Below are 144,179 nucleotides of genomic sequence, written 5' to 3' on the forward strand. Positions count from 1 at the left end.
AGGTGGAAATTCTGCGGGAAATCCCGCCGCTGAATTTCCGCCCGTGTGCAGGGGGCCTTAGACAGAGAAAAGCGGTGCGGCTAAGTATAAGATGGGATCATAAGGACATAGGCCATTGGTTAAGGGTAATGGCCTCAGTGACGTACAAGCAGCCCTTTCAGCGGAGGGCAGGGGTGGCAAGTACCAGTGGACGTTTGCAATCAGGGAGACAATATGGGCATGTAGGGAAGAATAAGCTAGGAGTCTGCTGGCAGTTCAGTGAAGGCTAGTGCAAATTTTGGGGAAAAGCATATCTGTTCACAGAGCAGTGGCAAATCGCATGGGGCAGCCAGATACTTTAAGAGAGGTAAAGGAAAGGGACCAGCTAGTTCTGGAAAAAGGAAGGACTCCGGTGAGACTGGCAGAGATGATGCATTATCTAAATACATATCCGGACAGTGTTAAAGCGGAGTTACTATTTTTAGGTTTCTGCAATCGTTTTCGAGTTCCTCCCCCTCCAGGCCCTAAAGGGTTTTCAGAGGGAAAAAGGCGGACAAACGGAGGCTAGGTTCGTTTCAAGTGTTGGAGCAATTGGGGGTTGGATTGGAAACAATTTGTAGTGGGGGGTTTGAAATGGCTCTATTTAGAGTGGCTTTTGATATTGGTGTTTTTTGAAACATTGCGATTGGGGGAGTTGGTTTCTCCCAGTAAAAAGAAAGGGGGTGCTTTATTTATGGAGGGTGTGAGACTTCTGGAAGGGTGTTTAGAAGTCCTTATACGCCAGTCTACGATGGATCAGATGGGCAAAAGGAAAAAGGATTGTGTTTGGACGAGTTCAGGGGTCACAGATGTGATCTGTCAGGAGTTGGGAGGTTTATTGTGAGGTTTCCGGGGTAGGAGCAGGGCCTTTTTGCGTCACACAGATCGGTCATTTGTGTCCAGTTTTTGTCCGTTTTTTCGGAAGGTTTTGTCGAGTTTGGATCTTGATAGTTTCAGGTTCTGGTCCCACTCTTTTAAAGGGGTTGTCCCGCGCCGAAACGGGTTTTTTTTTTTTCAATAGCCCCCCCGTTCGGCGCGAGACAAACCCGATGCAGGGGTTTAAAAAAAACAAAAACGGATAGTACTTACCCGAATCCCCGCGCTCCGGTGACTTCTTACTTACCTTGCGAAGATGGCCGCCGGGATCTTCACCCACGGTGGACCGCAGGTCTTCTCCCATGGTGCACCGTGGGCTCTGTGCGTTCCATTGCCAATTCCAGCCTCCTGATTGGCTGAAATCGGCACACGTGACGGGGCGGAGCTACGAGGAGCAGCTCTCCGGCACGAGCGGCCCCATTCAGAAGGGAGAAGACCGGACTGCGCAAGCGCGTCTAATCGGGCGATTAGACGCTGAAATTAGACGGCTCCATGGAGACGAGGACGCTAGCAACGGAACAGGTAAGTGAATAACTTCTGTATGGCTCATATTTAATGCACGATGTACATTACAAAGTGCATTAATATGGCCATACAGAAGTGCTGAACCCCACTTGCTTTCGCGGGACAACCCCTTTAAGTTGGGTGTGGCAACAGAGGCGGCAAACTGGGGATTGGGTTCGGAAGTAATTAAACGGATTGGCAGATGGTAATCAGGTAGGTATAGGTTTTATATCAGACTGCAGTTGTTATAAAGAGCAGGGATGGATTATGAAAAGAGCAAGGGCCTACGTTGGGAGAAGGAATGTTGGTATTTAATGTCATTTTTAAATGCTATTTGGGGTGGTATTCCCCCCCCCCCCCCAACTTTTTGGTTTTTCTTCTTTTACAGATCATCGTCCAGGCCTTGGTGTGGACTGTAGAGCATTTGTTTATTGGAGTGCCGAGAGGGCAAGCATACGCCCAAAAGAAAGACAGTTGCGGTTTGCAGAGATTGTGGCATTGATACGGTGGATAGGATTATGGGGCTTGTTGTGGTGTAGAGTGATACCAGAGTTTTAGCATTTCATGGGATTGGATAGAGTACTGAATATTTTGGTGCTGCATGTTGGAGGTGAATGATTTGGGGAGGAAGCCTTTTTGAAAGCTTTTACAGGACATTCGGTATGATATTCTATGTTTATTGAAGTCATTCCTAGGGTTGTTGGTAGTCTGGTTGGATATTGTGCCGCTTAAATCGTGGAGCAATGCAAGGTCGGTGCAGATAAAGTTGAAGAGGGAGATTTCGAGTTTTATAGTGAGGAATGGGGGTGTGGCCATTAGCCATGTAGATTTGGAATCTGGACAGGGGAATTTTTGGAGGAGTGATGGAGTTCACCGGTTAGCGGTGGGTATTGACAAATGGTCATTGGCGATCCAGGAAGGGATCAAGAGGGAGCTTTTTGTGTGTTTGGGGTGTGGTGCAGGTCTGAGGTTGTTGGACCGTGCTTGCTGTGGAGACTGGTGAGGGGTCCTTGAAGTTGGTCACAAAATTGGTTAGGGGGAAGGCAGATTGTGGAGAGCCACCTTCCCCCTCGGTTATTGATGGTTGGTCTTGGGTCTGTCACCTCTTGGCTCTGACAGAGGGTAATCCCTATAGAGATGGTTTTGTGTCTAGCCTTGTAAAGGCTAGTCGGTATCCAAGTTGGTTGGAGTGTGGCTGGAGGCATTTTGGTATATATTTCCTTTAAAATGGTGAGGTTACAGATGTCAGGGCTCCAAGGAACACCCCTTGTGTTGGAGGTGAAGATTAATTAAGGTTGATGGTTAATTTGGGTTAATTTATGTAAATTTGCTTGCAATAAAATGGCTGCTGTTGCCAAATTATCCAAATCCAAAAGTAAAGTGTGTTGTCTTCAATCAGGTGTTTGCGGTTATGTGGTTGGTAATGGATAAAGCTAAAGCAGGGAGCAACTCTCGGGTCATGGAATTTCTGCAGCAGACTGACCTTGCTTCTGTTTGGTTGCCCTGCTGAATCACTGTACCATGAGGAAATTGCTACGCAAAGTATTTACAAAGTACCCTACACCAAAAAGTGGAATTCAGTCAAAAGTGATAATATAATTTTAGTCTATTGCGGCTACTTATAAATGTACTAATCTTGTTTACACCAGTCAGTGTCTACCACATTCTCCAACTAGGTGTAAAGGCTCTTTTGATATTAGTGTATCTTGACGCCACCACAAGTACAGATGGAGCCAAGATACAAGGGGTTTGACAGGGGGTTGATGCTCCCTATTACTGATTGGCTGTCCATTTTTGTTCCCTGTCTTCGCCCCCACAGGTCCTGTAGCCACCGCGGAGTATATGATGCCGGCGCTGCTGTGCCTCTCCCTGGCTGCAGTCTCCCACCTCCTGCTATGATGATCCCCGTCCGATTCATGCCGCACCTGCTGTGCCTGTGGCCGGCGGCAGTATCCCAGCTCTGCGCACCCCACAGCTGTGATTGCTGGCAGCCCTGATTAGGCTCTCCCCACCGCCAGTCTTCCAGCTTACCAGCATGCCGCATGGTTTGGCGGCTCCTCCCGCCGACGTCCTGACCTCAGCGGTGTTACCAGTCCTGCTGCTGTGCAGGTCGCCTGTCACAGAGAGTAAGGTAGGAGTGCAGCAGCCGACAACTGAGGAGCGAAGTGTCAGCGCAGCTATGCGGGCCGACCTGGTGAGTCCATTCAGCAGAGGAGCGGCGGAGATGGGCTCTTTCAGACCGGCCCGCCAGTCACCGCTCCCTCGCACAGCAGCGCTGCAGAGTGCAGACCGACTGGTCTTACCTTCCTCCGCGCCCTCATCCGCTGCCCAGCACCGTCTTAAAGGGGTTGTCCCGCGCCGAAACGGGTTTTTTTAAAATTCAATAGGCCCCCGTTCGGCGCGAGACAAACCCAATGCATGGGTTAAAAAAAAACCCGTTTATTACTTACCCGAATCCTCGCTCTGCGGTGACTTCTTACTTACCTTACCAAGATGGCCGCCGGGATCTTCACCCACGATGCACCGCGGGTCTTCTCCCATGGTGCACCGTTGGCTCTGTGCGGTCCATTGCCGATTCCAGCCTCCTGATTGGCTGGAATCGGCACACGTGACGGGGCGGAGCTACGAGGACTAGCTCTCCGGCATGAGCGGCCCCATTCACCAGGGAGAAGACCGGACTGCGCAAGCGCGTCTAATCGGGCGATTAGACGCTGAAATTAGACGGCACCATGGAGACGAGGACGCTAGCAACGGAACAGGTAAGTGAATAACTTCTGTATGGCTCATATTTAATGCACGATGTACATTACTAAGTGCATTAATATGGCCATACAGAAGTGTATAACCCCACTTGCTTTCGCGGGACAACCCCTTTAAGTCACGGTGGCTACAGGACCTGTGAGGGCGAGGACTTGAAATGCAGGATAGCCAATCAGTAACGGGGCGTCAACCCCCTGTCAATCTCCTTGTATCTTGGCTCCACCTGTAATTCTGGTGGCGTCAAGGTACACTAATACCGGCTCTTTTACACTGTAAGAAAAATTGGAACAAACATGCGATCAGCAGAAAAGTAGTGATGATAGTTCGTTCGCGTTTTCGTTCGACTTTTGGTTGTTTATTAGAGCATAACTGCGTCTCTAGTCGCCCTTCTGCTGCTGCTTTCTATTTAGCAAATCGTTATGATGCCTGTTTATTAGAGATAAGCGAGCGTACTCGGAAAAGCACTACTCGCTCGAGTAATTTGCTTTATCCGAGTATCGCTGTGCTCGTCCCTGAAGATTCGGGTGCCGGCACGGAGCGGGGAGCTGCAGGGGAGAGCGGGGAGGAACGGAGGTAAGATCTTTCTCTCCCTCTCTCCCGCCCACTCTCCCCTGCTCCCCGCTGCGACTCACCTGTCAGCCGCAGCGGCACCCGAATCTTCAGACCCGAGCACAGCGATACTCGGATAAAGCAAATTACTCGAGCGAGTAGTGCTTTTCCGAGTACGCTCGCTCATCTCTACTGTTTATATCAAAGGATTTGCAGCGGATGAACAATTATTTTTAGGTGTGAATGAAACATCCAATTAGTGATAATGTAACAATTTATCGCTGACCGTTTGGTTGCTGCACGTTTCCAACTAAGGCTAGGTTCCGCTGCAGCTTTCTCTTCCCATAGAGAGAAACAAGGCAGCAGCGGAAAAAAGAAAAAGACAGGCTGCATATTCCAAATACGTGCCGCAACGCCGTTTCCGACTCGGCTATGCTGCAACAGATTGGGCACCCAGTGTGGATGAGATATTTGCAAAATCTTGTCCATGTGGCTGGCTGACCTTGAGATTAGCGGCTGCAGGCGGATTTGCCGCAGCGAGACTCTGTGGCAAATCGGCCCCGTGTAAACCCAGCCTTAAACTTATTGTGCAAAACACGTGATAATCGCGGCATGTAAAAGGGCCCTAAGCCTATTGTGGGATGCAAGTCATGCTACTGAAGAGTGCCAAGTATAAAGAAAAGTCTCCCATTGTAACCCACTGTAATATTTAATAAGCGTCCTTCTATTCTGTCACTGGTTTATGACGATGACGTGCTGGAGGTGCATGTTCCTACACATACTCCTCTTGAACGACTCTGTGGCAGCAAGAACAAGAGAAATGGATCATAGACCCATATATAAGTCATTATTACAGTATTTTACTGTTGCAGTCCTTTAATAGGGCTCATGTCTGCGTCCGTATTTTCACCACGTATTACGCGTGTGTTGCACGGCTGCATGATACGCTGTGAATGGAGTCAATGAAAGTCAATGGACTTTTATTGATCCATGCACACCAGCGTGCGAACACTGCGTATCACTACGCATGAGAAATAGATTGTGGCATGCTGTATTTCTCTGCATACCACGCAGCGTAAGCCGGTGTTTACAAACATCGATAACTCGCAGCGTTGTACAGATACGTTCGTGGGCATGAGCCCATACGCTGGATGGGATGCTCTTTATGTGGCAACCCAGTGCTAAGACTTTGTACTGTAGTAGACATAAAAATATTTACCAAACAACCTAAATAAGTCAAAAGCCATAGCAAATCAGTGTTTTAGATCCTAATTCCAAAGCACGTCATCAATAATTACTTGTCTATGACCAGGCTGTGAATAGTCCTTTGTGCATGTATGTAAACTAGTGCTACATTATTAGTCCTGTTAACACTAGCTACTGTACATTCATAGTGCATTCCTTCCTTGGAGCATATGTATGCATTTTATATACGGTAGGTCGTCTCTGAAGAGCAGAGCTTTGCACATAGTACCAGTTAAACAGGAATTCTAGTAAATTCTGCACTGTCAGCAGGCTCATTATTTCTCTTGTAAACTACAACTATTGTGACCTGCTGTCCACACACCATAGTCAAACGACTAAAGCTACTTTTTTTTTTTTTTACAGCCAGTACGCTTAAAAAAAAGCACCCACATTATTCCAACTGACAGCTGTCTCCCTATACAAAGGCATAGAGCTGTCAATCTGCATGATGTGGGCAGGGAGATGCGGGGCGGCCCTCTGACTCGGAGCTCAGGTTTGAGTCAAACTTCAAAGTGTGCTTATTCTGAAACACTGCAGCATTTCAGAGTAAACAGGGATTCAGTAATCTTGTAGATATGATACTACTTAATGGCTAACAAAAATACATGATGTTACAGCAAGCTTTCGGGTTCTATCAACCCTTTGTCAGGCTAATGAATGAAACTAGTTTGGATGGGACACAAAGATAACATACAGAAGCAGAGGGGGGGGGGGGGGGGGGACACCTCTCTTGATCTAAATAAATGTTCACACACAGAAATTTGAGACCCAGAATAACACAAGACAATCTGAGCAGAGAGATACATACTCAGTCAGTCCACTGAGCTGAGGAATGTGACAGTTTTATGATGTCTCTTATCTCTAATGCACATAGAAGAAGATGGAAATACTACCTCTGCAGCACTCTGGCAACATTCTTACAATCAATTTCTGAATTTTTATGAGAAAAACAAAAAACAAACAATGATTGGGAAGAGGACACCCGTCTTGACCTCCTTCAGACCTTTCATATTCCCCACTTATGCAAGAATCCCGGGCTGAGGTTCATTCCATTCTTGAGGGTATCAAACATGGCCATAAACGTATACTCTCAAATTCTTCTGTGACACTGTGATTTGAAGTTGCCCTTCAGTATGATAACGCTCATCTGCTCTATGCTATGTCCGTGACCACAAAAATATTTTGCCACAGGTAATTGTAGTGTTAAGGGGTTAATAACAGTACCATATAGTACAAGCCACAATGGTACCACAATACAATTTGTAATATTAACAGTACCATAAAGTGCCTAAATTAGTACCCATAGCATCTGTGGTAGCCAGTTCATGAAACTGAGCACCTAATTGAAGGCTCATGATGAATATTGGGCGATATAGGACCTGTTGAACAGACATTTTTTGGCCCTCCTATAATCCAGCTCAGAAATGACAACAAGCATCTATAACCAATATAATTGCTCATCTGCTCATTTTGGGAAGCTGTCACTAGACCATCATCTTATGAAGTAGCTCTCGGTCTGCAACATCCGTGCACCTGTGGATTACTCTACAAGGGCATTTGATCATTATATGTGAACATCTAACGGTGAGCTGTATCGTTTTTTTCTCTACTGTAAACCTCTGGCGCTTGTAACTGCAGGCACAGCTTTCATTGAAATCAACTTGCAGTTGCAAGTGACGGCCACTACACAGAGGTCGTCGCAGAGACTTCCGCTGCCTCCGCTCTGACCTCTGTGTATTTGCGGCGCTGACAGCATGTGCCTGCTCAGCTGATCTGTCAGGGTCCCAAGCGATAGACCCCAGCTGATCCACTATTGTGTTATGTCTGCGCAACACCAGGACACCAAGCCTCAGCACAGGCGCAAGACGGCGTTCACACATATGCCATAAGCACACACAAAATGCATACTGAACACCATTGATAGGACTGAGAACTGGTCTCACGAGCAGACATAACATATCCCTACTGTCAAGACAGCCACAAGATGAAAACCTACCTGCAAGCAGGGCAATCGTCTTGATAAGGATGACCTTGCACTGGAACCTAGGGACCTACCTATCCCTGGATGGCAAATGATCCACAGCAGGACTGGACACCCCATTCACACCGACTCACAGAACAGGACTCACAACAAGCACAGAAACTGCTCAGGAGATGTGGATTTCTTTATCTGACGCCCACCAGCGTTTATTCATCATCACAGCAATCACAAAACACAGTCCATATGCAACCCACCTGGGTGTGAGTCAAGGGTTGTCGACCCTGTCAGACTCAGGGCCTGCCTGCCCCAACTTGGGTATGAGTCCAGGGTTCTTGTCCCTGTCGGACTCTGGCCTTTGCTAGACCACCAGCCTGCAGCACCTCAGCTCTGCTGCGCTGTCCCTCTCCCCTCTGATTCTGGCAGGAACTTGCTTTTATACATCTCAGTTGTAACTACCATATATACTTGAGTATTAGCCGACCCGAGTATAAGCCGAGTCAATAAGGTTGGGTTCACACAGGGCGGCTTTGCTGCGGAAATTCCAACTGGAATTTTGCTGCGGCAAATCCACCTGCGGCTGCTAATCTGGGTTTAGCCAGCCATGTGGACGAGATTTGTCAGAAGCTGGCAGAAGCCAGCACTGCGGCGCGGATTCCCCGTCCGCATGTCAATTTTTTTTATTCATGTTGCGGCCGAACTATCCTTTATGGAAGCACTGGCCGCAACAGAAATGTGTGCGGCCAAGCTGTTTCAAAGCCCACGGCAAAGTGCTGCTGGGTTTTGAAGCAGCGCTTTACCGGCGGAAATCTCCCTGTGGGAACTCAGCCTAAGTTTTACCACAAAAAACTGGTAGAACTTATTGACTTGAGTATAAGCCCAGCTATACTAGGTAAAAAAAACCCCGCAATACTCACCTCCCAGCCGGCATCTGCGCGATGCTTTCCCTGGCGGGGTGACAAGCTGCTTCAGACTTCTCTCCGCTGTCATCTCCCTGGCTTGGTTTTGAATTCCCACGCCGTCAGTGCTGTGTAACTAAGCGCTGTGATTGGATCGAGTGCCGGCGCTCGATAAGCCAATCACAGCCATTCAGTGATGTCATTCACTGAATGGCTGTGAATGATCGAGCTCCAATGGGAGCCAATGACAGAGGTCGGAGAAGGGAGGTAGGAGGAGTTTAGCAGTGTTACTGCTAAACTCCCTTCCTCTTCTCCCTCCTCTCTCTTCCTCTCTGGCTGTTTGCAATAGGATGGGGTAGGATGTGGGTGGAGCTAATCCCCTCCCCGCTCCCTCCCGTTGCTGGCTGCAGACAAGGGGGGGAGAAGGGGTGGGAGTTTAGCGCTGCCCCATCCCGCCCCCTCCCATTGCAAACAGTCGGAGGGGAGGAGAGAGGAGGTGAGCTGGCGAGGGGGAGGGAAGGGGAAGACAGCTTAGCAGAGCTAAGCTGTCTCCCTATGCTCAACGGCATATATGCCAAGCCCATGCATCACATGGTAGGGTATATTGGGCAGCGGTGAAAGCGCCAGACGATATACACTCATGTGAATAAGCCCTAATGACCAGGTAATTATTTTCGTTTTTACATTGTTATGTTCCAGGAGCCATAACATTTTTAATTTTCCTGCGACACAACTACAAAAGGCCTTGTTTTTTTGCGAGACGAATAGTATCTTCTAATGGTACCACTTTGACAGACATATAATGTATAATTTAACTTCTATACATTTTTTTCTTGGGGAGGGATGGAAAAAACCCCTGAAATTCCACTGCTGCTTTTTTCAATTTACTTATTTTTACGTTTTTCACTGTACGGTATAATTAAAGTATTACTTTAAAAACGTATTCACACGAAAGCATTTTAGCTGTGTATTACGTGTGCAAAATTTGTGCACATAATATGCAGTAAATAGATGCATTTTATATGCTGTAAACAGCCATGTTTTTTTTTTTTACACAGCATTAGGGCTTATTCCCATGAGCGCATATCAGACAGCGTTTTCCTGGCCGGCTGATATATGCTTCCATCTGAGCAGTTTCCCCCTTCCCTACCCCTCACCGGCTCTCTACTTCTCTCCTCCAGTCTGGCGTTTGTAATGAGAGGGGGTGGGACAGAGGGGAAGCTAAGCTCTGCTCTGTCCAGCACACTTCCATTGCTGGTTGTGGACAAGGGGCGGGAGCTTAGCCCCACCCCCATCCCGCCCATTCCCATTGCAAACCGCTCGTAGGGGAGGAGAGAAGCAGAGAGTCGGTGAGGGGGAGGGAAGGGGAGGACTGCTCAGATGGAAGCATATATCCCTCCTCTCCCATCCCGTCCCGCCCCCTCCCATTGCACAGAACGAACGGGGAGGAAGAGAGATGAGCCTGTACGGGGGGAGGGGGGGGGGGAGGAGAACAGAGGGAGAGAGTTTAACTCCCTCCTAAACTGCTAAACTCCCTCAGACCTACGTCCACTGCCATAGGCTCCATAGGAGCCTATGCAGAGGCCGACATATTTTGGCCCAAAACATAGTTCCAGGGCTATATTGGCTTGGCTGAGCATTTTTACGTCTCACAAATACGCCCATGTGGCTGTGGGTTTTTTTTTTTTGTAGTTTTTACTGTGCATGGTAAATGGTATGTTCAATTTACTGTACAGGTTGATATGCATTTAAATTTTTAATTATTTTTATACAAAGAGGGAAAAGTATGCAAAAAGCTTTTTTTTGTTACTATTTTTAATGCGTTTTTTTTACTATGTTTATTTTTTCTTTAACATCTTAAAAATGTGAAGGATTTTGTTGTAAGTTCTCAAAGGTCATGTTGGAGGGTGTGTCAAGTATAACAAATAAGAAAACTAAAAGTTTGGTAAAGTAGTAAAAGTTACATCTTGTAACCCTCCCCCACTTATCACTTTGGCCTTTCTGTTCCCTCCACACTTGACTTCTGTCCAGCACCTGTTTGTGCTTGTCAGACTCTCATCTCAGTGTCTGGTATTCGCTGTAGCCAGGGATCAGGACGTTGGTGAAGAGAGGGACTTCTTGCTGTGCTCTGATTTTCAGTATAAGAGAACTTCCTAAACCACAGATATATGATGGCACATTGACTGCATTTTCACGTGATGATGTTGTTACTTTCACGTTGGCGCTTTCTTGGAATACCTCAGGTTCTGCAATAGGGACACAAAAACAAACCTATCCCTTTGCTGTGTGTCTTTCTAGAGAAACAGGGGTGGCCTCTAAATTATGGCCCTTTTACACGGGCCAACAGCCGGGTAAATGACTGCACAAGCACTGACGTCACGGCTAAGGTCATTAGTGCTGCAGAGCGTTTAGACAGGCAGACTTCCCTCTGGTTCACAGGGAGTGTTTACATGGAACCACAAGCCCGCGATCCAACAATGGTTTTTAAGCTTAAAAACCTGTGAACGAATAGCGAGCGATCTCTGTGCATTTTTAGATTATTTAGATAATAGTTCCATGTAAATGGTCCATTAGGTTATATGGACATGGGTGAAGGTGATATCGGGCTGAGAAACCCAGGCCAATATCGCACTTGCTAATGTGTGTTTTTCACGCCTTGCATCACTTCTGTGAAATTGCAAGTCTCAGGTGTGGGTTTCACACACTACAGGATCACAAGTGTTTCCCATTGGGAAACATCACACTCACATGCACATCACACGGCGTGCGAGTACCATGCGATGTCTTTTAAGGTCCCATTGAAAACAACAGGCGAGGCGTTCCAATGGAGTACCTAAAGATGGAGCATGTTGGGATTTTTATCCTCGGTTGCGAGCCCTGGTTGATGTGACTTTATCATTGATACAAGGCTTATAGGAGAGCAGTCTATCATATTCTGAGTATTTAGAATCCTTTTACACAGGACGACGTCAAGCACAGATGCCCGACAGGTCGTCCCACCGATCATCGTACCTGTGCTTTTACCCAGGAAGGAGCATTGTTTAGTAAATGGAGGCAAAGTGGAACGATCGTAACAGCTACTACCTGCGTATCCCTCCCTATATAAACCAAATAGTGATCTGGTCACATCTAGGAGGGCTGCCAAACTGAACTGACACCCCCCCCCCAATCTCTCCAGAAAGACAAATAAGTCTGTATTTGCGCAGGCAAGCGTAATATCCGTCTGAGAATCTCGGACCGATGTCACTTTTGCATGCCTGTTATTTTGCATAAGTGCCATGCGCTTCGTGAGAAGATCACTAAGCATGTGATTTTTACACAATTAAAATCACATGTCCTTTCAATAGGAAAATTAATTTTAAAAAAAGCATTGCACTCACATGACAGTTCCATGTACACGTGAGTGTAATGCGATTTTTTTTTTCCCCAATTGGAAATAATGGACGTGTTTTCTGCATTCTCACAGAAAAACAGGACATGCTGCTTTTTGTCCATCGCGGCTGCATTGCTGCGAGAGGAAAATCGTACATATAAATGGAGCCATTGACAACAATGCAGACTATTTTTGTGCGAGTTTTGTGCATCTCGCAATGTGCAAAATTCACACGAGAATATTGCCTATGTACATACAGCCCAAGGGCTTATTCAGACGATCGTATATCGATTGGGTTTTCACGCCTGGCCGATATACGCTGTCCCTCTCTGCAAGGAGAGAAGGCAGGCTGGGAGCTGTCATGCCAGGCTGTGGGGACGCCCCCCCCTGGCAATGCGATCAGCGCAATAGATAGCAGTGATCGCATTAAAGTGAGAAAAAGTTTTTTAAAAAGTTAGATATTCAGTTGCCCTGATGGATCAGATTCATCAGGGCAGCTGAAATTACTCATCCGCCTTGTCGGTGTTGTGCCGTGGTGCACTGGTCCTCCAGGACCCGTTGCCGCTCTTCTGCACATGCGCGCCAGACTAATGACGTCACACGCATGCTCAGAAGGCCAGGAGCCACAGCAAATTTAAAATCTCCTGGCTCCCGGCTCCTGAAGGTAGCCAGGAACCAGGAGAAGTAGCCGGGGACCGCGGTGAGCGGTCCCTGGGCCCGTGATCGTCGCTATCCATTGCGAAAAAGTTTTAAAAAGTTTAAAAAAGTGCCAGTTTCACCTCTCCTCATGGATCGGATCCATGAAGGGAGGTGAAAATACTCACCTCGGGTCCTCCGCGATGTCCTGGTCTTCCAGGACCCGAAGTCCCCTTCTGCGAATGTGCGCCTGTACTCGAGCACCGGGAAATTCAAAATCCCTCTGCTCTTGGCTACCATGTGTAGCCAGGAGCAGAGAGATGTCATCAGGGACGTGATCACTGTTATCCTATGGATAACAGTGATCACTAAAAGTAAAAAAAAAGGTGTAAAAAAAGTTTAAAAAAAAAAGTTTTAAAAGCTTGCATTTCATCTCCCCTCACAGATCATATCCGTGAGGGAGGATGAAATGACGTACATAAGGCCCCCGGATTTATTCACGGATCTTGCCCCAGCTTCTGCACGCGCCCGTCGCCAAAATGGCAGACGCATGCGCAAAAACCGTGGATTGCCAGGGTAATTTAGAATCTCCCTGCTCCTGGCTACAAAACTTAGCCAAGAGCCTGGAGATTCCACAGGGTTGCCGCGGTGAACAGTTCCTGGTCACGTGTTCGCTGTTATCCAATGGATAATGGCGATAACGTAAGAGTAAAAAAAAGGTGAAGCCTCATCTCCCCTCACCGATGCGATCGGTGAGAGGAGATGAAACTTTTCACTGGAGGCCTCCGTATTTGAACCCAAACATGATCCTCCTCCGTGAACTTTCCCGGATTCTGCACATGAGACCGCTGGCAAAATGCCGGACACATGCGCAGGAGTCGGGGAGCCTAGGAAAATTAAGATCTCCTTGCTCCCGGCGATCAACAGTCACTAAGAGCCTGGAGCAATGACCTCGCTCTACGGTCCCTGGTCATGTGATAAAAAAGTAGCGATCTAACATAGGTCGCTCTCACATGACCGGATAGGAATTACAGATTCTGCATGTGTCTGATCCGCAGTAATACGCAGATCAATCACATTGGATTACAGAATTCCGCTCACATTGCGTAATCCACTCAGCAGCAGGTTCCATTTTACCGCGGCTATCCGTAGTATAGAGCCCATTGTGCTCCATGGTCGTGGATATACCAGCAGCCCATACGCAACTACATTGTATACGGGTTGCGGGTACCCACGTCAGCGCTAAGCGACAGTGCGGGAAATACAAGCCAAAAAAAGGTGTACTGCGCACAACCCCCTGTGTGAGTAGGCAGTTATGTGCAGTACATTACGTGGCTGTTCGCAGCGCCACGGCCAGGCTCACAGCTGGGATCCGCTGCGGGCCTCCGCAAGTGGATTCCACATAAGGCTGTGTGAGCCCAGTATTATTTAGACCGCGACCTGTAATACATAATTTACAAGAAGCCCCGGGAACGCTCGCCTTCCTGCAGTTCCAAGAGCAGCTTGTTGAGCGCCTTCTGTTTGAGACCGCCGCACCTCATCAAGCTTACGGAGACTCACAGAGCGCCACTTTTTACACCCCATCCTTGACGATCAAGAAATACCCCACAAAAAGCATGAGAGGAGGAGGATTCACGGTTTTATTGCCCCATGTGCCCATCCCAACCAGCCTCCGTAATTACGCCTGTCTTTGGAAATACCACACAGTTCACATTATTACTTTTATCCAAGATTTAGGGAACGCCAAAAATGGTGGAGGGGGGAATTTATAAGGTGTCAATTTTCTTATTCCGTACGAGTCAGCAATGGGGCCTGGAATTTATTCAGTTGTGCCTTGCAATCCAACGGGTGTTCCCTCCCTTACAGGCCTTGCCATGTGTTCTATAAGTAGATTAGGGCCACAACGGGAATGTTTCTGAACACGGGACAAACAGGGGTATCCATTTTGAGGTGAACGTCTCCATTTCTATCTACACTGTACAAAAAAACAGTTTTGCTTAGATTTATTCAAATACTGTGCAATTAATTCCTGAAAAAAACGTGGGGTCCAAATACTCCTGACCCCCCTCAGTGAATACATAAAGAGGTGTAGTTTTTAAAATGGGGTCATTTGGGGGGGTATCTGTTATTCTGACACTCATGAGCCTTTGCAATCTTGGCTTGCTGTAAGAAAACAAAGTGTTTCTCAAAATGCTGAAAAGTTATGTTAAATTTATACGTCTCCTAAATGGTTAAAAAAAACACAAAAGTTTTTGAAATGTGCATTCAGAATAAAGTAAACACATGGAAATATATATCCTATCAAAAAATTGTACAGTATGTTGGCACATATTTGAGATATTACAGTTGAAAATGTGAAAAAATGACATTTTTTTCAAAATTTTTCCAATGTTGGTACTTTTAATAAATATACACAAATTTTATCGGTCTATTTTTACCACCTAAATGAAGTACAACATGTGGCGAAAAAACAATGTCAGAATCACTTGGATATGTAAAGCCTTTACGGAGTTATAATATGTTAAGTGACACATGTCAGATTTCCAAAATTTGGCTCCGTCACTAAGGCGCAAATAGGCTTCGTCTTTAAGGGGTTAATGTTTTTTTTTGTTTTTTTTTTGGCATGCATCTTCAATCTTATCTATAATAAAAGGAAAAGAGTCAGGGCAGATGTAGAATAGTACATTTACATAAGTGATTTTATCTAAAGGACACATTAATGGGTTAATCCTGTAAGACAGTTTGTACAATTAACATCAGCTGATTACTAGACCATTTACATCCCTTTTATCACAGCATCTCCAGTTATCAGAGAAGACAGTCTTGTATCCTAGGTTGTATAATTGGACTAACATCTGAGGCACTACAAGTCCTAACATGTCCTGCCAGCTGTAGAAACATAGTAACAAAGTCTGTTAGGCCGAAAACAAGACAAATGTCCATCTAGTTCAGCTTATTGATCCACAGGAAGGCAAAAAACTCCCCAAAGAAGTAGAAGCCAATTTTCTGCATTTAAGGGCTTTTCACATGGGCGTAATTTTTGTGCAGAATAGTCGCGCAAAAGAATCGTTGCTAACTCAGTGAAAAATAGCGTGAACTGGCGATTTCCAGCTACCAAGTCTTGAGCTTAATTAACAGTGAAATTGAAATCGAGAGCTGCGCGTTATCCTGCTCCCATAGGAGTCAATAGAGACCCCTGCGCAGCTTGCACCAAAGAAAGGTCAGGTCTAGAGATGAGCGAGTATACTCGCTAAGGCACATTACTTGATCGAGTAGTGCCTTAGCCGAGTATCTCCCCGCTCGTCTCTAAAGATTTGGGGACCAGCGCGGGTGACAGGTGAGTTGTGGCAGGGAGCGGGGGGAGCGGGCGGGAGAAAGGGAAAGAGATCTCCCCTCCATTCTCCCCCGCCCCTCCCCGCCGGCCCCCGAATCTTTAGAGACGAGCGGGGAGATACTCCGCTAAGGCACTACTCGATCGAGTAATGTGCCTTAGCGAGTATACTCGCTCATCTCTAGTCAGGTCCTATCTTTCCATGCAGTACAGACCTTAGATGCGAGCTTTGCAGTCTCATGTCCTATCTTAGTAAGGTGCAAGTTTTTGGTGCATCTAAAATTTCTTCATCTGAACGTTTCTATAGAAAACCATTGGTTCTAATTAGAGATGAGCGAACGTACTCGGTAAGGCCGATTTTGCAATCGAGCACCGCGATTTTCGAGTACTTCACTACTCGGGTGAAAAGTACTCGGGGGCGCTGTGGGGCGGGGGGAGGCGTGGTGGAGCGGGGGTAGCAGCGCAGTACTGGTGGGAGCTCTCTCTCCCTCCCCCCCCCCACTCCCCTCTGCAACCCCCCGCTCACCCACAGCGCCCCCGAGTACTTTTCACCCGAGTAGTGAAGTACTCGAAAATCGCGGTGCTCGATTGTGAAATCGGCCTTACCGAGTACGTTCGCTCATCTCTAGTATTAATATATGTGATTTTTTTCACATGCCTACTCTGCGTGAAAACAACGTCCCTGTGAAAGACTGACTCTAATCTGGCAATTGGAAAAATCCCTGGATTACCAACCTTTCTGAAGTAAGTAGTGATTTTAACATAATATTGTATAGTAGAAGAAAGACGTCCTGGCCCCTTTTATATTCTTTTAGTGAGTTCGCCATCACCACATCCTCAGGCAGAGAGTTCCATAGTCTCACTGCTCTTACTGTAAAGAACCCCCCTTTTTGTCGGTGTAAAAACCTTCTTTCCTCTAGATGTAGAGGATGTCCCCTTCTTACAGTCACAGTCCTGGGTATAAATAGATGATGAGAGAGATCTCTGTATTGTCCCATGATATATTTGGGTGGAAACATGGGTTGGCCGGCACACTGACAGGGAATGCCTATATAACGCCCACCATTAGAGCAGTGTAGAATGAGGTTTAGCATTAGAGTTAGGATTAGAGTTAAGGTTAGTATTAGGATTAGGATTATGATTAGGGTTTGTTAGGATTTACATCTACCAAATGCACTGCGCCAAAGTTATTGTTGGCGGTCGACCACTTCACTGACAGCAGTTGGTCCCGCAAAGCAGCACTGTTCGCTGCTCGTCTGTGCCGAGAAGTGACAGTTGCAGCTGCAGCTGTTTCCCCGTCGGCAGTCTCATGGGGAAGAAGGCAGCAGGACGACTGCAGCACGTGAGTCCTTGCCAGAGGACGGGCCCAGCAGCGGTGCCATGGACACTGAAACCGGGGTTGCTGCTCACCGCGCTGTTTGGGAGTGGAGCACAGCGCGGACACAGTGGGGCCAGCTGCTGCGGCCATGGGGGACACCAGGTGCGAGGTGACAGGGTAGTCCGCCTGGGAGCTGTGTAATCAGCGCACCGGAGTATACAGTGTGCACCGCCAGGAGGGACGGGAATAAGGAGCTGCAAGGGCAGTCTGCCAGCCAAATTCTGTAACTGTTGCCCCGGGGCTCCCAACCCATGCCTCCACCCATACTTCTGGTGGAGACATAAAAGAACAGTACCCACATAGACCTACAACTATCCCATTTGATCCCCACATTAACATCCAAACAAACATAGCTGATTAATTCCAACTACTTCAATTTAGATTGTTAGCACTCCCTTTCATTGCTCTAGAGTACCTTCACACAGAAGAAATTGTCAGACGCATAAGTGCCCGACAGTTGTCACAATGAATTTTGCTCCAGTGCTTTCACACAGGAACGATAGTCATTCAGTTAACGGAGGTGGAGTGCGCCAAAGGTTTCTTCCGGTCGCCTGCCTCCATTCCCTGCAAACACGCAATTGTTCATAGATTGGGTAAACAGGAGTCGTTCAGAGAAGTTGCTTACTAGTTGCTTCGCTTCAGGTAGCTGAAATAAACTGACTAGAGAGTTTCTGGCTCAGTGCCTTGTTTCAAGTGATTTTTCAGGTGATAATTGGCCTGTGTAAAGGTACCTTTGTGTCTATAAAGTTTGATATAAATGCTGTTACTACTGAATGATAAAAACAGGCTAAACTCAGAAAATTATATTAAACTTGATAGACATTTTCTAATAAATATCATTGAGATAAAATATCTTGTGACATTTCAAGTATTAAAGGGGTTTACTGGGGAGTAAAGTATTGATGACCTGTCTTCAGCATAAGTCATCAGTAGATAATCAGAGGAGTCCGCCGTTCAGGATTCACATGGGCAAGAAAGTTGTGTAAGATTTGTGCGTTGCAAGATGCACAAATCTCGCACAAATATGCACATAAGTGATCTTTTCCTGCCTAGCACTGTGATGCGATGCTATGCAGAAAACAAATCACAGCATGTCCTATCTTCCTGCGTGCTCTCGCATTGCAGCGCCTATTATTTTCAATGGGACCGGTGGCAGCATCGCGATGTCTCTCATTGGAAACAGTGGTAGAAACTCTGCAACCATCCACCGCGGCAGGAGAATTGCTTCTTCCCCGAAGTGATGTGAGGCTTTTTTTTTACGTGAATACACTTTGCATCCGCGGGAAATTCATATGGTGGGGAGCCTGATATGGGGCCATGAATCATGGCGCTCGCCAGTGTGAAGTTAGCCTTATTGCGTAGGTCCTTAAAAATTCACACTGGTCATAGATCCGGGAGACAGATGAAGCAAGCCGGATCTGAATTTCGGAAATGCCTTATGGTTGGTTTGGACTAGTGATTGGCAGTGATATTGGGGTGGGGGCCTGTGACTGATCGTGTTATGGGGCCTCTCTCCAGACTGGCTGCTCAGCACAACAGCTACAGACAGAACTCCTGTGTTGCCCAATATAAGTGAATGACACATGGCGGAGGAGTATTTAAACTTGGAACTGGGGAGAGGTGAACCAGAGAAATAGAGGGGAAATAAGTGTAGACAGTGACCTGGAACCAGAAATGGAAATGGGGGTGGAGCAGTGGGAGTTAGAACTTGCAGAACAGTTAGTAGGGATACATGTAATATAAAAAATAGCCCAAACCTTCTAAACTGTATGGTGACTAATGCTAGAAGTCTGACCAACAAGGTAGACGAACTAGAAGTAATAATGTCTCAGGAAAACTATAACATAGTGGGAATAACAGAGACCTGGTTGGATGAAAACTATAACTGGGCAGTGAACCTACAGGGTTATAGTCTGTTCAATGGTTTGTCTGCAAAATCCTGTTAAAGCCAACATTATAGGAAGATGTATGGGAGGGAGATGAACATGTGGAGTCTCTATGAGTGGAAATACATGAGGAGAAAAACAATAATAAAATCCTCATAGGGGTTTTCTATAGACCACCAAATATAACAGAAGCTACTAAAAATGTATTATTAAAGCAAATGGATGAAACAGCAAATCACAATAAGGTAATTATTATGGGGGACTTTAATTATACAGATATAAGCTGGGAAGCTGAAACATGCAGATCTCATTAAGGTAACAACTCTCTGCCGATTGCTAAAAATAATTTACCTTACCCAACTTTTACAGGATTTGATTAGAGGGACGACCATTTTGGACTTAATATTAACCAACAGACCTGACAAAATAAAGAGAGGTAACTGGGAAATAGTGATCATAAATAAATAATAAAATAAGATTCAACTTGACTTTCAAGAGAGAGTTTTATAGGGGAGCTAAGAAAATTCTAAACTTTAGGAAGGTAAAGTTTGATCAGCTCAGAGATGCCCCTAACCTTATTGACTGGGACAATGTCCTAAAAAATAAGAGCACAGATAATTAAATACATTCTCATTATTTACTGTGAGAGCTTCATACCTTACAGGAACAAAAGGGTAAGCAATAGAAGAAAACAGCAAAAAGAAAGAACTTAAACTACTAAAACAAGAAGCATTAAAAACCTGTGGGGAATAAAATAAATTATGTAAAAATCAGATAAAACTAGCAAAGATGGAGACAGAGACTTATTGCCAAAGGAAGTAAAACAAACCCTGAACTGTTCTGCAACTATATAAATAGTAAAAAGATTAATACTGAAAGTCTTGTACTTTTAATAAATAATGTAGGAGAAATTGTAGAGGCTAATGAAGCAAATCGATTAAATATTTTTTTATCCTGTGTATTCATAGAGGAAAATGAATTGTCAGATGAGATGCAAAGTGATAATGTAAACTCTTCACTAAATGTCACCAGTCTAACCCAGGAAAAAGTGCAAAGATGCCTTAAAAAGATTAAAATAGACAAATCGCCAGGTTGCGATTGTATACATCTAAAGAAATTAAAGGAGATGTCTCGAGGAAGCAGTGATTTTTTTTTTTTGCCCAGTCCCCCTAATTAAACATACATTACTAATTACCCCTGTAAATGACTTTCCTAGCTGGTTTGTACTTACCGTTCCAGCGTTTCAGCAACTTATAAAAGTTTCCCCAAGATGGCCGCCGGCTCTTTCCCCGTCGCTTGCTGCAGCCCGACGTGCGCGCTCCCGAGACGCTGCCAGCTGTGTCTCCATGGCAACCGGACGCCCTGCAGCCGCCGACCAGACGCCGCGCAGCCGCCGACCAGACGCCCCGCAGCCGCCGACCAGTCACCCACCGCCAGGCAGCAGGTAACCGGCGCTAGCCCCCGGCTCCCCAGCGCTACGCTCCCGGCTCCCCAGCGCTAGACCCTCAGCCCAGGTGAAGGCCCCGGAGCCCAGCGCTAGGTTCCGGAGCCCAGCGCTAGGTTCCGGAGCCCAGCGCTGGGCTCCGGGGCCTTCACCTGTCAGTGAACATCACCCCCGACCCATCACTTACCCCCCTGGCCCAGCGCTAGTTCCCCCGGCCTAGCGACAGCCCCCCCCATCGCAGCGATAGCCCCCCCGGCCTAGCGACAGCCCCCCCATCGCAGCGGCAGCCCCCCCCCATCGCAGCGACAGCGACGACAGCCCCCCCCGGCCCATCACTTACCTGGACGGCAGGACAGCTGGGCGGCTTCTCCGGACAGCTGGGCGGCTCTGCACCTTCCTCTAACAGAGGAAGGTACAGAATGGCCGCTCCAGCGCGCTCCCGAGCAGTGACAGCTCATCTGCGCATGCGCAGAAGAGCTGTAGCGGGGAGCACACTGAAGCGGCTCGTGCTGAAAGGAGAAGACCAGACTGCGCAAGCGCGTCTAAAAAAGCAAGCTGCCAGCGAATTTAGACGGAACCATGGAGACGAGGACGCTAGCAACGGAGCAGGTAAGTGGAATAACTTCTGTATGGCTCATATTTAATGCACGATGTATATTACAAAGTGCATTAATATGGCCATACGGAAGTGTATACCCCCACTTGGTTTCGCGAGACCACCCCTTTAAGTAATGCAATAGGCAGACCCTTGTTTCTTGTATTTAAAGAGGTTTTCTGGGGAAAATACTATTGATGACCTAACCTCAGGATATAGTGCAGTAATAGTAATGGGGACTGTTCCACTAGATTGGTGCATAGCCAATGTAGTGCCGATATTCAAAAAGTGATTAAAAAGTGATTCTAGAAACTACAGGCCGGTAAGTCTCACTTCCATTGTGGGTAAAATATTAGAAGGGGTTCTAAGAGATGCTACCCTGGAGTATCTTAAGGAAAATAGCTGTATAACTCCATATCAGCACAGGCTTATGAGAGATTGCTCCGGTTAAACCAATCTGATCAGCTTCTATGGGGAGGTAAGTTCTAGACTGGACCAGGGAGAGTCATTGTATCTTGTGTATCTCATAGACTCATAGACTGGTAGAGTTGGAAGGGACCTCCAGATTCATTGGGTCCAGCCCCCTGCTCAGTGCAGAATTCACTAAATCATCCCAGACAAATATTTGTCCAGCCTTTGTTTGAACACTTCCATTGAAGAAGAACTCACCACCTGCCGTGGTAACTGTTCCACTCATTGATCACCCTCACTGTCAGAAAGTTCTTTCTAATATCTAATTTGTGTCTCCTCCCTTTCAGTTTCATCCCATTGCTTCTAGTCTTTCCTTGTGCAGATGAGAATAGGGCTGACCCCTCTGCACTGTGACAGCCCTTCAGATATTTGTAGACAGCTATTAGGTCTCTTCTCAGCCTTCTTTTTTGCAAGCTAAATATTCCCAGATCCTTTAACCATTCCTCATAGGACATGATTTGCAGACCGCTTACCATCTTGGTAACTCTTCTCTGAACTTGCTCCAGTTTGTCTATGTCTTTTTTAAAGTGGGGGGCCCAGAACTGGACACAGTATTCCAGATGAGGTCTGACTAAGGAAGAGTAGAGGGGGATAATTACCTCACATGATCTAGACTCAATGCTTCTCTTAATACATCCCACAACTGTGTTTGCCTTTTTGGCTGCTGTATCACATTGTTGACTCATGTTCATTCTATGATCTATTAGTATACGCAAGTCTTTTTCACATGTACTTCTTCTTAGCCCAATTCCTCCCATTCTGTATGTACTTTCTTCATTTTTCTTGCCCAGATGTAGGACTTTGCATTTCTCCTTGTTAAATACCATTCTGTTAGTCATTGCCCACTGTGCAAGTTTTTGTAGATCTTTTTGAATACTCTCCTATACAGCTGAGCGCTCTAAGCGGGGTATGCAGGAGACAGCTGGAGCGCTGTCTTCTGTATACAGCTCCTTTGTCCTCGGAGCTGTCAGCTGGTATTCTGATGGGAAGTCTCAGCGGGATACCAGCTGAAAGAATGCTATTAGTGCCGCCCACTGAGAAAATCAGTGTGCGGCACTGATAAGGCTCATCACTAATTTCTAGCTTGCTAGAAATGATTGATGAGCGAATAATGCACGAACAGTGCACGATCGCAGCGCATTTAGACGGAATGATTATCGCTCAAAAGACGGCTTTTGAGCAAATTTTGAGCGATAATTATTGCGTCTAAATGGGCCTTTACATACTATGTTACAATGACAGAGATGTCAATCTCAGAAAGCCTTTTAGAGTATTATACTCAAGCTCCAGGTCACAACAAGAATGGGAGTTGCCTTTGTAACTGTTTGGCTTACCGTGTTGCTAACCTGCAGTGAGTGGCCCACCAGGAGCCAGGCATGTCACCATGCATCTAGGAAGTGGGACAGTATTGTTCAGTTTTGTATTTTGTCACAAATTTTTTGAACCTTAGGCCTCGTTCACACGGGCGATAAAGTTGCGCAATTTTCTCGATGCAACAATGCTGCAAATCGCATGCATGTGAAGCCCATGCTTTCCTATGGGTTCATTAACATTTGCAATGTTTTGTAGCATGCTACATTGCGAGTCAAAAACCTTGCGGGACTCGCGATATGCACGCAACTTGTGTGGTTTTGTAGCCCATGTTTCCCTATGGAGCCTTCCTCTCTGTTGCATCACGCAAAAATGCGTTATTTGTGTGGTGCTATGCACCTTTGACAATAGGAAATTCTACTGTCAAAGCCCTAAACTAAGCCCTAGCTGCAAAAAAACCAAACAAACAAAAACACATACATCACCTAAGAAGTGCTGTCTGGCTTCGGCCAGTCTTTTCCCTGGCCCCTGGCAGTTGTCTTCAGCATCTTCTGGCCTGGGATTAGAAAATCGCCGCCTCCAAGAAGCGCTGCCTCTGATTGGCTGAGGACCGCGACTCAGCCAATCAGATCCAGTCCTCGATGAATCACAGCACTCAGCCAATCAGAGGCAGCGCTTCCTGTAGGCGGGGATTTTCCAATCCACAGCCAGAAGAGATGTTGAAGACCAGGTCGAAGATGCAGTGGAGCCGCACAGCGCTTCTTAAGTGATATATTCTTTTTTCAAGCCTCCCCCCTCTGAAAATCCTCGCATGACTTTGTAGCACCACTTACGACTTTGTAGCGCTACAAAATCGTGGTATCGCTGTGAAAAAAAAAACGCAGCAATATCGTACGGACCACCAATGCAATATTACAGACATTTTCATGCGTCCATATCGTGTCGCCCGTGTAAAGGAGGCCTTAGGTCGCTTCAACATGGGTGATTTTCTCCCGCAATTTTGTAGCAAGGCGACAGTGCTACAAATCACATGTATGTGGAGCCCATGCTTTCCTATGGGGTTCTTCCACACAAGCGATGTTTTGTAGGCTGCTACATTGTGAGACTACAAAATTGCGGCATGCTCTATACAACCGCGATTTACGATTTTTTGTAGCCCATGTTTCCCTATGGAGAATCCTTGTTTATCGCATAGCACTAGAGATGAGCGAACGTGCTCGGCCCCGCCCCTTTTTCGCCCGAGTACCACGATTTTCGAGTACTTCCGTACTCGGGCGAAAAAATTCGGGGGGCGCCGTGGCGGCGCGGGGGGTTGCAGCGGGGAGTGGGGGGGAGAGGGAGAGAGAGAGGGCTCCCCCCTGTTCCCCGCTGCTACCCCCCGCACCGCCGCGCCTCTCCCCGCCCCCCGGCGCCCCCCGAATCTTTACGCGCGAGTACTGAAGTACTCGAAAATGGCGGTACTCGGGTGCGTAAGTACTCATTACGAGTACGTTCGCTCATCTCTACATAGCACCAATTTGTGATTTTTGTGCAATGCAATTTTTTTGTAACATCAGAAGGTCCTATTAACTTTCGTAATACAAAATTGGACAAATGTTATCATGCGACAAAATCACGGTTAGTAGCGATGCGATGCTACATCACTAACGCTACAAAATAGAGTGTACAAATCAGCGATATCGCTGTCGCCCGTGTGGAAGCGGCCTTAGGCTAGAGACCAGGTGACCAGGGGAGGAGATCGGATGACTAGGAGAAGCAGCCAAGGTATCTCTCCGGCCATTTTTGCTTTGCCTTTAGGTTTTTTTAACCCCTTAACGACATAAGACCTACCGTTAAGTCCTGTGCGTTCAGAGTTTGTATGAAGGGGGATCAGGAGCCGATCCTGTTCCATACAATGCGGATGCCGGCTGTTTCTTACAGCTAACACCTGCCAGCAACCACAGAGATCAGCATGATTAAGGCTAATAACTCTTTAAATACCGCTGTTAATTTTGACAGTGGTGTTTAAATGCCCCAATTGAAGTTTTGGGGATCCTAAATGACCCCTGCAATGTGATTGCGAGGTGCTGCCCAGTTGCCATGGCAGCCTTCAGAAGGCCCCCAGTGCTGCCATGGCTGATTGTCTATTAAGCCATGATTGTAGTGTCTTGATGGAAAGCCTGTCAAATCGCAGTATAATGTAAAACTGTGATATTACATTATACTGCATGACCGATCAAACCATCGAAAGTTTATATCCCCAGTGCAGACTAAGACCTTTTTAAATTAATTATTAGAAAAGAATGAAAAGTAAAAAAAAAAAAGATATTTGGCATCGTTACATTTGTAAAATAAATTTTTTTTTAAAAAAGCGATCAAAAAGAAGTTTAAGTTATTACAATATCAGAGCAAAAAGATAATTTATTGCAGAAAACTGAACACGTGAAGGAAAACTGCCACGATGCAGTAAATAAATCGCAGCACGTCTTATCTTTGGCCGTGCCCTCGCATCTCCCATTGTTTTCAATGGTGCCGGTGGCAGCATCACTCCATGTGCTAAGTGCACGTGATACGAGGTCCCCCAATTGAAAACAATGGATAAAACTCTGCTATCCTCCCATTGTTTTGAGATAAAAACACCTCACATCCGCGGGGAATCACATGTTGGCAAGTGCAGTGTCGGGCTGTGGTCCGATATCGCACTCAGCCATGTGAAATGAGCCTTATGCTTGGTTCCCATTTTTGACAAATCTCGTCCACATAGCTGGCTAATCCCAGGATAAGCGGCCGTGGGCGGACTTTCCGCAGCAAAATTCCGCAGTGAAATTCCGCAACTATTCCGCCCTGTGTGAACCCAACCATAGAACATGTTCACACAGTGGAATTCCTCTACCATAATTTTTTGTGGTGAATTCATACCTAAAAAGGTATGGAGGTTCAGGTGGGCATGGAGGTTCTAGTACCCTGTTGAGAGGCTTCTAGCTTGGATGCAAGATGTGATACAGGTGGGCATGGATGCTCTACTACCCTGTTGAGCCACTTCTAGCTTGGATGCAATATGTGATATGGGTGGGCATGGAGGCTCTATAACCCTGTTGTACCGCCTTTAGCTTGTATACAAGTTGTGATGCAAACGGTCATGGATTCTCTAGTACCCTGTTGTACCACCTTTAGCAACTTGTTGTACAACCTCTAGCTTGGATACAAGATGTTATATGGGCGGGCATGTAGGCTCTAGTACCCTGTTGTACCGCCTATAGCTTGGATACAACATGTAATAGGGAAGCAATGGAGGCTCTAGTACCCTGTTGTACCACCTCTAGCTTGGATGCAAGATATGATATGGACGGGAATGGAGGCATACAGGTTCCATATGGTATCCTGCAGAAAATCTGTACACATTTGATGTTAATGAGCCTCTAAATTGTGCAAACTCACAGGCTGTTGAAGTTGGCATCCCAGATGGTCCCATTCATATTCTACTGGTGATAAATCTGGCGACCGGGCAGGCCATAGAAATGTGACACTGTTGTGGGGACATTCCCGTGACTCCCTTGTGTGTGTGGCTGAGGATTACCAAAACTAAACCTTGATTTGTCGCTGAAGACAACCCAGTTCCTCTCTGTAGAGGTCTAATTTCATCCTTTCCAACACCACTGTAAATGTAGATTAAATGTAGGTAATGGTGGGTGTGTGTCAAAGGCAGTATATGTAATGGGTACTGTGAGACCAAATGTTCTTCAGCCAAACACCTGGAAATGGTTCCGACAGACACAGTGCCTGTAACAATGGTGCCACCTGTCTCTGGATGGTGGACAATGAAACACTTGATGCTGCTCGTACTTGTTGGACGATCAGATGATTCTCTCTACTGGTGGTCTGTGAAGGGTGTCCTGAGCCTGGCCACCTTGTGTATGTGTCCTCATGCATCCACTGGTCCCAACAGCTCCTAACAGTCTGGTAAGAGTGGCCCAGGTGATAGGCAATTACTCAATACAACCATTAACCTTCTCGCATTCCAATAATGCCCACCCTCTCGAACTCTGTTAACTGGACAAAATCTCCTTGATTGCGTTGTAGAGATGTCTAGTGGTCATCAAGCTCTACACAAGCGGAAAAAGAGGTCCACTACACTCAAGAAGCCTCTGAGAACCTTTTTTATAGGCCAAGGGTGGAACCAATTTTTGGACCTCAGGTGGCAAGACCGTTCATCTAATCACACCACAGCTCTAATCATCTGCATATCTGCCTGAGATGTAACTGCATGCCGAGTATTGCAGCAAAATGAAATTAAAATAAGGGGTGGTCCTAAAGACATTAAAAGAAGGTTGCATCAGGACAGACATTGGTGGCACATGGCTAAGATATACCCTATGAACATTATGACCTGCATCACTAGTCTTAAAGTAAAAGTTGCTCTCAGAAAGTGCTTTGTCACTTTGACTTGTGATGACTTTGCTCGACTTTTTCAGGTGGCCATATGCTTGGTCATTGACTATAATTATATGGCTTCCAAGAAAAGCACAGTGGAGCTGATGCATTTTAATGTATGTGTGCCATGTAAAAATGGCTGAGTCAAGTTCACTACAGCATTTTTAGTGTCTCTCTCATCTGGCTCATAGATTGGGTTCTCATGAGAGGACCCTCCTCTATGATTTTTATATGCCCCAATAGGACTCATGAAGAGGGGCTGCCCTGATGAGAGAGACAGAGACATTGGGGTTAAAGGGGTTGTCCCGCGCCGAAACGGGTTTTTTTTTTTTTCAACCCCTACCCCCGTTCGGCACGAGACAAACCCGATGCAGGGGTTAAAAAAGAACACCGCACAGCGCTTACCTGAATCCCCGCGCTCCGGTGACTTCTTACTTACCGGTTGAAGATGGCCGCCGGGATCTTCTCCCTCCGTGGACCGCAGCTCTTCTGTGCGGTCCATTGCCGATTCCAGCCTCCTGATTGGCTGGAATCGGCACGTGACGGGGCGGAGCTACACGGAGCTACACGGAGCCCCATTGAGAAGATAAGAAGACCCGGACTGCGCAAGCGCGTCTAATTTGGCCATTAGACGGCGAAAATTAGACGGCAACCATGGAGACGAGGACGCCAGCAACGGAGCAGGTAAGTGAAAAACTTTTGATAACTTCTGTATGGCTCATAATTAATGCACAATGTACATTACAAAGTGCATTAATATGGCCATACAGAAGTGTATAGACCCACTTGCTGCCGCGGGACAACCCCTTTAAATAAGTTGCGCCCAAGATTCTCGGGCACCTCTCAGATTGGAAAGCACACGGACATCCTGTCCATGTGTTGTCTGATGTGCAGGAGACATTGAAGTGCTATTCCCATCCAAAAACTGTGCAAGAATAGGACATGCTGCGATCTTTTATTGTACTCGGGCTATACGTTTGAGTAAAAAAAAACATGTGCATGCACTTAGTCAAATTAATGGGAAAATGGCAAATCAGATGGGGAAAAAAGCCCCAGTACATGTTGGAATTCAATTGAGTGAAATCTGCAGCAGATCCACACTAAAATCTGCTACATAATCTGCAGCAAATCAGCGACGTGTAATTGGATGTGTACGTATAGAACCTTAAACATGTTTTTTTAACATTTAACCCTTACCAATCCACTGTCTGATGTCTTAAGACTTTATGATTTAAGGCTGTACAGCTCCGATGTTGAAAGACGTCCGTCTGGGGTTCTCTTACTGTATATTACCAGCCTCTCTGCTGTTGGAGCCTATCCAACGTGTCCCCTCATGCAGTACTGGCTTTAGCCAGCATATAGCGCCATTGTATAACAGCAGAACATGAGTAAGCCCCCTTAGGAAAACCAGAATACAAATTGGATTGGAAAGGGTTAACTTTGTGGTAATAATTAATCCCCTGTGAAATCATAGGGGGTAAACCCACCCTAGAGGGTAACCTTCTGTCTCTGGAATTTAGGGACTGTTTCGCTGCAAGGCATACATAACTATTTGCATAAAGCACTTATCTAATATTTGCTTTTTACTTCAGGCATTCCTTTATGAGAGGAAAACTGGGTAAAGTTGGCCATACACAGAGATAATTTGGTTTGCTGGGTAATTAGTGCAAAATGTCAACTCCTGCCGGAACAAAATTTTCAACTGATGAAAATCTGTTTGAGGTAAAAAAAAAATCAGTTTTATTTCTGGTCACTAACTAATTTCTAGGGTTTAAGGCCTTATTCACACTTGCACATTTTGGTAAGGGTTTTGCACCAAGGCGCTTGTCAATGGCCAGATTAAGGTGCCTGTGTGGCACAGAAATGCGTTGCCAATAAAGTCTCTGCTTCAAGGGTTTGTCCAATTTTAAACTACTGATGGCTTGTCAGCAGGATAGTCCATCAATAACAGATTTGCTGGGATCTGCCACTTAGGATTCCACCGATCAGCTGTTTTGCTGGGTTGGTGTGTACACATACAATAAACTGATCACATGGTTTTGTCGCAGTGAAAAAACGCGAGATTTCCGTGGGATAAGCGCAGCTTCAAAACCCACGGCACCTAGCTGTGGGTTTTAGAGCGGCTTTGCCGCGTGCTTTTCCACTGCGGCCGGCTCTCCCATAGAGGAGCAAGGCCACAACGAAAAAAGGAAACGAATTAACATGCTGCATCCTGGAAATCCGTGCCACATTGCGGGCTAATGCCGGCTTTTCTGCGATGGATTGTCTGCCTAATAGCTGGCCAATCACGAGGTTAGCGGCTGCAGGCGTATTTTTGCCGCAGCGAAATTCTGCGGCAAATCCGCCCTGTGTGAACCCAGCTATTGGGTATGTTCACACAGTGGAATTCCTCTACCATAATTTTTTGTGGTGAATTCCGCCTCAAAAAACAGTTTTTCTCTCCACATCGCACAAATCAAAACATCATAAATAGGAATGAAACCATTGAAAAGCATGAGTTTCATAATTCTGCGTATCCAGTCACTCTCGCATCGCACAATTTTATTGCAAGTGCACAGGCCTCCTAAGGGCTCCTTCCCGATTCTTGAACGTCTGCGCTACTTTTTCTCGCAAAACATGGCAAGTGTAAAGGAAACCATTGAAAATCATTGGTTTCATAATTCTGCGTTTTTTCTCACTCTCGCATCGCACAAAGATCACCAGTGTGTCGGCCGCCTAAGGGTGCTTTCACACGGGTGGGATTATTCTGCAGGAATGTTGTGGAATTTGTGTTCTTGTCTCATATTCAGGACCAAAAGCGGCAGGTGGAAACAAACTCAGGTGTGAGCGGCCCAATAGAAATAATGAGGTGTTACAAAATGACGATACGCAAGTTTTCAAACATGTTTTACTTTCTCAGATGGAAAGATCATTATTCACTTAATGTTTCTGGTTAATGAACACCTGTCATGCTGGGAGTTGTAGTCTCCACCACCTGATACAATGTATCATTCCACACAGATCAGTGATTTTTGATCATCAGATTTAGTCCAATCTCCAGAAAAGTCACCCCAAATTAGCAACTTCTTCCCCTCTCCAGCACCCATTCCCCTGCAGCAGGGTGGGGGTCACTGAGCCCCGACTGTGTAGTGCTCGGTGAGGCGGGTGTGCTGCCGGGCAGGGCGCACTGCTGGGTGATTGCTCACAGGGTGACACCCACATTTACACCCGTGAGAGCGGAAGTGAGGATGAGGAGCAGCTCAGTCCTGTCCTCAGTGTGGATCTGGAGAGCAAGTGATCAGGATGGGGAATCTGAGCTGTGTGCCGCAGCCTCACCGCCAGCTTAGATACTCCTTCTCTAGGAAGAACTCCCTGCAAGGAAAAGAGTAAGTCATATTACATGCCAAATACATGTATGTGCTCCTAGCACTCCTCATACTTATTGTATATGTGATCATATGCTACATAGTAACTTCATCTCTGTCTGATTGCATGCTACATAGTATGTTCACATAGACGTCATATCCCTGATCACCTGCTATATTATATGTTCATACCCATGTGATAACATATACATATGATCACATACAGTCTTCATATTACTAGATCTCTGGTCACTCGCTGCATTATATGTTCATACCTATGTGATCACATACTACTCGATGTACATATATGATCACATACAGTCTTCATATTACTTGGTCTCTGGTCATTTGCTACATAACTTCATATACTTTTATTTGATCACATGCTATGTAATAACTTTACTTCTGTGCTCACATATATTCTTCATACCACTATATGAACACCGTTTACATGCATCACTCCAGTCTACATGCAGTCTCTACCTATGTGTGATCACACACCATGTTAGTAGTAATCTATAGGTGTATTCTGCAAAAAAGTTCTGTAAAAGTTTGTCTTAAACTTAGTATAGTGATGAGCTGTGGTGGTCATTTTGACTCTTGATTTTGCACACTTTTGTCCCCGTACTTTTTAGTATAACCGTAGATGTAACAGTGTATTATACAACTGTAGGAGTACTTTTTTTCCTGACTGAACATGGACAGCACATAGACCCATTTAATTCAATTGATGTTTTCAGACATGTTTTTTTTGCGCATAAGAAAAAAAATCTACTAAAGTATTTGGGTGCTTAAAAAGATGATTTTTTTTTTTTAAACTGTTTTCTGTACATTTTGAGACAAAACTGACATCCCTTGGTTGCCTTGCCTTGTATTTATTTTTGCACACATAAAAAACGGATGAGACACGGATTTACCATGGATGTAAAAAAAACACACATGCGCAGTGAAAACAGTGCATTTATGGACAGAAATTGCATGTGCCCATGTGAATAATCCCTAAATATACTTAACCGTAATTGTAACATCTATGGTAGCGGTTGGATATCATTGTGTCACCCTTGTAATGTTTTTAGCTGGGATTGGTCATAATTGTGATGAGTCTTTGAGAATCTGATGAGTAGTAGAAGCTGGTAGCTCAATGTGAGTTATGAATCAGGTTGGCACAAATTGTTTATAATCGTCTTGAATCGTTTATAATCTTGATCAGGCGATTATTTATTTGAAAGCAGTTTTGTGCATAACGTTTTGGAATTGTGTACACATTTTCCTAAATATTTATGCTTACAGTTGATACTAAATGTCATGTTACACTTCACTGATCACATGGCATATGTATGCACTGTGCTGCTGATCATACGGATTCTAGGAATTCCTGTGCTTGAATGGAAATCTAATCAGTGCGGTCACTTCTCATTATATAATTGGCCGCATAGAAGATCAATGAATGGCTGTACTGCAATAATCAACTCTCTGTGACATGTTAAAGAGATCAGTGTACATGGTAATTTAGAGAAGAACAGAGTTCTGAGAAAGTTTGCACAGTCAGTTGGAAGTGTGGTAGAACTGATTTGGAAGTTCCTTGCTTTGCATTAAGTCTATTTGCATATCTATTGTATGTTTTGGAGGATTAGGGGGAGAACAGACCAGAGAGTTCAGTTTGTGGATTGAAAAGACACTATGTAACACTTTAGATGCCCATACATGCTCCTTATTTATTTGGCAGATTCCCTTGTTTCCAGGAGGATCTGGCAAAGATATTATGTATATAGTTACTGGTGACCCCACTGGCTGTTTATTCTTGGGTAGGTGGGAGATTATTAAAACTTTTATTTTTATTCTCTCTGGCTCACCTCATAATGAGCAGGGCCGGAGATGTCCTGCTCCCCCTCCCCACTCAACAGACAAGTTTGCCTAAGCTGAACATGTGCGTTCAGATATGGGGGGAGGCGAATGTGAAAAGTGCCAGCTAAAGAATTTTCAGCTGCCAGTTATGCTCGACAGAATAGCTGCCACTTAATACTTTAAAGAGGCTCAGTACCGCATATTGAAGTATAATTGCTTCTCTTCTTCCCATTGCAATATGCTGGAAGCAATGGAGAGTACACACTGGTGGCAGTATATACAAAATGTCATGTGGACTTTTTAGTCTGCCAATGGGACATATACTTCAAGAAACATTCAGAGGCACAAGGAATGTCTCGCATAAAATACGCTTTGGCAGCTTTTAGCTCTTGTACCTTGTGACATTATATTTTATCGGGGTGTATGTGTTGCAAAGTACATGTAAGGCTGCTTTCACATTTGCGTCTGGGGTTCCGACTTCCTAATCCGCTATGGGAGCAGGAAGGGGCCAAATGGATTTGTCTTATGATGGAACTAAACAGCGCCAAACGTGCCACATTGACTACAATGGAGTCCATTCAGTTTCCGTTCGGCTGGAAGGCATTTTACCAGATGAAAAATTCCTGCATTGAAGACTTTTTCTTCTAGCATTTTCTACTGGATCTGTGACGGAACCTCCGAACAGAGCTTCCTGCGCAAATGTGAAAGCATAACCCAATGACAAATGTCTTAAAAGTTATACAAACCACACAAATATCCCCCCTAGCTACATTATGCTTGCAGCCCCCCAAGTGTGAGCGCCATTTTTAAAGGCTGGATTATGCCATTTTTCACTGCTGACTTCTTGTGTACGTGAGCCGCTGTACGTTGGGGATGGTGCTGCATCACCGTCTGGAGGTATAATGATCTTATAAATGTAATAAATTACAACTTGGTTAACCTGATGTAGTCTAAAGGGTTACTGAATTTTAACCTCCTTCCGCCAACAAAAATGATAATGCGTTTACCACATCAACAGTTTCTAATTAGGTTTTAGGCATTTAGAATAGAGGGACAATTAAGCCCCAGGAGTCTTCCCATCACCCATCCCTAGTTTGTTACTGTAGACAAAATTACTTGTCTTAATTACATTAAGGCATTGAAATGCATTCACAAGGACTTGTGTGAAGGATTAAAGAATATTTTTCCAGCCAGGCCTTGAGTTGACTAGGTCACTGAAAAGGCAACAACTTTATAATGTGTTGTGGACATTGAGGGAATGTCTGGTATTAGGAAGAAGGTTTTATTTATTTTTTCTCCTTTGGAAACAGCACCACTCTTGTCTATTGGTTGTGTCGGGTATTGCAGCTCAATCCCATTTACATGAAGGGATTGGAGCTGCAATACAGGACAATGTCCACGGTCAGTCATCTGGTTATTTTAGGGCCCTTTTACATGGAACGATTATTGTTCAGTTTACAGCTGAATCGTACAAAGCGAAATAATCATTCGGGGGAAAACGCGGTCAGCGAACAATTATGTATTCGGTTTAGGCAGGCATTAAAATCAAATGCTATAGGTGATCCCAAGGCTCATTGCTCCTGTGCGTTCATGCAGGAGTGATAGTTGCTCACTCAATGGAGGCACAGTGCGTCTGAGGTCTTTTCCGGCTGCCCGCCTGCATTCAGTGTGAACAGGTGGACATTCAAATATCAATAACTGGCTGTTTACACTGAGCGAGGAGTCGCTTACTAGTCTCTTAGTTTCAGTGAACTGAAACAAAGCTACTTGCGACTACTGAGAGAGTACTAAGCAAGAAATCAATCTCGGTCCATGTTTATACAGGACAACTATCGCTGAAAATCGCTATAGTTGTCCCTTTAAAAAAAAAAAAACCCTATAGGAGAAATCATAGCAGCTAATCTCCACCAACTAGGTCAGGGAAGACTGAAAATTAGAGATACAGTCTGCAGAATAGGAAAATTGGTCACAAAGTCCATATGCAAGTATAATGGCCAAAAATAGCAGTATACCTTTATGTACACACACAAAAGTTTATTTTCCTGTCCAGCCGCGACTCCGCTTTGTGCCAGTCACTGAACTGGCTGCCCGTCAAATACAGAATTCACTTCAAACTCGCTACCCTCATCCATAAAGCCCACCACTGCACTGCCCTATATTGCCTCCCTCATCTCAATCCACCACCCAGCTCACGCTCTCTGCTCCTTTAACCCGAACCTCTTATTCCAAGACTTCTCCAGAGCAGCACCAGTCCTCTGGAACGCACTACCCCCAAACTATCTGGGCAATCGCTGACACACAAAACTTCAGGTGTGCTCTAAAAACACACTTCCTCAGGGAGACATACCACATCTTTTAAATCAAACTCCTCTGTACTCCGCCTGACAACTTGCTCCCTGACCTATTGACTGCAATCCCTGCTAGTTGTAACCAACCGCCCCCAGCAGTCACATCGATTCGGCCACCACATAGCTTAAGTCTGGCCATTGTCTGTGTGTATAGTATCCCTCACTCTCCACCTCGCCATACCGTGCAGATCTCCAGCCCTTTACCTTCTGTATCACCCATTATCTGTAGTATGTAAGCTGGTTGGAGCAGGACCCTCACCCCTACTGTCTCCATCAATTGTTTACTACAGGTAACTGTGGCTTTGTATCTGTTCTCCTCTGTTTTGTAAGTGTTGCAGAATATGTTGGTGCTATATAAATAAAGATTATTATTGCTGGTAAATCTTCTATAAAGTGATGCCATATATGCAAATGGGTTCACTGCGAGTCATGTTTTCTTCCCTTTGTCAATATCCCTCCATCGCTCCAGCACCGCCCCGTAACTGCTGACCTCAGTGCGATTAGTGGTGGAATCCCACGCTTGTGCTGTGCGGGACAGTATGATTCGGAGCCGTGGCCGACCATTTGCATATACTGAGCCACTTTATAAGTTTTACTGGCCATACCTAATCTTCTGCCTTGATCAAATATATATTTGCTCAGTCTGTGTGCCAAGTGGCACATAACGCTGTGTTAACAGTTCCATTTCGATATTCTGATGATGGAATCCCTTAAACCTTAGCCCCCACTACCACTGCCATAGCATTTACTTTTTGAAGAGCATATGAGGCTTCCCTCCTGGTACCTAAAGTAAGGAGGGACATTAGACTCCTCTATGAAATTCTGTTGACCTAGCAATTGTTTGCCTTGGCAGGCTGAGAGTTATAAAGATATCAGTATGTCCGCCCCAGCCCTGTCTGGGTAGCAGACGGCTCCCCAAGTATGATATTAAATGACCCTCCCATTAGGCTATTGTCAGATCCCGCTGGCAGGAATATAGAGAGCAAGAGTATATTAAAAAAAAAAAGTTTGTACTAGTTCATGCGCAAATACGCTACATAGCGGCGGGCATATTTGCGCATGCGCCCATCTGGAGAAGCCCTTAATCTCCCGTCATGCTTGCCCATGAAACATGCTGGATGTGAAAAATTCCAGCAGCCTTGCATCGATTTGCTGCAATGTTTATGGCAGCCAGAAAATCCTGTTATTGGGTTACTTGATGCCTAAGGGCTCCTGTCCACAGGCGATGGTGCATTGTGATAATTCGGCCGCGAGTAACGCAGTGTACGCTTTTCATAGTGTTGCTATAGCGATTCTCCGCTCACGGCATGCCGCGATTCTCTACGGTTAGCCTATCTGTTGGAGAGGCTCACCGCAGAGGACTGTCATTTCCCTCCTTGGCAGCGGAATACTGCTAGCGATATTCCACCTCGCTCGTGTACAGGGGGCCTAAGGGTCCTTTTTAGATGAGCTGATTGACGTCATCGCTAGCTCGTTCGCTCTGCTGCAGTCTGTTTAAATGCGAATCGTTCAGTCTTTCACATTTGCGCTATAAGCGAATGAGAGGGACCGAATGAGCGCTCTTTAAACCAAGCGATAAGTGAACACGCCAATGACTATATTTATGCTTGCATAAAATGAGCAATGAATGAAAAGCGAACAATTGTTCGTCATTCAGTTGTGGGTTGCGTTTAAACTGAATGATTATTGTTCACTTTCTGTGACCGAAAATCGCATGAACAGGAAAAAAGCCGCATTTTCTCGTATATTCAAGCAGCCGGGTGCAGTGTATTAGTGAAAAAATATGCCGCAATCCGGAAATCCCTCGATCAACATAAATCCTCGGAATTACTTCTAATGCCTAAATACAGGCACCTGTCATGTTTTCACACCTGACCTGTCTTTTCCGACCGCCTATAAATTCGTCTGCTGTCGCTGATGTCCGATTATTCCTGGTGTTACGTTTTTACACCGCTAATAATCTGCCATCTGAAGGAATACAGTGGAAACCAATGCTTAAGCGTATGGTTTCTGCAGACATAAAAATGAAGACTACGATTGACCCATGTAAGCAGGCAGTTGTTAATCTACGAACGATGGCCCATGTGCTATGAGTGGAGCCTGGCCGCCGGCCCGAACCGCCTCCATTCACTGGGATGAATGTCTGGCGCTGAAGTACCGTGTAAAAGGACCCTAAGTGAATGACTGGCTGTCTCGGTAATGCTGAAGAGTGCGGAGCCGAGTGCATGCAGCTCATACAGTAGTACAAGGAAGCTGTTTGGCTCCGTTACTACAGCTGGATTTTCAGTCTATGGTCCATCTACAGTCTTATAGGTCAGAGCGACACAAATATATTACAATGTAACACAATTAAGTGTCCTTCCCTGACGCCGATCTGCGGACTTTAATTCAGAGCATCATAGATTAATATAACGATCAGGTCAGGAGGCCCGTGATCGGGGCTGGATATTTGTCCGTGGACGCATATTCACATGTAGCAAAAAGGCTACGGATTTTGCATAGCCGAAACGTCCTTGGCAAAATTCGTAACATTTTTATGTAAAATCAAAGTCAAAATCCACTTCTCTCAACTTGCTATCGACGTTCCCTCACTGCAGTGCAAGAAGTAACCCTCACCCAGCAACTGCTACTAAGTGCCAAGACTGCAGGTCAGACGATGTGTTCCGCAGCGCTTAGTAGTAGTTGCCGTATGAAGGATGTGAGGGCTACTCCGTGTGTTGCAGTGAGGATCTGCAGCTGATATTGAGTCAATATTTTTATTTATTTTTTTTAAATGCCGAAATGCTGCAAATTTTGCAGTAGAATCTTTGGTTTCCTGCTGTGGCAGAGGTCCATGATGCTATCCCATTGCTTTCGATGGGGCCAGCGCTGCTGTCGCCTTATTGAAACAATGGGATGAAGGCAACCCCCACAACAATTATTTTCGGGGTAGGATTTATATTTAATTGAATGACAGCTAAGCCCTACTTGTGATTGGTCACAGCGTTCAGCCAATCTGAGGCAAGGATTTTTCAATCCCTGGCCACCAGAAGACACATGAAGACTGACAGGGACGGAGGCGGAGAAGAGCCGGGCAGCTCTTCTAGGTGAGTTAAATTTTATTTTATTTTTTTCTTTATAGTTAGGGATGATTTTTGGGATAGGGCTTATATTTCAAGATGAAAATTCTTACTATTTGGTGCATATTTTGGCATTATTTTTGATGCAGGTCTGTAGCACATTTCACGCTTTAAATTGAAAGGGTGGAGTCTGCTGTGGAGCTGCGTAAAAATCCACACCGATGGCTTCTGGCGCAGATTTTCTGCAATTTCGCTACTTGTGAACGTATGTCTAATTGGGATTTGGCCAGTTTAAAAGACATTTGGTTCCCTAAGGGCTAGTGTGATCACACGGTGTTGTGGCTGCCTCAAGCGTTTCATAGTTCCCCATATATGATTGTATCCTCACGCCAAAAAAATGACACCTAAGGCTCCATTCGCATTAGTGCTTTGCCTCCGTTCAGGCTTTCCATCTTTTTGGAGCAGAGAGAATGAATTAAACCGTTCTATTTTACTAACACTGATTTAAAAAAAAAACAAAACAAAAAAAACACGAATAGAAGCCTTTCTCCATGCTTCTATTCCATTAGGCTTCCGTTTTTTTTTTTTTTAAACTGAGCCAACAGCACTTCAAACTGCACTATTTCTTGCATTAAAAAAAGAAAATGGAACCCCTATTGAAACTCAGTGGTGGTAAAAATGGAATGTAATTCCTTTTTTTTAATTCTGTCTCTCTGCTGTAAAACCGGAATATAAACATTAGTGTGAATGAGCCCTTAGTGACCATCTTGGCAAAAATGTAGCTGGATGGATCACCGAAAATCTGGGAACAATAAAGTAACCAAAGAGGAGCTTTCTGTAAGGAGAGGCCTGACCTGTCATTACACTGAAGTGTCCTTAACACATAGGCTCCTAACAATTTATTATAGGCCATAAAGTGTTAATATTTCTGTAGTCACCGGTGTCGGCGTGACATTTACTAGTAACATTGATGTATGCCTAGCGGTGAAGGGATTCCATGCAGCTGTCTCATCTGACCTCTTTTCACAGGCAGGACAGCAGAACTAAGTGGACCTATTTGTTTGGGAATGAAAGTGGCGCTGGAAGAGCGACGCATTCGGACAACATCCTGCACTATATCCCGGGGAAGGTAAGCACTTGCGTCAAGCAGCGGCTCCACGAGCCTAGGTAATACTGTTCGTGTGTGGATAGCTGACTTATCGATCTGCTGGGCTAGGAAGGGTTAAGTCTGTTACTTGGTCTTATCAAGCACGTCTGCTGTGTACATATCTCCGCAAGCTTGGAATTTGGGATCGGCTGCCAGTATATTCTTCACTTCTCGGTATTGCCGTAGGAAAGGCGTTGTGTAGAATGACCTTACTAGTCAGAATAATTAGCTTTGTACAGGGCTGGAATATACATAAATGGGCATCAGCGCTTTAAAGAGTACCTTCTGTTTTTGGAGGCGATCTTTGGAGTATATTTGGGTATCAGTATAGTTTTTAGCAGCACCTGTAAATGCAATCCGAAAATAAACTGGATTGATGGGGTGACTTTTTTAGCTTTCCTGTAGTTTTACTGCTTTTTATGAAATTTTGGATACCTCATGATGGTCTCAAGAATTCCCAAATGGTGGCATTTCTTGATTCTTACAGGACATTGTCACTCAACAATTATTAGAATGATATTTTTATTTGGGAAGTCCACACTTGTCACACCACAAATGGAAGCTCCAGGAAATGTATTATATTAAGTATTGATACAAAATGTCACTGCACTTCTGTTGGATAATTAGTTGTCAAACTTCCTGAAACTTCCATTTCTGCTGTGGACTTCATGGCACGGCCTTAATATGGTGGTAAAAACTTTTTATCGCCACCTACTATTGTATCCTGCCTTTTTTACTTCACCACCCCAGTGCTATGTTGCTGTTTTTTTCCGCTACTTTTTATTTCCTACTGGGACCTGATGAGTCCATGGGGCCAGTACTCTCCTTAGTCTATTGACTGAAAGGGACCTATGTGATATTGGCTTCGGGCGATTCTGGACACTGCTGTTATGGCGGCCCTCTTTTCGGTAGCACCCTAATTCCCAGTGAGTGTTTTATTTCACTTCCTTGCACTGCTTGGAGGATATCCTGCATAAGGGGCGATTGTCCTTTTTTCATTTGTGTCTGCCTAAGCGGAATTGTGAGAACTGCCCTACTGTTTGTGATGGGGAATACTTTTACTTCAGTTTGTAAATTGTTTTTACCCACATTTGGATAGGTCATAAAAGTTTAACTGGTGGGGGTCTTGCCACTAAAACACTCACCGATCCATAGACCTGGAGTCCCTTGTCCCCTTCCTCTTGTCACTGCAGGATCGCTGCACTGACCTGCAGTAACATCAGATTGAATGGACCAGCAGAGTGCATGAACGGCTACTTTTCTCGTCATTCTCAATGGGATAGCTGGAGATAGCAAAGTGCTTTTGCTCGGCTATTTCAGTTACCCCCTTTTGAAGTGAATGGACCAGCAGAGTGCATGCACGGCTACTTTTCTAGTCATTCTCAATGGGACAGCTGGAGATAGCCGAGCAAAAGCACTTGACTATTTGCGTCACCCCCTTTTGAAATGAATAGAGCGGTGGAGTGCATGTGCGACCATCACTCCATTCAGTCTGATGTCCCCCTCTTCTCACCACTGCACTGACAAGTGTCCACTGTTCTCAGGATTGGTGGGGGTCTCAATGGTGACCCCTGCAGATCAAATTTTTATCACCTATCCTTTGAATAGATGATAAAGTTAGTCGTCAGACAAACCCTTTAATTCTTGGGTTGTTTCTTAAGAATTTTCATAAATGTACATATTTCCAGTCCATTGCGAAGTCGAGTCAACCCTTAAAATGTTCCTGGAAGCCTCTAATCTCGATAGTATTTTGTCCATCCTTCATACTATGTTCTGCAAAAATGGGTAGCGAGAAAAGGGAATTGGCAACTGTCTACCTACTTGGCTTACTCCAGAAACGTTTTAGGAGCAGGACGTTCCCTACCCATCAGCCTTCGGTCAATGCCTACTGAAGTAGCACCTGATTATTTGGATATTCTAGTATTTGAAAGAGTATATGTAATTACTGTTGGGATGAACAAGCAAGTAAACTGTAGTTTTGAGCAAGTGGATAGTCCTTGCATGTCCTGACCATTACATGCTGACATTGTGGGAAAACTACTATGAAGCTTGATTTCGTCACACCTTCCTAAAACCATCGAGTCTCTCTGAGTTCTGCAGAATTTCTTATTTCATGCTCTTAATGCACGCAGACAGCAGACTTCACAAAGTTTCATGTTTTGCAAACATATGAAGAATTTAATGTTGCAACATGAAGAGGAGGAATCAATGAAGTTTTGGAGTTTCTTTGGTTGTGAAACCATAGTCTTAAAAAAAAAAAAGGCACAAATGGGTTGTAACAGGCGTAGCTAAAGGCTCATGGGCCCGGTTGCAGACGCGAAACTTGAAGCTTCTGGGCCCCAATGCAAAATCTGTAATAAGGCTCCCAACTATAATGCTTTATTCATAGTACTGGGCTCCTTATATAGAGAAGAGAGGCCTTATGGGCCCCCTAAGGCTCCTGGGCCCGGGTGCAACTGCGTCCCCTATAGTTATGCTATTGATTGTATATATGTATTTATGGTGGCCTGTAACTTTAAAGGAACGCTAAACCTAAAATTGCAGCTAATGTGATTGAAGCTTATAGAAAGAGCCACTAACGGCATTTAACGCACTGCGGATATGTGGCATAAAGCGGTAGCCATGGGAGCAGATATTTTGGATGCAGAATTCAGCATTTATGTGTTAACACAACTTCAAAGGGAAAAGCTGCCTCTGATTTTATCTACTATGAAATTTGATCAACATTTCTTCTTTCCAATCGGATGCATTTGTCCTTTGCCTTATTTACTAGGCAGGGTATGTTCAGTGATATACATCTATCGTTGCCTGAGGGTGCATTCACATATATCACTTGCTGGACAGAAAAGCACTAGAGGGGGAAAAAAGAGATTATAGGGTTATACGTAAGTATTTTAGCAAATAGTGTTGTGTGAGGAGATACGTACAAAGTGGGGGGAATTCTGGATTAAACAGAGGACAACCTGTCGGGTGCAGATGCCTTATGGATCGTCCCACCGATGAGCGTTCTTGCGCTTATCATTGCTGCTGAACGGGAGAAAGAAAATGAGTTTGTCGTTGAGTTGGGGCATACATTTACACTGAACCATAATTGTTCAGATTGTCTGAACAGTTATCAGCTGATTTGTGATTGGCCAAAGTGCGAATTGCACCCGGAATTCTTAGGCGCTAAATACATCGGATAACACACGAACACGCAGCCATGTGCTGTCTGATCTGCATGGGAAGTTAGCATTGCATGTCTGATTCTGCTCGTTTGAATCTGACCAGAATAGGCCTTGCAACAAGTTTTTCTCCTGAGTGAAAAGCGCTCATGTGAATAGCCTAATTGGCCATAACTAGTCCAAGCGCTTGCTGTCAAATACATCATGTCCATCTTAAACCTTGTACCTTCATTGATTCTTTTATTGATGGAGCTATAGAATTGAAAGCCGAACCCTTTAGGGTGGAGGTAGAGATGGTTCAAGTCAAAGTATTCATTGAGATCAATGATACTTGGTCATTTCAAAACTTTTTCAAGTCCACAAACCCCATGAGTAAACCCACTATCCTTTTGGGGTCCCAGTTAGAGGGTCGATACATCGCTCCCTTATGGCACCATTGTCTTGTTTGCTCTGGGAAAACAGGTGTGCTTGGTGTTTTAGATCACTTGAGGAGAGTTCTGGCATCTTGCACTTTTTTTAGATCCATTGTTTCTGTGCATTACTCTTCCGATAGTGCATTCAGATTCCGGTCTTGTACATAGAGAGAACATGGGGACAAGTCAAGTAGAGTAATTGCTTTGCAGCACCTGGCTGGTTTCATTGTATGAGTCACCCTGTCTGCGCTGTGGTTTCAGTGCAGTATATCTCAATCCTACAGGCATCTCGCATGGAAATCTGCTGACCTGGCTGTCTTCATGCCAGACTTTCACTTGTTTCTTTGTCTCAGTATTGGTAGACACATTCCCATCTATGTTTACATGTCAGCATGGGAATTGATTATACCTTTTGCACAGGACTTTTTTAAATAAGCAAACCAAAGATGGGGAATAAATGGCATATACACTGAGGGCCCCGTCACACAAGGGTATCTGCACACAGTCACGCGCAACACGTAGGGAATGGAACCCATTGATGTCAATGGATTCATATGCATTTCGTGCTCGTGAAAAAAAATGCGATATGCTCTACTTTTGTTTACATTTACGCTCCCCATAGAAGTCTATGGGGGGTGCGCGCATAATAGGCAAGCAGATGCCTGAAAACTAGTGCAATTGCGCTGGAAAAAGAACACTTCTGGCCCTCAAACTAAATGGCCATTTACATCAGGGCGTGTTTGTTTGCCGCGTGCACATGAACGTGCCCTGCGGGTGCAGAGAGTGCTGTAAATTATGCTGGTAGGAACGAAAAAAAAAAAAAAGTTCGCGGTGCAAATACATTGCGCTGAGTCGCGGGCAATTGCGCACGTGCTCGTGTGAAGCCGTCCTTATAATATGCTCATATGAGACAATAGTTTGATTATCACTCCAGAAACCCCTCACTGAATGAAGGCGGAACGGGCTGGAGGTAGTTTCTGGCTGCCCGCCTCTATTCACAGTGAACAGGCAGTCGTTTGTAGATGAATGACTGCCTGTTTGCATGGATTTCAAGTCCATTTCAAGTGAACTGCTGAGTCCTGTCTTTACATGGGATGACAGTCGCCCATAATTGCTTGGGTGACTGTCGGTCTGTTAAAATACCCTAAGGGTGCGGGCAGACGAGCGCATAAACGGCGCGTTTTTGCGACCAAACGTATATACGTGACCATCTGAGGCAATGGTTTCGAATGTATTCGTTCACATGGGCGATTTTACGGCGCGTAAAAACGGCAATTAAAAAAAAAACGGAACATATGCGACCGAAATACGCGCCAACGCATATTCGATCGCCGAAAAGACCGTTTGCAAAGTAGGAACAAACAAAAATACGCTTTCTAGCTCTGGTCGTGATCGGTGAAAAACGATCGCTCGGGCGATTATACGTTGCGCTCGTGCGAACGTAAATACGCCTACGCTCGTCTGCCCGCACCCTAAGGCTGAGAAAATCGCACATGATTTGTGCTTTGCAAGACACACTATTATGAACCCCATTCTTTTGAATGGAGTCATATACATAAGCGATTTTCTCTTTTTTTTTTTTTTTTTCTTCTTTCATGTTCCTTGGAATGCATAGTTTTCAATGGCACAAAAAAGAGGCGATGATAGGCGTTTTTGACAGAAACCCCTCTTATCAGCAGATAAATCGCACGTTTGTGAGTGCGATATCTGGTTAAATTTCACAGCCCGATATTGCGCTTGACCGCGTGTAGGAAGCCTAAGGGTGGTGTCACACAGGCAAACTGTCGCCTACCATTACCTAAATAGTTGCTTAATGAAGCAAACGTAATTAACAGGTGTTCTGCGTAAACGCTGCCACCAGCCAGGTGACGAGTGAGAATTCATTCACTAGTCACTTCGTTTCAGCTCACCTAAAATGCGGTTGGTTGATTTATTGTCTGGTATGAACAAGCAATTGTTTGTTTGTCTTTCAGCATCTAGACAATAGCTTTGCAGAGGCGGGTGTGCCTCAGTTCCCGCGCTATCGAACAAGTAGTGAACAGCCATTCATACACTTCAGTGACTATATTTTGAGTGAATGTACAGGTGATAGTTGTCCCATGTAAACCAGACTGAAGAACCACTAAGATGCCTATCTAGTAGGGTCTCCAGAACTACAGCGATTCATAATGGCGTCCATCCACAGTTATCGGAGATCCCAGTGTGCCAAGAAAACATTCCTGGCACCATTACTCCATTTGAACTATTGACAGCTGACAGGAAGGGCTCATCGATTCATGCAGCTCGCACCAAATTCTGTCGTCCTCTCGGCACGGTGCAACAGAAATCTGCATTCGACTGCTCAGTGAACCAATTTCTGCGTTCATTTCCACAAATGCTGGAACACCACCAGCCTCGTCGGCTTATGCTTAGGAAGCAGTTTGCCTTTGATTCATAGGAAGCTGTAGGCATTCTACAATATATACTTTTATGCTTTCTTTTTGATGAATGACTGAAATGTGACATGGAATGAGCCTTAACAGATGACAAAAGTGTTATCTGGCTGAGGGGCAAAGAAGTCTTAATTGCATGCTGTTTAATCACTTACATCTGTGGCTAATTTGAACAATAGACCTTTTGCCCTCCATCATGAACAGCATGGTTTTGTTATCTGTGACTAATTTGAATGGGTTATTCGCCTTCGGATGCTTCCAGCAAAAGTGCTATAGGGATGTTACCTGCTTTGACACTGGATACATCTTGCTTAAAGGGGTTGTTCGGTTACATTTTGACTCTTTTTAACAAAAAAACTGTCATTGAGTTACGTCGCCCAATTGCGATCCAATTCTCCCATGTTCCATTTCTTCCGCTAATGCTCTGTTTGCTTCGGAGTACATGGCTTCCGGCCAGTACTCCAACCGCTGCGTTATCAATGACGTCTTCAGAGGAAGAGGGACAAATATTCTGTCTCCTCCTATACCTCTGTTGGACTCTGTTCACATGAAGTCTGATAGAGCCGGTATGGCTTTGTACTAAAGGAGCCATATATGCTCCGGGCACTGTCCATCTGGTACTGTGCATGAGCCATAATTCTTCATGCATATGATGGTTCCTATGCTCTTGCAGCAGCATAGGAGTGTATCCATCCGGCACAGTCTTCTCCCCCCCCCCCACATTAGAAGCGATGCCTGCGTTATATGGTAGCTAATAGAACATGGTGCCAATATTTGACCCTGTAGGTTCTGTATGTACCTATACTTTACAGATCTGTTTATACATTCATATATATGAAGCCTAGAAGGTGCTGGAATGGTTTGATTACATTCCAGGCCAATATTGGCTCATGTATCACAAGTGCTTAGAAGATGGTGATCATGTAATATGGTGTTGTATAAGTGTAGTGATTCAGCCCATCAGCACAATCCATACGTGTGGAGACAGTTTATCTCTGCACGTTCCACCGGTCTGTGAACCAGATGAGTGAGTTGATCCCTGATAGAATTAGTAGAGGAGTGCTGCCTTCTATCTAAAGGGCAATTGTATTTCTATGGACAGCCAAATGCAGGAGGATAGTAATCGCGAGCGTGTTTGCTTTTATGCAATACCGTGCGGGGAAGAAGGCGTGTTAGTAACATTGCGTGTTGTCTTTGACATCACAACAGGCATTTATTGTATATCGTTTCCTCTGAGCTCTCTTTAGTCATCCGTCTGTCATACGAAGGAGTGGTATGAGAACTTACCTACAAGTCTGCTCGGGTCACTCGTTTCTGCTCTTAGGGTTTTGATTCACTGCTCTGGAGAAATCCTGTTTCCAATTTTGTCTCCTTCTGGACTATGAAATATTCCCTGAAATTCAATTGTGGGCTTTCAGAGAAAAAGGGTGTGAAGCGCAAGTCCTACTTGCCACACCTTTAGTTGCACATATCCTGGGAAAGCAGATCTATTGTGGCTGTCACAAGTCAAGATTTATTAGCCCACATTGAGCCTTCTTATTCAGAGGTTAACTAGATGTTCCATAATGGTCAGTGGGGTCTTAGAGGCCAGACCCCATCGACCCTGAAGCTGGTCATACACATTAGATTAAAGTAGGTTGATGGTTGAACAAATGATCCTTTGGTTTCACAGATGCAGCTATACACGTTGTCATCCATACTGACTGTTAAAGTCCTTCAAACTGCCCATACATGTTCAATGACACTAAAAAAACCCAAACCATTTCTTCGTTTCCCATAGGCTGATCATTCGTGGACAAAAGATCCTTCATGAAAATGAAGCTTTTTCTCCGACTATCGGGTGCAAATTTCAAATGTAGCCAACTACTTTCCAGACTGACAGCCTCTGATCAGTCAGCTAAAACGATTGATCACTGATAATCTTAACTAAAATAATGGTTTTGTGAAAATTATCAATTTTCATCCACTAAAGGCTATGGGCACCTTAAGACCATGTTCCCAGTTATTTGTATTCACTCTGCTTCTTCTGTCTCATGGACTTTAATGGGCAGTGAATACACATATACAGTATTTGTACGCCCCACACTTATGGCATGCCTAGTTGATATATTGGTTGTCCAGCTGTAAATTATATTTATGGTGTACCTATAGGATAGGCCATCAATAGTAGATCAGCAGAGGTCTGCTGCTCGCCTGGTGATGCGCTTATGTATTGAGCTGATTTCTGCAGGAATCGGACAGCTCCGTTCCCACTGCGGTAGCCAGGCTTGGTACTACAGGCAAAGTTTCCATTGAAGAGAATGTTAGCTGCAATACCAAGCCTGACCACTGCAGTGTGAATGGAGCTGCCTGCTTCCTGCAGAAATTTGCTCAGTGTATAAGGACACCAGCCTGGCGGATTAGAAGGGTGTTTTGGGTGGTGAACCCCTGCCGATCTACTATTAATGACCTAAATGGGGCAACCCGTTTAGCTGCCTCCTTAGGAACCCCCTCTATGAATTAAGTGTGTTCATAATTTCCTTACAGCTATGAGAACACTTGTTTACGTGGCCTTTACACAGGCTGCCAGCTATATTGGGGATGAGCAATTAATAAGTTTGTCTCCAATGGAGTATCCTCATGGGCATCAATACATCTCCGTTTACATGGGGCTATCAACTGGCAATGAGGGTTTTATTTTTGCGAAGCATAAACAAGATGATCAACCCACAAACGAGCGTTTACTGATTTGTTGGCTGATCATCGGCACATGACATAGTCTAACGATGCGGAAAACAAATGTTTAGGGCCAAAGGTTGCGCTTTGTAAAAGGCCCATAATGCTATAGTCTGGTCATTTTGTTCTTCAAAGGAGAAGCTTACATTGCTTGTGTTCTCCTTGCAGGACATAGTTTAAGAGCATAAAACCCTGACTGCCCTTATGAAATGGACTATAATGGGCCAACCTGGTGTCTGGCAAATAAAACAAAGGGCCCATTACTCCAAGCTGTAGTGTGTCAAGTGTCACAATGCCTATCGATATGCCATAAATGTAAGTAATGGGGACTCGATCAATGTATGGTGAGGCCCTGCAGGTTATTATCTGATAACCATTTGGTCAAAGAGTATTTATGACCACCATAAAAAGTGGGATCCTTTAAACATTGGACAAGCTGGTGCCAAGGTGGAGTCTTGTCTACTTATGTTAAGGAGTTCCTTGCTGGTTTACAGAAGATTGTATGTTTATGCATGTCGCACACTCCAGCTGTGGATGGCAGGGCGACTCCAGCAGCTATCAGTCGGGGTGTTGGACTAATCTTTTATTTGAAGTCATGGCTGAGTGCCCCTCACAGCTGAGTTTGCTGCACCTTTTTGTTTTTCCACTGACTGTGCCCAGCTCTCTGTGGCTCCATTTCAGCTGAGTGACACGTGTTAGGAGGGTAATTTCCTTCTGTCTGTCACTTCTGTAAGTGAGGGATAAGGATCTTGTACTGGATCTGTGTATTTTAAAGTATTCTGCATAATTGACATTATGGACAAAAAGTGCTTGATAAGTCTTTTTCTTTTCCATTTGTAGAATTGCGCATATACCTAGGTGAAGATGATTGTGTAAAATGCCAATCCAGTTGGTGCTGATCCAACTTACATTTGACTAATTTCAGTTGTAGCAGTTTTTAATAGTTTTCTTACAAAAAAAAAAAAAGATTCTTGTCTTTTCAAGAAACTATTTACCAAGGTTTTGGGGTCCCTGTTTTATTAACTTTTAGAGGCTACCCTGTTTCTTTAAGGGTACTTTTATATGGGGCAACGATTATGCCTGTGCTTTCATACAGGAGCGATTAGTTCAGTTAATAGAGGCGCAGCGCACCCCAGTTTTTACAGCCGCTTAATTCACAATGAACAGGTAGCTGCCGTTCATGGATGAAGGACTGCCTGTTTACATTGAGAAATGACATTGCTGATTAGTCTCAGTGAGCTGAAATGAAGCAGCTAGCAACTAAGAAGTCAGGTCCCGCTTTTACATGGACCAACTAAGGTCATAATCACTTATTTGAGCACATGTTTGGCTCATAGTCGGTCCATGCAAAAGTACTGTGAGACTTTTGTGCCCCCAAAGTGCTGGGTGAGTGATTTGATGATGCAGAGCATTAACTGTGTAGGCTGGTTTGCCCATTACTAGCTGATGGCCAGTCTGAAAAAAGAGTAACGCGGAACTAGTTGGTCATGTGGCAGTCTGTGGTCAGAGCATAAGGTAGCCTGCTAGTCATTTGAAGATTGCCATAGAATTCCTGGGACCGACATTGCTGACCCAATTGGTGTAGCTAAATGTGAAGGACTACCAAGTGAGGCTAATTGTGTGGTTTATCAAGAGCCTACACCATTCATCACCAAAAAACCAGCATGGAGAGATACTGATTTAACGGGAAGAATTGCTGGGTGTGTGTGCTTACCACCGAATAAAGTTCCCCAAGTTGGAGCCAAGATATGATCCAAGATGTCCTTTAATGATGTGTGGAACCATTGCTGAGCTCCTGGAAGAGCCTGTGATCAGCCTTCACTCAGCACTTTCCAATAGAAGTGGAGAAAGGTGATGCTGTCAAACCCTACGGTTTTTGCTTAGTCTATGTCAAAGTCTGCTGGAGGGACTCTTAAAATGTTTATAATTTGAAGAGCATGCATAAAAGCTTAGTTAAAGCGACCCTCTGGGCTTGGACAAATAAAGATGGCTGCACCACTTTCCTGACTACTGTACATTAGTATGCATTGTCAGTAAGGCGCTACATGCTGCTCTGACTGGCCGGCACTACTCACCTGGGTGGCACTGGCCAATCCAAGCAGCGTGTAGGGTCTTTAGACTGATGATGCATAATAGTGTACAGCGTGCATCAGGTAATCAAAGAAGCGGTGCTGCCATCTTTTGTTGTCCAAGCTCGAGGGGTCGCTTTAATTACAGAAAATTCCCATTAATAAAATCACCATAGATCAGTGCAATGAAGGACATCTGTGCTCGCTAGAGCAGTATGGCCCCTTCACTGCGGTACCAGACACAGTGCCGTCCTCACAAAGGAGGCTGGGACTAGTACTGCAGCTCTGTCGTGTCCGTGGCTGAGTTGCAGTTCTAGGTGTAGTTAAACTGGTATGGACTTTACTATGAAGGAGCCATGTTTCTCCAGGGACTCAGATCACAATATTGATCTATTCTAAAAACTTTAGAAAACTTTTTAAGCATCAGTTGAGGGAGTGGAAGGTATATTCCACATAGAATTATGTTAGCAGGTCTCTTATATAGCGTGGTGTGCTTTCATGTTATATGCACCAACCCTTTTCCCTTCATTTTCTGCCTGAGCGCTTTTAGCAGCTTCTCCAAGACTTGTTCCATCCTTGAAATGGCCTTTTAGAATAATCATTGCTGCAACACTCCATTGCTTTAATTGGTTTCTGCCTATTGTCCACTTCATACATCCACATTCTAACATGTGTAACAAAGTGTCAGGAGGCGATCCTCTCCTGCTGGGTCTGATCAATGCTCCCCACACAACTGCAGTTTGACCGGTGGGATTTGATGACTCAGGAGGCTTTATTCCGGACAAGTGTGTTTTTGTTCTGATGTATTATTCTGCTCCTGAGCTTTAAACCCGGCCATATAGTTCAGTTACTGATTTTGTATCAGTTTTGCGCTATATCATGCTTATTCTCCAGTCACTTCCAAAGTAAACAAGAAAGTAATCCAAATAGTAAACAGTCTGCCGGTTTCTATTTGTAATGTGCTTTGCTAAATCTGCACTCCACACAGTCTTGTGATCCAATCCTATGACAACTGTTAACACAATTTTTAACTTGGGGTTTGATCTAGATGCTGCATATGTGACACCGTTCATGGAAAGGCTTTACACCGGTTTACTGAAACAAGGAAGACTTTATCTGAAGTGTCTGATAGAGAGCTATAGGAATAACATACAATAGTAGTATTTGGACAGATGGAACAAGTTTACTGACTATCTGTGAACACTAGAACTCAGTCCATGCCCTATGAATGAGATACATTTAAAGGGGTTGTCCAGTTATGAACTATTGATGGCTTACTCTCAGGATAGGTCATTAATACTAGATGGGTAGTGGTCTGCCGCCTGGGAACGCTGCCAATCGGTAGTTTTTTGGGCCGCTGTGCTGATGCACCTAGTTGATTTTATCAGGAAGCAGTCAGGTCCGCTGTCATTGCAGTGGCCAGATTTTGTATTACAGGCCATTCAGTTCAATGGGATTGTGGCTTGTAATACCAATCCAGGCCACTGGTGTTCTCTTTATTGCATATACTAAAGTCATGACCTATTGAAGGAACTTGAATACTGGAATTATGTAACACTCTTCCATAAACGTCAAAAAAGCCCTTTTACACATTTTAGGCCGGCTGCACACGGCCGGATTTGAATTGTAGAATCCGTGGTGGGCGTCCGCCCCCGGGTTCTGCAGCAAATGCCATCAATAAAATGCCAAGGGAAATCGCTTTTTCCTGCACATAAGTGGAAATCAACTTCAGTATTTATTTGTTTTTTTCTTTTTCTTCCACGCAGAGGAAGAAGTGTAGCATATTCTATTTTTGTTGGAGCTCCACACGAACGGCTTCCATTGAAGTCAAAGGTCGCGGGACCCATGTCATTGCCTGGTGACGGCACGGGAAAATCAGTACTGCACGTGTCCAACGGCTAGACCATCTGCAGTACAGAAGGCCACCTGCACACGACAAGAAATTACAGATACATGGGGTCAGCGGCCCGGCAAGGGTTGGATTCCAGTGCAGCATCCCGCATCCGGAATCTGTGCAGCCTGCCTAAACTGAGCGCCGATCAAAGAGATCAGCACTCATTTATCTGGTTTTATGTCGGCCGATATTGGCTGTAATGGAGACAAACTATCGTTGTTATGATCGCTCATCTCCATTACAGTATTGTTGTCGGTGGTACATTCCCAATTCATACTTGAAAATGTGCTGCCAATAATTATAATTTTTTTTTTTTTTCTTTTTTTTTTCCTGCAGCATAAACCAGACAATCGGCTGACTAATGAGGTTTCACTGGCAGGTTGTTGGCATATTTACATGGCCCAGTGACTGAGCAAGTGAATGTGCAGGTGAATATTTGTGCACAATAGTTGGGTGTGTAAAAACCCGCTAGGCGGAATGAGTGTCAGAAGTCAAGTCACCTGACGTTGGGCCTCGCGTCTCTAAAGCGTAAAATTCAGATTGTGCAATCTGGAGTACAGGGTGTAGCGGATGAGCTACCGTTACAACCATACCATGGGAACCAGGTTTTTGCCATAGTTTGATACAATTTTTCATGTGGTTGCTATTTTTTTGCATCAAATACCTGTGTCGAAAAAAAACATGCTGTTTTGGCAGTGTGACTTTTAGTGTGGTTTTAAAGGCAGCACCATGTGAATACACCCCAAGGGCTCATGGACATGGCAGAATAATATGCCCGGGGTCTAGAGAACCATAGGCACTCAGTGTACCGCTGTATGGTGCCCTAGTACTATATTATATTACAGAGCGGGAACACCATAGACTTCTATGGCTGCCATATTAAACTCGAAGGTTGATGGGCTGTTATATTGCTATGGGCATGTGACCTGAAAGTGAATGTAATCTTAACTTGGTGACTTTTTTTTCTTGCATGAGTGGTAATATTCTTAACTAGGGTTGACATTTTTTTAAAACTTTCTCCTGTATATCTGTTTCTATTGTGTGATGTATCTAAGCAATCCCTTTCTAATTTAGTCGTCCCTGCAGATCTGCACTTGGTAATTCTGTACGGTGGAGTTTCGCGCATTCCTTGGTGGGGTGGAATGTTCCTTTCCCTAGTTCCACATTCCATTCCAGTTGATCCAGTAGCTATTGCCAGACCTTGGCTGCAGTCTGGGGAACCTGACAGTTGCCGGCACAGATGTATCCAGAGCTGTGATACAATGTGTAATTGTGGGCTGCTGTTGAGGGTGTGAGGTTATCGCCCAATTACACTTTCCAAAACAATTTGCAACTACTGACTTTTAAAAAAAAAAATAATTTTTTGGCACCTAATTGAGAGATATCTGTATGTAAACCCTGCAACTTATAGAACTTGCCATCTGTACCATATGCCCTTAGAATAGATTGCCTGTATGTATATATGTGAGTTGAATATATATATAATATCCAAACACCAATGTGCAATATTCAAAAAATGGAAAATGTTTTACTCAGCTTTTATTTTTTGTTTTTGGATTTTTTTTTTTTTCTTCTATGGGGACTATTATCTTGCCTCTGCTGCAGTTAACAGCCTCAGTCTTACACAGGTGATGTAATTATTGTCGGTGCCTCAGACATTGCCACAGCTGTTCCTACTATAGAATATCCTGAAAACATGACCTGCTGGGGGTCCTGAGGACTGGAATTGGGAAACACTGATTTAAAGAGATGTTTTACAGCAATCACATGAACATGGAAACATGTACACTGGCTACATTCACTGACTTAGAGTGTTGTGGGCATATTGTTTGTTCTGTGTAAGGTTCCCTGCACAGGGAGGAGGAGGAGGTGAGCTGTGCCCATCACCTATTGTGATAGTCAGTCCTTAGTTATCTATAGAGGTGTTTTACCTTTCGTTGTAATACTGCCTGTGATGATCATGAGTTGACTGCTGAGCAGAACATGTCAGACGAATAAGCTTCGTGGTCAGCATGCAAACTACAGGATTTTAGTTTTTTAATGTAGATTGTGACATTGAAAATTTTTTAAAAATCACCAAAAATTCTTTAAAAACATGTTAGCTATAAATCTTGATTCATACAGTAGCTAATTTTCTGATGGTTCATTCTTAAATCATGAATAATGCCTCCCAGAAAATGGTGTCAGCCACAAGGGTCGCCTATATCTGTGCTAGCTGGGCCAATGCCAAGAAGTCATCGGGGGGGTTGGTGGTAGCAGCAAGGAGCAGGTTTTGTCCCTTTTGCTTGCATAGTAGTGGGTGCGTACTTTTGTGCTGGTGCTACTCTGCAGACAGGAGCTGCAGATACCAGTTCCTGCTGCCATCACTGCATCACCAATGTCTTTGTGTAGTCTAATCCGGGTGGGGGGGACTAGACTACACTTCTGGGAGGTCGCCACCTTTTCCCAGACATTCTGATGTATACGCCCTCTCATTTTGTGTCATGTCATTGCTGACATTTGTATAATTTTTTTTTCGTTTCTCTGCGATTCATATAACCCTACTGTTTTTTGTAGTTCTTTCTAAGCATCTACTTTTTAGGCATTTCATACATGGGCGACTTGTTCTTGTTAATCTGTAAACATTTTGACAGCAATCTGTCATCTGGATGAGGAAGCGGATGAGCTGGAGTTTTATATATAGCAGACATGAGGTATCCTGCCCCAGACTAACTATTATCTAGCACCTGAGAAGTGTAGGTATGTGACTTCCTCCTCCGTCTTAAATCTGGCATGGACATCCTTCAACACCAGGGAACATGTATATTTAGGGTTGCATTGTGCGTATTTGCTCTGATTCTCTTATGCTATGTTAAACGTAGGGATTATCCGCAGGCAAATACGCAAAATTGCCACTTTATTAGAGACCCCCATCTAGTAGTGCATTGGACCACCTTTGGCCTTCAGAACCACAGCAGTTCGTTGTTGCGTAGATTCGACTAGGTAATGAAATCGCCCTGTATGAATATTGGCCCATGTGGATGGGAAGCTTCTTGCAGATTAGAGAATCTCAGTTCCTCCCTTTAAACAGCTGACAGGAGGGGTTTATCAATTTATGTTGCTTGCGCCAAATTCTGACTCTCCCATCAGCATGGTGCAACAGAAAGTTGGATTCCTCTGAACAGGCGATGTTTTTCCACTGCTCCGTTACCCAATGTTTGTGTTTTTACCCACTGGAGTCTTGTCCTTCTGTCTTAAATAACAATAGCACTTAAACTGGACATCTGTTATAGTCCGTCCATGCTAAGGAATGACAAGTTGTACATTCGGACTCCTTGGAAGTCGCTCTGATCACTGGTTTTCTTTTTTTTTTCTCACTCTAATGTGGGTTCATGTCTCTAAAAGTGTCGTTCAGTGTAAAACTCTTGTGTTTGGCGATGACTAAATGGAGTCAAACCTCCAGATAGAAGATGATTATCCATTCAGTCAAGACTGACTTTCGGTTACTTTGTGGATCATCGTTCTCATCTTTCCTATCCTTGATTGCTTCTTCTAGTTCTTCCATGTGCATGTTTGTGTCGGCATTGATTGCATCCAGCCAGCGTGTTCTTTGGCGTCTTCTTCATTACCCACTAACTGTGGCGAGCATCAGTGTTTTAAGAGAATTCACTTGCATGATATCCCGTTTCCCCCAAAATAAGACCTACCCCGATAATAAGCCCTACCATGATTTTTCGGGGAGGCTTGAAATATAAGCCAAACCCTGAAAATAAGCTCTAGCTGCATTACATTAAAAAAAATACATTACCTAGCAGGCTTGGTAATATCGCAGCTCAGCCAATTCATAAATCCCACCTCTGCAACGCAATGGCTGTGACTGGCTGAGCAGCGGTCAAAGAACCAATCGATAGTGCTCGATGAACCAATCACAGCCATCGCATTGGTCATCGAGCGCTGCACTGATTGGCTGAGCAGCACTCGAGAACCAATCCCGTAACCGGGAAGTGATCTTATGTGGGCGGCTGAGGACTGCAAGAAGCATGTCGGAGCTCCTGAGAGCAGTGGGAGAGACCTGGACTGAGCCTGCTAGGTAAGTGTAATAAGGCATCCTCTTTTGGGGCAAAATTAATATAAGACTGGTTCTTATTTTCGGGGGGAACACAGTTTGTCCAAAGTAATTGCTTATAATGTAACTCCTTCATATAGTACAGTGGCTGCGGAGCTGTAGCTTCACTTGGAATGGCAATTGTAGTTGAAGTTTTGTTTTATCCAGTCTCAACTAAATATCGTTGATCAGAAGTTATTCAGGATTCGTACAATTTCCCCAGCAGGATTAGATGTGGTTGTACATTTGTTTCTCCTGTTAGAATCCTTTGACTATCGGAAACTGATACAGAAGATCCTGGTTCCAGAAAATCGGCATAGGAAATGGGTGAACAGGACTCAACAAAACTTGAGCTGCCACCGTGTTTCCTCTTTAATTTTTTTTTCCTCCCTTTTAAAAATCTCCGGCTCCTGACTTGATGTGTAACCAGAAACATGTTGATTGATATTTTGGAAATTGTACCCCGACGGCTGCGGGTATAGGGAGACCACCTTTGAGCAGTTGTATGAAAGCCTCAGGATTAGTGGGTCACTGTCAGCGATAGGCGTGTAGGCAAGATCAGCACAGCCATCTGAAACTAAATACTGGGTCAGTCAAGTTCATCTTTAGAACTCTATCCCGCTGACCTTAGAAATATTATCGAGATTTCTGTTCAGGATATAGCTTTCAATTACTATGTTTCTCTAAGTCTGGACGTAGGTGCAAAAAAAAAAGCTCCAGTGCAAGAAACGTTGCCCTATTTTACATTTTCGGCATGCTATATTGGTGGAAATGAAGATCTATTCTGGCAATAAAATACTTGTTAAAACAATTTAACTCATTTCATGCCATAGGGTCAACCAGAAACTAACTAGTGTGACCAACTCAAGGAATTTTAGGTGAATTAATGTCATGGCCTGCTACCACACTGCAGTAAAACCTCCTTACGATGGAACTATGTTATTTTATTTTTTTCTCCCCTTTTTTTTTTTTTTTTCCACTGTATGGTAAAATGACTGCTGTGTAAGTAAATACACGTGTTTTTCCACAGTGCTGTAATGGTGCAGCTTTCCTGTTGTAGTTGGATATTGTTTCTTCCCCAGCGATTCCTGGCACGAATGCTTGCTATGGAATGTACTGGATAAAATTAGAAAATCCATTTTCATATACCCGATTAGGAGTTAACATAGGGGTCCCCTGTTCAGGATCTACATTTCTTGGCCAGGGTGAAGACTTACTACAAAGAGCATCTCTCGTTCTGGAGGAGATATCCCATACCTCAACTTTCGAACGAGGAAAAGAATCATAATTTGCATGGCGAGCATGTCGTGGCTAATTTTTAGTCAACGCCTCCTTTTATCTTCACAGTTTTCATGCCCTCCAAATAAAATACCAGCTCTATGCAGTGATGGTGATTACAGCGCATTTACCTCCAGTGATCACAGATGATCTCTTCTCTGATTGGTGACATCTGCTTTTTTTCTCTCTAAGCCCAGACCACCATGGCCAGCCATGACTTGTCTCTTTGCACTCTGCTGTATCTTCTAACTTCATCCCTCACATTGGACTCTTGCCTCTTATGGAGTAGTGCTGTGTACATAGACACCTCTCCACCCACACACACAACACACACACTCCTCCTGTTCTGAGCTTGATGGAGGAGTATATGTGCTGAGCGCTGCTGTGTTGTAGGCCAAGTCCCGTATGATGGCTGAAGATAGAAGATCCAGTGCATCTTCTAATTGATTGTGGTGGGTCATGTCTCCTGGTACAGCTTTGAAACTGGGACTGTCCCACTGGATCTGGGGTGGTTGGCAGGCTTACCTGTCCTGTCTTGCAGCCTGTTGATTTCTGTGGGTACTGTGTAATACTTAAGTTCCCCTGTGGTGGCGCTGCAGCAGATTTTAACACTTTTCTCCCACATTTTATATCTGATTTGAAGAGTATCGCAGCAGAAGGACGTGGGGTATTGTCAAAGGACCATTTTAATAATTGGGGATTGTCCTAAGTGGAGAACGCCTTTAACGAAAGGGTTCTCATCATTTCCATGTAGATTTTAAACTTTTCATTCTATTTTTAAAGATAAACATGCTAAAATGACTTATTTGGCTTTTCACAATCTCTCTTAATAGGATATTGGCACTGATGTGCAGAAGGACAATGTGGACCAAAGATTCCTTAGCATCTTCCGCAAGGGCAAGAAGAAAACCATTGTTCGAAATATGGGGCAAATGATCCATTATTCCAAAGTCAAGTTTCGATTCCAGCACAGCCCGGTAACTACAGATTAGGACTATTTATAATAAAGACTCTTGTCTTTATCCATATATAGCAGACTTATAAGTGTTATTGTGTTGTCCTAGAACTGATAAAGGACTATGTAGTGTGTTTATTTTATTTTTTCCCATCCAGAGTCAACTCATGTGTAAATGTCGGAATGGTGAAAATGTTAACTTCTGACCCTCTCGTTCTGTATAGATCATTGCTCAAAGTCTGGTATCTATATTTGTGAGCAGTACAAAGCTCCGCTCACTTTGCTGGTCTGAGCTGTGCGCTATATCATGTGCAGACCTCAGAGTTATCCCATCTATAGATGTAAAGGGTTAATGGAATGAACTTCCATTGACTTCACTGTTACGTGGTTTTTCGTCCCGATCGCCGATCACCACTATTGTAAAGCATTTCTTATTCGCCTGTTTACTGCTGCGTGTGACTCATTTCCGATTACTTGCTTCTACTATCTTGGACCTTGAGCTTTAGTTGATTAGGTTGGGTTTTGCATGAACACTTTAACCCTTGGATCCTAATCTTCCTTTATCTTAACGGTGGCCTTCTTGCTTTAGTCTTTATATTAAAGAACTTTGCTGAATAACCAGCAGATGCAGTATTTGGACGGAATGAATAATCCCAATAATTATTGTTCTTGCGCTTTTCACACGAGTGATAATCATCCAGAGAATGAAGGCCGAGTACGCTGGAGAGCTCTTCAGGCCGCCCGCCTTCATTCACAGTAAATGGCAGTCCTTCTTAGATGAACGGCCGCCTGTTTTACACAGGTTGATTATTTGATTTTTATGGGTGCCTAAACTGAACAATAAACAATAAAGGAATTAATTAGTATTCGTAATTTGGTCACTGGCAGCATTTATACTGAACTATTAACGTTTTTAGCTTCACATGATCCAGCAATTAACTAAACAATAATAATTTTTTTGTAAAAGGGTCCTAACTTGCTGATCGTTAGGGGGGTCTGAACACTGAGACCCATGCCAATCTTGAGAATGGGGTTCCCGTGTCCCACTGCGGAGTCATTTTGCCCCCCAGAATGAATGAATGAAGCGCAAGCTGAGCATGCAAGGTTGGCACTCCATTCATTTTAACAGGCTGATGAAATTGCCTGAACGTTTGCTGCTTGGTTATCTCCGGCAGGTCCATTGGAAGTGAATGGAGCAGCAGCACACTTGTGTGACCATCACTCCATTCAGTCTTCTCACTGCAGGGGATTGTGGAGGTTTTAGCGGTAAGACTTCCTCCCCCAGCAATCAGCAAGTCATTCCCTATCCTGTGGATAGGAGATAATTTGTGATCGTCGTTCAATTTCTTTTTAGTAAGGCTAAGCCTATATAGCAAGCTTGTGGCACACACTTCCAATAGCTGTTGGGCAAAAGCACGTACAGCCGCCAACTTCTCCTCCAAGCATGTGAACATTTAGTTTGCCCAAGCGCTCATGTATTTTACATGAGGACAGTGAAGAAAGCTGCAGGCAGACACCGCTAGCGGCAGCTTATCTCCAGAGGGAACAAAAGGATTGGCTGTTGAAATTCAGCTTCATCGATCCCTCTTTCCTTCGATATCTGATACAGAAGAGTCGGAAGGCCGCAGTACACATATGATAGTCAGCTGGTCCCGCCAAAATCTGTGGTTTTGGCCATTTCTCCTAGTCTTCAATATCTCACAGCCAAAGACACTGTATGACTCTTGCTTAATGGTGACTTTATTATTTGCCACCCTATTTGGTTTTGTGTAGAGATGAGCGAGCATACTTGCTAAGGGCAATTGCTCGAGCAAGCATTGCCCTTAGCGAGTACCTGCCCGCTCGGAAGAAAAGGTTCGGCTGCCGGCCCGGGGGAGCGGTGAGTTGCGGCAGTCAGCAGGGGGGAGCGAGGGAGAGAGATCTCCCCGCTCTCTCCCGCAGCTCCCTGCCCGCCGTCGGCAGCCGAACCCTTTCTCTCGAGCGGGCAGGTACTCGCTAAGTGCAATGCTCGCTCAAGCAATTGTCCTTAGCGAGTATGCTCGCTCATCACTAGTTTTGTGTTAGGATTTTGTCTTAAATAATTGTGCATCTCTTTGGTCCATGTAAGCTTGTCTTTCCGGTTTAAGAAGACTTTCAGGTTGACGCTGAGATTTCTTGGTATTTTTTAGGATATTAGTGACTGCTATTTAGAATTGTTCCAGTCCCACCTGTACTTCCAGTCTCGAGGACCCACTGGGCTGACATATCAGGTATGAACCTCACATGGCGCTCTCCTAGTGATGCACAGGTGCCTTCCAATTCAGAAGCTGTTACCATGTAAAAGGAACTTTGTAATAAGTAGAAACGTGACTTCATGTTACTTCTAGCCAGGCAGACTTTGTTCAAATATCTCTTGACCCTTCACCCCTCAGGGTCACATCCATTACTTGTGTTTACCCAACATGAATACCCATCTTTTATCTGTGTCATGAGAAACTTAACAACTTCTTTTCAGACATTTTTGATAGTGTTTATGTATTTTGAGTGAGTAGTTCGGTGTGTATAATGGGTAGTTTTATGCTTGGCTAGACTCTATTGCATTTCAGTCTTTTCTATTGTTTACTGTGTGCAGACCCAGAAGGGTTCTAGGTTTCCTTCATTGGAAGAACAAAGAATTTTTTTTGTCAGTATCTTTAGTTTTTGTACTGTCCCTTGAGTATATTTTTAAAATATAAATTAGGATAGCGCTCCTTGTGATGAGAAGTATCCCAAATGGGTAACAAATTAGTCTGGACTTACCCGGTGTGTAGTGGAGCCTAGGCCAGAACTCCACTACCACCTCCACATCCAGGTACACCTTGATATATCTGGTGCCAATAGTCTCCCTGCGTCTCCAAGAAATCCTGATGGGCTATACCAGGAGAGCAGCCAGTATGCCGGTGTCACACTCACGGTGTGACCCACTGAAGTAGGTTCTCAATAAGGTTATGAAAAATCCTGCGCTTCTTTGGGAACAAATTCACCAGGGGAAGGATATTGCCCTCAACAGAAAAAATCCTCCTTTATTCCATAGCACACAGTGCAACGCGTTTCATCGCATATAGCGACTTTGTCAAGCACATAGAATCATAGAATGGTAGAGTTGGAAGGGACCTCCAGGGTCATCAGGTCCAACCCCCTGCTCAGTGCAGGATCACTAAATCATCCCAGATATGTATTGCTAGCTGCACTTTATCATATGTCATTAGTTTACATGTATGTATGGCCTTGTACCTTTTTGTCCTCCACATCAGGTATCTTTATGGTCTATGTTCTTCTGTCTTGGGATTTTGTATCTTATTTCTCCATATTTTTTTTTAGGGATTGGTACCCTTGAAGGAGCTAAGTGTTTACAAGTTGGAACGTTCCAAGGTACCGCCTATACCTGAGGAAGAGCATGCTTTCCGGATCACAGGTAAAAACAAACCTTACGTAGTAGCAATTCAATTATCTGTAATAGCTGTAATATTTAATAAAAGGTCCCTGCAAATTATAGTGATATTTCGACTCAAATAGATACATCTAGGGGTGCTCATAAGTGCCGTAAGAGGTTACTTTATATGACCAGTGATGGTCTTACACCTCATGATCCAGTCCTGATTATCCAGATCTCTTACCTCTTTGGTGTAAGTTTGACCAACAGTTCAGTTAAGTACTTCATTTCATGTTTGTAGTTACTTATGTTTTACCCCTTCTACCATTAGGTCCCTTACTCAACCCTTTAATAGTTTATTGCCCAACCCAGCAAGAGCTGCAAAAATGGCTTTACAACTTGGAGAAGCAGATCCAGCTCAATGGGGGAATTATAGATCCTTTGCCTATAACAGAGGTAAGATTTGTAAGAGCTATTATTGCTGAGGGCAAATACTGATGTTGACAGATGCACATCTAAAGTTTTAAAGTAAGCTCAGTATACCATGGCAGACCCATAGGGTGTTTACACAAAGATGGATTCCATTTGTTTACCCCTAACTGATCGCCATGATGGCTCCATCCAGCAGGAAGATATTTCTTCTAACATCAGCATGAACATGCATGCCCAGATTGGCTGAACGTGCTTGCTTACAGAGGGTCGGTGGGTAAGCTAGTATTGGACACCTTTTCGCAAAGTGGAGAAAGGGTTAAATGTGTTTGAAATCCAACATGACCAATGTTTATTTTCCTTGACTGCACACTGGTGGCCTTTGAGGGGCTACCCCGTACACATTAGCTTGTTGGTGGATAAAAGGAGTTTTCTAGGTCATCAATGGCATTTGCCTATCTGCTGCTCAGACCCCCCCCCCCCCCACCTCTGTTTACACCTCCAGATCAATGTGTATTCTGCCCCTGACTTTTTAGGGCAAGGAAGCCTTGTAAATACTACATAGTCAATGTAATCTCTCCGCTAATGGCAAATGGCCATGGTCAGATGTGCTTGCTCTTCACTTGTAGGCTCTCTGGATCATTCAGTTCTTAGGACTAAGAGTTTTTTCTGCTGCATTGCTGTTCATTGGGGTACACTAATGAGTTTTGGCAGGGTAAATGCTCTTGCATGAGAAGAGACTATTTTGCAGCCGCCACATATTTTATGGACTTGGACAGCTGATCCCACCTGTTTGCTTTTGCTTTGCAGCTGTGATCAGTACAGAGGGGTCACACACAGCTCCAGCTGTCACCCACCATAGGAGCCATCTAATATTGGCCTAATATCTGACATTTTCCACTTAAGAGCCTGAATGGATGTTTCTACAATTATTCTAATTGATGGAGATGTGTGCAGTTGTAGCTTGTCCGCGCTCGGCAGTTCTTGAGGAGTCTCAAATGACTCAAGGAAGGAATAGTGAAATAAGAAACTGCACAAATGACTTTTTTCAGAGCGACCTGCTTTCCAAATACACAATGTGGGTTGAAATACTTTGTACTCGGATGGACACTTAATAGAAGATGCGTTTAGTAACATACACTGGCCACTTTATTATAGAGCCATCTAGTAGCACATTGAACCTCCTTTGGCCTTTATAAGTGCAGCAATTAGTAGTTTCATAGATTCCACTTGGTGTTGAAACCATTCTGCAGCATTATTTGCTCATGCAGATAGGAATCTTCTTGTAGTTGCCACAAATTAGATGGAGGTGCTGACATGTTCTGAAGGGTTCATCGACTTATGCTGCTTACGCCAAATTCTGACCCTCCCATCAGCATAGTGCTATATGGGCTACCCAAGAGGGGTTAACACAGCCTCTATGATGTCGTCAGCCCAGAGTTGGCGCCTAGGCACAGTGGATAGGGATGACCCCTCCCCCTCCACGGGTCCTAAAAAGTCACTACCAGTTCTGCAAGATATAAGTGACTTGGTAACTGCATCACGGGGAGAGAACAGAGTGTGCGCTGCTGTGGGGGTGCTGATAAAGGGTGAGAAGGAAAGCCATTTCTGTGCTGGGCCTGATTTTTGAAGCAAAGTGCTGCCGACACTGTCCCGGATGATTGAGGAACCAGGAATTTGCAACCGTGAAACTTTTGGGTCGTGTGGAGTTTGCTGGCGTTACGGAGCATTAAAGGTGACACGGCCTGCATATGGGGATTCAAGTGCTGGAGCAAACGGGCCCAATGGTAGTGGAGTGAGTAGACCAAGATCTACTAGGGCCCCAATTCCAGTCCTCAGGGACCACCAACAAGTCATGGTTTCAGGATATCCTATAGTAAGAACACCTGTAGCAATGTCTGAGGCACCGATAATAGTTACATTACCTGTTCAATACTCAGAAAATGCTGAAAACATGACCTGTTGGGGGTCCTTGAGGACTGGAGTTGGAGAACACTGTACTAGGGAATATCTGGACAATGTTTTCTTCCTGTTGTACTCTGAACCGTGAGTGAGGTCGACCTCCATAGAGATAGTGGGTGTGTACACTTATAGGGACTGAGTCAAGGTAACAGGCCTGTTCTATAAATCTATATAGGAACATTGTAGCCATTATTTCTAAAAGGGTCACTGCTCGCAGGTCATGGACAGAGGCCTAACGCAACATATCAAAGTGAGCTATAAAGTGAAAGTCAAATTGGTTGGTTCTCATATTGGGACTTATTTCAATTCTATCTTCAAAGATAAACTTTGTTTTTGGACTATAAAATGCACCCCAGATTTAGACAACAGAAAATGAGGGCGGCGGGGGGATTTATCTTAGTAATTTAAACATCTCTGGGGGGTCTAGTAAAGTGGATCGGCTACTGTCATTAGTTCTGGTGTTCTAGTATAGAAAAGGGGGTTAACTGTGAACAATTGGCTTCTATTAAACCTAGTGTGTACAACAGACAGTATCGCAAGCACATAAGTTTACATTCTACACACACAGCACTGCTGCATACACACTGGCTGTATCAGCTCACTACCAGATCATTAAGGCATTGGTCAGGGATCTCTGGATCTGTCAGACCCCCCTGCCTCTGGACGATAAAGCGCAGATCCTTTTTAAGCAACATTGTATCTTGCTAAAGCTGTCTCCTATAGTCAGAAAAATCCAGTAGTTTTTGTACTGCTTGGTCTGCGTCGCATTCTTGTAACCGGAGTCGCAGCTACCAGCTGCACCAGTGCAACAGTAATCTGAATTCGTCTCGCTAGGTGATGTTTTTCCACTGCTCAGTAATCCAAATTTTACTCCTTTTTGCTCACTGGAATCTTGTGTCTCTGTTTATCTTGCACACTAATGGTGCTGGAACTGGTTGTCTACTGTTATAGCCCATCCATGCTAAGGAACGACGAGTTGTGTATGTAGACACATTAGTTGGAGTACTGGCATTCAATTCACCTACAATTTCCTTGACTACACCGTGTTTGTCTGGTTGATTCTTGACATCCTCCACTGACCCCTTTCATCAACTAGTTGCTTCCATTCACAGGATCCCCTTTTGCTGAATTTTTTTCTCGATGACATCCGTCTCTGTATACACTCCACAGTGTTGCACGGGAAAACCTCACAAGGTTGACAGTATATGAAATCCTGGCTAGTCCAGCACTGGTGACCAGGCCCTGTTCATAGTCATTCAGATCACTTGTTTTTCCCATTCAAATGCGGATTCACAGTGAAACTGTTCCATAAAAAACTTGCCCACTTGATTTTATTCTGCACATTGTGTCATATGCCTAATTTCTTAACCTGGAAGGTCCAATTGTAGAAGGATTAGTGTGTGTAAAAAAAAAAAAAAAAAAAAAAAAAAAAAAGAGCCCCATTTAATGTACATACAAGAAGCCAAGAATCTATTAATTCAAAAATCTATTTGAAACTTCAGTCTCTATCCTAGTACTCCACATTTGAAGAAATACATGTATCCAATCCCCCACCCCTTGCCTCAACCCCCAGATGCTGAAAGCATTTTTTTCAACTCATTGCTACTTTTTAGTACCTGTGCTGCTTTTTGTTTCACCTCAACATCAGCAAAACCATTTTCTTTTGAGGCATCTTAACTTGAGAAGTAATTATTAAAAATAATTTGCATGGAGTGCGATCCGGGTAATGAGGCAAGGATGCCATTGCTTAACACTTAGCATTATGCAGGCAGATGTGTTGTCATGATGGAAGAACCTGTCCCCTGTTTGCCACATGCGCACATCATAATGCAACCTTTTCAAAAGTTTCAAGACTTTGACTGTTTTGTCCCTGGGGTACACATTCTGAGTGCACCATCCCTCTCGTTAAAGAAACAAATGAGCATTGTTCACATGGTGTTTGTATGAATCAGCCATCACTAAACTGGGCGAAAAACCGAACAACTTGTTGAAGGAAAAAAAAATTACTGGAGCCGAACACAACCTTCCCCAACAGCGTCGGCTGGTGTACCGCCTCAGAAGGGTTCCGCAGACATTCACCCAGCAACAGAAGCCCGCACCCACCAGAAGAAAATTCTTGTTTCTTCTAGGTACCCCTTGTATGTCCCTCAGTGGATGTACCCTGTAAAGCTCCATTCAAATCAATTGTTCTGTCGGATACAGAGAGACTTTTGTAAGATGCAGTTTTCTATATTCCCGTCTTTGGAGAAGACTGTTTTGCAATATTACTACGATGCATATAAACTGTAACAATCCTTAATTTTTGCAACAAGGCTGCAAGCACTTACTGTTCATACTGTGATTGACATACTGGACAGGCATTATACTGTTAGATGGGCTCTTTATAAAGATCTGCCCATTTTACTAATCTTAAAAGCTGACTTTAGGCTCAGATCACTCATCCTCTTTCACCTTGCCTGCTCCTTTCCTCATTTGCACCTGTGACTCCTGAAACTCTAGAATTAGCTGCTATGGGAACAGACAGTCCTGAACAGCAGCAACAGCTGTCGGGGTGGACAGGCATGCCCTGCCTGCCAAGGGAATACCCTGGGTGTCGGCACAGCTGCAAGCAGATTGGGTCACCAACCCTGGCTTCGAGCCTCGCCTCCAGGGTCATCACACCCAGTAGTTATTGGAGAGCCAGGACAGCATCTCTGTGGATATATGCCCTGGATCTGAACCTAAAGGGGTATTGTTCTCCTTACTGATCGTACTAATACAAGAATTATGAAATTCATTTGTTATCGGAGCCTTCGTCTAGTAACCTAATTCATGGAAAGATATTGCAGCAGATTTCATATGATACCCTTAACAGACTGGACTAACTCAAATACTCTGTCTAGATATATATAAAAACAAAAATAGGGTAACTAGGGCGAACACATAAACGTACTTTATATATTTTTTTTAGATCTATCCAAATAATTGCAATGATGATATAACCATTGTGCAATCAATATACTTAGAAGCTAAAAATCACTGTATAGGGGGGTGTATGTACTAGATAGCTGTGAGAGACCTTGTAGATCTATCCTATCAGATTGTAATCATAGGTATATTAGTTGAGCCATTTGATGCAGTAGATCTCGTAGTGCAATTAGGCAGAGAAACTCATACATGCGTTTTGTGAAAGAAGCTTTAATTGCACCAAATTTTTTTTAGAAAGCGCACACCTCTGAAAAAAATTGTGGTGTCAAATTTTTTTTGCCTTGGGACTATGGGATAAATGCTGAGCCATCTCTGGCAGCCACATGGAATTGGAGTGGTAGTGGACGCATGTGCACAGCTCTATTCCTAAGTGGACACTCAAGACTCTCGTTCTCGTGATCAGGGAGTGTCCCATTGGTTGGATCCACACCAAGAGGGGGGGGGGGGGGTCCAAACAAGGAGGCACATTGTGATCAGCTTATTGTTAAAGGGATTCTAGCTGTTTTTTAGGAAGTTAGACAGCTCTGTGCATTGTGCAGTGGACCAGGTTGGTACTGCAGGTTGAGTCCCTTTCATTTCAATAGGACTTGGCGTACAGTACCAACAAGGTCCACTGCATGATATATATGGAGCAGTCTGCTTCCTGCAGCAAAACGGCTAGAAGTGAGACAATCTCTTTAAGGGACCCTTCTAAAAAGTAGGGATTGGCCACAGTTGAGAGCCCCTTTAAGCAGTTTAGCATTTATATAATGAAGCTGTAGTAAATAATATTAAGAATATGGTATAACTCTTGTTTTCATACCCTTTTTATTCCATCATTAGGAAGCTTTTTACTTTCAGGAAAGCCATGGTGTTATAGTAATGTATCGATTGCGATGTAATATGATTATGCTTTTACCGCAGACCAAGTGCTCTTTTTGTACATTTGCTTTATTGTACTTCTGTCCTTTTTTGTATTTGATACATTTAAGCTGTATGTACAATCTGGATGTTCCAATTCCTCCCGTCATATAATATCCAATGTATGTTCTCTTGGTAATCTGCTGAATAAACATTCCTATAAAGGACTAAATGACCTGAACGTTGGGCGATTACCTCACAATCTCTCTTTGGAGACCCAAGAGATCAGTTTTCATCACGTAATTGTATGCCGTGCCAGCGTTTTATCAGGCCCTGAAATTCGTCTTGTAGTAACTTGTTCTGTTTTCAGCTTGTTTTCTGATTACTTTAAAGAATGTAGTAAATAGTTACAATTATCTGTACGATCTAGGTATACTGTCTATCTAGGTATGGCGTGAAGGCCCTACATTAGTAAAGGGTTCTGCGGCGTACATCACAAATAGGGGACCCCACCGCAAAAATCAAATTAGGACACCTTATTAAGGGGCTTGATTTTGGTAACCAGGATAGAAGAGTCTCATGTGGGTTTTACCCTTTACCCCTGTTTTGCATGATCCTTAAGACAATTCTCAACCCCCTTGTTTTTGAGTAATTTTATTTCCCCTGGAGAGGGGAGTCCTAACTGGTTCCAGCCACAAGGAAAGAAAAGGGAGGTGAGGCCAAACATCGCTGGGCCTCCTCTCTCCGCAAGCTCCATAGTAGCTACATGGTCTGCCTCTATAGTACATGTGGACGAGGAGGAGAGAGGGGTGGAGCAAAACCCGTACGGTCATGTTTGTGAGGGATGAAAATACATTTATGGTTAAGAGTGGTGTATCGTCAATGGTGGAGGTGCTGCCTGACAAAATGACGCATCACCTGGGTGGGCATGATGGAGCAATAGAATAGGACTAAAAACTGGCAGTAAAGACACAACACTCCAAGTTAAAGCAAGTAGGAAGTGACCAAAGTTGTGAACTTTTTTTTAATTTAATAAATGCGTGATCAGCATAACGTGTTTCGTGAATAACCCCTTCATCAGTTCAGCTGGTATTTAAAATATATACCAGCAATAGGTGGGTTCAAAAAAGGGTTAATAATGAGATCCTGTTTGCCTGTGTAGTGAGGGTCAGCCACGTTAGGGCTCCCTTAGGGTTTTCTGTCTGTTCCCTTTATTTCAGAGCAGAGAAATGGAATTAAAACTGAAATAAATGCATTTGTTCTTTCCCATTGTTTTCAGTGGGTTTAAAAAAAAAACAAAAAAAAAAACCTTCAGATCGCTCCTCTCCCCTTCTTTTGTTTTTATTTTTAACAGCGGTGTAGATTGCGTTATTTGTCCTTTTTTTTTTTTTTTTTTTTTTAACCTCATTTAAAATCAAAAATCAATAGAGAGAATGTTTATCGTTTTAATCAGTTTCTTTCCTCCAAAAAGAGCCCAAGCGAAGCCCTAATGCAGGTCTGACTAGGTCCTTTTTGGTCTATGGTCCTTTGCGTTTTCTTTCAAAGTTTGTCAATTGACCAGAGGTGGTGTAGGCTTTTTCTATTTTCCATGATGATTTTCACTTTTTCATTCTAATTAGGTAAAAAATGTGAACGTTTGGGACAAATCTGAGCTGAGGAGGTCTGTTCAGAATCAACCAGTGAAAGATTGGGAAGGAACACAAAGAGAATCTCTAGGTGCCATCACTTGCATCTCCAAGGTGAAGTTACAGACCCTGCCATTCCAGGTTAGTGTACAGTTTTGTGTAGACGAGTAGGCTTGTAGCTCCAACTATTCTGAAACTATAACTCCCAGCATGCCCTGACTGCCTCTGCCTGATGGAAGTTGCAGCTTTGCAACAGCTAGAGAGCCACAGGTTGGAGACCGCTGCTGTGCAGCTTAGATAAAGTACTATGGTAAAGCTAAAGTATAACTAAATTTCTTAAGAACTTTTTCAGAAGTTTTGATTGGTGGGGTTTCTGCTGTAGAGTCCCCCACTGAGTACTATATAGAATGGGCAGAAGCATTGAGGTGAGCACTGAGCCTGTTCGCGGGTCCTTGCGAGCACTATACAGACTCCATAGTGGAGTCTCTACACTGCTCCGAGCATTGATAGAAACAGCTGACCGGGCACAGCACTCGGATGAATGCTTCTGCTTGTTTTGGTGATCAGTGGGGGTCACTGCACTCAGACCCCCACCAATTAAAACTTCAGACCTATTACTATGCTATGTCAAAAGTTTTTAAAAAGTTTAGTTACCATTTTTAAGACTGATACAACAAAAGCCTTAAAGGGTTGTAACAGAATTTCAAGTTATGCCCCCCTTCGCCTCACGGATCATAAAGTTATTCATTTATCCTGTGGACTGGGAATAGATTTGATCTTAGTTGAATCCCTTTTAAGTTTCTTCTAAACTATCTTCCTATGAGCCTTTTAGTGGCAGAACAGGAAATGCATATACCTGCCTACGCAACAGTCCTTGAAAGAGGGATTACAAAAATATGCCTGTAATAACTCCAGATAATCCCTTAGTCATTATACCGGGCAAGCGATCGTTTTACATTTGTAGATATAATGACTACAGCTCACTACTAATATGCCTCAGAGGTAAGTGGCCTGCCAGGCTGGCTTGTATTCTCCATAGGACATGAAGTTCGGCGCCCCACAGCCGATGCTTGTTTCTCTGGGAGGATTGCTGACTGATACTATATATGTTCTATGCCACTAACTGTTGACCCTATGGTTTAATGTTACAGGAGCTGAATGACCGAGTATTGGTCTTGTACCCGTCCACTCTTGTGATACTTTCCGAAGAAGGAAAAAGCCTTAGTTTTAAGGTAAAATACCCATTGGAGGGCTCTATAGATAGTGATCGTCATATTTGGGACTAGACCCTAAAATCCACACTAAGGTCTCTGAACTAGTTCTTGCACAGAAGGTTTGGCTCCTGCTGATCCTTTCCTGATAATGGCTGTTGTGGATTTGTTTTTGTACAGCGGTGACGTCCGTGAGCTGCAGATAGGAGCTGTGTGTACATGTCTGTATCCAGACGAGCTGGTTGTGAGTCAATGTGGGTGAGATGTAGACTATTGGGAGAGGTGTGTGTGGGAACAGGAAGCCAAGTGTAAATTACAAAATTACTCTGACCAGGTAGCGATGACACCCTCTTTATAAGTGATGCTAATGATTAACCCTTCATCATCCCATAGGCAGCTCTAAGCTTTGTACTGTGCAGTAACTATATATTGCTTCTTTTATAAATGCAGGGAGAACTCCCACTAAAAGCCATCCGGGTGATTTCAGACGACAATGAAAAACAGAAGTTGTCATTTTTGTTAGAAGGTAATTTTATTGTTTCTGTGTCGCCTGTGTTAAGATGGAGCTTGATTAGCCTTCCAATGGCAGCCGTTACTGTAAGACTTGTCCATACAATTTAGATTGCAAAGTCAGGAACCCCCTCACCCCCATACATGTAAGATAGTCGGTCGTTTTTGCCAAGATCTGCAAATTCAATGGCTCTACATCTAATCTGCGTGGTCCTCCTATGGGGACGACTGCCATTTCCACTCCAACCCCTCTGTTTGTTCAGGCATAGCACCATACGTATAGGTGTGGCTTTGGCTGGCATTGCAGCTTAGCCCATTCAGTAGAACAGGGCTGAGCTGGTATGCCACTGCCCCTCCAATCTGCTGAGATTAGACCCACGCCGACCATACATTGATGATCTATTCTAAGGACAGGACACACCAAACAAATCCCCTTTAAGGAACCATTCTCTATATACTGGTGGTAAGCTATATGGCATTTCTTCACTGTATATAATTTAGTACTTAATCCCTTCCCAACAGCTATATATATCTTGACCATTTCAAATCCAATTTTGGACTCTGGGTTTCCTGAAAGGCTTTCTCTTTTTGCTGTTATACAACAGTGCCATCTGCTGGCTAAAGTCGGTGTGTGTGCGCCAGAGAGGCTCCGACAGCGGAGTGGCTGGCAATAGACTGTAAGAATACCCTGTCGGACGTCTTCTGACATTGGAGCTGTACAAGCTTCAATCAGAATGTATGAAGACGTCAGACAGTGTATTGAAAAGGGTTAACTGCATATGCCTCGAGTTAAAATGTATCTAGAAATCCACAATGTATACAGCAGGTGGAGAAGAGTTCGCTCCATACACACTGGGTATCGACTGTCTTTCACATCCACCATTGCTGCTAACTCAGACTGTGGCTGTTAACCCTTTAAATGCCTCTGTAAATTCTGACAGTGGCATGTAAATGTCCTGATCGATCAGTATTTAAATGTTGCGAATGACCTTGCCACCATACGATTACAGGGATTCCGCTTGGATCGTTTGCCTATTAAGATGTGCCTGTGGCACATTTTTAATAGGAAGCCTGTTATAATACAGTATAAAGCAATACCTTAGTATTGCATTATACTGTATACGTGATCAAACAAACCCAAGTTAGTCTCTTTGAGGACTAAAAATAAGTAAAATAGACTTTTTTAAATTGTTACAAAAAACAAGTTTAACCCACAGCTTTTCCCAACTGTCGCATTGAAAAAAACAAGAAAAATAAATGTAAAAAAGTGTAGTAAAAAAAAAAAAAAAAAGTCTCCATTTATAAAGCTCCAGTTTATTAAAATGTGACAATAATATACCCACATGATTAGCATCAGAAAAAAACAATGCCATTAAAAAGCTGTATGTATCCCAAAATTGTACCAATCGAAACTACAGGGTAAAAATGAGCCCTCACACAGTCTCATTGACAGAAAAAAAGTTATCGGGGTCAAAAGATGGCAACATTTTATTTTATTTTTTAAGTAGTGCTAATGTAAGCTAGCTATTTTCTGTAATCGTACTGACCCACAGAATAGATAACCTGACACTTTTACTGCACTTTTTCAAAGTAGGAATACCGGAATTGCAGAATGCGACCTGAACGCAGGCGTATCAATGACTATTGGGTCATAAAATGGTAAAGGTGCAATTACCCCGGCTAAATATCACCTGATCGTTCACTTTCCCTATAGCTGGGCTGTGTAAATGTGCAAAGAATCATGATGGACAAGCAAACTGCTGTTCATGAGCTGATCTGCTTGGGTATACAAGCATTAAAATAATGCGCACTGGCTGGCATCAATCGACCTGCTTTGTCAATTGGCGCTCATTACAGCATGCTGATTGGAAGCTACCAATGTTCTAATGCTCATTTGTATCTTTTATAAAATATCAGGAAGGTATATCAACACGATTCGGGTGATCTGCCTCAATGAACAGGATTACGATGAGTGGATCGATCATCTAAGGACCGCTCAGCTACAAAATAGAGACTCCTCACTGTCCGCATCCAGCAGCTTCTGTGGATCGCACTCCACACATCATGAGCAGGTACTGTCTAGGCCGGTCGTGACAGCGGGGTCGCGTATGCGTGTGCGCGTGCGTGTGCGTACGTGTGTGCGTAATATATATAGGAATTGACCTTAATGGTGAAGCTATATAGTATAATATAGGAAATGGCCTTTTTCTACCCACAGGTAACTGCAAGCTGCCGAAGTTCATTTAACTCAGACGGAAGAACCAAATCCTGGGCGTCAGCGGGGAAGCTGGCAAACTCCAATCAACACTCCAACAGCAATACTCAGGGATCCGACAAGCAATCTTACGCTACCCTTAGCGAGCAGAACCTGGCGGAGGATCCGCTGTCACCTGGATATTCACAGCCTGTTCATGTAAGCGTCCTAGAATTCACTAATGACGTTAATTGTTAGAGTAGTAAAAGTGAAGCACGCTCATTACCATATCTGAGAAGCCTATACATTAGTGAGTAACGCATCATGCATGTGACCTGTTATTCCCTACTAGTTAGTTTACAACGTGTCGCTTGCCATTTCCATAATGCTACGTGGCTAAATACGTAGCAGTAGCCGAGTGCTGTATGATGGACTGTAGAGGAATGGAGTAAAAGTGGCATTTGCTACATGTGCTAAAGTAAAGTCCCTTTCACACCGCACGGTACATTGGAACAAGCATGTGACCAGCGATGACAGAGCGATCGAATACCTATATATGCATTTGCACCGAGCAATAATTGAGTAGTCTTTGATCATTCGTTGGAACATAACCGCGCCTTTAGTTAACCCTTCTGCTACTGCTTTCTATTGAGCACATTTCGACTCTTTATACTGGAGGATTTGACAAAGTAGACAAACTATTTTTTTTTTAGGTCCACAAAAAAATATCCAATTAGTGATACTCTTAATGATTTATCACTGATCGTTCTGTCGCCGCATGGGTTTACACCTAGAGTGATTTGCACAATAATTACTATCTAACAATTAATCATATGATAGTTGTGCCGTGTAAAAGGGCCTGAAGATGTTGCGCCCAATAAATTTGTCACTTTCTCTGCTTGTTTGACAAACAAATCTATGGCAGCAATGGGTGTTTAGAAGCTGTGCACCAAAATTTGTGTTTTTTTTTTTTTTTGTTTTTTTTTTAAGCCAGCAATACCGGTGTACACCTCAAAATTACCCCACCCACAAAAAAGTGAATGACTGCCGGTCCTACATGAAACTAATATATCATGATAATATTATATGTGACTAATACTGCTAAATCCCAAACCACACTCCATATTGTATATATTTTCTTAGGCTAGGACAACATGAAGTACAGTGAGTTGGGGTACGATCATGGCAGTACAGCTAACAGCAATGACTCCTTGTTCGTACAAAAAATAAATAAATTGCAGATTGCCTCCAACTTTGACCATGTAATCCAGGATGCGCCCAAGTCGGCGCATTGTTAGCATAGCGTGTTTGCAACCCCATGTTGGGCTGCCTGTCAAAGGCTGTGATAGAATATTGCAAGCGATATTCTGCCGTGGGGGAGGAGGGGGGAGCACTGACGGGTCTCCGCGATGAGCCTATCTAATCGGCTCACTGCGGAGAATCACGGCAAATCGCTGCATGCCGCGATTTTAATCCCGCGAGCGGAGAATCTTTGATTCTCCACTCATGGATGTCGGGCTGCGCTTTCCATAGTTGGCCTATGGAAGGATTTTTATAGCGTGAACCGTGGGCGATTTATTGCCGCAGATAACGCTATGCCTGTCACCCGTGGACAGGCAACCTTACTGCGGAGTTCCAGCCTAACATGCCAAAAAGCAAACTGATGTGGTAGTTGTATGGTTTTAGACCCGTAATGGTAACAGTGACCCCTACAGGTTAGAGTGCAGTACTACTATTCTTCTACTAATTGACTTGTGCTTATATTTCCCTTACTATTAAATGAGGACCAGATCCCACTCATGCATAAACTTTTAGGACTTGATCTGCTCACATTCTGCTCTTTTTTTATATTTGAAGTGCCTGCCAAATCCGAGCTGGCCGAGTGGACCCAATGGACCAAGTGATCTTCAGAGAGGTGGCAGCTTCCGAGGGTCAAAGGGAAAGAAAAATTTGTGTCTGCAGATACCGTCCACTATGCCTCACACTTATGACATAGAAAACACAGGATTTGGACTTATCCCAGAGACCCCTAGTGAAGATGTTCTGTCTCCCCTGTACAAGGAGCCATACTCCTACCAGAAGCCCCAAGCGACGGTGACTCCGCAGGAAATGGTACGGTTTATCTGCTTGCTTCTGCGCACTTCACCTTCCTGGTAGGAAACATGTAATCTCAGATGTAGACCAGGAATGCCGCATCATTCTGCAGCACACACCCTGTCATTAAAGGGCCGTCCTCATTTTTGCAAAGTCTAATTTTGCACGTGATGTTATTTTAATGATACTGCTGCAAATTACTAGACTTGGTTCTCCAGAGTTGCATTCCGGAATCATATTGTTTAACCAGTTTTGTATTGCCAAGCGAAAAGCTTGTTTCCTTCAGTTATTGGGAGTCACCAGAAAGATGGAGATTTCCTCTAAAGAGAGAATGATTTGACTCTGGATGCAGTTGATGAGCATCATTACATGTACTATATGTCACGGACGATTAAAGCGACACTCCGAGCCAGAAACAAGGATGGCCGAACCGCTTCTCTGACTACCTGATGTACACCGTGCACTAGTATGCATCATTAGTGTAAGACACTACATCGGCTTTGATGCTGTCCTCATGAGCCAGTTGGAGTAGCATGTAGTGTCTTGGAGTAATGATGCATACTAGTGAGCAGTGTGGTCAGGTAGTCAAAGAAGGGGTTTGGCCATATTTGTTTCTCCAGGACTTAAAGGGCTCCTTTAATCCAGGAATGGGATGCGACAAAATGTACCATCATGGAAGGGATACAGCCAATAAAATATAACCTTTAATCTAAGATACATTATAAACAATAGGTAACTAATCCCTACTAATGGCAGACAGATGAAATGTTTTTTTTTTGGGACCTGTCCTAAGGATAGGTTATCAGTAGTTGATTGGCAGGGGTCCACCACTTGGAATCTCTGGCTTGGGTGAGCACTGCAGCCTCTTCCCAAGCCTGTGATGTCATGTTCATTGGTCACATGGCCGGAGAGCATCTTCATCCCATTCAAGTGAATAGGATTGAGCTGCTATACCAGGGACAGCAGAGCCATAACTTGAAGCTCCCAGGCCCCAATGCAAAACCTGTAACAGGGCCCCAACTGAAATGCTTTATTCATAGTACTGGGCTCCCTGTATGGAGAAGGGTGGCCTTATGGGCCCCCTAAGGATCCTGGGCCCGGGTGCAACCGCATCCCCTGCATCCTCTATAGTTACGCCAGTGAGGGACAGCCACTATACAATGCAGGGCACAGTGTCTGGTATGGCTTGAAGTGACGGTGCCAATCACCAGAGTACTGCTGTCACTTCAATCAGCTGATCATGGTTGTCCCGCACAATGAACCTCTGCCGATCAGTTATTCATAGCCCATCCTGAGGATAGGCCATCAGTAAGGTAGTCCAGAAAAAACCCTAAATAATACAACTCGCTGGGAATTTGCAGGATGAATGGAGGGAAATACCAGCTGAAGTGTATCTGATATCATTAGGGACAGAGGCCCCACTAAGTATTAACATGGTGAAATAAATACTGCTTTTGGATCTTGCTCCGGAGTCCAATTACTTTTGGTAGGATAGTGTACAACATAATAAGCTATTACCCCACAAAAAAGGGGCCCCAGTACATTTCCCCCTTACATATACCCCTACTGTATGTCATACAGGATCCCACTAAGTTCTTCTTTTTGCGTTCAGTTAAACAGATGGAGCTTAGCAGACAGACAGAAGTCTACCTCTCAGTCCAACACTCAAGCATTGTCCTCACTGTATGCTGAGCCATACACGCCAATCAGCCAAACAAGTAGCAGCAACAATTTCGTGGAAGAGGTGAGTGTCAAAACCCACAAAATATAAGGTATGACATGAATAATCGCGCGGTCAGGTGATGTTCTGTGCTGCAGGGCAAGGTTGTAAAATGTTATGATGTTTAGAAAAGTCATAAAATTAAATCTCAGGTAGTCATAGTATCCTGCGAAGGTGGCTATAAAAACAACCTTATAAAAAAAAAAAAAACTATGAGAATTTTTGTGACGCGTTTCCATCTCGTTGACATAAGCGTAGCCATTGTTAACTTGTGGAGGTGGCATTAAATTAAAAGAAATACACTGCCTCACAGAGAAAATGCATCTCCATGGAGAAATGCGTAAAGTGAGATGAGACTAGACATACGAGAGAGATACGTTTTTGTGGCCCAATAAACTGGATGATCAGTAAGTAGTAGGGCCATGATATTGGTGATGGTTGTTAATACGATGTGGCATTGACTCAATGAGTTCTCAAATGCTATCCTGGTGGTAGTGTTGACCATGTGGTAATGGCCATTGACCACAGTTTATCTTCATTATAAGGCTGCAGAAGAGCATTCACTCAACATCCAATCGCGTCCCACAGATTCTCAATCGGAGAGATATCTGGAGATCGTGCTGGCCAAGGAATTACTTTGTAAAACATGCTTGCTAGTGTTCAGGGTGTGGGGCCATGCATTATCCTTCTGGAAACTGGTGTTAAGTACACCCAGAAGATAAGATGCTCCAGTCTGTCACGCTACCAGAATGGCATGCCATCAATGTGCCTTTGATGCATGCTGGAGGTGATTGGCTGTTGATGCCAATGGCACCGTGACTCCATGTTGATGCGTTATGTGGAGCTCGATTGCCACATTGCCTCCAGGCCATTGCTGTTAGAAAATCTCTATTGGTCGCTAAACACTACGTAGCTCTGGAGCGATACTACTGCCAGTGTTCACATTGATAGTTGGGTGTAGGCGGCTTCTATTCCACTATGATGATGCACATTTTGTTGTGCTGACCATCTCCAAATTCAATTCATGGTTATGGCATCCTTTTGACTTTCTGCTGCATTACAATACAAAGACCTTCCAGGTGTACGTAGCCCTATGATGAAACCTTTAGTAAACCCATCTGTTAGATGAAATGGCTGTCAACGGCAACTTGGAAGCATCTTCGTTCCTTAGTCTTCATGAAGACACAAACACCGATGATATAAAGCTGTTTCTATAGGCATGACCATGTCGCCAAAGTTATCTTTGCAGATTGGTTTTTGCATGTTCCCAGATGAAATGATTGGTCCATATCTGCATCAAGCTGTACAATGCCCCATTTACATGGGCCAAGAATCTCTTGATTCTCATTTGCCCAATAGAACTAGCTGGTGACATCCTCACCAGCTCTTTGGCGTTCGGTAGCCCATTCACACTGCACGATTCTTAATGAGAATCGGGCTCTTATTGTTGTGTGTTTACTATGTGAAAGACTCATTGATCAGTGTTTAAAGGGCTTGTTAAATGCCCGAGCCGGCGATTTATTTTTATGCCGACTGAAACTGAACGACGAGTGAGAACCTCACGATTCTCACTGCTCGTTCAGCCGTTGGCTCGCCTTTAAACTGAACTCAGTTTCGTTCATTTGTTCCGTGTCAACGGGGCGTTTCTTGTTGGTCTGAACATACCATGAAAATTACATAATGCCGCGACAAAATCTTCATGGTGCGGCATCTTCTCTGTCAGTCCATGCATCTCAGGCCTTTTATGCTGTGGATTGTTATCGTTGCATGCTGATCTGGAAGATAATGGTGCACAGAGGCCATTAGTGACCATGTGTGCTCTACTTATGACCTATGGACAGTATAAGCATTACGTGGTGCCCATTGAAATCACTGAGTGTTCCATTTATTGCACAGATGTTATGGATCCTCTTGAGAGAGAAACTCCCTTTTTTAGTTGTACTTCACTCCAGGAAATTTGTAGCTGTCCCAAGCCCATATGTTCATAATTTTCCAAAGGGCATTTGAAAATTGTAAGTTTTCTAAACTAAACAGCCCATTTAACTATTCGTGGACTTCTTCTCTGCATTAATTCTGTGAACCTACAACTTCATGTTATGTGATGAGGATATAATGGATATTGTAGTCTTCCAAGCGATCTGCTTTAGTTTTAAGTTGTGTGACTATCAATTGAGAATTCAGTTTTTGTTTTTCTTTTTTAATTTCTTAAAGGGGGTGTCTGTGAATTATAAAGTCTAAGCAAGGAATATGATGCAAAAAAGTGATCTTCACTCAGCTGTCAAATCTCTTGATGCTGCGGTGATCCCTGATGTCTTTGTTTACTTTGCCACATCAATGATATGCCCTACATCTATGTGACTGCTGCCGCCAATCACTGGTTACTGCTGTTGTGTGACTAGTGATTGGCTGCAGCAATCACATACATGTAGCACCAGCACCATCCGTAGGGACATGCATGCTGGCTTCGTTACCCAACCTATAGAATGCACGTATGGCATGCCTGCCCAGCCAGACATTGCACCTAAAAGTAGACAAAGACCGTCCTGAGCCATGGAGGAGTTTTTAACTTGTCTACAATATAATACAAATGTGTCTGTCTTTCTCAAACTTATCTCTTAAGCTTCTAAGAAGTTTGAACACAAACCGCACTGAGACCCATGCCTCCCATATGAAGACCAATGGATCATTCCATGTCGGCCACAATGCACACCCACCATTACAAAAGATATATTCCCATCCGGTGAAGGGAAGCCAACAGCTGGTGAAACCCGTGCTGCACAGGAACAGCGAACCAGACACATCCGTGCATTCCAGACTCGTACCCGCGACACGGACTCCTTTCTTTACAAGTGTAAGTGCTCTATATATACATTCCACCATCTGCCAATCTCTTATGCCTGTTGCTGCCATATGTAATAATATGGAATGTTATTCAGGAATAGGGTAAATTTAATTGTCAACCATAACCCCTTTTTTTTTTTTTTTTTTTTTACAACTACTTTCATACTGCTTAGTGAAAATTATACTTTTTGCTTGGTGCAATGTTGTAAATTTGTAAATGATTGTATTTCCTACGGACCATAATGGAGCAGAGCCATCTAGTGGAAAACATTAGAGCATGTGAAGCTTTACATCCAAGTGGATAAGACCTGCTAAATGAATATGCACTGTTGACAAAAGTATTGGGACCCCCCCAATACTGGGACCAATCCTGTGCTGTCAGGCGTCTGTCAGGATCTGTAGATCGGATATTTGAGCATTCGGTATAAAGGAGACTACCGCACAGATTTATCCCAGTATAGAAGCCATCAGAATACCACGAAGTGTAGAGTTGACAGACCTCCAATGTGTTATAGTGGTGGGATGTCATCTGAGCAACTAATCAGTATGGGACATCACAGCGCTTTCAGATCTTCCAAAGTCCAGTGTTGGCAATGTTCGGAAATGGAAACCATCTGGTGTGTGCGGTGCAGCCACATTTGGGGAGACCTCGTAAAATGACAGAACATGAATAAAAAAGTCTTCTACAAACTGTGATGGCATCATGCACATCAGCTACCAAAACACTCTCTCAGGAGGTCCCACCAGTTATTGGAACATCCATCGGCAGTAGGACCATCCATAGGGAATTGCATGCGAAGGGGTTACCATGGACGAGTGGCTGCACTCAACATCACAGAAGTGAATGCATAGAGCTGCAAGGGGGCTTGTAGTATCATTCTTGGACTGTAAGGCTGGGTTCACACAGGGCGGATTTGCCGCGGAAACTTGCTGCGGCAAGTCCGGCCGCTAATCTCGGGATTAGCCAGCCATGTGGACGAGATTTCTCAGAAATCTCGTCCACACGGGACGGCCAATCCACTGCGGTAAGTCCGGCTGAAACCGAGGCCGCGGTTTCAGAATATGCAGCATGTCCATTCTTTTTTTTCTTTCCGCCGCGGCCGCGCTCTCCTCTATGGGAGCGCCGTCCGTGGCGGAAAAGCCAAGTGTGAACCCAGCCTAAAGGAGTGTAAGCAAATGTTGTGGACAGATGAATCCCTGTACACCATCTTCTGTTTGGATGGTCGCACTTGGGTGTGGCAATTACCTTGACAGCGATTTCTATGTGACTGTAACGTCCCAACAGTGAAGTGTGGAGGAGGTTCTGTTATGGCGTGAGGGTGTTTCTTTTTGGAAGGACTAGGGCAATTGGTTATGGTGAAGTTCGACCTCAACACCAATGGGTACAAAGAAATTCTACCTGCCCTGTGGCAATACTTTGTGTCTCTACCAAAGTTCAGTTCTCAATCCCATCATGGGACAAACTAGAATGCTGTATCTGTACACGACCAACACACCCAACATAACCCGCATCACTATATGAAGCTCTCTTTGAGGAATAGAGGCAAACCACTCCACAAATCTATTCTTACTGCACTCACTGAGGCCAAAGTTGTCCCAACACCATATTGAAGAATGTGACTAAAATCGTATTTCCTCACATTCTATGTGCGTCCCCATTCTTTTGTCAACAAAGTGTATTTGTAGTGCCTTCATTCAATCTGTCAGTGCTCTATTAGCTTGTGGTAAGGGGGTTGTGCTTTTGTTTTTGTTAGAAAAGGTCCCCCAAAAAGCTTCTCGCGATCTCCAGTGATCTGCTGTAATACACTAATCTACCAAAATTATTTGGACACCTGAGGTAAGAATCAAAAGTAGTAGTTATTTACGTATGATAATAAGTAGGGCTCCTTTGGCCCTAATGACATTGGATACTATCCATGCCATACTTTCTACTAATGTCTGATACATGTCAGCTGGTATTTCCCTCCATTAATCCTGCAAAAGTTTAGCGAGTTCTTTCCAAGAAGGCGCAAGAAGCGTCCTCATTGGACATTGAGCAATGGAAGAACGTTCTATGGAGGGATGAATTGATTCACTCCATTTTCAAATCAGATGGCTGTATCAGAGTGTGGAGGATGTCTGGAGTACTCATTGTGCGGGATGTCTGGAGTATACCTTTTGCCCTAGTGTATGTTAAGTATGGTGGCGGTTTCATTATGGTCTCCAATGCTTTACATGGCATGGTCTTAGTCCCTTGGTTGTAGTGGCAAGAACCATGAACACTGAGGTGTACCCTGACATTCTAGACCATGTGCGGCTGACAATGTGGTAATACTCTAGGAGTGGTCAGCAATACTTCCAACAATGTGCCTTGTCAGAAATCCAATGTTGCTTTTGAGGATTATGGATGTTCCATGATTGGACTACCCTCTACAGAGTCCTGACCTGAACCCTACTGAACATCTTTGGGATGAACTAGAACATTGGGTTGGAAAATATGAACCGTGTTCATCATGCAGGATGAAAGGAAGGAACTACCAGCTGAAGTGTATCAGACGTTATTAGAAAGTATGCCACAGAGAGTTTCTGATGTCATTAGGGCCAAAAGTATTAACATATATAGATAAATAATACTTTTAATTCCTGTTCAGGTGTCCAATAACTTTTAGTAGGATAGTGTAAGTAAAGACACTCTGCAGAAAGAGTTCAATTCACCTGTAGAGTTACTTCAGTGGAATTAAAGACTTGCACAACTCTTATTTAAATCAGCGGGCTGTCCATATAATGCACTTACAGAAGTGTTATAACAGACGGTTATGGTTCATGGGTGCAGATGTTCCTTCTGTGTTTCCTTGTCATTCTAGTAATTTTTTTTTTAATCCTCCTCCTAGATCTCCTCAGTAAAGGAAGAGATGCAGCGCAACAAAGAAGGTAATGTTATAAAACGGTCATGATATTAGTGTCAGTGTAAGGACATCTAAGGAAGGAGCTCAGACATGAGTAGTAAATCCGTTCCGGTTGTCAGCTTAAGCAGTGATAGATTTACGGTTGTGCTGTGAACGTAGTGTAGCAATGAGTGAGGTTTGTAATAAGGTCTGTCTTTTTGATGACAAGTCTAAACCTGTCATTGAACTTCCTTATCGCCGTGTACGTACTAGACAGATCTTGAGAAAATCTTCTGTGTGGATCTTGAAGAATATAAGGATACGGAACAGAACTATGCGAGTGACTAGGGCTGAGTTGCAAGAACAGATATAGCTTGGGGAAATCGGGAACGCCAATTCTTGTTTTTAAAAAAAAAAAAAAAAAGGCCCAAAAGTGTGTTATACAGGATCATCAATATCAGTTAGATGAGAGTACAACGGTCACCGACCTGCTGTTACATAGAGTTCTGCGCTCTGGTAAACCTTGCAGCCTCTTCATTGTTTGCCAGGATCTGTGCCATATATTGTATCACAGCAATACCTGGTATTGCAGCTCATACCCATGCACTGAGCTGCAGAAAGGCCATGTGACCAATGAATATTATGTCACAGGCCAAGAAAGAAGCTGCAGCACGTGCCTGAGCACTGTGGCTCCTTGAGATTTCTGATCGGCCGGGGTACCAAGCGCCAGATCCTCACCGATCTGATATGCCCGACCTAAAGTAAGAGTAGGTCCTCCATAATTTCTTGAGTGCCCCTTAAACCACTTCACTGACCCTATGAGAATGCAGACTGGTGGAGTACTTGGAAATTAAAAGTACAGCGTGGGCCACGGAAAAGTAGTCTGGCACCGCACTCTTGCATTATTTCATATGCAGGCAGTGTGTGTGTAAAACCCATATTTGTACCGACAGGAATAGTTCCTGTAACGATTGATTTCTACATTTCCACTTGACATTTCCTCTTGTTTTTGCAGTCGAAGAGATGTTTGACCTCCCATCCTCCAGCAGTCTTCAGATGGATTCACTGGACCACGATTATGCAGAGCTACAGAGTTTCCAGAGTGACTTCAGTTATGATAATATTTGGGACTATGAAGTCAAGGAAAAAGATGTCAATCGCTTTTCATCACCCTCTTACCCTGGCCATTGTTTGCCAGGCATCCAAGGCAAGACTGTAACCAGCCGGTGGCTATAAAGAAGATGCTGCTGCAAGACTCCAACTGGAGTGGTATTCCAGGCTTGAACTCTTGTGAAGAACTTAATGCTGCTTTCTGGGTCACACCTTCTGTGTTGGAACGGTGCTGCTTCCATTCATTAGGCCTGGTGTCGAATGGCCCATCTAGGCCAACTGTTTTACTGGTTTTGTCAGTGAATTTCCAGTTTAGATTAAGAAACTCCTCATTTTGACTTATCCATTCTGTATACAAAAATATTGCAAAGGAGAGAATGAGGCGATTGTGGGTGCTACTTGTTTGCAACAAGGGTTTGGTTTTTTTACGTTTACTATGTGGATGCATGAGGCGCAACTGTTGCAGATTAAAAGATACAATTCCTAATTCTGGTATTAGATGCTTAATTGTATACACTTACAGCCAATCTAAAGGGGTTGAACCACGAACAAAGGGCATATGATTGTCACAGAGCGGAGTTCCCTACTTGTGCCCCCACTCTACGACCCAGAATGGAGAGCCGCTTGGTAAAAGCCGCTTCTATATTTCAGGATGTCTATTTATCTGAATGGCCCTCATATAATACTACAATGCCTGATTGGCCGTTGCTTCCATCAGCGGTTTGCTGGCATTGGGACCCGCGACAATTAGCGCGTCTGTTGTAAAGAGGTTGTCTCTGTCATGGCTGTCTCTTGTCCAAGGTTCCTGCTGTTTTGGAGCCATGCGCTGCCCTACATATTGACTTGCAGAACTCGCCATACAATTTCATCCGTGTAAGGATGCTTTACTAAATGGGCTCTCACTATACAACCATGGCTTCTGCAAGTTATGGAAAGTCCTACCAGCACCCTGTAACTATCGCAGCGAGTGTATTATGAGTAAAGCTAAAATAATGGAGGTTTCCACATCTTGTATTCCATTCTCATTAGCTCATCGTATGCACTTGGCATTCATTCACCATGTTCAAAGTGTGAAAGGGGTTATCAGAGACGTTAGAGGGGTTATACCAAGTTTTAAAGTTATTCCCTATCCTGTGAATAGAGGATATATTTATGATCGTGGGGGGCTGATAGTTGGGTATCCTACCAAACCCAATAATGGGGTCCGATCGGTATGCCACTGCTGCTCCATTCACTTCAATGACTGTGAGTGAGATTAGAGTTCAAGCACTTTTGCAATCTCCAGTGCGATCATTGAAGTGAATGAAGCAGCGGCACGCCTATGCGATCTCCATTTCATTTACTTAGAAACAGACTGGACCTGCATTCTAGAAATCTGCGGGGGTCTCATTGCTCAGACTCCCATTGATCATAGTTATCCCCTATCCTGTGGGTAGGGAATAATGTTATAACTTGGCATAATCTTTTTAAATATTGAGGGTCTACCCTTAGGATAGGTTGTTTGTACAAGGTCAATGGGGGTCCAACTCCTGACATTCCCACCGATCAGCTGTTTGAAGCAGCCATAATGCTCGAGCGAGCGCTGTGGCCTCTTTCTCGGCTTGTAAAATCACATTAAAGTTGTATGGTATTGAGTTTGAATACCAGAACAGCCGCTACACAACACGTTGTGCCGCGCCTGGTAACCAATGATGTGGCCATAGTGCTCACCTGAGTGCCATTGACCCTTCAAACAGCTGATTGATGGGTATGCTGGGGATTGGACCAGAATTGATCTTATGTCTATGACCGATCATGGATAGGTCAACAATATTTAAAGCGACTCTCCGGTCCTGGATAAACAAAGATGGCCGCACTACTGTGACTACCTGATGCACGCTGTGTATTAGTATGAATCGGTAGTCTAAGACCCTACATGCTGCTGGCCAGTACAGCTCACACGGGCATCCCTGGCCAATAAAAACAGATTGAGTCTCTTAGACTAATGGTACATTCTAATGTACAGTGTGCATCCGGTAGTCACAGAAGCTGGTTCGGCCATCTTTGATTATCGCTTAAGTCTTGGTAAATGCCTCTTAACATTGTGATAGTCACGAGCCACTCTCTGTAATGCCTTCTCATGTGAGTTACCAATCGCTGATATGTTGGTTGGTTTACACTGTAAATGTAAGTATATTTATATAATATTTCGGCCATAGACCTTTTTGGTTCCGTTTTTTTTATACTGGTTTAAAGGGTCATGTTCATCCTATTTAACATAATATGGTATTTATTAAGAATGGTTGCACTGTTAAGACTGTATATAATTTGTACGGAAAAGCAGTTTGAGGGTGGATGTTTTTTTTTTGTTCCAGAAATATTATACCTTTTTAATTTTTAAAATAAAACTCTCACCTCTCCCAGCAGGGCTGCCGCTTTTTCCTTCCTAATGTGCTCTTTTATTCCTCCTGAAGATGAATGAATAAGTGGGCTTCTGAGCATCGGATGTGTCCTTCCAAAGTCCGAAAATGTTAGCCGCCAGTGCTCGTGTATTCGCGACAATTTCCGAGTGGCATCTGTGGGTGCTGCCCAGAAATTAGTGCTGTTTATAAGCTGTGACTGCGCCAAATTCCCGATGGCCACCTGGCAATTGTTGGGAAAACCCTAAAGCTCATTTAATAGCATTATTGGACTGGATTTACATGAGTGTTTGTCTTTAGGCCACGTTTTTGAGCATCAGACAGTGTATTTGCACACGGAGCTGTGTTTTTGTTTTTTGTTTTTTTTAACTGTACTTTGCGCATTTTTATGCTCAAAACCTGCACAGTCCACACATGCAGCCACAGTCCGGCTCATTAAAATGGCTTATTAGTTTCATATGTTCTATTTCCCTGTGCAAATAAACAGGAAAATAGAACATGTTGCATATTTTGCGCGACTGAATTGCACACACAAAATAAGCACTTGTGAACGAGCCCCAATGGGTTCTATTCACTGCGTAGAGCATGTGCGAATATGGCCATGAAAAGTATTAACCCCATTCTTGTTAATGGAGTTGTATGCATGAGCGATCGTGGCATGTTTTAACTTTTCCCGTTCCTCGGAATGCATAACCGATTTTTCAATGGGACTGGAGAATGCATCACACGCCTTGAAAACAATGGGAAACGTTTGCCAATCCCGTGCCACGGCTGCAAACCACGTCGGAGTATCGCAACCTCCCAGAAGTGATAGGCGGTTTTCATTACTTCAGTACAGTTGCGATCCTCCAGGGCGGCTGAAAGGAAGTTTGAGTTTTTACCATTGTTTTCAATGGGAAACCGCAGATCGTATGGCGTGTGAGGTGCACACGAGTGCGATTTGTTTTCCGGCCCCATTGAAAACCAATGGGCGAGGCGTTCCGAGGGAATGCCCAAAGCTAGGACGTGCTGCAATTTTTTTTTTCCTGATGTGGGAAAAAATCACTCATGCATGTGACCTTATTCAAAAAAAAAAAGAATAATAAGGTCCATATCCGTGCATCTCGCAACGCACAAATCTTGCACGATTTTCTCGGCTGTATGAAAGCAGCCTCGTGGACAAAAGTAAATGACCCATCCCTGACAGACATACCTTTACCTAATAATGGCTCCAGGAGATGCTGAAGCCCCAGAGGAAGAGTCCTCTTGCTGTTGCAGGATGAAGGATAATAACATTGGTGATCGGTAAAGTTAATGCTAGTGGGACGGCGGGAATCACGAGCAATACATAGTGGTCCGGCAGCACTGAAACGCAGCTTTCCCAGATGGGCGAGGTAGATATATGCACAGCCACCAGTCAATGGGATCATGGACCTCCAATTCTGGGTCAATCCATAACAGTAAGGCAGGGGCGGCAGCATCAAAGGTATAGAATAAAGGGTAAAATCCTTTTATTGCTCCATATAGTAAAAGGCAACGTTTCGACTACATGTCTTTTTCGAGGCTTGAAAAAGACATGTAGACGAAACGTTGCCTTTTACTATATGGAGCAATAAAAGGATTTTAAACTTTATTCTACACCTTTGATGCTGCCGCCTCTGCCTTACTGTTGGGGAATCGCAAGCAGGCGCACATGCTGTCACATCGCGGGGCGGCTATTCCTCAGATACACCTGTCTGACTTTTTCACAGAGCTGCCAAATGTCAAGCTTGCTGTGGGAAGAAAACGTTCAGGCGGAGCGAGCCGGTGTAGTGTGTCACCCACATGTTCCCAGGAAGCCACGCTTTTGTGCTCTGGTCTGGATTGAAGGTCACAAGCCAAGGAAAGCCAAACCTGGCAAATAGTTTCCCATGTCCCCTGCAGATTTTTTTTTTTTTTTTTATGCGAGATCGCATCTTTGCTCCTGTGACTTTTGAGCATCAGCATTTTTTTTTCCAGTGTTTTTTTTTTTTTCCAGAATCTCACATTGCTGCCGCTCCCGTTAAAATCGCATGTTTTTTTTTAACAAAGTCAATAGGACTTTCTAATGTTGAAAACCACATTCCAACGCTCTCTCAACATTGCATCAGTGAAAACATCGCAGATGGGAAGGAAACCATAGAAAATCATTGGTTTCCTGATCTGCTTTTTTACTGACTCTTGCAGCATGCGGAAATCGCACGACTTTCCTGCCTGTGTGAAACCATCCTAGACTGCATTTACGCGGGGTTTATGTTCACAGCCCAGCACTGCATCCACCAGAGAACAGAATTGGCAGGTCTGCCATTGGCGCCCCATCCCTTTCACTGATGATGGTTGTGAAGGAACCTGGAGACACCATGGTACATTGAGATGCAATGTATGATTTTAAAGCAGTTGTCCCACTTCTAGATGTTTTGCTGCAGGAAGCTACATACAATGTGCAATGACTTGGATTGGTACTGCAGAGTTCTAAGTAAGTGAATGGGCATACATAACAAACCTGGGCCCGTTGCACAACCTGCAGAGCTGTCTGCTTCCCACAACTAGACGTGGCAAACCCCTTTTTAAATGTTCTCCTAATTCTTTTGAGCAGCACATAACACAGTTGTACCTTTTCAAGTCCTTAGAACTCATTCAGCAGTTTCTTCCCAATGACCAATCAGTGCCGTTTTAACAGCATTATGGTGTATGGCCCGGAGGGTCCTCCAGAATGGACTCTTACGTTTGTCCTGGCACACCTGTCTATGTGCTTCCCTAAGGCATAAAAGGTGCCGTACCTCAGAGAAACCTTGTTTCCCAGGGAGTCTCCACGACAGCACCACCTGAGATCGCCCCTCCTCCTGATAGGACAGGAACACACCGAGAGGTTAAAGTTCCCCCCCCCGTCCTCCCCTCCTCAGTGTTTTTCCTGTCCTGCCAGGAGGCAGGGTCACCGAGAGGGGCTGGTGGAGACGCCAGCCCGGAAGAAAGAAGCATACCGGCAGATCGGAGGGCAGTGCTCCAGCCTGTCCTCCCTTCTTGCAGAGCGACTCCCGGGACGCCACATGGGGTGGTCCCCCCGGGCCAGGTTCCTCCCGCGGCGGCCCATGGGGGGTGCAATGCGGGGCTCCAGCTCTCCTACGCGCCGGCTTAGGAACGTGCGCGGCGCCTCCGGCTTCCCCTTAACGAGCAGGGGAGGGGGCGGGGCGCCGCGGCGAGCGTGATGACGTCATCGCGCAGCACGGCCGGCGCTCGGAGGGGGCGGGGCTAAAATTTAAAGGCGCCAAAATTCAAAAAAAAAAAAAAAAAGAAAGGATTCAAAAGGAACCTGAGAGAAGATGGCGCCGAGCAAGGAAGCCACTCAGTGAGTATTGGCTTAAATGCCCCAAGAGTGTCTGCAGCACCAGTTAGTAAAGCAATGAGTGCTCCAGCACCAGAGGTCGCGGAATGCTCCACCGCGGCGGCAACCGTAAGTAGCCAGTGGGGCAAACAAGGCATGCATATTCGTATACGTTGTTAATGAATTTTGCATCCTTACACGTAAATTTTGTTGTCTGCCAGGGGGATAGAAGAGTTGCCCCTCCCAGAGCCAAAGCTAAAAAGTGCGCAGAATGTGGCGCAAGACTATCGGCTTCGCATGCCAGGCCATTATGCAAAGCATGCATAGCCAAGTTGGTCAAGGAGGAATCGGGGGGATTCCTCGAGGACGTCAGAAAACTCGTCCAAGAGGAAGTGCGGTCAGCGCTGTTGACCCCAAAAACTCCACCCAGAGGGGCATCGGGGACAAAGCGCCGAAGAAAAGCGCATACCCCGCAGGAGCTCTCAGACTCAGAGAGTTCAGGATCTGAACCGGAAGAGCTGATGCTTGAGGAGTCCTCAGAGGAAGAGGAATACCAAAAGTACCTCTTCCATAGAGAAGATTTAACGGAGCTGATTAACTCCGTTAGAGCTACACTGAAAATGGAGGAGCCCAAGGAACCCCGTTTAATGCAGGACGAGGTCTTTGGGGGTTTAGGGGAGAGGAAGAAACATACCTTCCCGGTCCATAGCAACGTAACAAAATTAATACTTAAGGAGTGGGAGAAGCCCGACACGGGATCCTTCTCGTCTAAGGGGGTGAAGAGGCGCTACCCGTTTGAGGAGGGGGTATGTGCGAATTGGGAGGAAGTACCCAAGGTAGACGTCCCAGTGGCTAAGGTGGCTAGGAGGACAACATTGCCCTTCGAGGACGCCACACAGCTTAGAGACCCAATGGATCGCAAGGCGGAGGGCCTACTAAGAAGATCCTGGGAGGCAGCGGCCAGTACGCTCAGGCCAGGGGTGGCAGCCACGTGCGTCGCCAGAACCCTGGGTGTGTGGCTCGAACAACTGGAGCTGCACATCTCGAGCAAAACACCAAGGGAGCAGATCATAGATTCCCTCCCTATGTTAAAGATGGCCACTAACTTCCTGGCAGACGCAGCAGCGGAGTCAGTGAAGCTTTCGGCAAAAGCAACGGCCCTAACCAACTCGGCCAGGAGGGTCCTCTGGCTGAAGTCATGGTCGGGCGACCTAACATCCAAGAATAAATTGTGCTCGCTACCCTTTCACGGCCAATTCCTCTTTGGTCCGGATCTAGATAAAATACTAGAGAAAGCGTCGGATAAGAAGAAGGGATTCCCGGAGGAAAGACAACGTAAGGGGAGGACCTTCTTCCGAACCCCGGCACAACAATCGGAACCCTATAAAGGCAAGGGCAAGATGGGCCGATGGAGTTACCCCAAGGGAGGCAGAGGGAGAAGCTTCCTCTTCAACCCGCACCAGGGGAACCCAGCCAAGCAGAAGCCCTGACGCCATCCCAGTGGGGGCGAGGCTGCAGGGCTTTGCGGATCGGTGGGCCTCGATCTGCAGGAGCCCGTGGATCCCGGAGATCCTGCAGCAGGGATACAGAATCGAGTTAGTATCCCCCCCCCCCCCCCCCCAGGAGAAAAGATATTATCACGCGAGGTCCAGTACAACAACTGTACCCGCTTCAGCAGGCGGTACAGGACCTAAGACATCTAAAGGCAGTGTCCCTCGTGCCACAGGAAGAGGAGACCTGGGGGCATTACTCCAGACTCTTTCTAGTAAAGAAACCCGGGGGAGGTTCACGCCTGATAATAAATCTAAAACCCCTGAACGTTTTCATAAAATATCGAAAATTCAGGATGGAGTCCATCACATCAGCGGTAAAGTTGATCCCCAGGGGGGCCTACATGGCCTCGATCGACCTGAAAGATGCCTATCTGCATGTACCGATCCACAGGGACTCAAGGAAGTACCTAAGGTTCGCGTTGGAAATGGGCAGCAAGACAAGGCATCTTCAATTCAGATGCCTTCCCTTTGGAATCTCCTCAGCACCCCGCATCTTCACGAAGATCATGGCGGAGGTTGCAGCCTACCTAAGGCAGAGGTCGATCCTAATAATCCCATACCTGGACGACATACTAATCATAGCCGAGTCCAGGGAACGCCTAGTAGAGAACTTGGCAACAGTGCTCAGCCTGTTACAGTTCCTAGGTTGGATCATAAATTGGGAGAAGTCCAGCCTAAACCCCAGCACGGAGAAGGTGTTTTTAGGCATAACACTCGACTCAGAGGCCCAATGCTCCTTCCTCCCCGAGGCAAAGGGGCAGAAAATTCGGCACATGGTAAAATCCTTTATGCAGAGACGGTCATGCACAATCCGGGAGGCTATGTCCCTCCTAGGAAGTCTAACATCATGCATCCCGGGGGTAGCATGGGCACAGGCACATACCAGACCCCTGCAAGCAGCAGTCCTCGCAGCATGGGACGGCAGGCAGGCTTCGTTAGAAAACAGAATACAGATCAGGAACTCGGTAAGGGTATCCTTACGCTGGTGGACGTCCCCAAGAAATCTAAGAAAAGGAGTCCACTGGATATTGCACCCGGCAGTACAGATCACGACAGATGCAAGCTCCTGGGGGTGGGGGGCGCACGTCGGAGACCAGCTCCTACAGGGCCCATGGCCACCGCAGACGAAGCATCAATCCTCAAACTACAGGGAGCTACAAGCAATCTGGAAGGCCCTGCAGCACCTGGGGGAGACGGTAAGAAACCAACATATACGGGTACTGTAGGACAACACCACGGCAGTGGCCCATATCCGACACCAGGGGGGCACGAGGTCACCAGCTCTGCAAAGTATCGCGCAAAGGATATTTAGCTGGGCGGAGGGCCGCATCATCTCACTGTCAGCGGTACACTTAAAGGGATCTCTGAATCAAAGAGCAGACTTCCTCAGCCGGGGGCGCTTAGACCCAGGGGAATGGTCCTTATCCCAGGAGGCATTCCGGATAGTGACGGACAAATGGGGTCTCCCGCAAATAGACCTATTCGCGTCAAAACAAAACGCCAAGGTGACGAACTTCTTCTCCCTCAGACGGGAAGACCAACCGACAGCGGTGGACGCCCTGAGCCAGGACTGGGGAGGAGAACTGGCGTACGCATTTCCCCCGATCCCACTAATCCCAAGGGTACTACAGCACTTCAGGTCACAACCGTGCACCCTGATCCTTGTGGCTCCCTTTTGGCCAAGAAGGAGCTGGTTCAGCCTCCTGAGAGACTTGAGCATCCAGGAGCCAGTTACCCTTCCGGCTCAGGAGAATCTCCTAACGCAGGGACCCCTGAACTACCCCGACGTAAGCAGACTTCATCTAACAGCTTGGTTACTGAAGAATCCATACTGAGGGGCAGGGGATTCTCAAGCAAGGTAGTCAGAACGCTAATGGCAAGCAGGAAAGAGACTACCAACCGCATATACCAGAGAATCTGGAGGAGGTTTACCTCTTGGAGACAAGAGAGAGGCTCCTCAGGCAGCAGTGCGGACGTCCCTCTGATCCTGGACTTTCTACAGGACGGCCTGGATATGGGCCTCGCCCCAAGCACCCTAAGAGTCCAAACGGCAGCCCTTAGCGCCCTGTTTGACACTAAGTTATCCGGGGACAGGTGGATCAATAGATTCCTGGCAGCGGCAGATAGGCTTCGACCCAGGTCCACCAATATTTGCCCAGACTGGAACCTTAATTTAGTCTTGAGGGCCATGACAGGGGACCCCTTCGAACCAATGGAGGGGCTCTCATTAAAAATGCTCACAGTAAAAACTATCTTCCTAGTGGCAATTTCCTCAGCCAGGCGGGTCAGCGAGCTACAGGCCCTATCCATACGCCACCCGCTCCTCAAGATTACAGATACCAAGTTAGTCTTTAAAACAGACCCGACCTTTTTGCCTAAGGTGGTATCCCCATTCCATAGGGCCCATGACATAATAATACCCTCGTTCTATAATCACCCAAAAGACGAGAGCGAGCGAACCCTAAGCTGTTTGGACGTCAGAAGAGCAGTCTTGACGTACATCGAGGCCACAGGCCCATGGAGGCAGGACGACAACCTGTTCGTCCAATATTCAGGCCCTAATAAGGGAAAGAAAGCAGCCAAAAGCTCTATAGCCAGGTGGATTCGCCTGGCCATTAGCGAGTCATATAAGGCTTTGGGGAAGGAGGCCCCCTCGGCTCTTAAAGCCCATTCCACAAGGGCAGTAGCGACCTCATGGGCCGAGCATGGCTCGGCATCAGTAGAGCAAATATGTAAGGCAGCAGTATGGAAAAAGCCCCATACTTTCGTCAAACACTACAGGGTAAAGGTGCAGCTAGACGAGGACATGTCCTTCGGTCGTAAGGTCCTCTCAGCGGCAATCCCACCCTAGAATTACTTTAGTTGATACGTCTCAGGTGGTGCTGTCGTGGAGACTCCCTGGGAAAGGTAGGATTATACCTACCCGATAATCAGGTTTCCAGGAGTCTCCACGACAGCACCCGTACATTCCCTCCCCAAGAAAGAATAATGTATATAAAAATAATTAAATAAATAAAGGATAATAAAATAAAAAGTATACCAGATAGGAAAAAATTTAAGTTAGCTCCTACCCCGGCAGTTTCGTTATAATACACTGAGGAGGGGAGGACGGGGGGGGGAACTTTAACCTCTCGGTGTGTTCCTGTCCTATCAGGAGGAGGCGATCTCAGGTGGTGCTGTCGTGGAGACTCCTGGAAACCTGATTATCGGGTAGGTATAATCCTACCTTTCTCCCTTCCTAAGCTAGAAGCTTGGTGTTGACAATAGCTGGTTGCCTATTGGCTATATATCAAGCCTCCACTATTTGGTGGGAGAGTCCAGAGCTGGAAACATCAGTATGGGTCTCTATGCAGATGGGGAGGTGAGCAGAGAAAGTGCGAGAAGAGAGAAAGTGAAGTAGGAGTCAGAGCAGTCGGAGAGGAGGTGTGTTAGAAGTGCAGCCGAGCATGCAGCGATTCAACAAGCTTACAGGGGGTAGTGAGGTCCCTTTCAGCTACCTTGTTCTAGCAGTGAGAAAATCAGAGTTGGAGGCCATCGTTCCACTAAAACAGTAAGTTAAACTACCCAGTGAATTTAAAGTCCGGATTAGTTCAGTGGCCATTTCCATTCTCATCCAAGACCTGCATCTTACACTTCCAGTAAGCCCATCAGATAGTCAAAACTGTGGGGAAATCCTTACTGAGTAACCTCTAGAGAAAACAGAGAGAGTTGAAGCAAAGTGGTCAAATTGTAATTCTACAGTTTTCAACATGTCAATTAACTGCATCATTGCTGGCTCTGCTAAATCATTGTAACGCTGCAAAGTCTGAGTGAATTTCAACTGTTTATTTCAAAAGCTTAAGTAAAACTGCGGGCTCCCAGTTTACTAAGACACGCTAACTGGACTCATCTCAAGTTATTTAGTAGAGATGAGCGAGCGTACTCGGAAAAGCACTACTCGCTCAAGTAATTTGCTTTATCCGAGTATCGCTGTGCTCGTCCCTGAAGATTCGGGTGCCGGCACGGAGCGGGGAGCTGCAGGGGAGAGCCGGGAGGAATGGAGGGGAGATCTCTCTCTCCCGCCCGCTCTCCCCTGCTCCCTGCTGCGACTCACCTGGCAGCCGCAGCGGCACCCGAATCTTCAGGGACGAGCACAGCGATACTCGGATAAAGCAAATTACTCGAGCGAGTAGTGCTTTTCCGAGTACGCTCGCTCATCTCTATTATTTAGTCATCGTTACATTTCATTTCTGCTGAAATCTATATATGATTTAGGCATGCGGCAGGCACGGGACAACGTTGAGAAACCTCAGGAAGACTAGCGAGTTAGTAACCAGCGGCCTAAACCGGAGAAACAGAAGGGTCCAATTTTCTCTTGCACTGTAGACCTCTTTGTTGATAGTGCCAGGCTACTTTACACTAGAAAGTAATACAACGATGTACTACGCTTCACAAGATTTGGCAGGAGATCTCTTTTTATTATAGAATTTGTGGATAATTTACAATAGGAATTATGGGTAATTTGAAAGTGAAACAAAGTGACAAAAATAAAGTCGTCACACATGACATAGACAGATTGGAGTCAAGTTCATATCCCGACACACAACATTTATCCTCTATGTATGTTAACATTTCAATGCACCATGTCTCATATATTAGTGTGGGGCCCCCGGGCAAGTACCCATCAGGCCTTGCAAGAAGGCACTGCCACCAATAGAAAGTCAATTACAGGTTCTCTGCCAACCTTCTGACAGCTGCACAGCAATGATATGCAATGGTATGGGAATGAGGAATGTACAGAACGGGGTAGATCTGTAGTTTAGCATTCTTGGAAAATTGTGTGACAAACCTGAAATATTCATATTGGTCGCCACTCAGTGTTTGAACAGCTTGACTATATTTAAGGATCTAATATCTAATCAACTGCAACAAAATTGCAATTTCATCTCAAGTATCTATGCTAATGTAATTTGATTTTATTTGCCTTTACGACAGCTGCATGACATTGAGTGATAGCAATAAAATGTTTATTGGTATACCAAAATAATTTTCCCCCAGTCGTCTCCACGACAGCACCAATGAGATTGCCTCCTCCTGGTAGGACAGGAACATACTGAGAGGTTAAAAGCTCCCCCCCTTCCCCACCTTCCTCAGTGTCTTCCTGTCCTGCCAGGAGGCAGGATCTATGAGAGGAGCTGGTGGAGAAGCCAGCGAAAGTATACAGGCGGATCGGAAGGCAGTGGCTCACCCTGTCATCCCTTCGCAGCCAGACGACTCCCGGGACGCCACATGGGGTGGTAACCCCCGGGCCAGGTTCCTCCCGCGGCGGCCCATGGGGGGTTCAAAGCGGGAGCCTCAGTCCCCCTCGTCCTCCGGCAGAAATTACAGCGCGGCGCTCCAGGAAGCCCTTTGACGGCAGGGGGCGGGGCGCCGCATCTCGCGTCCAGCGCGATGACGTCATCGCGTCTGCATTAGGAGCGGAGGGGGCGGGGCTTAGCGCAGGAGCGCGAAAATTCAAATAGGAACCTGAGAGAAGCCAGAACACCAGCACTACAGGTCGCAGGGCGTCTGCAGCACTGGTATAAAGATGAGTGCTCCAGCCCCAGAGACAGCTGAAACCTCAGCCTCAGCGGCCGTAAGTAGCCAGTGCGGCAAAAATACAATGCAAATATCCAGTATGCTGTATATGGAAAAATTGCATGTTTACCCGCAAAAATGCTTTGTTTGTCAGGGGGATAAAAAAGACATCCCCCCCCCCAGAACAAAACTGCGAAAGTGCGTGGAATGCGGGACGAGACTGCCAGCCACGTATCAGAGGCCTCTATGCAAGGCATGCGTGACTAGGCTAGTCAGAGAGGAATCGGGGGGATTCCTGGATGACGTTAGGAAGCTGGTGAAGGAGGAGGTGCGATCAGCTCTAACGTCACTGCCGGCACCGCCAGCAAAACGCCAAAGAAAGGCGTATGTTCCCGAGGAGCCTTCTGATTCCGAGAATTCCATCGGATCAGAGCAAGAGGAACAGGCGGCCGAAGAGTCCTCGGAGGAGGACTACAGGAAATATTTGTTCCATCAAGACGAGTTGACGGAACTAATTAAATCAGTCAGGGCTACGTTAAAAATAGAACAGCCCAGAGAGCCACGGACTCTACAGGACGAAATATTCGGTGGACTTGGGGAGAGGCGTAAACATACCTTCCCGGTCCACAAAAACATCTCTAAAATAATTCAGAGAGAGTGGAGTAAACCAGACGCAGGTTCCTTCTCCGCTCGAGGCGTAAAAAGGAGATACCCCCTGGAGGAGGAAGCTTGCGCAAGCTGGGACGAAATACTTAAGGTAGACGTCCCGGTGGCCAAGGTAGCCAAGAGGACGACTCTTCCCTTTGAGGATGCCGCACAGCTAAAAGACCCCATGGATCGCAAGGCAGAGGGACTCCTAAAGAAATCATGGGAGGCAGCGGCAAACATCCTTAGGCCAGGGATCGCAGCCACTTGCGTGGCGCGGACCCTGGGGGTATGGTTAGAGCAGCTGGAACTACACCTGACCAACAAAACACCGAGGGATCAGATCCTTAACTCCCTTCCCATCTTGCGCATGGCCACTAACTTCCTAGCGGACGCCGCGGCCGAGACCGTCAAACTCTCAGCAAAAGCCACAGCCCGCTCTAACTCAGCCAGAAGGGTGTTATGGCTGAGATCATGGTCAGGCGACCTGGCCTCGAAAAACAAATTGTGTGCCCTCCCATTCTACGGCCAATTTCTATTCGGACCGGACCTAGATAAAATTCTAGAAAAGGCGGCCGACAGGAAAAAAGGGTTCCCTGAGGAAAAACCACAGAGAGTGAAGACCTTTCCCCGGGCCCCAATGCAGCAGCCCGAGGCCTACCGAGGCAAGGGCAAGACAGGCCGCTGGAGTTACCCCAAGGGGGGCAGAGGAAGGAATATCCTCTTCAACCCCCACCAGGGGGAGCCGAAGCAAAGACCCTGACGCCATCCCCGTAGGGGCAAGGCTGGGGAGCTTTGTGGATCAATGGGCCGCAATCTGCGGGGGCCCATGGATCCCAAAGATCCTACAGTATGGATACCAGATAGAGCTGGTGTCCATCCCCAGAAGAAAATTTATTACCACGCGAGCCCCAAAAAAACAGCTACATTTACTAGGGCAAAGCGTGCGCGACTTGCAACGGTTAAACGCAATATCTCCCGTACCGCGAAACGAGGAAGCCCAGGGCTATTACTCCAGGCTCTTTTTAGTAAAAAAAAACCGGCGGGAAACACCGGACGATAATAAACCTGAAAGACCTGAACACCTGCGTCCGATACAGGAGATTCAAAATGGAAACCATCTTCTCGACAATAAAGTTGATCCCCAGAGGAGCCTACATGGCGTCCATCGATCTAAAGGACGCTTATTTTCACATCCCGATCCACAAAGATTCACAGAAATACCTGCGGTTCGCAGTGGACATGGGCAGAAGAATAGAGCACCACCAGTTCAGATGCCTGCCCTTCGGGATATCCTCAGCTCCCAGAATCTTTACCAAGATTATGGCGGAGGTAGCCGCCCACTTGAGAGAAAAATCGATCCTAGTAGTACCGTACCTGGACGATATTCTATTAATAGCAGAGTCCAAAAAACTCCTAACCAAACACCTGGAGACAGTGCTACAACTTCTCCAATCATTGGGATGGATCATAAACTGGGAAAAATCCAGCCTAGATCCCGGCAAGCAGAAGACGTTTCTGGGAATAACTCTCGACTCAGAATCGCAATGCTCCTACCTCCCCGAGGAGAGAATACAAAAAATCCGCAGAATAGTCAAAACCTTCCTACGAAGACGATTCTGCACAATTCGGGAGGCAATGTCTCTCCTGGGGAGCTTGACATCATGCATCCCAGGAGTAGCATGGGCCCAGGCCCACACCAGAGCCCTGCAGGCCGTAGTCCTATCCTCGTGGGACAAAAGGCAGTCCTCGTTAGGGGCAAGGATGTACATCCCAAACAGGGCAAAAACATCCCTGCGTTGGTGGACATCCCCAGAGAACCTGCGGAGAGGGGTTCACTGGCTACAAAACCCAGCCATCCACATCACAACAGACGCAAGCGCCTGTGGATGGGGAGCGCATGTGGGGAACCAATTCTTTCAGGGTCCCTGGCCTCAGAGGATAAAAGAACAGTCCTCAAATTTCAGAGAACTACAGGCAGTTTGGCAGGTTCTACAGCAGTTGGGCAACTCGCTACAGAACCAACACATAAAAATACTGTCAGACAATGTCACCGCGGTCGCTCACATACGACACCAAGGGGGCACAAGATCTCCCCCACTGCAAAGCATCGCACAGAAAATCTTTCACTGGGCGGAGGGCCGGATCCTCTCGATCACGGCAACCCACTTAAAGGGGACACTAAACGAAAAAGCAGACTTCCTCAGCAGGAAGCAGATAGACCCAGGAGAGTGGTCCCTCTCCCCAGAGGCATTCAGAATCTTAACCAACCGGTGGGGGACCCCACAGTTGGACCTCTTCGCAACCAGGGAGAACACAAAAGTAGGCAACTTTTTCTCCCTCCGGCCAGGAGATCGTCCGATAGCGGTAGACGCCCTAGGCCAGGACTGGGGACAAGGACTGGCCTACGCCTTTCCTCCCATACCACTAATCCCCAGTGTTTTACAGCACTTCAGAACCCAGGGATGCACGCTAATCCTAGTGACCCCCTTCTGGCCGAAAAGAAGCTGGTTCGGTCTTCTGACAACACTGAGCGTCCAGGACCCAGTCACCTTCCCTACCTGGACGGATCTTCTATCGCAGGGGCCACTGAACCACCCCGGCCTAGACAAACTCCATTTAACGGCATGGCTCTTGAGGAATCCTCGCTAAGAAAGAAAGGATTCTCAGAGAAAGTAGTAGAAACCCTAATGTCCAGTAGGAAAAAGACGACCCACCTGATCTACCAGAAGGTCTGGAGAAAGTTTTCCTCATGGAGACAGGGAAGGGATCGTGGGGATTCTATCCCCGACACTCCGCTAATCTTAGAATTCCTGCAGGAGGGCTTAGAGATGGGCCTCTCCCCGAGCACCCTAAAAGTCCAAGTTTCAGCCCTTAGCGCTATCTGCGACACAAAATTCGCAGACGATTGATGGGTCCACAGGTTCCTAACAGCAGCAGCTAGATTACGCCCTAGGCCCATAAACCTGTTCCCAGACTGGAACCTTAATTGGGTTCTAGGGGCCATGACAGCGGTACCATTCGAACCGATCGAGGCGCTACCTATAAGAATGCTTACAATCAAGACCATCTTCCTAGTAGCCATTACATCCGCAAGACGGGTTAGCGAACTACAGGCCTTGTCCATCCGCCACCCGTTTATGAAAATTGCAGACACCAAACTAATATTTAAAACAGACCCGGCCTTTATGCCGAAAGTAGTGTCAGATTTTCATAGGTCCCAGGATATAATAATCCCCTCATTCTTCAGCAACCCAAAAAACGAGGAGGAAAGAACCCTAAGCTGCCTGGACGTTAGGAGAGCAGTCCTAACCTACATAGATACAACGAGCCACTGGAGGCGGGACGACAACCTGTTCGTCCAGTTCAGTGGCCCAAATAAGGGTAACAAAGCAGCGAAAAGGTCCATAGCCAGGTGGATCCGCCTGGCCATCATAGACTCCTATAAGGCCCTCGGGAAGGAGATCCCGTTAGCTCTTAAAGCCCATTCTACAAGGGCAGTAGCGTCCTCATGGGCCGAACACAGTTCAGCCTCGGTCGAGCAAATTTGCAAGGCCGCAGTCTGGAAAAAACCCCACACGTTCACTAAACACTATAGGGTAAAAGTGCAGCAGGACGAGGACATGGCCTTCGGCCGCAAAGTCCTCTCGGCAGCGATCCCACCCTAAATAAACTTTAGTTGGTACGTCTCATTGGTGCTGTCGTGGAGACGACTGGGGGAAAAAGTGGGTTATACCCACCTGATAATCAGGTTTCCAGTAGTCTCCACGACAGCACCCGTACCTTTCCCGCCCTATAAAAGTAAAATAATAAATTTAAAAATAAAAAAACCCCGGTTAGGGGAAGAAATTTAAGTTTAGCTCCTGCCCCGGCAATTCGTAAGAATCCACTGAGGAAGGTGGGGAAGGGGGGGAGCTTTTAACCTCTCAGTATGTTCCTGTCCTACCAGGAGGAGGCAATCTCATTGGTGCTGTCGTGGAGACTACTGGAAACCTGATTATCAGGTGGGTATAATCCACTTTTTTTATACTGGAGATCTTCAATTTTATGACATTGTATTATGTCTCACTAATTTCAGGATATCTGCCTGCCATCAATGACATAAGTTTATGCAACATTGTAATATACCTTTTCAGTATACAGAGAACACGCTTTATTTAGGATTGTCTTAACTGGTTGTATACTACCTAAATTACAAACATCAGCTACTATTTTTTCCCCAATTAAGTTATTTTGTAGATCCTACACTTTTACTAGTCTTCGTATGGGAGTTGCCCTCTTACAATATTCACCGGTTTCCAGTAAGTAGAAGTTGCATAGTGAAGTGAGGACATGATGACTTACCGTATCAATTTATACCATATGTCTGCAGGAAATAATGTTTCTAGAATTTATTACTGCATCATGGGAGAAGAAATGTGGTAACAGAATAGGAGCCCATATTACGGGCCCCTTTACATCTCTGTTAGGGTGTCTTTACACCTGCGAGAAAATTGTGCCTTTTTTGAGCAATGCGAGAGAGTGAAAACATAACATTTTGAAACCAATGATTTTCAATGGTTTCCTTCACATTTGCAATGTTTTTCATTCATGCGATCTGGAGTGAAAAAAATTCGCAGCAAGTCGTATCTTTCAGCGTTTTTTTTTTTACATTTTCCATGTTTCCCTATGGAGCCTCCTTTTTATTGCATTGCAAAGCACAAACTTGCGATCTTCGTGTAATGCGTTCTTAACATTAGAAAGTCCTATTGACTTTCGCCCCAAAAAAATCGAGTGAAAATCGTAAGTAGCAGCAATGTTTTTGTGAGAAAAAGCAGCCCTGATGCTCAGAAAAATTGCGGGAAAAAAAGTTGCTATTTTCACGCAGCAATATCCTGATCGCCTATGTGAAGGAGCCCTTAGCGCTTTTTTAATTGGTTCCATGCAAGCCGACTACTGCAGTACGTGAATGAAGGATCGTTAAAATTATTGTTCGCCCCCATATTGCTATTGTTGGTCAGCTGCTCATATCCCTTTTCAGACAAGGAGATGTGAAGTCAACAGTGAACAATTTTATACCTGCCTAAATGAGCCAATCAGCTGAAGAACGAGCGTTTGCCTGATCGTCGGGTTGTGTAAATTAATCATCAGCTATGCTAAAGCCCCCTAAGAGCCATTTTACATGGGCTGACAGCTGGAGTGTACATAGAAAACCACGAGGACCCATAGAAAAATTCTGACTTGGGGGCCCCCCCATATATAAATAAATACAACATTATATATATGTTCTATTAGACAACATTTATAACAGGGTGGGCTTAGATACAGCAGCAGAGCTCTATTATACCTATATATAAAGCAGTCACCATATAATAATCAGATACTAGTTCTACACAGTGATAGTGATTACAGTGCAGTTACCTCCAGTGATCACAGGTGATGTCTCTTCTCTGATATCTCTGGTGAGTTTTGCTTTCCTTTTTCTTCCTTATTCAGGTCCAAGCCATCATGAAGACTATTCCAGGCATTACTAGTCACTGCATACTCTTCATATCCCACTGCTACATCCCACTTCCTTACTCTATGCCCATGATAGTAATAATGGCCCCGCTGTGGCCCTTACTTAGTAAGTGTCCCCGGCTTAGCAATAGTGTTTCCTTTTGTGGCTGCCGTTTAGTAATGCTGAACTATCCTACCTACTGAACCTTCAGTAGTCCGTAAAAATCATCTTACATACACAGTCACACTGACACTATCCGTGTTCTCGGTGCATCATCAGACGCCTCGCCAGTCTCTTGCACACTGCACCCTGACAACATGAAGTGGATGAGTTGGACGGTGCACTGAATGCCCCATGGCATCAATATGATTGTGTGGATAAGAAGATGTTTACTGTTGGCTAGTGATTCTGAAGCGGGGGCTTATAGAGGTGCAGCAGTGGAATCGGGACCATTTGGCCCCAGGCCCCCTTGCTCTGTGGGTCCCATAGCAGACACACACTCTGCCTTTATTTGTGGCACGCCACCAGCTGACAGCTCTTTGACATGCACTGCTCAACAAGATTGGTGTCTGTTAAACTAGCCCTGATGCAGGTTAATGCAGTCTGCATTGGGGATAAACAATCGTAATTGCAATGGTTCGTCCCCAGTTACAAGTATCATCATTATCGGCAGTATATTCCCTGTTCACAAGTGAAGATGCGCTGCCAACAATGATTATTCTTTTAGCTGCGATCAGCAGATTAATGAGCATTTTCTCCTTCATTGGCTGATTGGGTATGGCTTCACACAGCCTGATGACTGGGCAGACAAACATTTGTACGAACGTTCCTGCCCAATCATTGGGCTATGTAGGGGTGTTTTCACACATCGCTGATTTTCTGCGGATTCTAATGCAGATCTGCAGCAGATTTCACCCCTTCAATTTGAATTGAATTAAAAGGGTGAATTTTGCTTCAAATTAGCGATAAGTGAATGCACTCTAAAATGGCTTGTACTCTTCATTAGCGATGAGCGAGTATATTTGCTAAGGCACATTACTCGAGCGAGTAGTGCCTTAGCCGAGTATCTCCCCGCTCGTCTCTAAAGATTCGGGGGAGAGCGGGGAGGAACGGAGGGGGGGATCTCTCTCCCTCTCTGGCCCCCGAATCTTTAGAGACGAGCGGGGAGATACTCTTCATCCTTCATGGGAATCAATAAACAGATATCTATTCTGTCTTACCTCCCTTCATATGAAAAATCCTGGAGTTTTCCTTGGAATGTTCTGCTTTATAATACATCTGCTACATTTGTTTCTTCACCACTACTTGCTACTTATCTACGCAGTTGATTTATGACTCTAGGTAAAAAACACCTGAACAGCCCGGGAGAGCAGAAGAGATATGGGATGGATAGCCTGGGAGAGCAGAAGAGATATGGGATGGATAGCCTGGGAGAGCAGAAGAGATATGGGATGGATAGCCTGGGAGAGCAGAAGAGATATGGGATGGATAGCCTGGGAGAGCAGAAGAGATATGGGATGGATAGCCTGGGAGAGCAGAAGAGATATGGGATGGATAGCCTGGGAGAGCAGAAGAGATATGGGATGGATAGCCTGGGAGAGCAGAAGAGATATGGGATGGATAGCCCGGGAGAGCAGAAGAGATATGGGATGGACAGCCCGGGAGAGCAGAGAGATATCGGATGGACAGCCCGGGAGAGCAGAGAGATATCGGATGGACAGCCCGGGAGAGCAGAGAGATATCGGATGGACAGCCCGGGAGAGCAGAGAGATATAGGATGGACAGCCCGGGAGAGCAGAGTGTTATAGGATGGATATTCCGGGAGAGCAGAGAGATATAGGATGGATAGCTCGGGAGAGGAGAGAATTATAGGATGGACAGCCCGGGAGAGCAGAGAGTTATAGGATATGTGTAGATACAATAATGTAGCGCCCGGTCAGGTACTGAGGGGAGTAAACTAGACACAATTTATTATGTATCGCAGCAACACTGTAGGCAGAAGAATCACAACACAAATCTCTACTTGTGCTTCCACTGATCAACTGTAACCTCACTGTATAAGTCATTGCATCTGAGAACCCTCAGATTAGTCTATAAAATGCCAAAGATGCTGATAGTAGCAAGCTGAAGAAGGTAACCCGGCCTGTTTATCAGTGGTTCAACATATGGTTTCTAGCAAACATACTTGGCACCGTTTGATGAGCTTCTTAATATGTCCACCACTAACAAACTCCTGTTCATCTTGTCTCAGGTGTTGTGAATTTAATTATACTCTTCTTGGAAACATTCAGTACCGAAGCAGCGAGTTTCAAATTGGCTTCACTTGCAGGGAATGAGTAGACGAGTTACAGGCAGATCAACATCATGCTATCTAGAGACCTTTCCATTCAAATCTCCTTAGACTCCTTAGACTTCGCAGTAAGATGATCAGCAAGTCTACGTTTCATCTCCAGGTTGGGGTGGAGAGTTTTGCCAGGTTCCTCTGCTTCGCCTCCGCAGATATTGAATGGCAGAGACAGCACCAATGTTCGCCAATAAAGCTGGAAATACAAAATGACAGGAAGTTTTTTGGAAACAGAAGATGAGTTTACAAGTTACTTCCATAACTTTCTGCACTGAAACATACTTTTCTAGAAGCTATGGGATGTAAACCCCAAAGGTATATTAAGAAATTACTCTGCTCAGAATACTGACCCTTTAAAAGGATATAGTGTTAGTAGGCAATAATTTATTTCAAACATTAAATGATCTATTTGCAATATGTTTATTTTTTTTTAATTCCCCCCTTCCTCAATTTCTATTAAACGTTTTCCTGCAGACCATAAGATGCAACAGGCTGTCTACAATAGGGGAAATAAGCGTTGAACAGTTGAGCAAGAATGTTCTATGGAGTGACAAATCACACGAATCCATCTTCAGATCACATGGAGGTACCTGGGTGCAGAGGATACCTGGAGAGCGTATTGTGCCTGAGTGTGTTGTGCCATCAGTTATGTACGGCAGATTATGGTTTGGGGATGTTTTAAATGGCATGGTCTGGGTCCATTGGTTGTCGTGGCAAGAACCATGAACACAGAGGTGTATCTTGACATTCTGGATGATAATGTGACAACAATGTGTCAATACTCTGGGAATGGTCAGCAATACTTCCAACAAGACAACGAGCCTCGTCACAAATCCAACACTGTTTTACGTAGGTCCCAACCTGAACCCTGCTGAACATTTTTGGGACAAACTGGAACATCTGGGTAGGAAATATGAACACCATCCATTTTTTTTAAAGAATTTGCCATAGGTTTTCAGAATGAATGGAGGGAAATACCAGCCGAAGTGCATCAAACGTTAGTAGAAAGTATGCCACAGAGAGTATCCAATGTCATTAGGGCCAAAGGAGACCTACTAAGTGTAGTGTCCCACTACAGAAGGCAATACAGTTGTTTTACTAAAATGTGTGTGTACTACTTTAAAAATATTAAATGTTTATTCTTTATGCCTATTATGTCTGGTAACTCACACTGTACCCTATTGGCTAGTCAGGTCATAGAGAGATAGTTGTTCTGTGATTGGAGAATAAACTCTCCTCACTAATTGGTTAAGCGAATTTAGGGAGAAAAAGCAGAAAGAACAAGCTAATGAAGCAAAGACCAGAGCTAACAAAAGTTGCAGTGCGGTGAGAAAGCAGATGTGTGAGTACCAAAGAAAAGTTTGCATTGAAAAGACAGAGAGAAAGCATGAGAGATAGTTTATACAGACAAGAAAGAAAAATCAGTTTATGAAGTAATCTAGGAGGAAAGAAACAGTTTGTCTAACAGTAGCAAGAGAAGAAAAGAGAATTTGTATGCGTAAAGAAATATAGTGAAGAAAGGAATTAATAGAAAGAAGAAGAAATAGAAGAACAAATGCAGAGCAAACAAAAAGAGAGAAACAGAAGTAAAAGCCTGGGGTACAGAAGAGTTTCCTGTGCTGGAAAAATTGTGAAAAAGCCTAAGGCCTCAGACACACGGGGCAAAGTGAGCAGCGCATTCCGCACTTGTCAGCAGGCACGGGAGATCTGCTGCTCAATGTGCCCATTGATGTGTGCGTAGATTCCCCTCTCCACGCACACCAGCGGATTTTATTTGCGGCCTCTCCGTGCCGAAATAAAATCGCAGCATGCTCTATTTTAAAGCGGATACGCAGGGACGGCTTCCATTGAAGCCAATAGAAGCCATCCCTGCGGCAGCACTACTGCAATCAGCATTGCGGAAGTGTCGCGGATCTGCATCATTGCCTAGGCGATGGCACAGAGAAATCTGTACTGCATATGTGCTGACGGCACATCCACGTCCAGAAGAAAAGATTTCTGACAGGTAGGCGGGGTCGCCGGCAGCAGGCACGGGAGGGGTCCGTGCAGGATTTCCCACACAGAATCCGTGCGTGCCCATGTGTATGAGGCCTTAATGTGCAAATGTGGCTTCCGAACTAATTTCTCTGAGCGTGCAGATGTAACTACTGTGCTTGCATGGATTTTTCCATCGCAGGAAATAGAACAAAGCTTATTATATCATGTGTTGGCTACTGAAGATTCTCCTCTGAAAATAAAGCATTCATTGTTTCATGGTTATCCTGACTTCTGGAGTCCCTTCTCACCATGTCACCATCTGCACTCAGGTACCACACCACTCTCCAGGGAAAAGGATTATCACCCCCATTTTATTTAAACTTAACCATTTTTGCTTATTATTTCGCCTAGAGCAGATTCTAATCTGTGTTTATGCCGGCGTCATGAACTTTGATTTTTTTCCCCATTTTAATTATTGTTGGTTGCTGACGCAGTCGGGAAGGAAACAGCAGATTCATTGCCACCGCTGACACGGTCACCAACTCCTCTGCGGGTGGGCACAAAATAAGTACTAACTAAATACTACTTTTGATTCTTGTTCAGGTGTCCAATTTTGTATAAAAGGTATCACTTTTTTATCATGTTCTTGTAACAGTTAGTGTTGCATAAAATGTAGTCCCTCATAAGTAATGATAATACTAATGTTACTTAAAAATGGCAGCCAAATCAGAAGATTGATGTATGACTGAGTAGACATAATATCTCAGCTTTAAGACCTGTAAAGGACCATTCTTGGACTATTTGGACAAACTGTATAAGTGACTGTAGGCCATATATATGGCATGTTGCCACTACTGCGGGATATATCAATACTGATGGTTTGCAGGAAAGCACTTTTCTAATGAAATATTAAAAATGTACTGCAGCAGTATACACAAATTTTTCCAAACTAGGCGGCAAGAATGTTGGACACACCTGTTTTCCATCCATCTGAAGACTGCAAGTCTGAAGATTTCACCGCCCAAGATGCAAAGGCAAGGAATACCAAGCATACATCACTCCTGCCAGGGGATAAATATGGAGCGATAGCGCCTGCAAATAAACATTAAAGCAAAGTGTTATCATATTCTCTAATGGATTTGTTATGATATTGATGATATTTTACTCTGAGGGTCAAATTGTTACCTGACTTTGACATATTTGCTGCTTTGGATGTTTTCTGACGTTCTTGAGGAATGAGACGTCCATGTGGACCTCTCCTGTAACGTGCTCTCCTCACTGACAATCCTTTTAGCCCTTTTGGAACAAAGGACTGAATAACATTTGCAACACTTTGTATTTGGGAAGACGGTATACTGAAAAAAATGCCCTCCCTGTTTGAATCTTGAGGTCCATCAGCAAAGAAAAACTCACAGGCCTCAGGCCACGTAGCAACCACTGAGGAGCTTGAAGCCAAAACCAAATCTGTACTTGATGCTTGACTTGTGTCGCTTCCTCTGCTTTTGGCTCTATTTTCCTCTGCATCCTCAAGAAAGAAATATTCATACATCTCTGGGGTGCACACGGTTCCTTCTTTACTTGCCATGTTCGATTTTGTATCAAGGAATACTATGTCTGTAACATCATCAAGGAAAAAGTCATACATTTCAGCTAAAGTCAAGACTGTCTTCCTATAGCAGGCCGAGGATGGTTGACTTAGTGGTACCTGATTTCTCCAAGCTCTTGTGATAGCATTAACAGGTACTAGGCTTTGTGTGGAGGTTGTATGATCTACAAGACTATGTAGGCTTGGTGTAGCCTTTCCTTCAATGTTTAGGCTATCGGATTGGGAGATGCATGATTGCAACTCTTCGACAGCTGACCTTGGGACATTTTGCTCCATGGCTGAGGAATATACACAGGCTTCTGTTACAACCTCACAACTATTGCCCAGGACATCATTTTCCATGGTGTAGTAGACAAGTCCATTATGCATGGATGTCGAAGGTTCCTCAAGACTTGCAGGACCATCAAACATCCCATCTTCTGCATTGAAGTTATTGTCTTTTCTAAGGCTTTCTGTCAAAACAGCCTCATGTCTTGAATGCCTCATTGTCTCTTCTTCACTTCTACTTGTATTCGGAATGTTCTCATCTTGTACATGGCTATTTACTGAGGAGGAAATCCCAACATCATGTACACAATATGGAGAATTTTTTGAATAATTTAAGTTGGCGATAAGTCTGGAATAACCATCGGGCTGTACGAATACCATGCGGCCAACATCAGGGTGCCTTAATTCCACCTGTGTATTACTACTACTCTCCATCATGCTTTTATCCTGAAAGGGGTCTACTTTATATTGAACATTTCCATCAAGGTTTAGGGGTTTCCTGTATTCAGCTGAACTCTTCCCTACTGAATTACTCCTTGAATTTTCATTGGATGGTTTGGTTATATCATGGTATACTGGCTTTGGAAGTGGAATGTCTATGGTCTGCTCTGAGTCCTTATTTTGCAACATATACTCCTTTTGGCAAAGAAATCTTGTGACGGATCCCAACTCCTCTTCATCTTCACTCCCTGACAGCACATCTTGGTCTGGGCCAAACCACCTGTTTCTTGTATGCACAGTCTGAGGTATAACCGTCTGAGAGATCTGTAGAGCAGGATATTCCTCTTGTGATGGTGGGCATAAGCTGATGCGAATGAACTTAGGCTTGTTGGATAGTGTGCAGTTGGTGGTATCTTCTCGTTCAGTGTCACTCAAGCAGAGTTCCTCCTCTGTAGCCAGGGAAACTTGTGTTAAGCCGCATTCCTCAGCCGTAGAGTAAAATTCCTCCCAGTCACGGTCATTGATTTGAATACTGTATTCAAAGTTATCCATAGCTGTAAATGGGAAAATACACAATATAAGTGTAAGCAAAGGACTAAAGGTATTGGATAGAAGCTAAATGAAATTCAATTAACTTGATACTATAAGCCATTTTAATGGTAGGATGTTAATATAGTGGGTTGCTGTCCAATTAATCTGCTTGTGTGTCAGTCTTCACTGTAGTACAGGCATTATAAACAGGTGGCTCAGGATGAGCTAATAAGAACTATAAACTTCTCATAGACAAGAAAATGCTCCAGTGCATAGAATTATTGGAGCACACATAAAATAACATACAGCCATTAGAAAACTAAGTACACCTTCTTTGAATTCTATGGTTTTAAACATCATAATATAACAAAAAAAATTAGGTCCTTAGAAGGTTTGAAAATTAGGTAAATACAACCTTAGATGAACAAGAACACATGACAAATTACACCATGCCCTTATTGTTTTTATGGCCAAAATGCCGAAGCAGTGTGAAAAATTTAGTACACCCAATGAACCCATGAAGCCTCATGTGGTGCAGAGTGTTTATGCAGCATAATGCTGTCCTATGCTCTCGCTCATGACCTGAAGGTTCAATCACTGGATTCAGGTAGCTGGCTCAAGGTTCAGCCTTCCATCCTTCCGAGGTGGGGGGGGGGGGGGGTAAAGATAATTGGGGAAGGGAATGGCAAACCACACCACGAAAACAGTCTGCCAAGAAAACTTTACGATGTTCTGTCACCCTAGGAGTCGGTCACGACTCAGTGCTTGCACCAGGGAACTTTACCTTATGAACCAATAGCTTGTAGAACCATCTTTAGCAGAAATACCTTGAAGTAATTATTTTCTGGCTCACTCTTCCTTACAACTTGGTTTAATTTCATTGAGGTCGGTGGGCATTTGTTTGTGCACAGCACCCTTAAGGTCTAATCACAGCATTTCAGTTGGGTTGTGGTCTGGACACTGACTGGTCCATTGCAACATCTTGATTCTTTTCTTTTTCAGCCATTCTGATGTAGATTTACTGATGTTTCCTGGATCATTGTCCTGCTGCATGACCCAGATGGCCTCACATTAGACTCCACCACTTCATGACTCAGATGGGCTCATCACTCCTCCACCACCGTGCTTGATAGTTTGGATGAGACGTTTGTACTGATTTATGGTGTTTGCCCATTGGCTAAGAAAACTCACAGGCTTCAGGCCAAGTAGCAACCACTGAGGAGCTAGAAGCCAAAACCAAATCTGTACTTGATGCTTGACTTGAGTTGTCTCCTTTGCCTCTATTTTCCTCTGCATCCTCAATAAAGAAATATTCATACATCTCTGGGGTGTACATAGTTTCTTCTTTACTTGCCATCTTTGATTTTGTCTCATGGAATACTATGTCTGTAACGTCATCAAAGAAAAAGTCATACATTTCAGCTAAGATGTGGCGTTGCGCATTATGGCCAGATATCACCACTTTGGTCTTGTCTCTCCAAAGTACATTGTTTCAGATGTCTTGGAGTTTATTCAGATACAACTTTAAAAAATTTAGCCGAGCTACCCTGTTTTTTTTTATTTTTAGAAAGCCGAAGCTTTCTCCTGGCAAGCCTCCCAAACAAGCCATACTTGTTTAGTCTTTTTCTAATTGTACCGTCATGGACTTGAACATTTAACACACTAACTGATGCCGTTAGAGTCTGAGGTGTAGCTCTTTTTTTTCTTTTTGCAATTTCTCTAAGCATTGCACGGTCTGACCTTGAGATACATTTGTTGGGATGTCCCTTTTCTAGAAAGATTGGCACTAGTCTTGAATGTTTTCCACTAGTGAATAATCTTTTACACTGTAGAATGATGGAGTCCAAATTGTTTGGGAATGGCCTTATAACCTTTCCAAGATTGAAGGGCAGCAACAATTGCTTCTCTAAGATTATTGGTGATGCCTTTCCACCTTAGCATTATGTTAACACATGCCTGAATGCTCTAGACCAACAAACTGCCAAAATTTCTACTTTTATAGACATAATTACACTTGCTGACAATCAATTAATCAAGCATATTTGATTAGCAGCACCTGGATGCTGCTTCCACTCTTAATTCATATGAAATCAGTAAGTGCTCTTTCACAAGGGCGCTGCAATTTTCGGCCACCCTCAGCGTGGCTGAAAAAAGCATGAGCGAGAGGCAGCTGCAGCCTGGAATACCATTGGCCGGGGGGAGAGAGTTCAGCTCTGCTACACTCCCTCCCCCTCTCCACCCCTTGCCGACTGCTAGTCATGCTAAATTGACTCCTCTTCACTCCCCAGCCTTCCCTTTCCTGACGGCTCTCATAGGCTCCCATAGGAGTCTTTGGGAATGAGCGGTGTATTCTGGCAAAAGATAGGACACCAATGCGCACTGTATGCATTTATCTTTTCCGTCCAGCTGATTTTATGCATCATCTGAACAAAGCATTCAAATCCAATGCTTCAGATGGTCATGATTTTCGATGGCATGGCAAAATCGCTGTGATAAAACGCCCGTGTGAAACTAGCCTAAGGGTGTACTTCATTTTTCACACACTGCATTTTGGCCTATTTTGTTAAAAAGCAACACAGTGTAGTTTGTCGTGTGTTGTTGTTTATCTGAAATTGCATTTACCTAATTTTAACCGCTTTAAGGACTACATGTTTGAAATTATATCCTAATATGTAAAACCATAGAACTGAAGGAGGGTGTACTTAGTTTTTCTCGTGACTTTATATGCAAATTAGTGCAAGTAATCAGACAATTCAGTACGTTGCTACATTGATTTTAATGAGATTATTCTGTTGGAAAATGTTGGGTTCAGTTCAGTTGTTCTATTAGGTGTCCATTATTTTTGCTACTTTATCACCTTAGAATAAAGATATTTTCTGTAAAGGACTCTTGTAGAGATGAGCGAGCATACTCACTAAGGCAAACTACTCGAGCGAGTAGTGCCTTATTCGAGTACCTGCCCGCTCGTCTCTAATGATTCGGGTGCCGGCGGGAGGCAGCGGGGGAGAGCGGGGAGGAACGGAGGGGAGATCTCTCTCTCCCTCCCGCTCCCCCTGCTCACCGCCGCAACTCACCTGTCACCCGCGCCGGCAGCCGAATTTTTAGAGACGAGCGGGGAGATACTCGAATAAGGCACTACTCGCTCGAGTAGTTTGCCTTAGTGAGTATGCTCGCTCATCTCTAGACTCTTGTACTTCTATAAATCATGGGTAAAAAAAAATGTTTTCCAGATACATTTTTTAATGCAGCTGTTCTACATTGCTGCCTACAATTAATACTTGTTATGAATGTAGATTAATTTGAAGGCATTTCATTAATTTAATTTTTGCACGTTTTTTTTTTTTTCGAAAACTAAGAATAGATCTAAAAGAAGAGATGAAAAATCATTTCTGTTATATTTCCCCTCCCTTTGCCAAAATCTTTTTCTGTTGATCAGTGTCAAAAAGATTAAAACATTAAAATATCCAAGAGACTGAATACTTTTTAAAGGCTTCTGCATACAGTAACAAAACCCTCCTTTTATACATAAAAAAGGGGCAATCTGGGGAAATACAATTCCCTGCTATTATTCTTCACCAAACCAATGTCAGTAATGAACAAACCCAGGTAGGTGTAAAGGAGTGCGGGACACTATCTGATCACTGGATCTACTGCTTTTCTGAGCGCGGTTTATATGTTTTACTTTTACTAGGGTGCTGCATGGTCCTGTTTTTCTTGGCACTCTATGACACTATTCATGTGGATGCCATATAGCACTATATATCTGTATGCTGTGTATACTATTTGTTTGGACAATATATGAAACTATGTATTGGCATGCTGCATGACACTATTTACTAAAGAGCTGTATGATGCCATTTATCTGGATACTCTGAGGCACCATTCATCTGATTGTCCATAGCACTGTGTATAAGGACACTATAGGAGTGACATGGCAAGATTGTAATATTTGAATTGTCTAGGTGTTATACTGTATGTACTATTTTTCTGGGCACCGTGTAGTGCTATTTATCAGACATTAAGTTGGCCCACTCTAGGCTCTGTAAGGTTCCATTTGACTATGTGTTCTCCCTTGATGTAAATGTGGTAAGCATGGCCCAGTGATCTAGTGTGATATCCATACATTATGGTTGCCACCCGGCCTTGTTATTCACCAGCCTGGACAGTAATAAAAGGGATGCCGTCTCCAGGTTCATTACGTTTGACTTGAGGATTGAACTCCGAGTCATGGAGGTGAGCCACACTGGCCTTTCCCTGCCCACAGAATGCAGAGTGAGCTGTCACTCTGCAGGATGTGAGTGGGAAGAAGCTGGCACAGACCGCCTTAGCTTAGCTCCGAGTCAAACTTCATGAATCTGGTGACAGAATCCCTTTAAGTCCAAAGAACAGTACCAGTATTTATTTATATTAATGGCCAGTAAAAAGTAATTGTCAGCTGAGGGCATCTCTGGTGGAGCAGCAACCCCACAGCGTCTAGTATGCTACTCACTCTCTGCCCTCCCGCCTGGCCGCTGTATTCAAAGCTGTGAACCCTGACCTCTTCTCCCAACATTTGTGTTCCTGCACATTCTGTATGCATTGCAGATGTCAGGAGGAGAGGTCAGGAGTCACAGCTCTGATTATGGTGGCCGGACAGGAGCTAAAGAGACAAAGTGTTAGGTTATGTGTCTGGTACCTGTGGTTCTACAAGTTTCCATGAGTACAACTTCACAGGTGAGGGTTAATCGAGCTGGCTGGGTGTGGTGTTTTTCTAGCCAATCCCCTCTGGTCTGCTGCACATAAAGACCAGCATCTCTTGGTAGAAGATGCTGGTAAATTTACTCATTTTACTCTGTTGATGCACTCTGTGTTATTCTCACTCTGAGCTGTGTTGTGTATGTCTAGTCTGTTGTGTATCTCTCACTTTCCCTGTGGACAGTCTGGACACCTGTAGTCCTTGTTTGCAGCATATGCGGACCCCCTCTTCCCTTCCCTTTGACAGGTGCAGCTTCCAGACATCTGATGTCTTATGTGTGTGTCAGATGGGTGATGCCTGACACTATTCCCTGTATGTCAGCACGGTGGCTGACTCTTTATCCCCTTGGTGTGAGGACACTTGGACTAGCTATGGTTTACTATTTGTATGCATGTGAGTTCTGGGTAGGATTCCTGTTCTGTGTGATTTGCATGACCTTGTGTGTTGGTGTGAACAGCGACTTGTTCTGTATTTCTGTGCAGATGGCCAGACATGTGCTCCATGTGCAGCCCTGTTCTTTGTGGTTTGCAAAACTTTGTGTGTTGGTGTGAACAGCGACTTATTCTGCATGTGGGTGCAGGAGGCCAGACATGAGGTGTGAACTGAGGGACCCTTGATAATGTGGGACCCCACAGGCCCAAAATGGTCAGATCATACAGAGATATGCTTCAGCGTAAGGCTGTCCCATTCGCTTCAAGGACTCTGCATGTATTGGAACATTGGACCAATATCCAAATCCGATAGGTATCATCCCTTCTCCTCTCTCCTCCTGTCTGCTACGTGACACTTACTATTGGGTCTACTACTGGAGGAACTATGACTATTGGGGCCACTACTGTGGCACTATTAATATTAGGGCCCATAACTGTGAACTCTATTACTATTGGGGCCACTGAGGGGGTCCACAATTTACTAGTTGCAGCCACTAGAATAACAGAGGTAAAGACATAAGTCGGGATAAGTCACACCTGTAGCCCCACCCCTTTTACCTTGGCCAATATTTTTTTTGTGACAAAAGGTGGCAACCCTAGTTGTAGGGTGCATTCACACCTAGCAGAATAAGTGCGGATTTTCCTCAGCAGAAAATCTACACCTGAATCAGCATCAAAATTTTTTTGCTCAAAATATGCTGTGGCTTTTGGTGTGGATCCAACCAAAATACGCTATGTGTGAAGCACTGGCACAGATTTGACGAGGTCATAGCCATGTCCCATTCATTACATTGGGAATCGTGGATTCAAAATCTGCAATGTGGGGAAAAAAAGTTGCATGTCACTTCTTGATCCATGGCTGCTCTAAATGCAAATCCACAGCAGAAATCGAAAGCTCATCCAGAAAATTCCAAGTGATTATGTCCTTATGGTGGTTTCACACATCGTGTACCTGTGAGGGAATTTTAGTTTGAAGAATCTGCAGTGACGTTCCCCTACACTACAGTGTTAGTGAATGGGGATTTATCAAACCACATTCACTCATAGCGGAAAAAATACATTCTTTCTGCAGAGACAGCCCTGATTCAGGAGGGACTTCTGCAGAATACAGATGCAACCAGATGTATGAATGTCTCTTTCTCTATGGACACTGAATGATTACTGCATTAGGAACACCTAATCAATAATGTGTTGATCCACCTTTTTGGGTGAACATGACTTTCAGATGTTTCAGATTCTCCAAGGTAGCGAACACTCTTCATATTCAACTCGCCCCATTCCCATTGCAGCAGCTCTGTAAGTTGGTGCATATTTTGTGGAAAAGCGGGAGCGCATCTCTCAGTCCTTTCCTGCATATCCCAAACATGTTCAGTGAGGTTATAGTCCAGTGAGTTTGGGGGTCAAGACAATGTGCAGAATTCATTGTCATGTTCCTTCAACAACTCCCTTGTGATTTGAGCTCGAAAACATGGAGTGTTGCCCTGTTGAAAGATGGCACTGTGGTCAGGGGAAGACTTTCTAAAGATATGGGTGCACATGTTCAGCTAACAAATCCCTATAGAGTTCACCATTGAAGTATTGTGGTATGATGACCAACAGTCCTAGGAAAATGCTCCCCAAAGCATGACATCACCACGACCAGCCTGATGAACAACAATGATACACTCATGGGATATGGCTGTTGATGCTAGTTGAGGACTTGGTCATCCATGTAGTTCAGCAGGAAATGGGACATGTCACTTCAGACAACTTTCTGCCATGCATACAAGGTTCTATTGAGGCTTTCTTGGGCCCATGTGAGGAGATTTTGATGACACTGGGTCATCAGGGGCAGCCTTGTTGGTCTTCAGCTACTGAACTTTCGTCAATGCAAGGTATGCTGCATGGGCATGGTGAAAATTTGTCTAAATTTCCACTGTTGTAATTTTGAGTCAGTTGGTCCAATGTGGCACATTGTTGGTGAGATACCAGATGTGCCACCCAACACTCTACTCTAGGATCAATGACAAGTGGCATGCGGCTGTGTGATCTGCTGTTAGATATCTGTCCATGCTTCAACCAATCTTGATACACTCTTGATACTGTAGTTAGGGAACAGCCAACAAGTGCGACTGTTTCAGAAATACTGGCACCACATCTGTGGGCATCAACATTCTGCCCACGATTAAAGTCACTCAAGTTACCAGGTTTACCCATGACTGACAAATGTTGCCTTCTGCTGTGCAGAGGAGAGGTCAGCACATCATCTGAGGGCAGATCGTGACGTGGCCATCACATGTTACTATGTTACTGATCATAAGATGTCATATGCCAGCTGTTCCTAATGCAGTGATCGTGTATATATATATATCACATTATACGTATGTTATGACATTTACAATGGCTATGTGCAGTATTAGTAGTAATACAAGTATTGTAAACCTTCAAGTACAGTACGTAGAACTGTAACACCAGCATAACAATGCTGCCTTATCACGTGTCATCTCACATACATTACGTCATGTCTTGTCTAGACTTGTACAAAGTCATCTGTAGGTTACCATGAGTGGAACCTAAGTGTCCCGCACTATTTTGTAGGCAGTTATAGCCCTACACTACACTCCATCAAAATCGTCTGTGCTCAGAACTCTTCCACTAGGAGCATTATTGTAGTATATGGCGGATCTGTGATCACGTTCTGCAGTATGAATGGCCTTGCCGTAGACAACAATTACACTCCAATTGCTGACAATTGAGCATGGGTAATTGATCTCGCTAATAGAAATTGCCCCGTAGCTCAGTCCGTAGTCAATATTAGTTGTCTGTGAAGCTAAGGAAGAAAAATCACTCTCTGTAGAAGAAGCCTGAATGACCTTGGGACGTCACTATCGGCTTCTTCCATTGACATTCCTAAACAAGTGATAACACTTAATCTGTACTGTTGTGTCCGGCTAATAGACGCCAAAGTTTAGATGGATATATGACACTAATATCAAATATATTCCAGGTTACCCTCGTTTGACTTCAATTCCAATTACATGTATTTACTTAAAGGGGAACTCCACCTTAATTTATCTTCCTGCATCTATAGGTATTTCACATCAGTCAGACTTCATGTGCTAAAACCCCCATCAAGCCCAAAGGGCTCATAAAGTGCAATTATTTTGCAAAATGTTTGTGGATATTGAGAAGAGTGGGGATCAAGCTCATGGACCCCAACAATAAGAGGTCTGTGTGGCAAATTTATTTAGACTAAGTTCTCCTTTAAGACTATACTTTCATCTCTAAGGTCATACTGTATGTACAACACAGGCACAAAGAATACAAAGAGAGATTACACCTTTTAGGAATGGGAGAACATCTAATAATTATCCCTTCTACGGCTAGAATTGTGGGAACAAATACTATATACTCCTGCCATAAAGATACACTGAAACTTCTCGTGTTCCACCGTGCCCAATGTCAATGAGTAAATCCAAAACAAGTTCTAATGTTACATAAGACGTCTCTGAAGACAGCATTACTGGTTCTTACCTTGTAGTCCAACGAAGGAAGCAGTCCCCTCTGCAAGTGTCTTTAGTAGCCCAGTAGACTATGTGCAGCTGGGCACAAGGGGTTACCTGTCATGACAGTCTATTCAGGTGCTGAAAATAGGGCCTAGCTCGTGCTGCGAAGCTCGGGACCCAAACACTCTGCGTATGTACATCTATAAATAGTGTCCATGGACAGTTCTCACACGAGCAGCTCACACGCTATGAGGCCGAGAGGACAAGGGGAGGGCAACACGTTTAAAGATCCACTACTAAACAAAGTAGAAACTTTGCAACAACTTTTTATTCTCCCGCAGTGTAACAGATATTACATGTCAGATGTTACTTTATTCCAAATGGAAGGGATACATTCAGTTCATGTTCGAAACAAGTGGATAAAAACTAATCTGCTTCATAAAGTGATGCCCTATTAAAGGGGTTGTCCCGCGCCGAAACGTTTTTTTTTTTTTAACCCCCCCCCCCCCCCCCGTTCGGCGCGAGACAACCCCGATGCAGGGGTTAAAAAAACAAACCGGGTAGTACTTACCCGAATCCCGGCGGTCCGGCGTCTTTATACTCACCTGCTGAAGATGGCCGCCGGGATCCTCTCTCTCTGTGGACCGCAGGGCTTCTGTGCGGTCCATTGCCGATTCCAGCCTCCTGATTGGCTGGAATCGGCACGTGACGGGGCGGAGCTACACGGAGCCGGCATTCTGCACGAGTGGCCCCATTGAAGACAGCAGAAGACCCGGACTGCGCAAGCGCGGCTAATTTGGCCATTAGAGGCCGAAAATTAGTCGGCACCGTGGAGACGAGGACGCTAGCAACGGAACAGGTAAGTATAAAACTTTTGATAACTTCTGTATGGCTCATAATTAATGCACAATGTATATTACAAAGTGCATTATTATGGCCATACAGAAGTGTATAGACCCACTTTGTTTCGCGGGACAACCCCTTTAAGCTGGAGTCACATATGCTGTTTTGGATGTAACCAAAGCTAGAAGTGGATGCAAAAAGATACAAAGTATACAGGAAGTGTTGGTACTTCTCTCTTCTGTATTCACTCCTGTTTGTCTCAAAAGATGGCATTAAAACTGCAACAGAAATTGTATGTTTGATTTCATCCATAGTTTGGAAGGACCCCTCTCTGGGCAGAAAACTCTGGATTATCCGGTGTTACATAAATTCTTCCATCCCTCCAAAATCTTCCAAATCTGTGATCCTGATTGGCAGAGATTTAGCAATTTCTTCTTGCTGCTCCATCCGGATCATCACACCTTCTGCATGAAGTGGTATTTAAAGCCACCCTGGTCTGTTTGTAAATGCACACTCAATGTAAAAGAACAATCCCTCCCCTAGAAGAAGATGGCGGCATTGGATGAAACTTTCTAGGTGTGATTGTAAAGCTGATAGAAGTAAGGGCTTGTCCACATGGCCGTATGCATACATACTGCAGTGTTTTAAACATTACAGCCCATATATTCTGCTGGCAGAGAGCCAGCAGAGACCGTGTATGGGCTGCGTATAGCGCATGCCTGCGAATGACGTGCTCACGGACATGCACATTGTTTTTTTTTTATCCTCGCTCTGTTCTAAATGGGGTTGTATATATAAATGCTGCCCATACGCAATGTATTGTGTATGGCCAGCGTAGCATATGCAGTCCATATAAGGGCTGCAATTTATTTATCTTGCGTATTGATATGCAGTGTCCACACACACGTATGCATGGATCAGTGCAAGTCCATTGACTTTCATTGACTCCATTCGCTGCCTTTTTTGCACGGGATATACGCATGCATGTGAATAAGCCCTAAGTGAATACAATATCAGAGCAAAAAGATAATTTATTGCAGAAAACTAAAGACTTGTCTCCCTGGCTCTAGTACCCTGTTGTACCATCACTAGCATGGATACAAGATGGGATACGGATGGGCATGGAGGCTCTAGTACCCTGTTGTACCGCCTCTAGCTTGGATACAAGATGTGATACAGGTGGGCAAGGAGGCTCTAGTACCCTGTTGTACCGCCTCTAGCTTGGATGCAAGATTTGATACGGGCGGACATGGAGGCTCTAGTACCCTGTTGTATTGCCTCTAGCTTGGATGCAAGATGTGATATGGGCAGGCATGGAGGCTCTAGTACCCTGTTGTACCGCCTCTAGCTTGGTTACAAGATATTGATACGGGTGGGCATGGAGGCTCTAGTATCCTGGTGTACCACTTCTAGATTGGATACAAGATGTGATACAGGTAGGCATAGAGGCTCTAGATTCCTGTTGTACCAACCGTAGCTTGGATACAAGATGTGATATGGGTGGGCATGGAGGCTCTAGTACCCTGTTGTACCGCCTCTAGCTTGGATACAAGATGTGATACGGGCAGACATGGAGGCTCTAGTATCCTGTTGTACCACCTCTAGCTTAGATACAAGATGTGATACAGGATGGCGTGGAGGCTCTAGTACCCAGTTGTACCGCCTCTAGCTTGGATGTAGGATGTGATACGGGTGGGCATGGAGGCTCTAGTACCCAGTTGTACCGCCTCTAGCTTGGATGTAAGATGTGATACGTGTGGGCATGGAGGCTCTACTACCTTGTTGTACCACCTCTAGCTTAGATACAAGATGTGATACAGGATGGCGTGGAGGCTCTGGTACCCTGCTGTACCGCCTCTAGCTTGGATGTAAGATGGGCAGGCATGGAGGCTCTAGTACCCTGTTGTACCACCTCTAGTTTGGATACAAGATGTGATACGGGCGGGCATGGAGGCTCTAGTATCCTGTTGTACCACCTGTAGCTTGGATACAAGATGTGATACAGGGGGGTGTGGAGGCTCTAGTACCCTGTTGTACTGCCTCTAGCTTGGATACAAGATGTGATACAGGTGGGCAAGGAGGCTCTAGTGCCCTGTTGTACCGCCTCTAGCTTGGATACAAGATGTGATACAGGGGGGTGTGTAGGCTCTAGTACCCTGTTGTACTGCCTCTAGCTTGGATACAAGATGTGATACAGGTGGGCAAGGAGGCTCTAGTGCCCTGTTGTACCGCCTCTAGCTTGGATGCAAGATTTGATACTGTGATAGACATGATGATTATTTATAAAATGTCTATCGTTTAATATAACCCAAATGTATTTTGCTATTGTAATGACTTTTAGCTCAGGAGTTTAAAGGACACACACACAATCTAATCATAGTATTTGCTAGACAATGGATGTCTGATCTAATGTTAGTTAGGTACATAGAAGTTACACAAGTTGCACAACCAGCTTCTAAGAGTTAAGGGCCATAGTCTCTGTGTATATCCTTATATCCTGTGTTTAATACTGAGTGTTTGTCTAGCCCCCTTCCACTCCTCATCCTGAAGCTAGGTAAACAATGAGTCATCACTACACGGAGATGACTTCAGCTAAAGAATACAAAGTCCATACTATGGCGGACGTGAGAGAGGGTGGGCAGAGAGGTGGGCAGAGAGGTGGGGGATTCTATATGAACCGACAAATGAGAATCTTATATGTTACTGATGTAATCTGTTGCACGCCCATTGAAGGGCGGTTGTCATGTGTTATAATAAAAAGCCTGAGCGTCTACACATGTTAGAGACTCTCTCCCGGTTTTAGACCAGCATTTGTGTCTGATTCTGGTTCGATGATGTGTGCACACGACACTCAATTCGGAAAGCGACAAAATACCCCAAAAGCCTGCTGGAGAAACCGTAATCCAGCACAATTGGCGTCCCTGGGTGGGCCGAGTTAAGAGATTTTGATTTCTTTCATTCTGGAAAAATACAGAGATCGGCAGACGGCACGCAGAACTCAGGGGCCCGAAAATCTACAGAACACGGTAAGATTGCTTTATGTAAATCTACCGATGTGATCTGGGTTCTGACTGCTTTTCTGCCTGTTCCTGATCCAGAGTGATAAATCAATGAAAGGCAGGTAATATAGTTCTTTCTTACTCGGAAAAAAGACCACCGTTTTAACCTGCTCAAGGGGTATTTTGTATGCTGTGTATATTATGTCTGAGACGGTTAAAAATTGTGTATGCAAGACCAAGAGACAAATTCTGTGAGGGTTAATGTGTCGGGAGGGCGGACTCGGCTGTTTAAGTCTGAGGGAACACGCCAGTGACACGTGCTCCTAGGTAAAACTAGTGTGAGGTTAGGAAGATTTATGATACGTATACTTACCTTTATGATTGAGCGTGTTATGTTCTCATATGTGGAAAGGTATATACTGTGAAGTATAGCCGTGCTTTGTGACGGCTGATTTCTCCAGAATATTGTTGAAGTTTTGGTCATTGAAAATAATCGTCAGTCTCTGTGTATAGCTAAATGTCCTGTCTAGATCGTGTACAAGGAGTGCTCTTGGGGATTACTAGACGGTGGGTTGTTAAAAAAGGTAGATGAGATATATACCTTGGGTTGATATAAAGGTGGATATATATATATATATATATACCTTGAGCCGTTGTGGGTATTCTCCAGTAATCCCGTCTGTCTGCTATTATAGAAAGAATGTGCAGTGTTGATTATTGGGGGAGGGGTGCTGGTAAGAGAGTGGACTGAAGTTAAGCCACTAAGAGCACTTCTCAATTAACCCTTTCTGTTTACTTTGTCTTTCCCTGTGTTTTATAGAATTAATGCGTATTGTAATCTGAGTGGGAAAGAAGGGTTATATGGGAAGGATTTGAAGAAAGCAGATTTTACAAAAGAAACAGTACTGTGTGCAGAAACTTTGAATAGAATAGAATAAGCAGGTAGCATAGAGTTGAGCAAAGTGAGCAAGGACAAAGGTCATAGAGCTTGTGATTTGGTTACTGAACAATGGGAAAGGATCAGGAAAAGTTGCAGAAAGAAATGCCAGGTTATAGACAGATAAGATAGATTGTAGAAAGTTTTCAGAAGATGAGCAGGAAGCCTAGCAGAAAGAAATGTGTTTTTAGATTGCTAGAAGGAGGTATAATGTAGTTAAGAGATTGAAGAGGGGAAAGCATGTAGGGGGGGTATGTGTATTGCTTATGAACAATGTAATGTCTTTGTGTTGACTGCGGCCCCTCCCTGTAATGGCGGCCGTGCTTGCAATGTTTACAATCCAACATAGTGTGACTCTGCAGTAAATGTAGTGAGGCCTGAAGTTACTTCCCCCCATGTGCTCACTTTCAGGGTGTGTGATGTTACTTCCGGTCCCTCCCCATCCGGGACAGGACCTGGCCCCGCCCCTTCCTCCTCCAGCAGCCATCTTGCCTCACCTGGAAGTGCTGCTGCCCCTGGCCCCGCCCGTTCCTCCGGCAGCCATTTTGCCTCACTTGGGAGATTTGTAGCCCCGCCCCTTTCTGCCTCTGGCGGCCATTTTGCTGCATTTGGGAAGCCTATATTTCCCAATGCCACTGTATCCAGTGCTAACATCATGATTGTCTGAACAAAGGTTTTGTTTGACCAGACTTTGTTACGCTCCAAGATGTGGCCACTTTGGATGTGTGATAAGTTCAGGGAAACAAACCTTTGTGGAGATGCAGCTTGGGACATAGTAGACGACTAAGCTGGTTTATAGTGCATGGAAGATTGGAGTTGATGCATGGGGGGCAGAGGCTGGGAATACATGACAGGGGACGCTCTCTCATGTTCCCAGGGGCTCTGTTTTCCACTGCCCGCTTCTCCAATGGATGCTCAGACAGATGATGTTATGGAAGGCTCCTACAGATGGAATAATTTCCCTATAGTCACCCAGCAAACTTTTTCATGCAATTTGGTGAAGGAATTTTACTTTTTATGTGAAGAAAGAGGGACTGAATTGCCCAGAGTAGGATGTTAATTCATCCGTATTCTTTAGTTTTTCTTTAAGTCTTTTGTATATTCTAGTGTCAGTTTACACTGAAGCTATAATTATATTCCGACAGGAGAGTAAAAGCTAAACGCTGGCCATACCCTGAAATACTATTACACTGGGTGACGTAAAATTTTACTTGTGTTGCGCCCCCTTGTGTTAAAAAATGCTAACTGCGACCTGAAATTTAAAAAAAAAATTTTTTTAAGGAGATTTTCGCTCAGACTTCGCTGCATACAATGTCACCTTGACCTACAAAGTGCTTGTTTTTGTGCCTCTTGGTTTACTAGTTTGAACGCAATGACTCTTTTTCCATTGAGTATTGCGGTTCAAAAGGGGGGAGGCATAGGTGATCTGGGTCATAGATGATCTAGGTGTTGTAGATCAGCTATTGGGTTTGAAAAATAAATAAATGATTTTGTGCTACAAGATTCCGAGCCATGTGAAATAGAACATCAGAACGATTATTTAGTACTAATTCAGTAAGAAACTGCAGATATGCAAACAGTTACCAGAACCCCTGTTGATAATGCATATGTTGAGCTTTTTGCAGATGGTACCAGGGTGAGGATTGATGACTCCACATCGGATATGCAGTGGTCACACAACAAGATGTCCTAGAAGCAGAAGCTCTGCCTCCGCATGTCACAGTACAATAAGCGGAATGGAAGGCCCTCACTGAGGCGTGTAGAGTGGCGAGAGGTAAGACCGGCAATCCTTTACACTGACTCCTGGTATGCATTTGGCATAGCTCATGATTACGGCCCAATATGGAAGGCCAGACAGTTTTTTACCTTAGCAGGACAACCAATTGAGAATGGTGCAGCGGTACAGAGTCGCATGGAGGCCCTACTTCTACCTGACAAAGTTGAGAGTTCGCACCGATTCCTACACTGGAGAGGCGAGAGACGACACCCTCGCTGACAGCATAGCAAAGGCAGCGGCCCTCAAGCCGTGGAAGAAAGAAGAAAAGATACTGACAGCATGAGTCAGTGGTAAAAAAACTTTGGACATTGACAAAAATTTGGACTTTGATATGCTAAAAGACTTTTACAGTTACAAGCCAGCAAGGAAGGAAAGAATAAATGGACTAATATGGGAGCAGCAGAAACAGGACAGTGTGTGGTGAACGGTCAACAGCACTTGCCCACCACAGTTCCTGTATCCCATGATGGCCCAGCTGATGGACGGAAAGACCCACCTAGTAAAGCAGTAATGACGACGACGCTTGAAAGAGGACGGGCGACTTCTGGGTTCTCTGTAGCTGCTGCATCATTTGTCCAGTTTAGCATGATCTATGCCATGGGTAAGTCAGGGCAGAAGTAAATTTGCCACATCACACTTGCCGGGACCACTCTACCCATTTCAGGGATTGCAAATTGACTACGTTCAGCTCCCACTTGTTGGGAAGTATGAATACGTGCTTGTTGTTGATGTCTTTGCAGGTTGGAGGCCGACCCTGTTACCAAGGTAAACAAGTAGGTAACCGCAAAGAAGCTCATGAAAGAGGTAAACTGTGAATATGGGGTACCAGAGGTGATTCAGAGTCAGACAGAGGTATAAACTTCGCAGGTGAATGTAACATGTCATGTCTGCTCTGGGTGTATCCCAGGCCTTTTACATACTCTACCATCTTTAGAGTAGTGGAAAGGTGGAGAGACGTAGTGGCACACTAAAAAGTAAGATACTTAAAAATGACGCCACTTTGGAAAGACTGTCCTCCAATAGCCTTATACAGTGTTAGATATGAACCCAGGGGGGATTATACATTGTCTCCCTACGAGATTGTTTGGGCTAGCCCCAAGGCTAGGTCGTTACTATCCTCAGTGGTTACAATTACAATCTGATGTGTTGACTGAGTATGTGATTTCCGTTGTTAAAGAACTAACCAAAGCCTATGCACAGGTGTTCTCTTCCAGACTCAGAGGCAGACACTGGGACACATATCTTGCAGCCTGGGGATTGGGTGTGCGTCAAGAAGTTCCCCAGGAAGCACCCTCCTGAGCCCCGGTTTGATGGCCCCTACCAGGTGCTTCTGACTACTGCCACAGCTGTGAAACTAGCCGAAAGACTTACATGGATCCATGCTTCATACTGTAAGAAAGCTTCAGATCCGGGAGACCAGTCTTAGTTGTGCCAAAGACGTTACTCTGGTTAGGGCTAGTGAGAGAGGAGGGTGGCAACTGGAATCCTTAGTCGGAAGAATATGGGGGTATGGTTACCTTCTAGTATAACTCGTCCAATGCTCAAGTAGCTGCATATTCCTTCGACTATTGTACTGTGGTCCCGTGTCTAGGCGCAAGATCCCACCGCAGGCCAGATTTAGCTCAGTCCAGCTGGTTATATGACTTATATACCCGGGGAATACAATATGTTTGCGCCACTGATAACGTCTGGGGAGAAGACTGCCGTTATTGGGGATTAGTGGGATGGAACGCAGGAACAGACTAGTCCTATAAACCGCGAAGTGCCTTAAATAAGAAAAATAAGAGCGGGGAAATCCCTAATTAGTCGTATAACCCTCCTTGAGAATAATAAGGACAGCAGGTATTGGAAGGCTGAACTTAGTATGCTGCTTGGTTTTAATGCGGTTGTTACACTAACCATGGAAGATCCAAGCCCGGGGGACGGGGAGACTTATAGTCTGGGGACATACCGGTACGGGAGGATAGATCCCTTAGGGAAGTTTAAAATAAGGGATATGGTAGATGCAGCCGAATGGAAGCCTTCACTTAGTCCCGTGCCCATAATTAACCCCCTCCGCCGTAAGATAAAGACCTTGACGAACATGATGATCATAGCCGACCCTACCTTTGAGGACACCTTGACAGTAGCGACTGGCTACTCTGACCAGAATCTCTGGTTGGAGTTGATGAGGTACAATGCTAACAGGAGCAACAAGTCTAACTGTTGCGTGTGCGGTAGTGCCCGACCACACTCGGGGATGGTCCCCCTAAATCTCCCTGTAGATGCTGAAGAGTGGTTTATTAGTCTCTTCACGAACATTTCCGCTAATTACACTGTCCGTGAGAAATGGAAGAAGGAATACTCTATAACTACTTAAGTGTTTTGCACCGGAGAGAGTATTACTGACTACCCTGGAAACTACACCTGCCAGGCAAATAGGCAGGGTGGAGGGAGATTTTTGGGGAACTCGCCAACGGGTATTGCTCCTCCTACAGTATGATAGGAGGGGAATAGATGCAGAATCAGGTCCAGTCCTTAGGAGACGTTTACTGGCTTTGTGGAGTAGAGGACCCGCCTGGAGGGTAATTGGACAGGGGAGTGTGCCTTAGTAAAGCCCTTATGCTCCTCCACATCCTGTCAGACACCAACGTTTCCCTTGTTTGAAAAAGATGAAGAGCCAGTTCCGATAATGCCAAACACATACGCTACCAAAGAAAAAGGAGAAATGTACTAGTACTGTGCCTGCCCCGATCTCCTAAGATGGATTGTCAGTGGAATTCCCATTTGCCTAGGGATAGTGCAGAAGACCTTAGGTTCCGGCGAGGGCACACCCTGTGGGGTGTTAACTTGTACAGATAGAGGGTATGGATGCCCGGAAATGAGCCCAGGGAATCCATGGCCTCCCTCTGAGGTAAGGTAGGGATCCCCCCCCCCTCCTAGGAGTAGGGACTTACGGGCAGTGGGAAAGCCCTGACGCAAGGGTGAGGCGACTTGGACGTGTTCACCATTAGGACTATCTCCAGGAGGGACACTGGTGTGGGTGAAGATTAGGGAGTCCCACGCCGTGCGTACCTGTGTACGCTACTAGTATTGTAACATTATGCTAGAGCGAGAAGAGAGACCCCTGGTGGTAGTTTTGATCTACACGTATACATTGACATCATAGGATAGCCAAGGGGGGTACCTGACGAGTTTTAAAAATTAGAGACCAAGTTAAAACTAGATTCGAGTCCATTTTCCTGATCATTAGGGTAAATAAACGTTGACTGGATTAATTATGTTTATTATAATTAGCAGTGGTTTATAAATTATACTAGAGACGCCTTATAGGGACTAGTCGACCAATAGGACCTACCTCGACTATGACTTTTTTAAAAATAGAATGGCCTTAGAGACGACTTTAGCTAAAAAGGGGAGTGTCTGAAAGATGATAGGGGAGACTTGTCATACCTACATCCTAGACGACACGTGACCCGCGGGTAAAGACGCAGTTGCTATTAAGAAGCTGACCACACTAACTAAAAAGAGCTAACTTTTGGGACCAGCACTCGCCATGGATGAGCGGGTGGTAAAGGATCCTGGCACAGACGGGCGTCGCTGTTGTATGTGAACTGATGGTTACCTTTTCTGTTCTAGTCTGCTGTGTTATTCCCTGTGTCAGAGAGACCTGTGAAACTGATGCTGGAAAAGCCGCTCCCACCATGAGTTTGCTGAATGCATCCCCAGAAGGAGTGGACAAGTCCTACACCCCCTTGAAGACCCTAAAACGAACCTTCAACGCGCTCCAGTTATAGGCTCATGCGCAGAAAACTGTGAAAATTAGATAGAAAATTAGAGGATAGACATTTTAAGGGGGGATTGTGATAGACATGATGATTATTTATAAAATGTCTATCGTTTAATATAACCCAAATGTATTTTGCTATTGTAATGACTTTTAGCTCAGGAGTTTAAAGGACACACACACAATCTAATCATAGTATTTGCTAGACAATGGATGTCTGATCTAATGTTAGTTAGGTACATAGAAGTTACACAAGTTGCACAACCAGCTTCTAAGAGTTAAGAGCCATAGTCTCTGTGTATATCCTTATATCCTGTGTTTAATACTGAGTGTTTGTCTAGCCCCCTTCCACTCCTCATCCTGAAGCTAGGTAAACAATGAGTCATCACTACACGGAGATGACTTCAGCTAAAGAATACAAAGTCCATACTATGGCGGACGTGAGAGAGGGTGGGCAGAGAGGTGGGCAGAGAGGTGGGGGATTCTATATGAACCGACAAATGAGAATCTTATATGTTACTGATGTAATCTGTTGCACGCCCATTGAAGGGCGGTTGTCATGTGTTATAATAAAAAGCCTGAGCCTCTACACATGTTAGAGACTCTCTCCCGGTTTTAGACCAGCATTTGTGTCTGATTCTGGTTCGATGATGTGTGCACACGACACTCAATTCGGAAAGCGACAAAATACCCCAAAAGCCTGCTGGAGAAACCGTAATCCAGCACAATACGGGCGGACATGGAGGCTCTAGTACCCTGTTGTATTGCCTCTAGCTTGGATGCAAGATGTGATATGGCCGGGCATGGAGGCTCTAGTACCCTGTTGTACCACCTCTAGCTTGGTTACAAGATATTGATATGGGGGGCATGGAGGCTCTAGTATCCTGGTGTACCACTTCTAGATTGAATACAAGATGTGATACAGGTAGGCATAGAGGCTCTAGATTCCTGTTGTTCCAACCGTAGCTTGGATACAAGATGTGATATGGGTGGGCATGGAGGTTCTAGTACCCTGTTGTACTGCCTCTAGCTTGGATGCAAGATGTGATACAGGGGTGTGTGGAGGCTCTAGTACCCTGTTGTACTGCCTCTAGCTTGGATGCAAGATGTGATACAGGGGTGTGTGGAGGCTCTAGTACCCTGTTGTACTGCCTCTAGCTTGCCTACAAGATGTGATATGGCCAGGCATGGAGGCTTGGGTACCCTGTTCAGCTGCCTCTAGCTTGGATACAAAATGTACTACGGATGGGCATGAAGGAATACAGGTTCAATATGGTATCCTACGGCATATCAGTCCAAATTTGCTGTCACAGAGCCTCTAGATTGTGCATACTTGTAGGCTGTCAAAGTTGGTGTCCCAGATAGTCCCATACATGTTGTATTGGTGATAAATCTGGCGACTGAGCACCCACACCTGCAGGGGGCAGGATTGAGGCACTCACCCCGAGGTCTCCAGACATGAACACGGCCGTTGTCAGTGCCCAAACTAAACCTGGATTAATCGCTGAAGACAACCTGGTAATTTGTCGATATGACACCCAACGTCTCACATCCCAATAATGCGCCCCTTTCAAACTCTAAGTGGGTGAAAATCTCTTCTCTGCATCGTAGAGGCATCCAGTGGTCAACAAGCTCTACACAAGCAGAAAAAAGGGTCTCTACACAAGGAGCCTCTGAGAACCAAGGGGGTAAGCACTTTTAGGACCTCAAGTGACAAGACCGTTCATCTAATCACAACCCAGCTCTAATCATTTGCATATCTGCCTGAGATGTAACCGCAAGCCGAGTTTTATAGCGAAGCAACAACTCCTTCTAGGTGCTGGATTTTTATGACAAAGAGCGTGTACTCTCTCTGCTAGATACTATAATATCAAGCCATTATACACTGTCATGCCAAAAATCATGGGATAGCAGTATGTAAATTGATTATGAAGTGGCGTTACCTCAGGTGATGGCTAGGGAACGCCCATACCTGTTTAAATTGTGAGGCGCTATCTTGTGACTGAGGTTGAACACTGGCCAGGGTGCTCATGGCGAGGTGACGTGGTTATCGGAGTTCAGATGAGACGTGATAGCGAGGCCCAGACGGATGTAACATTACATTTCTGAATGGGCATTTAACATTCCTCATTCCACAGTGTCACGTGTGTACCGGGAATATGTCATAGAAGGCATTACTACTAACATTAGAAGGCACAGTAGCCACCCATGCGGTGCTTAATGATCACGACCGGCGGCATCTGGATACTGTCTGTGCAAACAGAGAAGTGACTCTGGTGGAAAGGACATTCAGTGCAATAGACCCCACACGGAGAAGATCCTCTGAAGCGCCTCGGTTAACCCCACAACACCGGACACAGCGCCTCATCCGGGCTCATCAGGTTGCTAACTGGACCGCAGAGGACTGGTAACATGGTGGGGTCCAATGAGTTACGGTACCAATTGTTGCAGGCTGATGGTAAGGTTTGTGTGTGGCACAGACTCTATAAAGCTACGCTCCCCAGTTGTCACCGAGGCACAGTGTAAGCTGGTGGAGGTGCCGTACCGGCATGGGGTGTCTTCTCATAGCATGGGTTGGACCCACTGGTCCACCTAAACACGTCATTAACCGCTGCCGACTGCGGTTCACTGTTTGGTGACTATTTGTAGTTCTTCTTGGACTGTATGTACCCCACAGCAGGATAATGCGCCGTGCCATCAAGCCCAAGTTGTCCAGAATAGTGTGGCCTGTACGTTCACCCGACATGAACCTAATTGAGCATTTATGGGATGTAGGGAGAGGTCTGTTCACACCTAAGATGTCACAGAGCTGGTGGTGGCTATGCAGAAGGCATGGCGCAAGATCCCTCAAGATCTCTTTCATCAGCTTGCGGAATTGATGCCACATTGAGTTGCTCCGCCTTTTGGGCTAGAGGAGGTTCTACACAATATTCGTTCCTGTCCCATGACATTTGGCACGTCAGTGTATATTTATATATTGGTTTTTAACACCTAACATGGACAAAAACTGAAAAACTGTCACTAAATGGCGCAATTCCTAATATAGTATTATATTAGGGAATTACTATTTATGGGATTCTCTGCTATTATCTATGAAGTACTGCGGTGGAGCTTTGCTTTCATGTGGTTTCATGTCGATTTTGTATCCCTGCCCATTCAGCACTTCGTGATATCTCCAGCTCTTCCCACTGGAGATGTCATGCTCGCCAGCGTCACTGCGCTTGCATTGCATTGAGCAAGCAGGCGCATGCGCTGTGACTCTTTCCTGACCGGTCTGACATCACGTGCATATGCCCTCATTTGCATGTAGAGCGCCACCAAAAGACCGGGATATACTAGACAAGTGGAGTCGCATTGGAAAATAAAGAAGAGGTCATTATATTCTCCATATCATACCTGTGCATTCAGCGGGTTGCCCAAAATCTGGTGACAGACTGATTTTACCCATATTTTGGCATAGGAAAATGCTGAAGATGTTCTGCAGCAGAATTGGCTGCATTTTATAATACCAGCAGCGTGAATTAGATGTCTAGTAACGTCATCCTCGGCAGTCACATGACTTGCGGTAAATTCACACCAGGTCAATTTATGCTGCAGATGTCACCTCTTCAGTTCAGGAGGGTAGAGCACACATGAAAGTTTTTATTCAGGTCTGCCTCACAGTCTGAGCTCCTAAGCCAGTAAGTGGTCATGTGCTGCCACCTGCTGTCTAAAGTTGAAAATGCAGAACATCAACTATACTTACTGCTTATTTTCCAGGTCTAAAAATGGAAACCTATGCGTCATTCTGCTTGGTTGTAACATTTATACTAAGTATGCCACTTGATTCTTATAACTGGGTTTTGTTAACACCTATTTGATTTATAAAGCACATGAGAAAACGCATGGGACCAATACTTTGTCACTGCGACTGGGGCACTGTTACTACTGGGGCCACCATGGGAATCACTATTACTACTGGGGCCACTAATGGGAGCACTGTTACTACTGGGGCCACTAATTGAGTCACTACTACTACTGGGGCATTAAAAGAGTCCCTATTACTCTGAGGAGGTCACTGAAGAGCACCATTATTGGATACAGAGGGCATGGCTTTGCTTAAAAGAGGTGTGGCCTGTCATAAAAATTCGCCGCGGTACGCTTCTACAGCTATCCCCGTTTTCATTGTTCAAAGGTTGGGAGGTATGGAGTCATGTTGTAGATTTTTAACTCTGCCGAGTGACCTATTTGTTGCAGAAAAGTCACTGCGGATTTCATTGATTTCAATGTAATGAGTAAAATCCCGCAGGTAAATCCCGACCAAATCCATAACCAAACAATTTACAGGTTTGACTGCAGATTTTGGTGAGGATTTTCATGTGGAAATACAGCAGAAATGTGTGTTAAACTATCTTTAGACCCACTGCCCATACACCATTTCATGGCCTCGGGTTTGCCATGATCTGTGACCAATGAGGCGCAATATCTGGCTGAACTTCGCAGGCTTTAGAATACACTGCAATACTGCAGTGTAGTAGTGTATTTTAAGAACAATGCAAATGGAAAATGGCAGGTGGCGGGACAGGGGCGGAGCTAAGTTCCATGACTTAGCCCCGCCCTCACCCACTCCTTCCATTTCAAATAGGGGCGAGGGGCGGAGAGGGGGCAGGAGCTCAGTGCACTGCTTCCGACTCTTCCAGCCTCCTCCCCCTGCAGAGGGGCACAGTACATCGTCCAGGCGTGAAAACCCAGCTGATATACGGTCGTCTGAATAAGCTATCAAACTGGACAAGGGAAGAAAAGCTGCAAGAAAAATGGTGCCAAGGCAATGCCAGGAGTGGGGAATGTGCTGGAGGTCTGGTGGATGTCACATAGATATTCCCTTACACAGTGGCCTTTCTTATTTTGTCCCCTCACATCAGGGCGGTCTCTGGACAAAAAGGATAGAGAACTTGGAGTGGCATGGATCATAAAAAAACAAGTCTTGTTTGTATAGCGCCAACTTATTCCGCAGCTCTTCGAGGTAATTTAATTATTACGCCCCACCAAGCTGGGTACTCATTTTACCGACCTCAGAAGAATGGAAGGCTGAGACGAGTCAATATTGAGCCGGCTACCTGAACCATTCAGGGATTGACCCTGCAACCTTTATGTCGTGAGGGAGAACTTAGGACTGCATTTTTGCTGCCTTAACACTCTGCGCCACATGAGGATCGGGTCCCATGGGAATTGCAATGTGCCAATATCCAGTTAAGCCCAATATCCATGTGCAGATTTTATTTATAAAATCCACGTGTGTCTCCTGTCCGGGAGATCCGCACGGAAGATAAAAAGATGCGGATGTGATTTTTTTCCCCAGCGTGCGGGTCACACGCACGGGAAGAAATCGCAGCATGCTCCCGCAATGACGGCTTCCATTAAAGTTAATGTAAGCCGTCCCTGCCGCGGCACAACCGCAGCTGTCACTGTGGAGGTGCTGTGGTTCCGCGGGAGAGCAGCGGATTCAAAAACAAAGAGGTGAGCACTGCGCATGCGCTGGGCACATCCCCGACGCTTCCGGACACATCCGCCGTGCTGAAGAAAGAAGATCCAGCTCAGAAGAGATCCGCCTTGGGCCCGGAGAGATAAGAAACATTCTTTTCCTCTCCATGTCCGCAGGCACGCACGGATACCACAGCGGGATTCAGCAGTGGTATCCGTGCGTGCAAGTGGACATAAGACCCTAATCTGTCGGTTCAGCAGAGAGGACGTTGTCAGATGCAGCGATAATCAGGATGGCAGCTGGTAACTGTGCAAACACGTAACTCGTATCTAGAGTAAATGAATAGCGCACAACGGCATCGCGTTTAGAGGTAACGACTATCGCGCATTTCATTCATTTGTGCGACAATGGTTACACGTAGATTACAGTGCAGTCGGCTTTAGATGACAGCATGGATTCAGACAGGCTCCTCGGGTGACTTCTCTGCTCTCCTATGATAGCACTCGCTCTGCTGGTACTGTAGTAGGAGTTTCACTGGCTCAGCACAGGGGCTTTTCACATTCTCTGATGTGTTTTCCTTCTTGGTTGCCGCATTGCCGTTGCACTAGCCACCAGTCTTTCATGGCACTAGTGATCATCTGTACCTGGGGAATTACTCCTGACAGTCTCAGTTTCTGGTTCCCGGGGTAAGAGCATGTGGACCACAGCAGAGCTGGCAGGCTGGTCCACTTCACTAGTCCTCACAACTGGCAGGGTCACTAATCAAATATCCAAGTGTGGCTTCTTGGCAAGTAAGACCAGACTGTCCTCTGTGGGGCCTGCATTTCTGTATACAGAGAAAACACCCCTCCTACCTCTTCAGAGGTCAAGCTACGACTATCATCCCTAGATGTATGGCGAGCCGCGGCTCCTTCCACACACTGGCAATTATCAGCAGATACATTCATTGGCTGACTGTTCCCAAAAGTTTCTAGCATATCCTAGTAAGTTCGTAATGTTGACACAGTGACCAGCCAAGAAACTCCCACGAGATTTGTGTGTTGCAAGATGCATAATTCTTGCACAGATATGGACACCATTTTTTTGAATGGAGTCATATACAATCGCGGCATGGGAGGATAGGTTTGACCTAGCATTGTTTTAAGGAATTGAAGATTCACGAAGACAACACGCAGTCCGAAACGAAGGAAACGTAATAATTAGAGATGAGCGAGCATACTCGCTAAGGGCAATTGCTTGAGCGAGCAGTGCCCTTAGCGAGTACCTGCCCGCTCGAGAGAAAAGGTTCGTGGTGCCGGTGCGGGGGAGCGGTGAGTTGCGTCAGTCAGCAGGGGGAAGCGAGGGGGGGGGGCAGAGAGAGATCTCCCCTCCGTTCCGCCCCGCTCTCCCCCGCAGCTCTCTGCCCGCCGCCGGCAGCTGAACCTTTTCTCTCAAGCGGGCAGGTACTCGCTAAGGGCAATGCTCGCTCGAGCAATTGCCCCTAGCGAGTATGCTCGCTCATCACTAGTAATAATACATACAGCCATTCACATAAATGAATATACAGTGCATAGGTGCACTGGGCTATAGAATAAGAGTAGGATGCATTTATTTGGGCGTTTTTCCCACGTTAGCTTTGTGCATTGGGAGACGCACAAAACTTGCGTGGAAAAAAGAACCCATTGTTTTCAATGGCTCTATTCACATGTGCGTTTTTCCTTTTGCAGCAATGCTGTGAACCGGAAAAGGGCAGCGAGATCTCAGAAAACTCATCCATTATTTGCTATGGAAAAATTAAAAATTGTCTTGCGCTCGCAGCACATACATGTTTCATGCGAATGCGGTTTTTAAATTTTCATATTGGAGGAACATGATTTTCACGTATACGAAAAACGCATGTGAAATAGTATGTTCAGCGATGCAGTGCGATTTTCTGGCAAAAGACATCACACTTGCAGTGAAAATTGTATTTTTACAAATATATCAGTCCCAGATTCTTATACTCATATCTCGCTCACCCATGTAACTATGATCTGAAATCCACTGCTTGTCAGCAGCTCTCAGAGAGAATCTCAAGCTGTGAGCCCCTTGGAGAGTATCTGTTACCATGAGGCCGGTCAGGAACCTGGTTGGTAGTGGCATTGTGTTTGTGTTTGTGTTCTGGGATGGTGTTGCGCCCACGTTCGGGTCAGCGAGTGGCGGCGCCATGCTGCGGTGTGCAGGCGCGGTATGTAGCGCCCGTGGCCACGCGCATGTGCCTGCTATGAGAGTAGAAATAGGAAAGTCCCGCAGCACACCTAACACATGCACTTAAAGGGGTTGTCCCGCGCCGAAACGGGGTTTTTTTTTTTTTTAACCCCCCCCCCCGTTCGGCGTGAGACAACCCCGATGCAGGGGTTAAAAAAACAAACCGCTCAGCGCTTACCTGAATCCCGGCGGTCCGGCGTCTTCATACTTACCTGCTGAAGATGGCGGCCGGGGTCTGCTCCCTTCGTGGACCGCAGCTCTTCTGTGCGGTCCATTGCCGATTCCAGCCTCCTGATTGGCTGGAATCGGCACGTGACGGGGCGGAGCTACACGGAGTCGGTATTCTGCACGAGCGGCTCCATTGAAGAGAGCAGAAGACCCGGACTGCGCAAGCGCGGCTAATTTGGCCATCGGAGGGCGAAAATTAGTCGGCTCCATGGGAACGAGGACGCCAGCAACGGAGCAGGTAAGTATAAAACTTTTTATAACTTCTGTATGGCTCATAATTAATGCACAATGTACATTACAAAGTGCATTATTATGGCCATACAGAAGTCTATAGACCCACTTGCTGCCGCGGGACAACCCCTTTAAGTGCAGAGGTTCCAATCTGTGTATGCCAAGCCACCTGTGGGGTCATGAACCCAACCCCAAATAAATGCAATGGTGTGCCTGCTATGAGAGGCGCGCGCTTTATCTCTGTGAGTTATAGAGGCTGGCTGGGAGCTAAGGTCAGCCGACTTTATTGGTCGCCGCCCAAGGGGCAGAGAGACTCCTGACTATAGTCTGGCAGCTGCTGATAGCAGTTGTCAGTTATTGGTTCCTTTCCCTGTGTGTTTGACCTCGGTCCTGCTCCAGTGAAAGTTACCTTGTCTCGATCCAGCCCTGCCCGTGTTCTGTGGTTTCCTGTCGAGTTGGTTTATCCTATTGGCCTAGCCTATCGGTTCTAGTAAGTTGTCTTCTGCATAGGTATGGCGGTTCCTTCCTGTCCTGCCACTAGGCAGCATAGGGTCAGTGTTGGCGGCCTGGACCTGTCCACCTTTGGGGCCACCTCCAGGAAGGGACATTGGCGTGGGTGAGGGTCAGGGAGTCCAGTGCCGTGCGTACCTGTGCACCCTACTAGTACTGTAATAATATCAATATGCAGAGGCGTAACTTGAAGCTCCTGGGCCCGATGCAGAATCTATAACAGGGCCCCTAACTATAATGCTTTATTCATAGTACTGGGCTCCCTATATGGAGAAAAGAGGCCTCAACATAGTAACACAGTATGAATGAAGACAATGTCCATCTAGTTCAGCCTGTTTCAACCCCGTTGTTGATCCAGAAGAAGGCAAATTATGGGCCCCCTAAGGCTCCTGGGCCTGGGTGCAACCACATTCCCTGCATCCCCTATAGTTACGCCCCTGTCAATATGCTCTAATAGGACACCTAGAAAGGGATTGTTGAGAAGCCCCCTTAGGCTTCTTTACACGGGCAACAGTGATATCGCCTCAAGAAAATTGCAGAGATATCACATCGGTGCTCTGTGCGATAATGCTGCGTTTTCTCACGGCAATATTGTGATTTGTGTCACTACAAGTTTGCGACTTTGTGGTGCTCTTTTGCTGGAATTGTAGGGGGGGGGGGGGTTTAAAATATAAGTCCTACCCCAAAAATAAGCTCTAGCTGCATTAAAAAAAAAAAAAGAATACATCACCTAAGAGGTGCTGTCAGCTCCTCGCCTGTCTCCCGTGAAGCTCTGGCAGACTTGCTTGAAGTTTTCCCTCAGTGCTTCCTGGGTTGCAGGTTCAAAATCTCCGCCTCCAGAATGAACTGGCTGTGATTGATTCATGAGTGCTGCAGATCAACCAATCACTGCAGCACTCGATGAACCAATAACGGCCATTAAATGAATGGCTGTGATTGGTTTTCGAGTGCCGCAGCTCAGCCAATAAGAGACAGCTCTTGATAAACCAATCACAGCTATTCATTTATTTATTTTTTTCTCTTGCAATGTCGCAGACTACAAAACATCGCTAATGTGAAGGAACCCATAGGAAAGTGATGGGATTTGTAGCACTGCCGCATCGCAAGGAAATCGTGTAATTTTGTCGCCCGTGTTAAACTAGCCTGAATGTTCCATCTCCATATAGATAGATATATATATGCGATTTTCACTCATTGTTCACCTGCATGATGACGAAGGCTATTCAGATATTTGCAAGCGTGAACTGTACATTCCTCTCCGGTATGGTATCATTCCTACCCATGATGTAGGCACTCAAGCATGTGCTCTGTGTAATGTATGCTTCGTGTTGAATGATGGGCATTGTGTGCCCTGCCAGATTACACCTGGGAACCATTAGCCCCGTCACATGAAAGGAGAGAAGCCTGCAGGCGCAGGTCAGTCTCGTGCAGGGAGTACTCACATTCTTGTGCGCCACTTCCCCAGACTGAGACGGACCAGGCGGCATGCTCTGACCGTGACGTCATGTAGAGCGCCGCACGCTCGGTTACTATATTACACACCTGCTGCTTACACTCGAAGTGAATATGTCTATGAGGTGTCATTCTTCTTCACATCACCTGGCTATCCTGACACTTATGGAGGGGTCCTGTCTTTACAAAATTTCTTCTTACGGACAATCATTTGGGTCAACAAGTGTTTTTTTTTTTGTTTAACTTTTTAAGGAGTCTCAATTGTTTGCTTAAAGGAGTTGTACCAAGATTGACCTTTATCACCTACCCACAGGGGGTTCTGAGATCACCACTGATCCAGAGAACGGGGATCCTGTGCGCCTCTCTTTTAGGAACTTTGGGCTCACTGCACCCCCCCCCCCCCCCCTGCAGTCACTTGGCGATTGACTGGAAAGGATGGCATTGGCACCACTCCATTACAAAAAGCCGAGTACTCCACGAGCTCACTGCACCATCCTGCAATGAGAAGGGGGGGGGGGGGGGGGGCGACACAGGACCACCATTCTCAAGATCTATGAGGAACCTCCATGGTGAGACCCCCACCACTGTGGATAGGTGATAGAAAGTCAATCTTGGTGCAACCACTTTAAATAAATGCCCCCTCCTAAATGGTGTCAACATAGAGCCATATCCACAGCATGTCTGGCTGTCAAGTAGGACTAACAGAGTCAGGCTATAGTCACACAGCTATGAAACGGGTATGAAAAATATCTCATAACGCACAGACCCATCCGTGTGTCGGCTGATGTTCCAGGACCCCATAGGGGGTGCTTATAATGCAGAATCCGACACAAACGTTTCTGCATGGATTCCACCTCTAAGGGCTTCTTCACACAACAGAGTTTATGTAGACATAATACAGAGAACAGAACCCATTGACTTCAATGGGTTCATCCTCATGATTGCATTTTGCGCGTTCAGAAAAAAGTAAGACCTGCTCTATTTTCCAGCATTTTGTGCAGCAAAGTCCCCCATAGAAGTCTATGGGAGGTGCGCAAATATACAAGGGGAAGCGTGAAACACTGTGCAAAAAGTGGGGGAAAGAACACATCAGTGGGGCTCATGTGGCGCAGAGCGTTAAGGCAGCAAGATGCAGTCCTAAGCTCTTGCTCATGATCTGAAGGTTGTGGGTTCATTCTCCACATGGCTCAGGTAGCCGGCTCAAAGTTGACCCACTTGACTGTACATCATTATGGGCCCTCGATAGGACGTGTTACATGTTGGTGGGTTTAAACGAATATCGTTAAATACGTAACCCTCTCCATTCCTGGAGAGCTGCTCTTTTGGGCCACTGTTTCTGAATGGACTGGACGCCGGTGAGAGGCTCTGATCACATCTGCGTTAGGAATTCAGTTTTTCTGTTCCGTTACATGGTGTGAAACACAGAATACAAGATGTGATGGATCCATCCGATAGATGACGACTATGTACAAAACTGGTGTGAGATTCTCGCCCGTATAAATGTAGCCTTAGGCTCACACAAACTAGATTACGTCAAAATAGGATTTATTGAATATAATACTGAAAACTTGTTTTTTTTCCCATGAGAACCCACAGTTGCAGCACAGCTTTATTGTCACTAGAGGGCACCATTTCATATGTATTGAAATAAACCAGCATTCTTCGGCGTTTTATAGTGATTTTATCACCATGATTATTTTTGAACTGCATTTTTTGCCATAAAAGCTTTTTTTACACTTTTTTTTTTACTCTTAGCACATTTACTTACATAATGATTTCATACAACAAAGGCATTAATCTAACTACTCCTGGCTCTGATCCGTCAGCGGCCCATAAACTGCAGTACTTTATAGTAGTTTTGTTTCACTGCTCTTGTTGATCCTTTCAATTAGGAACAATTCTAGTAGGAAAATGTAGCAAGTTTAACACGCCGGCTGATGAGATCATAATGAAATAATTGGTGTGTTTGTGTAAGTGGCATGAATATGTAATACATTCTTTTAAACAGATTCTTTCACACAAGCCATTTTTTGGCTGCAAGGAATAATCTTTTGGGGTTTTCTCGGAACGCCTCGCTCATTGTTTTCAGTAGGACCTTAAAAGACATTGCATGGCCCTCGCATGAAGTCAATGGGAAACACTTAGAATCCTTTCCTGTGCGTGAAACGCGAGTGTGAGGATCGCAGTTTCACAGAAATCACGTGATTTTCAACCAAAAATGACTTGCATCACCGTGAAAATTGCGTGTTGGCAAGTGTGATATCGGGGTAAGTTTCACATTCGCCTGTGTGAATGTAGCCTTAGTTTTGGTGCTCATTGGCCAAGTTCTGTGGAATCCAGGGATGTATTTTTTATACTTGCACGTCTCCCCATTACTGCGCTGTCACGCTTAAGAGTTGGTGCACTAACAGGGCAGTGGCTCACATCTGTAGGTTGTGCACATGCACTTCCATAGAGGTCAATAGGAGCACAGAGCCCGCAGAGATGGCGCCAATGTCCATGGGTGACAGATCTGCTTCTATGGAAAACCGATTTGCAGCATTTTTTCTGCTGCGAATTGCATAAAATAGTTATTGTACATGCATTGCACCACAATTCTGATGTATTTTAGACACTTTCTAATACCTTTTTCAATGCGTTCGACAAAAGGGTGTGGCTTCATAGAAAGGGTGTGGGTCCTAAATAAAACATCACTTTGCATCAAAATTTTGGAGGCAACTGTGCATTAAATTAAGCCAAATTAAGCTGGTTAAAAGTTAGACTCTAAAGTTTCCACAGATTTACCATCCACTGGGATAAATCCGGCACATTTTTAGGTTGTTTAGTGGAAGTTTGCACCAACTTTTAGACAGCATTAGTAAGAGCTCCACTTTCCTGCTTCGTTTGAGAAGCAGCAAAAGGCACCTCTAGCTGAATGGTTCCATCTTATGACAGAACTGAACAGCGCCGAATAGACCCCCATAAACTACAATGGGGGCTGTTTGATCTCCAGAAAGCAGTCTGGCATTTTTCTGCAATTTACAAGACAAAATAGCACAGTTTGCAGCACTATTTCATAGTATATTCTAGCAGAATATAATCCCCTAGTCTATCCTATATTTAAATATACACTCATTGTCAAAAAAAGAGCCTCATGTGGCACAGTGTGTTAAGGCAGCAGAAATGCTTGCTCACGACCTGAAGGTTGCGCATGGTTCAGGTAGCCGGCTCAGGGTTGACTCAGCCTTCCATCCTCCCGAGGTCGGTAAAATGAGCACCCAGCGGGTAAACATGACTAGGAAAGGCAATGGTAAACCACCCTGCAAAAACAGTCTGCTTAGAAAACGTCACGTTGTGATGTCACCCGAGGAGTCAGTGCTTGCTCCCGGGGACTTTTTACTATTGTCAAAAACAATCCCTACCCTAGAAGTTGTCGGAATGAAATGAAACTTTCTCTATGTGATTGTAATGTTGATATAAGAAAGTGATTATCAGAGCAAAGGATCGTTTATTGTACAAAACAACCCCTTGTAAGGAGGCTCTAGTACCCTGTTGTACCGCCTCTAGCTTGGAAACAAGATGTGATACGGGGGGCATGGAGGCTCTATTGCCCTGTTGTACCACCTCTAGCTTGGATACATCATGTGATACAGATGGGCATGGAGGCTCTAGTACTCTGTTGTACCGCCTCTAGCTTGGATGTAAGATGTGATACGGATTAGCATAGAGACTCTAGTACTCTGTTGGGCCGCCTCTAGCTTGGATGCAAGATGTGATGTGAGCGGGCACGGAAGAATAAAGATTCCGTATGGTATTCTACAGCATATCAGTCTACATTTTCTGTAACTGAGCTTCTAGATTGTACAGACTTGTAGGCTATTGAAGTTGGCATCCTAGATGGTCCCATACATGTTGTATTGGTGATAAATCTAGTGACCATGGCTATGACTACTCTGCAGGGGAGCTGAGGTGGAAGCCCTGCTCTGACTATGAGGGAGTGATCTGGGGGAGGAGTTAGCATTTTTAACTTTACTTTATTTCCCTACCAATAGTCTAATTCAATGACCACATACAGTACAAGAACATTATGGATTGTGTTTCTTTAAAGGTTCTGTATCTGTCCACCATAATCAGAATTTTACTGGAATACGTTTTTGATTATTGTGAAGTATAAAAGAGTCTCGATATTGCAACATTTACTTTGAAGTCTCTGTGACATTTTAACTTCTAGAAGAGAACAATGACATACAGTACATTGTTACAACTGGCAGACAGACTCATTGCTTAAGGTGTTTTAAATGACAGATAGATGAAAGTGGCAATGTCCTTTACAATGGAAGAAAGTTCTAGACAGAAGGAAAAGACCCCTCCTCTTCCAGTATCTTGTGCATCAGTATGTTACCACTCAGTACAATACACTATTAAATATCAGAGATCTCCACCTCCTAAAGTCAAAAGGACTCGATGACCTATCCGATTTTACTAGTTATGGCTGATATCCCTACAAGAGAGATGTCTTAGTAGAATAGGGTCTGACCACTGCGAGGGCAGCAGCAGTTGCATGTGTGCACTGCTGTTCCATTCATTTCAATATATGATCGTTCGCAGTATGAGAAACCAAGTAATCTTGTAGATATGATAGCTTTTAATGGCTAACAAAAATACATGATGTTATAGAGAGCTTTCAGACCTCCCAGGGTCCTTCCTCAGACAATAATGGAACAAATCTAAAGACGTATTTAATAAATATACATGATCATATGGGAGTGCAGGAACATGCTGAACTTAATATGCACTAGATAAATACCAGAAACAGAGGGTAAGAGGACACAG

At 44.9% G+C, this 144,179-nt stretch overlaps 2 protein-coding genes across 2 annotated transcripts; one reads left to right on the forward strand and one right to left on the reverse strand.

Moving 5' to 3' along the window:
• The first annotated feature begins 30,902 nt into the window (after positions 1-30,902).
• Positions 30,903-86,571, forward strand: PLEKHN1 (pleckstrin homology domain containing N1). Its single transcript, XM_066606891.1, has 16 exons — positions 30,903-31,029; positions 39,290-39,389; positions 58,290-58,433; positions 60,580-60,660; positions 61,751-61,844; positions 62,134-62,258; positions 69,620-69,766; positions 70,777-70,857; positions 71,287-71,362; positions 73,264-73,418; positions 73,565-73,759; positions 75,398-75,652; positions 77,247-77,378; positions 79,975-80,205; positions 83,066-83,105; positions 84,075-86,571. The coding sequence occupies exons 1-16, from the start codon at positions 30,947-30,949 to the stop codon at positions 84,293-84,295; spliced, it is 2,160 nt and encodes a 719-aa protein (XP_066462988.1). The 5' UTR covers positions 30,903-30,946; the 3' UTR covers positions 84,296-86,571.
• An 18,493-nt stretch (positions 86,572-105,064) lies between these two features.
• PERM1 (PPARGC1 and ESRR induced regulator, muscle 1) lies at positions 105,065-119,057 on the reverse strand. Its single transcript, XM_066605584.1, has 4 exons — positions 118,966-119,057; positions 108,627-110,309; positions 108,417-108,533; positions 105,065-105,660 (listed from the first exon to the last, which is right to left on the reverse strand). Exons 2-4 carry the CDS (start codon positions 110,305-110,307, stop codon positions 105,557-105,559), a joined length of 1,902 nt encoding a protein of 633 aa, XP_066461681.1. The 5' UTR covers positions 110,308-110,309; positions 118,966-119,057; the 3' UTR covers positions 105,065-105,556.
• Between the last annotated feature and the right edge of the window lie 25,122 nt (positions 119,058-144,179).

Source organism: Eleutherodactylus coqui, chromosome 6 (assembly GCF_035609145.1).
Source record: "Eleutherodactylus coqui strain aEleCoq1 chromosome 6, aEleCoq1.hap1, whole genome shotgun sequence".
NCBI classification, from domain to species: domain Eukaryota; kingdom Metazoa; phylum Chordata; class Amphibia; order Anura; family Eleutherodactylidae; genus Eleutherodactylus; species Eleutherodactylus coqui.

Coding starts and splice junctions, on each gene's coding strand:
- PLEKHN1 (XM_066606891.1), top strand. CDS start 30,947: ATGGGGAATCTGAGCTGTGTGCCGCAGCCTCACCGCCAGCTTAGATAC. Junction 31,030..39,289: donor AACTCCCTGCAAGGAAAAGA/GTAAGTCATATT, acceptor CTCTTTTCACAG/GCAGGACAGCAGAACTAAGT. Junction 62,259..69,619: donor ATCCTTTGCCTATAACAGAG/GTAAGATTTGTA, acceptor CATTCTAATTAG/GTAAAAAATGTGAACGTTTG.
- PERM1 (XM_066605584.1), bottom strand. CDS start 110,307: ATGGATAACTTTGAATACAGTATTCAAATCAATGACCGTGACTGGGAG. Junction 108,534..108,626: donor AGCAAATATGTCAAAGTCAG/GTAACAATTTGA, acceptor GTTTATTTGCAG/GCGCTATCGCTCCATATTTA. Junction 105,661..108,416: donor TTCAGATGGATGGAAAACAG/GTGTGTCCAACA, acceptor TTGTATTTCCAG/CTTTATTGGCGAACATTGGT.